We start from the raw sequence: 118,986 nt of genomic DNA on the forward strand, positions 1-118,986 counted from the left end.
CTGTCCGTGAAAGGGCCTTCTTGGAAGTTGTCAAGAATATTGAAATAAAATGACAGAATAAAACCAAAGAATAATAGAGGGTGGGAAACTAATGAGTCACCACGAAATACCATCAATGGAATATGCTGAGCTCCAGCTCAGCTCGGTCTGGCTACCAGTGCATCATCGCAGAGTTCTTCGAAATGTGCCACTACAAACGGCTGATGCAGTCAGCTAACCACAGTGAAATGGTACAACTTCAAAGCTCTGGGAATAATAAGAGTCATGTCTGCCACTGTCTGTTTACTCACCCTTGAAACAAGCCGGTATGAAAGCAGCAGAGTGCGATTTAGGCTCACAAACAAAATGACTTGCAGGCTGTGATGTGTTAGAAATTAGTCATGTTTCAGTCTGTGCTTCTGATTTTGCTCAGCAGACGTCTGAGGTGCCTCAGCCTCTGCCTGCTGTCCTGGAAGTCGGGCAAGGAAGCAGGGAAGTGGCGGGGGCAGAGGGGCTCCTCCGGAAAGCAAAACTGAGCCCTCTGAGCTGCCTGACCACGCGCCGGGAGCGCACGGTCCAGCGCTGGCAGGCAGCCCTCTGCACTGCCATGGCCGTGCCGTCACCTCTGGTCAGGGATTTGCACGGTGACCCGCTGCTGAGGGCTGAGATGCGCCAGCGCTGCCAGCAGGCAGGAGCAATGGAGGTTGGGAAGCGTGTTGGACGTGGCGTTTGAAGGCACAAAGGGATGCTTTATTGGCCTGGGGCTTCTTATTCAGCAGCTTCCCCAGCATGGACACCTCCGCAGGGAGGTTTTTTACCTTTGCCAGAAGAAAGGAGGGAAAGGTTGTCGCATTGTTCTCGGGCTTCAAAACTGCTTCTCCTCCCTGAAACTGTGGGGCCGGTGGGGGGCTGCTTTGGTGGCTTTTTTCTTTCATGTGTCTGGGGGTGGGTTAGCCTGATTTTCAAACACCTTCCTCCAGCCTTTCCCTTATTGTACAGCCATATACTTCTGCTGGCAGGCAGTAAACCAGCAGTTAAAACCAAAGCCCTTTCTGGCGGGCTCTGCGAGCCCCCTGTCCCTCCTCCTCGCTGCCGCAGGGCTCAGCCCTGCTGTGCTGCTTCTGAGGACAGGCGTACAGAGGTGCGTCCACCACAGCTGCAGGGTTTGCTGGAGGTGGGAGCTCACTGGCTGCCATGCCCGGAGCCCTGCCTGGTGCAGCTTGCTTACTTCAGCGAGCTGCACGCTCCATGGACCAGAGCCAGGCCCTTTCCTCCACTTGTTGTGTCCTGGGAGCCCATGAGTGCTGCTGGCACACCCACTCCACAAGAGTGGAGCCCCCATGTATGGCAGCGCGGGCACCCATCACATGTGGGATACCGGCGTTGGGGCGAGCTGCGGTAGGAAACAGCTGAGGGAAATGAGCCTGGGGGTGCAATGCCATGCAGAGGTGGCACCTCGCTGTCCTCGCCCTCCGAAACAAGGTGCCCAGTGCTCTGGGAGGGGACAAGGACGCTGCGGCAGCACTGGTGCCACGCTGGGAATGTAACGGGCCTGAGCAGTGGGTGGGTTGATCTGTGAGCTGTGCAGTGATATATTTTCCCTAGCGCTGTGGCTATCCTGGCTTGTAAAGCGCGCTGAGAACTGCCAGGTGCTCTGCCAGAGCCCAGTTCTTACCAATCACTTTTCCTTTCTGCCCAGTACCAGGTTGCAGGGGACACAACCCGGGCAGTGGCCTGGCAGGGCACAGGGGATGCCCACCCGCCTGGCACGTCCCCCTGGCACATCTGCTGACGGACGGGGCCCTGCACAGACCCTACCGACAGCTCACGGCCGTCAGGGCAAGGAAACCTGCGTTGGCTCCCGTCTTTCAAACAGGAGCTAGGCAGCGTTGATAAATCTGAGCAGAAGGGCAACCCCGGTGCCACGGCTGCTTTTAGTCAACGAGAGGACACCTCGCAGATGAGGCCAGCTCCCCCACCGTGGGGGCCTGCAAAGGGACCCCCTCTGAGGGGGTGACCCAGCTCTGCTGGCGCAGCCCCAGAGACCTGCGTTGAGTTTGGGCTGCTTTAATGTTTAACAGGTGCAGGTGCAGCTCCGCAAGGCAGGCGGTGGAGCAGGGGGGCTGGTGGGAGCCAGAGGGGGTTTTACAGTGCTTGCTGCAGGTGCTTTTTGAAATGTTAATATCACATCGTCTTGCTTCTACTTTTCTGAAGCTGTAAAGCCCAACTCGAGCAAAAATCTTCCATTGGAGCTAATGAGAGTCATAACATATCAGTCTTTTCAGCGGCTAGGAATTAATACAGAATATTTTATCCTTTAAAATGCTGGGCAAACATTAACTAATCCTCTCAACACCCTTCTGGGGTAGGTAAATATTACTCTCTCCCAGGTGCAGAAACTAAAGAGGAAAAGTTATGTGATTTGCTTAAAGCCACAAAGGGAATCAGGTGGGGGTAGGGATGGTGGGGGGAGGTTTTTATAGCTTGTGCCTGTGCTTGGGCTCATTGCAGGTGCTGCCTCTCGACCAGTGTTGTTTTATAAAGTCAGTTGTGGGGTGGGGAAAGGTGCTGGTGTCTCCTTAGTGCTACAAGGAGCCGATACATGAAGATGCCTGCCGCTGTACAAACCAGCAATGCTCTGGGGTCTGCCCGGAGCACGGACAAAAGAAAGGGCTTTTGGGGACAGGGTTTTCAGGGAGCACACGGCTCTGCAAAAGCCCTCTTGCTTTGAAGTCAGTAAAGTTTTGGCCCATCGGCTTCAAGGCAGGACTTAATGCTGTGAAAAGCTTGTCACTTCCAAGCTGAGCTTGCCATGGCTGGAGGGTGCCTCTCAGGGGGCTTAGCCCCAAGCCGCCTGCCTTTAAAGCGGGTGATAAATGTCTGCAGAGCTGGACTTGTTTATCTTTGGGATTTACATCGGAGATACAGTGGCGGGACAGCCCTGTGTTTGCAGACCTGGAGGGAAAGCTGATCTCCTGCTCCTGCCAGCCCGGCCAGAGCAGGGGGCTGCTGCTGCCCGGGCTCAGCCTTGCTGCCGTGCCTGCTGCTGCCGTTGGGTTGGGGCGAGGGTGGCTCTTGGGAAGCCAGTGCGTGGTGCTTCTTGGAACACTTGCCTCCTCTTCTTCACAGCTGGGATTTTAAATGCCCTCCCTCATAGCAAGGGGTTTCTCTCATTGTGCTTAATTGCACCACACTAGCCTCTCCCTGCTCCGATTCCCATGGTGTGTTGGCTTGGCTCCTTGCTTGTTTTCTCATCTCTGACCTGGCCAGGGCTTTAGTTCACAGGTGATCAGATAAAATTCAATGGAAATGTTTGTGTGTGAAGCTGCTCTCGCCGACAAAGATAAAGGTCACCTATGTGCCTCCAAGGTAGCGCTGGGGCTTACTGAGTGCTCACTCAGTGGGCTGCGACCGCAGCCACTTTAGGGCAGTTGCCATCCATTGGAAAGTCCTTGTTTGTTGTCCCCTGATCCCGTTTCGGATCAGGTCCGAGGCAGGGCCATTTAGTTGGAGTCTGGTCCCGTGTGACAGGCTGCAGGGAAAGGCTCCTGTCTCTGCTGCGTAGTGCACAGGCTCTTTAATTAGAGACACATGGTTTATTATTTAAAAGAATATGCTTTCCTGGTTGTTTGTTAGGATGTTGTATCTGAAAGTCCTGCAGCTTGTGAGCCTTAAATTAAGCCGTATGAAGGACATTGAGCACCCCGGGAAGGGGGTGCTGCAGAACCAGAGCCTATTGTTCTCGCCCTGAATTGCAGGGAAGTTCTTTCCTCATGCCGACTCTTTTACTTAGTAGCCAACTAATACACACGGTGGTTTGTTTCTGTCTCCATCTGTTCCAACTTCAGTTTATTCACGGCTCTGTAGGTATTGTACACTCTGCTGCTTTCTTCTGGTTTGGTTTTTTTTTTTGATGCGACAGCCTACCCTTTTCATGGTTCACTTATTCATTTTGTAGGTCTCTGGCTTCCTTGTCAAGTTTTCTCTTTTGTTGTATTAATTGGTCTTAAATCTATAGTCAGGTGCTGCGCGCGTGCTTCCCGTGTACACCTTAACCATCTGCTGTGTTTCATCTCCATGGCACCCAGGCCAAATTCCAGCTCTGGTAATGACATCCTGCCTCCCTGCATTTTCCCTGCGCTTTTAATTTGCTTTAGTTCACTTTTTTTTTTTTTCCCTGGTCTAATGTGCCCCTCCACATTAGAGTGGTGGACTTAGGTGGTGAGGGGCTCCAGGCTGCTGGCACCCACCTGGGGGCAAGATGTCTGGCAGCAGGCAGCTCTCCTGCCAGCGAGGAACAGCGACAGCACAGCTTGATGACTGGAGACCAAATGGGGAAAACATTGCGTTGGAAACATGATGCACATTTTCAGCACTGAAAACAGCTGCATGACTTTTGGAGGCGTGCAGCGAGTTTTGCATTTCCCTGAAGTCTTTTGCAGGAGAGAGTAGGTGGCTTTCTGAAATGGGTGCTATTGCCTCCTGCCTGTCCTTCTGTCCAAACAGATCAGCTGTAGTTCCTGGAGGAGGGCAGAGCAACTCCTGATAACATTTACCTCTGGCCTTAACACTCCTAGATCTTGATACCTTCAGAGTGAAACCCGATGTGTCCAAGTGATCCCAGAGCGTACTGAAGCTCCAGGAGTCTCACTGGCGCTTTTGCCTGGCTTATCTGACACTTTAATAGCACAACAGTTGTTAGCTTTACAACCGAGTATCAGGAGGACAAGACTGGTGTCTGTGTTTGGGAATTGCTCTGTGCCGCATGCGTTTTCCTGGGGGAGAGAGCGGGTTCTTGCTACTCTTTTTTTCCATTTTTAAATTTTTTTTTTAAATACTGGATTCTTTATTATTGTTGAAGAGATTCTCCAATGCTCAAAACTCACTTAAAAGCACGGCCTGAACTTACGCACTTTGCCTGTTCCTTGCCAGCATGGAAGCTTTCTCTTCTCTCTGCTAATCCTGTTACTTCCAGTGACAGCCCCAGCCATGGGAGTGAGTGCAGGCAGGGCTCTATCTCACCTGCGCTCTCCGACTGGGAGTCCTTAATGTCACAGCCCAGCTCCAGTTGTCACACCAAGTTCTGTGCTGATGTCTGTGGGCACCCAGACTATGGCTGGCTGGATGTTGTCCCACTGTTACTGCTTGCTGCTTATCATCTAATCTCAATTTTATTGGAACAACTAGTGCAGTTTAATGTCAATAGCTTGACCTCTGCCACCTCAGTGTGGTTAGCTGCTTGTTTATATTGTTTTGTGTGGGGCAATCTGTCAAGGGGCTTCTCCCTGGCTATCGCCAGGGTGGGATTTCAAGGCAGGGATGTGGCCCAGGGTCCCCACTGCTGCTCATGGAGAGGCCTCTGCACTGGGCTTCCCAAGGGCATCTGCATGTCCTGCTTTCAAGCATTGCAAACAGGGGACATGGCGACCATGTCCCTCCTGAGGGTGCTAGCTGAGAGCCCTCGGAAGGGGCCATGCTCTTTGGGATCCTCTGCCCTGAGCCTGCCTCCCTTCCTTCCCTTTCCCAGCCGTAAACCCAGCACGCTCTGCAGATTGCTCTGTGAACTCTTGGAAGGGACCGAATCACTGTTGTCCCTGTCCTCCCCAGTTTCAGCGTGCTCTTCATGTGAATTAGAGATTCCCAGGTGCTTTCTGAGGCCATGTGCAAGGGCTGCACTTTGGACCACGTTCCCCTCCTTTTCTTCGGTGTCAGGTGAAAGCCGGATGATTTACCCCATTGCAGAGTGGGGCTGAATTGGACAGCAGGGCCAGGTGCCCAACGGGAGGCTGGGGCTGGGGCTGAGGTGTGTGCCTCAGAGTCTGGCCAGGGCCACCACTAGAGTCTTGCCAGCTCCATTATTAGGTGAATTTATCCATACTCAATTTACTTTCTCACTTTACCTTTCATACAGTCCTGTGTGCAGGTTACGGGATGGGCTGGGACACTTAAGTGCATTTAAATGTTGGTAAAATGTGTTTAAAATGAAATAGCCCCATGCCTTTGTGCTTGTTGGCACTCGGCTACCCTGTCAGTAGCGCTCATACAGCTCTTGCAGCAGTCTGGTTGCACAGGCTGGAGCTGCCGGCGCCCACCGAGAAGGCGGGCGCCTGCTGAGGATGGCAGCAACATCTCCCTCTTGTACAGCTTTTTGTATCAGGTAAAATCTTCCTGGTCGCGTGCAGGACCAGTGGTGGAGGCTGAGCTGCAGGCAGCTGCTCAATAGCAGGGCAATGATTGCCTTGGCAAGCAAAACATCTGCAGGACTTCAAATGCCCGGTGGTGGTTTGGCAACTGCTTTGAAGATGCCAAAGGGAGGATTGGGACTGTAGGAGTATTCAAGGGAGGGTTGCCACATGAAGTTAGGTCACCTCTTGGGCTTGTGTGAACCAGTGGAAGGAACACCAGGGCTTGTCCTTGCAGAAAAAAAAAACACAACCAAAACCAAACACACAAAAACCCCATGTAGATGTGGCACTTCTGGACATGGTTTAGTGGGCAGGGTGGTGTTGGGTTGGCAGTTGGACTTGATGATCTTAGAGGTCTTTTCCAACCTTAATGATTCTATGATTCTAAGTCCTCCTACCCTGTTTTAGACAGACCTTGCCTTGAAAGAGCAGTAAGCTGCCTGTGCTCCCATCCTCCTAGCAGTGGAGGATAAAACGCTTGTACCAATATCTCCCCTAGCAAACCAGCATTGAATGTGTAGGGAGAAAGCCCAGTTCTTACCAATGAACAAAGCAGTACAGCTACCAATAAAACCACCATCAGACAATAACCCTGCAAGCCCCAGTCCAGCAAAGTCCTTGCAATATTACATATTATTTGTCCTTTGAGCCTTAAGGTCTTTGTGAAGATGGTGGCCCCCTTGGCAAGGTGTTAAGCACACACACATGTGCTCGTGGGAAAGTGTCTGCCCTGAAGGATTTAGAGTCCAAGTGCACAAGACAGGCGGCAAGGGGTAGGGGAAAGGAAAGGCTGTGGATCCCATCTCCCTGACAGGGAGTAGGCTGACCACTGGATGGATTTCTTTAATAGTCTTTGGAAGCACGGAGATGTACGGAGGAGGTTTCCCTGAAAAGTTGCTTGCTGGGACACTTTACAGAGTGGCCTTTGGGGTATCTCTGAGTGATTAAATGTCCTTGAAAATTTAGTCTTCAACTTGTGAGACCTGGGAGTTCATGACTCAAAAGCAGTCTTTTAACCATGGCAGCATCCTTCATTTCCTACCAGGTAAGACTTTGCTTGTGTCCTGTAGCTCTACTTTCTGTACTGATGGAACAGCTTGTGAATGTTAATAGATTTATCTCTGCTCTCGGTCCCGTGAGAGAGAGAAGTGGTTTTCACATTTTACAAGTAGATGATGTGGTAGAAGATGTAAGGTTTTTTTAACTCAGTGTCTGAGAAGAAAGTGTTGGCACGGTGTCAGCACTGCCTCAGGTGGGCAGCATCCTGCCTCCCCTCTGGGGATGCTTACAGCAGGGAGCAGAGGTCCCCTGGTTAAAGACTTACTCAATGCTCCCTTCTCCTGCCCCTTTCCTTGTTCCCAGAGATCAGATCAGCCCTCTGTGCCACAGTCTGTCACCTGATTTATGGGAGCCATAAACTGCAAAGCACAAAGAAATAAAAATACTAAACACTTAGTTTTTTAAAAGGCCAACAGAGCATTGAAGTCTCAGTGATAATTTGCTCATAAAGAAATATTATGCTTCAGACCATAATCCCAGCCTGCAGACAGAGGCTGAGATCTGGCATGAGTCTCTCCCACTTAGGCTGTAAAAGGAAGGGAACAGGATGAAAAAACCACATAGCATGTGAGGATTAGGCTTGGCTATCTTGCTGTCCATCACCTCCAGTGCCTGGGAGGTCGTGTGGAGAAGTGCTGACATTCTCCAGAAAAAAACCCTTGTCCTCTGCTGGGGAGACAGCGGGCTCACAGAGGGACAGGAGGCGAAAAAAGGGGAGGATAAAAATCTATGAGCAGCAAACAACTGAGATTTATAGGCTATGTGGAAATGCCCAAATTGTTGAGGGCTGTACCCCTTGGACTAAGTAAGGTGTCTTGCCTAATTTTACTGTAACATTGTCAGCCTGTCCAGGCCAAAAACTTATTGATGCCGCTTGGCCAGCAGTTGCTTTTAATAATTGTTGATGAACACTAATTTTTGGTCAATGTAGATGGGTGTCTCTGTTTCCAGTGGTGAAAACAAGCCCCCAGCCTGCACAGTACCTGTAAGAACAGAGAAGCAGTAGGTACGCGAGCAGGTTAGACTTTAAGTGGTGCCAGTGTTTGATCGCTAGAGAGGTCTCGCGGCTGCCCCAGGCAGGGGCCTGTTCTGGGCGGATAAAATTAATCTCTGGTTAAGCTTCCTGCTGCAAACACTGTCTGTCCCTGTTTACCTACTGGGCTTGCACTGGTGACTGGCACCCAGTGGCTAAAAGCAACGCATTTCTCCAAAGGAGATCAAGGATTTCACGGCCAGTACGGTGCGGCCATATTTTCTCCTATCTGATATTCTCCACCTGTCAAAACCACCTATTAGTCCACTGCCGTCTCAAATGAATCTTGCTGTGATGCTCTAGGATTGCAGGAGGGCAGGAATGTTATCAGAAATTTGTTTGGTTTTTTTTCTTCTGTCCTTTCCTTACTTTTCCCGCTGGCAGGGAGGCTGCCGGCAGTGCTGCCTTACACCCTGAACAGCACAGAGCTTGGTTCCCTTCTTCAAGCCTTCTTCCTACAAGAAACTTTTCTTTAAAAGGGAACCTTAGTCTCTCAGATACACATCCTCAACGTGGTGATTGTAGGGCTATTTATAAAGACATGGGAACTGGGAGGAAGTGGTTCACTTCTGGGTTTTCTATTTTTTTTCCTTCCCTTTTTTTTTTTTTTTTTTCCCCTCCTCTAATAATCAAGATGAACAGATTTTCTGGGAAGCCCTAACTCTGCTCTGGGACTTATGAGTAAGTTCTATTATGATATTCATGAAGTCCGCTATTCCAGCTCTGTTCCAGCTGCAGCCTTAGCAATGTTGAATTGTCACCTCTCCTTGGCCTGCTGGCCACGCTGCCCCTGACGTTGCCTGCTATGCAGTTCGTGGTATTTGCGATGAGAGCACACTGCTAACTCATACACAGCTTGGCGTGCTTGTAACTCCCAGGTCCTTTTCGGCTGGGAGACTACTCGGCCAGTCTGTTCCCAGCCTGCACTGATGCCTGGTGTTATTTCTCCCCAGGGCAGAGCTTTGCACTCCCCTTCCTGTGTTTTATGAGGTTGCCGTTGGCCCAAAACTTGAGTTTCTCAGGGTTGTTTTGGATCCTCAGTTTGCTGAGAGTATGATCTTTCTCTCATGCTACATTTAAAGGGCTTTTATCACTCCTTGAAAACTACTGAATACAGCTTTGCTGCATCTTGAAGGCTTGCTGGTGATCTCAGCAGGCACATTTTAATGGTAACCAAAGGGGCAGGGTACTGCATTTCAACAAGGACTTTCTTAATTAAAATAAGAAGGCTTTAACAAAAACAGATCCAAAGCTTAAATAGCCTGGTTGAAAAGGGAATCTGAAGTATTTAACTTCTCCCACAAAGACGCTGCTTAGGCAATTTCCCTAGTTGCCAGGGTGGTCCTGGGCTCGGCAGCTCCTGTGCTCCTGGGGCAGGAGACACTCCTGCCCTCCTCGTGCAAGCAGGAGAGTTTCGAACTCTCTTTATGAACCTCAGAGAAGAAGGGCACAAGTCTAGTTTAACTCCCCCTGGGAAAAAAAAAATCACTTTTATCTTGTAAATTAATCCAGCCAAGAGTGTTTTCTCATCTACAGCCTTTTACAGTATTGAACGCTGTAGGAGAACCCTCTCCAGGAGAGAGGGCTCACAGGCTATTGCTCCTCCATTTAGAAGAGGCAGTTCATCATCTTGGAGAAATCCAAACTTTCAAAGCTTCTGGCTGCCCTCATCTTTCCGTTAGTGTTTCCTGACACGTTTAACAGCAGCCTCTTTGCCTGTTTTCCCAGGAACAATGGGTTCCTCTTTGTGGTCAAGGTTTCTCTTTCCCTCGTCCTCAGTCACTGACAAGCAAGGACCTTGTTAGTACGTCTTTGCGGGGAAAACAAATGATCGTGGTGGCCAAAACACACCATTTCTTCTGGCAAGTGGCTGCACAAGCGGAACTTTTTTCCCTTTTCCAATTGTGTTTGCTTCTGCAAATGTGAGGGAGAAGGGATGCTTTCTGCCACCAGACAAAAAGTACACTTGGAAGTGTGGTGAATTTTTAGTGATGCCTTTTAATAATACACAGAAAGAAATCAGTCTGAACTTCATTCCCCCCACACCCAGCCTTTCATTAAAAGGCTGCAGATGAAGCGTCCTTGCAGGTTTGGCAATAGGCACTGGTACCATCTGAACAGGAATGAACATCTTGCTTCTAATAGGGCTAAAATAGTGGCCCTTTGTGGGTCAGAGTAAGCAATAGTTGGACATTCACAGCCGGTGCCAGAAGTGGTTGATAAATCACTGATCGCTCCAATAAAATGCTCAAAAATGAGGAACACTTCCAGTAACTCTACTTCAATGTTCTTAACCCTGACCTTCAGTGAGCGCAGATACTTACAAAGAATAGTACGCAGATACTGTTCATGGTAAAGTATGTAAGTAAAAACACTTTAAACAACACAGTATTTTTGCTCTCTGGACATCTGCAGGTTTGGATAAGTAAGCAAGCAAGCCAGCTCGTGCATCGTCAGTGTAGGCTTGTCTCTTGGGTTTCAGGTCCAATGCTCTTACCTACACTGTTTTGGGCAGTAGCTGCAAAGTGAATGAAACCTGTTTGGCTCTTTACTTGCGAGCCTGCAGGGAAGCTGTGGGTAGCAGAGGATGTTTGGCTGCTCTGCTGGTGGGGAGGTAGTTCTAATTGCTGTGTTACCCCTTCTCGCTGGGTAACTTGATCGCTGCAACGGGCATATGCTGGGGTAAGTAGTGCCGATCCCAGGCCAGCCAGGATTCAAAGCATGCCACCTGCTCAGCGACTCTTTTCCTTCTGGTGTTGTCCTGCCCAGTGATACCTTTGAAAGATTACATTTGCAGCTGCATCCATCAGCGTTTCTCTCCCAGGTTTGATCAGTGAAGGGCTCTCACCTTCCTCTCTGCTTTGGTTCACAGGAACCTCCTCTCCTCTGTGCCCTTCTTGCAGCTTCTCTGCATGTACCCTCGCTGCCTCCAGTGGGGTGGGTTTTCTGCCCACGCTCCGTGCCTGCCAGGGCTGCTCTCCCTCCCTCTGCCTCCAAAGGAACAGCTCCTTGGGAGCGGCAGATAGAAAATCACCCCTGGGATCTCGGAGTTTCTTTTGGAGGTGACCTGGCTTGTGCGGGCTTAATGGCCTGACAAGAGGCTGGCTGCAGGGACCGCAGCAGTCCCCTTGCACATGACTACCGTCCCTGGGAGAAACAGCCCCGCTGCTCTCATCTGATGCTGAGGTGCAACGCTGACTGCGTTACCCATCCCCGCTTGTCCAGTGGCAAAGCAATGAATTTTCCAAGTGACGTAGTCTGTTGAACACTTCTTTAAATTAGGGCACTGGGGGCATAATTTAAATTAGGGTTAAGTTCCAGCTGCAGGGGAGACACTTAAAACATGCAGTGCATGTGCCAGCAGAGCCACTCATCTCACCCAAGAGCGAATAAATCTGCCTTCTCAGTGGAGAATTTGCTCCTAAACCTGGGGACCCTTTCAGGCTTCACCGGGGGGCAAAGCTGTTTTGTCGCAAGAGGAGGAGGGAGCCGTGGCCTGATGGAGACGGGTGCAGTAGCTGAGCAGAGCTGGCTCCTCAGGCACCGAGTGGTGAATGAACACTGTCTCATGACCCAAAAGCACAGCAGTGCAGTAGAGGTCTCTGGGCAGATGGGGTAGGGGATGCTTTCTCAGGGCGTTTATTCCTAGGAAACCTGTGCGATGTGCTTTTCAAGTCCCCTGTTCCAGAAGAGCAACAAAACACGTGCTGAACTTTGATCGTGCGAGTGTTGGCGTTAATAAGTTACAAACTGATCTGAGTGCTCTGCGGGAGCTGAAGGCAGCCTGCGAGAAGTTCCTCACTTTTCATAAGAGGCACCTCATTAGACCCCATCCCATTAGCTTCCTTAATTCAGGCAGCCTCTCCAGCCTGGATGCCAAAATGGCTCCTGCAGTCGTATTAGTTCAGCTTTGGGCTGATGCAGCCGGCCCTCCAGCTGCTGAAATGCCACTGTGCTGGAATGCCAGCTTGGTGCAGGTCCCGGGTCCAGGGGAGCAGGGCTGCCATGTCCCCACCTGCCCAGGGAAGTAGGGAGGTGTCATGGAAGTGCCATGGAGAAGAGAGGCCTGGAGCTCTGCCACCAACTCGCTGCGCAGCTCCAGTCTTTCCCCCTTCTTTCACTTTTTACAGTCCATGGTAAGGCCTTTTCCTTTATCTAGCTTTTTGCTTTATCTGCCCTTACAAAGCCTCCTCTTAGTTGGCAGCTTTGGGAACTGCTGCCTTGCTTCTGCAACTTAGATGTTACTGGGAATCTCCTGTCCACTGAACTCAGTGTGATTCCTGCTTGTAAAGCATGAGCATACTTTACAAGAGCTGCTGAAGCGTCCCTGGGAAGCACAAAACTCAAAGAAGGAAGCGATGACATTTAGATATCACGGTTTCTACTCTTTCTTTTTTTTTTTTTTTTTTTTTTTTTTTTAAAGTATGAATTTTACAGTTTTCTTTAGCAAAAACTTATTTCTGAAAAAAGCTGTTTTGGAGACCTCCTTGTTGATGGCATAGGAGCTTTTTTTTTTTTTTTTTTGCAACAGTTACTTAGAATTTATTTAAAATATACCAAATATAATGAAAAATAGGAAGAGAAACTGAACTTGGGATAGAGCCTTCCTCTTTAATGTGCACTCCTTTGTACCAGAAAATATCAGAAACTTGTTTTCCCAACACAAAACTGAGAAATGGGCTAGTGTTGTATGTATACAGCTGCCTCCTTACCATCCCTGTCAGTTATAGAAACCTTTCAGGCTCCATACAGTAGGTCTTCTGGTGCTCGTTCCCAGACCCTGTTGTTCTCTGCACTGGAGCACCCAGCACTGCTGTCCCAGCAGCGGAGCAGGTGTGTGCTGGGGCTCCTTCATGGTCCCAGGTGCCACCCCTCAGGAGCAAGATTTTCCCTTGAGTTTGGACCTTATCTTTCTTTCTTCGCTTACATCCCGTTGGCTGTGTTGTCTGAAGAAGACCCACCTTGTGGTTGCTTCTGTGCGCGGCTAAGATCACTGGTGCGAGCTGTGCCAGCAGGGAGGTGCGAGACAGCTGAGGGTGGCCAGGGCAGGGATGGCACGAGCTGCTGTGCCATATCCGGATGAGCAGTACCGCTCCGTTCGCTCACCGGAGCTGGCCCACGTGCTGTGGCTGCCGTGAGGCCAGGCAGCGCTGTAGTCCCTTGGGTGGTGGCACAGGCTTTGTGGGGTCACCCTGCTCCCCACTCGGGAGGGACGTGGCTTTCCCCTTCTTCTCTCCTTCCTGGTGCCTCCAGTGCCAGTGTGCAGTGGCAGTGGGAGGAGAGCCGAGCACCGTGCTGCAGCTGGGGACTGACCCCTCGGGAGGGCTTGGCAGTTACGGCTCTGCCCTGAGACAAGGGAATCTGGGTCCTGCCACCAGCCCTGCAGGACTTGGGGGGCCGTAATGCTGCGGCCACAGATGTGGCTCATACAGGGGGGCCGTGGCTGCCACTTGACAAAGCAGGGGAGGTTTGGCAGAGGCGTCTATGCTGCTCCTGAGGCTGGGAGGGATGAGGGGGATGTGGTGGGTGCTTGGTGCACACCGAAGTCCGTGCTGCTGGCCTGGCACCAGTGGTGTGGGGCGAGGGCAGCCCTCCTGCTCCCTTTTGCAGGACCAGGGGACCGCTCCTTGCCTCTCAAAGGCACCGCAGGGACAAATCTCTGGGGAAGCAGGAGGTGTGCAGGAGGGGGCTGCCGGGTGGCGCGGAGAAACAAACCCCAAGTCTATCTGTCCACATCGCTCGGCAGCCCCCGGCTCCCAGCCCGGGCCCAGGCTGGACTGTTTGGGGTGACATGGTGGGGACCCTACCTGCCCTCTGGGGCAGGAGGAGTGCAGGCCAGTGTGCCAGACGGGCACGTACGGCGGGGGCGAGGGCAGGAGGCTTTTTGCACACGAGGGTTTCCTTCAACAAAGCTGTTTCTGTCCTGCTCCCAATATTTCTGCCTGTGCGGTTGGGGACCGGGGGGTGTGTGGAGGAGCACAAAGGACCCCAGACAATAGGGCGAGCGGGAGCATTCCTCACACCCATGGCGGCCGGCGAATGGGCTTTGTCTCCTGCCACTGCCTCCCTCCGTTTCGGGGGCAGTCGCTGCCGCCCTCCCCGGCTCCTTTGTTCCCGCGCTGCCTGCCAGGGGTGAGACAGGCAGGTGAGCGGCGTGCGAGGCAGGGGGCTGGCGACGTGCTGCGGCGGGTGCATATTAATAGATTTCTCCAGCCTGTCGCTGGGTGTTTGACTTGATTCATGAGACTCCTCCGTCTTGGGGACGACGGATGCGGCCGGGAGGGAGAGCGAGCAGGGGACAGACCTATTGTCTGCCAGGCCTGGGGCCCTGTCAGTGCCACTCCGGTGGCTGCCACTGCCATCTCCGAGCCCCCCGAAGCACTTTGCACCTTTGGCCTTGACGTCCTTCCTGCCCAGTGTGTCTGTCCAGGGCAATGCGAGGTGGCACCGGCTGGTACCTGCACACCGTGTGTGTCCCTGCGGCGTGAAGCGGCGCAGGGGAGAAGGCAAGCAGGCAGGGGGCAGGCAGGCAGGGGGCAGGCAGGCAGGGAGCAGGCAGGCAGGCAGGGAGCAGGCAGGCAGGGGGCAGGCAGGCAGGGAGCAGGCAGGCAGCGAGCAGGCAGGCAGGGGGCAGGCAGGCAGGGAGCAGGCAGGCAGGCAGGGAGCAGGCAGGCAGGGAGCAGGCAGGCAGGGGGCAGGGAGCAGGCAGGCAGGGAGCAGGCAGGCAGGGAGCAGGCAGGCAGGGGGCAGGCAGGCAGGGAGCAGGCAGGCAGGGGGCAGGCAGGCAGGGAGCAGGCAGGCAGGCAGCTTCCCCAACGCACTGCCTCGAAGTGCAAGAGCAATCGCGCTCCAGTTGCAACGGGCTGCGTCCAAGCAGGGCTGCTCATGCAAGTGAAAACGCTTCCAGCTTCCACCCCGTGCCTTAGCGGCATCAGAAATCAGACATGGAAAAGCCTTTCGGTGCCTTTTTTCTTTTTTTTTTTTTTTAAATGGCAGCTGTAGATTTTACACTAGACTTTATGGTTGGCTATAATTCTTGAACAAAATAAATACGCAGCTGGTGGACAGATATTAGCCAGGCAGCAGTCAGCCTCTGTCTTGAAAAGGCTGATTCAGGTACAGCATTTGATAAAGCTCATACGGAAAGGGTGTGTATGGTAATATCAGGGAAGTAAAATAAACAGGACAGAGCGTACTCTTTCATGCTGACAAAGACCCGGATTGTACATGCTGGGGTGCAAATAGGATTGTTTGCATATTCATCTGGCTCTATCTTCCCCTTTCCCCATCCCTGAGCATCAGTGGTGCCTGAGCTCCTCGGGGAGCTGTTTGAGTCGGGGCGACAAATGTGCATGGGGGATGGGGGCGAAGGAGCACATGGATGAGAGCAGAGAGGGTACTGCTTTCGGGGGCTACAATGGAAAGGGACTAGCTGGTGGGCTAAAGCTCTGAGGTTAGGGTTTGTCAGACTGAATGTACAAGATGAGCTTGTCTGACAGCTTTCCTTTTACAGCCCTAACATGCAGCACATCCTATCCTGAACTAGACATCGAACAATGCATCTAATCACACTCCGGAGCAAAGTAAAGGTCCCAGGTTTGATTTTGTTTTCCTTTTCTTTTTTCCTTTCTTTCTTTTTCTCATCTGTCAAGGAATAAAGTTGAACTGAGGGGGAAAAGGTGCATTTATTCCCAGTGGGTAAAGAAAGGAAGGCTGAAATGAAACATTTTCTCCAACAATAGCACTCCCCCAGCTGCAAACCCCACCTCTGAGTTTCCAGTAAACCTACCAGGACTATAAAGCAAACAAATCAAGAAATGTCAAAGTGTATTTACTCTCTCGTCAACCTGCTGCCCCACTCCCTCTCTGGCACACGTTGGTGGCACACAAGGGTGCACCCCAACGCTGTGTCCCAGGAAGGGGGCATGGCTGTGAGCCTGGCCGGGGAGAGGTGACCGAACGAGGACCTGGCTCCCAACTCCCGCTCTCCGGCCATCGCAGCATGGAAAGGGGGTGCTGGAGCGGAGCCTGTGTTGAGAACAGCGGTGCTCAGGGGCTGTGCCAGCCCTTTGCACTGTCTGCTCTCAGCCAGGCAGAAAATTGGTTGTAAAGGGGAGCTCTCACACACCTGTTTGCAGCTGAAGCCGGGGGAGCTTATGTTAGAGGTCATCCAGGCTCGACTGCTGTCAAATATTGGCTGCAAGGGAGATGGGTTTTCTGAACGCCATGTTATACTTGATGACACATCCAGAATGTCTGGGAAAAGCTTTTTCAAATAAGCTTGTCCCCAAGCTTTTTGCAGGTCTCCTTTTTTTTTTTTTTTTTTTTTTCTTCTTCCTTCTTATAAAGAGAACTAGGCAATCGCAGCATTTGATGAAGTTGCCTCTTAGCCTCTTGCTTCATAGAACGTGGCCTTCCTGAAAAATCAAGGAAATGCTGATAAATTGGGTGTAGAAGACTTGCCTGCCATCCTTCTCCCCATCTAATATTCCTCCCTGCACTGCCCTTGGAGTGCGTCCTGCCCCTAGTTGCTCTGTTAACTTGTCTCTACTTATAACACTCTGTACATAAAACACAAGCAGGCGCTTTTTGCTCTGATTAAAATCATGCTGTGTAAAAGAAAATACAAATTAGCTCTGGCCTTTGGGCTCCTGACAAGTTTCCAGCACTGCTTTCAGCACCACAGAGATTGTGTAACTCCGTGTCCTCCGTGCGGTGACGTCTCCCCCTCCGTCATGAGCTCGGCTGGCTGCTGCACATCCAGGTTCAGCTGTTAATACTTCAAGCAGCTTTTAGCACTCAAGGAGGAAGGGAGACTGCCAGCAGCCGGGTGAAATGCAGGAACTTGATTTTTCTTGCTAGGGGACAATGATGTGGGCAAGGGTAAAAGCAGGAGGATTTCCTGGGTGATTCCCCAAATCTCGATGTTTGTGCACATACCTTCTGGTCTAACGTGTGCCAAGTGACTGGGAAGCTCAGCGCAGGGAGAACTAACACTTCAGTACAGATTAACCCTTGAAGGAAGAGTACAGTAGCCTCTTACACAAACTATGGCTTAAGTTTGCCAGATCTTTTATGTGATGGAACACAGGGTGCATTCCTGCCTTCTCCAGAGATTTGAGCTGGGTACACTGTGTTACACCATTTTGGCGTTGATAACGGAAGGGCTGAGGCTGCAGCTATCACGTCATGTTTTCAGCAGAAACCTTTAAGTCTCGGCGACTTCCTCCAAGGATGCTGAACCAAACACTATCCAGATCCGTGAGTGAACGAGTTGCAAATGACATCACTGGTTCGAAACGGCGTGTGGGCAGGACGTGGGCGAATGTTCCCTGTGCTGGGTGTTTTCTAAAGGTCTCTGAAGCATGAGGTATGACTGAATGACTTGTGTTTTCTTTAAATGACGAGTGGGTGAATCTTGAATCGTTGGGCTGCTTTTATTTTTGTTAGATGTGTGTGGGCTGGCAACATGACTCAGTATTTTCTCTGCAGATGCAAAGATCATACTGCCAATTCTGGATATACTTCGGGCAGTTTCATGCAGAGAACCGGAATGCCTTTTTAGTCCGGAGCTTTGCTTTTCAGCAACCTTAAGCATCTTGATGTGAAAATAAACAAATAATTAAAAAAATGAGTGTTTTTCCAAAATGTACAAAAATGTACTGAAGAAATGACCAAACATGGGGAAACAACCTCTACCCCCATGTTTTCCCAACAATTTATCTGATTATTTTCATGAAATTATTTATTTTGAAAATGTCCATTAATGTCTGATTTTTTTTTTTTTTTTCTGATTCTCTCTAGTCTTGATTGCTGCTGGGCCATCTCTTTGCCTGCTGAATGTCACCTCTGGTATTTGTTTAAGCAGCCATACCCTGCCGGGTGAGAGACACCATCCTCTGACTGATGAGTGTGAGTTCACCCGCTCCTCCGAACAGACAAGTAGGTATACTTGTGGCTACATGTATGTGGCTTGCCCAGTACCCAGAAGTGACACAGACATCCCAGAAAACTTCCCTTTCTACCTTCCGGCAACCTCCCTGCCCTGCTCCCTCTTCTTTATCTTCCCCGTATGCCACCTACAGCCTATGGCATGTGCTTTGGGAGATGCACGAGGCCAGGCACGGGCTCTGGATGCTTTTATTGTGAAACAACGAGTTCTCTCTTCTCCCATGCCCTCTTCTCTGCTGCTGAGCAGAGTGCTGGTAATCATGTCCTTGATAAGAATAGGTTGCTTGCTAAGACCCTTACCTGTATCATTGCCCAGCATCCTAGAGCCACTGATAAACCATTTTTCCCTGCTGATACAAGCCCTTAGCCCACCATGAACCTTGCTGAAGATCTAGGAATGGCTAGACACCAATAGACTTGTGGGAGAAGGATGTTGCACAGCACAGGTTGTCTTCTGGGAGATCAGAAGATGATGTGCCTGTAGATGTACTCTGTAGAGCGTGCAGGGTGAAATGAGTTCCATACACCCTACTTTTTTGATCTCTAACACTAACTTTAACCACAGAAAAATTCCCTTACTCAACCCCTAGCAATGGCCTTGGCTAATGTGACCTGTACTTGGCACCATGACTCAAACCCCAGTACGATCCTGACTCTATACTGGCCTGTACGACAGTGAGCCATACCTGACCAATAGCTAATTATAAGCCGTATGCACAAGCATATATTGTAGTGCTAAGGGACTGTATCATCTTCCTATCATTCTGGCTCTCCAGTTCTAAGCCCAACTCCCTATTCCTGACTTTTTCTCTAGCTTCGACTCCCCACCCATGGCAATAATTCACCCCAAACTTAAGGTCAAGCACATCCATTATCCCTCCAGACCTCATGGGAAGCTGCTTGATTTGGTTAGCAAAAGTGCCTTTCCAGGCCTGTCCCAGAATGACAAGAACTGGGTACCAGTCCTTATCATATCTCTGCAATCCTCACATTATTCAGGAATAGTTCTACATTTTCAGCCCTTTTTACCCGAAAGCCTGATTCCAACCTTAACTGTAAACTATCAGCCAACACTCCTCCAAACATAACCTGAAGCCTTCTGCCAAGCTGGGTGGCGCAGAGGGGCAAAGAAAGAGGTGGTGCTCTTTAGATCTTGGTGTCCCAATCCCTAACCCTGACTTTAGTGCCTGCACACCTTATGTTCTTTACCTCTGAGTAAAGCGCCATTCAACCCCGCCAGCCCCAGCCTTCATGACTGTGTTTCTAAGGTCTTTGCTGGAGTCCAGGCACGGGGCTGGGGTTAGCAGGTGGGGCTTGCTGGATGTAGAGGCTGGAAGTTGTGTTTGTCAGCGGTTGTGCTTAACGGGGTAGGGCATGTTTCGATGGAGTTTAGGGTGGAAAGATTTGTTTCGGGCATGGCTTGAAGGATCAGCTGGCTTGCTCCAGCTGCTGAGGGAATGGTTAGGCTGGGTGCAACCTAGATCATGGGGCAAGAGGGAGCATGGCAGTGTCTGTCCACCAGTGAGAGAGCAGGAGGGCACGCTGTCACAGAGAAGCAGCAGTGGGTCGGGGATGATTAGAAAACCCTGAGAACAGCTGATGTGTTTCAGCGACCCTGCTCCTCTCTGAAAACAAGCGTCATTGCTCCCGCCTGCTTACTTCTCACTGCCCTTCCACCAGTTCTTCGTCACCGTCCCCACCCCTTGTCCTCCTGCCTCTGGATCTCCAGAGCTACTTGCTCCTCTAGAGCTGGTTCTTCAGCCCTCCCCAGCCCTGTGGCACTGCTGCTTCACTTGCTTTTCGGAGTCAGATCTCATCCAGGGGCCAAGCATATGAGACTTACGTGGCTTATTACAAGGCGCTCTGCACCCTGTAGTTCACATTGGCATTTCTTGCTCCCTGCCAGCAAGAGCAAGAGGGCAGAGGGCTATGGTCCCAGGTCTCTTCAGGTGTCAACGTGTTGCTGCGAATAACAAGCTTGCTTCTGAAGTTTTTTTGGGATTGGGCTCTAAACTGGCTTCATTTATTTGTTTACATGCAAGGTCGGTATTGCAAGTTTTGTTTCTACACTGCATTTAATAAGACTGTCATATAAAAGCTCTCCAAGTTTCTGGGAAGAACGCTTATTAAAAGTGGTTTTGTAATTCTTACAGCGTGTGGTCTTTGGCTTTTCTGAACTTTTCCTGTGTTACATTCAAGTACAGTTTAGTGTAGTTGGAAAGAAAGCTTGGAAAGAGAAAAGCTGACAGAGAGCAGGTCAGACTGAGAGGGAGGATGGAGCTGGTTTATGCTGCTTTTTTGCAACAGATGAGGTCGATATTCTCCACCTGCTTGAGGAGTGCCCACAGCAGACTGACTCACTAACACACCTTGTTCTGAGACAAATCACAGCCGCAAAAGGATGTTGTTTGTGACAGCAAAGAAAATGCTTCTTAAATGGTGAGCTTTGCTTTGCATGCCTAAGGTCACAACTTCTTTCTTTTGAAAAAAAAAACCCTTAAGTTTGTTGCAGCAACCAAGTCTTGCGAAGGGAAGGTCCCCATGGAGCGCTGAGACCAACCTGCTTCCTCGTTCTTCACACTCCCATTGTTGGGCAACTTTCTTCGGTCAAGTAAAAACTTCCTCATCCAAGCCAGCATCATGGGACTCGCCCTGAGCAAAGCAAGGTCTCCTCCCCACGTAACCCATGTTAGCCAGCCTCACCCCCACCTCTAACGGGAATACCCAACGGTGTGCTTCCCCACGGTGATTAAGGTGTTCGTCGCTTGCAGAGACCTCCTGAAATGCAACGTGTGTGTGTGTGTGTGTTTTTATGGCCGCTTGGGATAAAGTCACCACTGCAGCTGGTAACTGCAACTTCAAGATAAAACTCGCCACCTGACAGCCTGAGAAACAGCAAACTAAGGAGCAGGGAATTGTTCACTTTCAGACTCCAGCGTGGCTATGTAGGCTGATGCTTCGTTGCACAAACACAGAATAACAACTTCAACTTGAACAGTTGTCTCTTAGTAGCTGTTACATTACCTGTAATTGTTTCTGCAAGAGCTTGCAGGCCTTGCCATTAATATGCATCTTCCTGGGTGAGCTTTTGAATCAGACTAGTAAAGGAAAACAGTATTTTTCATGAGAAAGCTTCTTGGTATGTATTATTTCCAGAAACCCTGAAGCAATAATTTGTTACCTTACCGGTGTTTTTCACCCCTGTTAAGCTTAACATCGGCTTTTTAGAGCACTGATGTGTCCGTGGCTGCATTCTGAGTTGCTGAAATACTGGGATGTGTCAGAAAACAGAACAGTACCAAAGCACCCACTACCACCACCCTGCAGGTCAGAACTGCATGCACTTTCTAAATAGGTCAGGATTTGGTCTGAGAATCCGGTATTTCTTGAAGACGCCCTTCACATTTCCAATATTTCTTTACTTCATTCTCCATTCAGTCACATAGCCTGCATGCTGGATTTATTTGTTTTACATTTCTTTGCTGTCCAATTTGCTGCCAAATCATCATCTCGTGTTGCTGTCTTATATAAATGTTAACATTAGCTCGCTTCCCAGTAACAGCCTGGAAAGGAAACATTTACTTGTGCACTTCCCCCTGCCAAACAAACGTACAGTGTGTGTTTCTGTGCAGCTACTGGCGGTTAAGGGCATGGGATGTAAAATTGTAATGCTGTATGCACGCTTAGTCCATTGCAGTTGTGCTCACCGTAACATGCACTTCAACATATTTATTGTTTCACTTTTAAATTGGTACATTCAGCATGGAGGACATGACTCCCCATCCCCTTACACAACATGATCTCCATAGGTCTTTGAGACTGCCTGCCAGCAGGATAAAAAAATAAATCTCAAGTTTTGAACTCCGCTTTTTTTGTCCTTGATGACATATAATGTCTGCATCAGTGTCACTTCTGTGTCCTGAAAGAATGGGTGATAACATGGAACGGAACAGTGATGCAAAACATCTGCAGAGAAATTGACAAGAAGTAAACCCACCACAAACCCCAGCTCAGCTGCACAAGAACACTGACCCACCCAAACTTTATAAAACCAGACATGCCTCGGCTCTGAGGTCCCTCCAGGAAAACGCACCACCGTGTGTCCGCTGCGGCATTCGGTTCATGCGCTAGTGAGTTGGGGAAACACTTCTTCCAAAAATGCAGTAAACAAGTGTTATTTCATTGACCTTCTGTGACCATTGGTTGGGTCTTCGGCTACTTTTGTCAAACCCACGTGAGAAGAATGGAGCTAAAACCAAAGGAGAAGACCTCTTTGAGCAGGCCTGCGCAGGCCCATCGGCTGGGGGCAGGCAGGCCCCGGCTGCCCCCGCCAGCCGCCAAGCTCAGGTCGGAGCCGGCAGCCCGGGCCCAGGGGGCAGAAAGCGGCAGCACGACCGCTCCAGCACACCCGCCCCGACCGAACGCTGCCGGTTCCTCGGCGGAGCCACCCGCCGGGGGGGGTCTCTAGCAGACACCGGTGCCAACCTTCCCCGCAGGCCGAGCCCTCCCGCTCCCCGACAGCGGCCCCTGGCCGAGGCCGGTACTGCCTGCGGTAGGTCCGGCCGCGGGCCCGGCCTCGGGCCCCTGCCCCACGCCGGGCCGGCGGACAGACGCGTCGCGGCGCCGGTGCCACCGCCCCTGCCCCCAGCGGGGGGGAGGGGGGGGGAAGCGTGGCCGCCCCTGCGCCTGCGCGGGCGGCGGCGGTCCGACAACAAAGTCCGGCCTTCGGGCGCCTTCGGCGCTGCTCGGCCGCTTCCGCCGCGGCGGTTACATAAGGGAGAGCCGGCGCGCGCCGCGGCCCGCCTTCTCCCCCCCGCCCGCCCGTGTCCTCGCGGCACCCTGCCCCTCCCCCTCCCCGCGTGACACGGCTCGGGGGGAGGGGGGGGGGGGGGAGGGCAGGGCCAGCGCGTGCCTCCCCGCGCCCCGCCTCCCGGGGGGGAGGGGAGGGGCGGTGGCACGTGCGCTCCCCCTCCCCGCGCCCATTGGAAGCCCGCCCCCTCCCCACCTCCGCGCACGCTCAGTTGCAGCCGCTCGGCGAGGCGGCCGGGGCCGGGCGTTGCGGGGGGGGGGGGGGGGAGGGGGAGGGGCGGGGTGTGTGGGGGCGTTCCGCGGGGCGCAGGCGCGGCGGGGACGGTGTCCGTGCCGGAGGGGGGGCGGGGGGAACGGGGGGGGGGACGAGCGGGGGGCGTTCCCCCCCTTACCTCCCGCCTCCGCGGGGGCCGGGTGACGCACGTGCGCGCGCCCCCGCGCGCTGTTGTTCGCTCGCTCCCGCGACGGCTGCCCGTGCCTGCTTGCCGGCGGCGGGGCGCGCGCGGCGTGTGGGGCTGGCACGCGCGCTGTTGTTATTGGTGCCGCCGGCCGCGGCGGAGGGAGGGGGAAGGGGGGAGCGGGCGGGCGGGCGCCTCAGTCAGGGAGTTCTTTAAAGATGGCCGGAGCGGCGGCGGCCGCCGCGACCCCCGTGTACTGCGTGTGCCGGGAGCCCTACGACGTGAGCCGCTTCATGATCGAGTGCGACATCTGCAAGGACTGGTTCCACGGCAGGTAGGCGCCGGCAGCCGCGCGGGGGGGGGGAGCGCCGGGGCGGCCGGGCACAGGCGGCGGCAGCCGTGTGTCCCCCGTCCGTCTTCTCCCCCCCCACCCCCCGCCCCCCGGTAACGGCTGGGGGGGACAATGGCTACGCGGTGGCGGCACGGCGGGGGGACGGGCTCCTGTCCGCTCCGGCTCCCCCCCCCCACCCCCGCGGCGGTGGCAGCGGCTGGTGCCGGCGGTGGCTGCCGTCCCCGGGCACATGGGTCGTCGCTTGCGAGGGGGCGGCCGAGGCGGCCGGGCGGGGGGAGGCCGGTTATGAAAGAGCAACAGATGTGGGGCTCCCCAGCCGGCGGCTTCGCTGGTGGGGCCGGCGCCACCCCAAAGTTGAGCCGGCTTTGAGAAGGCGTCGTGTCTCCCCCTCGCCCCGCTCCAGCGCCCCCCCGCCCCCCCCCCCCCCCCCCCCCCCCCGGCGCGGCGTGCGGGGGTGTCTCTCCCGGGACAGGGCGGTCTGTTGGCGGAGAAGTGCGGAGGGGGCACCGCGCCGGGGCGTCGGGGCTCTCCCCCGGCCGGGCCCGGGTTGTTGGCTGGCCGTGCGTTTTGTTTGGGGTGGGCGGAGGAGGGTCTCCCCGCTCCTCTCGTCGCTTTGACGTTTCCAGCCCGGTCCCGAGCGGCCGTCGCCGACTCGCGTGTGTCTTGCGGGCCGAGCGTGTGAATAATAAAGGCCCGGCGGCAGCCTCCCGGCTGCGAGCGGGAGGAGGAGGAGGAGGAGGTGGCGGTGGGGATTCACGGGCAGTTAAACAAAGGAGCAAGTTGGGGGCCCGCGGCTCAAGCGGCTCGCCCGGGCTGGGACTGCGGGGCTCCGAGTTGCTGCCCCCATTATGTGGGGAGCCCCGGCGCCGGCGTGCGGGCCGGGGAGCTGGCGGCGGTGTCGGAAGTGCCTTGTGATTGACAGCAGGACATTTAAATACCCCCCGTGTAACAAAAACAGGCTCCCGGCGAGACGGCTGCCTCGCCCTCTGCCGGCGCCGGGCGGCAGGGCCGGGCTGAGCCGAGCCGAGCGGAGCTGCCAGGGACCCGGGTCCGGCGCCCCCCGCGCCCCGAAGTTGCCCGGAAAGCCGTGACCGCACCGGGGCTTTGCACCTCGGTGGCGCGGCCGGGGCCGAACAAAGCGGTGCGGCGGGAGGGGAGGGGAGGGGAGAGGAGCGGAGAGGAGAGGAGCGGAGCTGGGCGGTAGCGCTGGCGGTCCGGCCGCCGCTGCCTTTCATCTCCTGCCCTCGGCGCTCGCAGCGGAGAAACGATGGTTCTGTGTTGTGGGTTTTTGTTTTTGTTTTTTTTTTTGTTTGTTTCTTTTATTTATGTTTTCCTCCCCTCAATAGCAAGAGAAAAATGCTGGCTAAAAGTAGGTTGTGTATCTAGGTGTTACTTAACAGCAATTATTACACATGAGTGTTTTCTTGCCGTGTTTCAGGATGAAAGGGAGGCTTTCAGTATTTCAGATGTTGACTTGTATGTACGTCGAGTTGATTTGTTCTTTGTATATGGGTTTCCCTCGACTCAAACCACAGTGTAACAGAAACTCTGAAAAGGGCTTTGTAAACTGTAAAAACTAGCAAAGCAGAATTGTCATACCTTTAAAAACAACCCCTCATTAATACTTTTAACTAGACTATTACTACTCTTGGTGGTACTGTTGTTTGAAGCTAGACGCACAACAGCTTTTTTGGATTACGGTAGCTTAATACAAGTTCATCAAAACTCGGTCGCTACTTGTAGCAAAGGTGCAGACACAGTCTGAAGGTCTTAGTACGGTTACAGGTTCTCCTTCTTGCAAGCATTTGTCTGCGTTTGTGTCTCACACTTTCAGTCTGTCTTGGCAATTGCTCGGCTTGCGTGCAGGCTGAGCGTAAATGCTAGTCTTGTGCACTATTACTAGGGTACAAGTGAACTGATTTCTGCAATTGTTACAAGGAGGGAAGTGTTGACTGTTACACGAAGGTGGGACAGACCACTCTGTAGCTTGCTTAAATCTTGATCTGTGTAAAGATCCACGGTGGTTCCTGTGCTTGAGCTCTGTCACGCAATTGGTAGAAGAACCGTGCTAGCACTGAACTGCCTTGATAGTCTGACACCCTAAGTGTGGAAAGTAAGCAAGCCAGCAGGAGCTGGCAACAGCCGCGTTGCTCTGGCATTTAGTTGCATGCTCACCCAGTCCCCTGGCTAAGGGACAAGATTGTGGGAGATTTGTCCTCTCCCGGCTGTGGTCTGCTCTGGGAGTGCCTTTCCCCTGGCTCCAAGAGTGTCTGAAGACTGTTAGAGCTTGTGAAAGAAAATGTGCACACTCACATCTTGAAGGTGTTGGTGAACTTCTTGGTTTCATGCTTTCTTGATATTCCTCCCCCACCCGAGCCTGTGGAATGGGATTGATGTGACTTCATGTTAAGAAACGTGTAAACCCATGCTTACTTCGGGCTGTGGTGCGCTGGCACGTATTACTGGATTATGGACTCTTTGCTGCCTTCCTGTGTATAGTCAAGAGAGTGCCTTAGCAATACGCTGGAGGCAGTACAAAGTCTGTTCTGACAGATTGGTACTAGTCCCTTTAAATTTTACATGATATTTTTTTCTGTGTGTTCTTCTTGCAGTATCTGTCTTCAAATTGACTGTATTTTGGTTTACTGTTGTCAATGTATTAATATTATCAAATATGCATTTTATTGCTTCTGGCAAACACTTGTTTAAAAGCAAATACTTTGATGTGCCTTACAAGGTTGTGAACCTACATTCTGGGTTTTAGTTACTATACGAGTGGGCCTAACATCCGGCCACAATCTTGTGTAATTACCTCTTGCTGAACAAAAGAGCATAACGTGTGTCTCTGTGGTGTTCTAGGTTTCATCACTGTCTTGAATGGCTCACAAGAGTGGAGAGACTACAGAGACTTGGATGTGACAAACTGTCAAATCTTTCAGATGGGCAAATCCATTTATATTTTAGACAATTTTTGTGTTTTTCTGGTCTTTTTATCTTCTTTATATGAAAATGTCACATTAAGCTGCTTCTCCCTTTTGGGCTTGTCTAGGATATGTATACTCCAGCTAGAAAACAGCAGAAAACCTCCTTTGTGCTGCTCTCGCTGTTCAACTTTTTCTTGAATCTGTTCAGTAGCTCTTGACACCTATCTAAGTTCTTGGCTTCATCTTCAAATGATATGTATCATAGCATGAGCCTTCTCGTTCTGTCTATCTCTCCCTTTGTTTTTTGATGCTCTGCCTCAGTTATTAGGTTAACTACACACTGTCATCTTTTCTCGCTTCTGTTTTTTACTCTGATACATGTAACCTGATGCACAGAATATTTTTTTTTAAACCAGTCTTGCAGTCAGCTATGTTCTTGGCATATGTTTGTGGAGTTCACAGAAATCCTATTGTCAGCTTTGAAATTTTTGTCCTTTTTTTCTGTCCATGATACCTGTACTCAACTAGATTTTATGCGCATTACATAGATGTCACTGATTCCTGTAGACAACGTTTCAGACGGGTCAGAACAAACTTAAGTTTAAGCATGTAATTCAGTTTTTGTCTGCACAACGTGATGTTGTCTGTAACGCTTCAGGAGTAAATGATTGTAGAGTTAGCTTGTTAAGGCTTCTTGCTTTGTAAAGCTGCACTGGTACTGTACTGGTTTTAAAGGAGCCTGGAGAAGTCAGTCAGGCAAACTGAGAATTAAAAATGCAGATGGCCCTATGAAGTTTTCTGTGTAGCACTTCTGTGGGATTTTTTGAATGTTAAAAAAGATTTTTTTGGAAACAAGTTGTATTCTTCAAAGCCAGAGTGGTGGGGAATAGGAAGGGAAAGCATATCCCTTTTTGTTCAAAATCAATAGTTTTTCCTAAAATTTCATAATGGTGTCAACTTTGGTGTCTCCCATTCAAGGAGAAGAAAGAAAGAAAACAGCACATCCAGCTTTGCTCAGCTCGCATCTTTGGTGTTTTGTGTAAATGAAACTTAAATTTAGAAGCCATAAATCTTTTTTCTTTTATAAATTATGTTTACAGAAATCAGCATTTCATTTGAACAGGTTAGAGTGCAATAAAGGAAATACAGCACTAATCCGTATGTAGTGTATGTATTTCTGTCACAAAGCAAAATCAAATTGATTAAATTTATATGGAATTGTTTTTAAATTGATTGATTTAAATTAAATTCTTGCTCTCAGGATTAATTCTGTATTCTGTGTAGGCTTCTTTAAAGAATTTTCTTTTCCTTTCCTAGAGCGGTTAATTCATGGTGTATACAACTTTGCCATTAAGTGTTTGATGTTTTTTACAGATTAAGAAATATTTAATAACATAATTTGAAAAGAAAGGTGATTCATGTGCCTTTTGAGGATGATTATTTAAATTGGAGGTGCCTTGAGACTTTTTTCCCAAACGCAAAAAAATTTCAGTGCCAAAATCACATCTGAGCTAAGTTCATGTAGAACATACTTTTTCTAATATTGTATAGATTGGAGCATGTCTTCATTTGGTCTCTGAAGAAATGTAAAATTTCTTAACTGCTCCTTGATCTAATCTCAATTTCAAAATCAAGGTTCCCTCTTGCAGCTGTTTGGTTACGTGGTGCAGGTCCCTCTTAACGCACTGGTTTGTACTCTGAAGGCAGGCTTTCTCCTCAAGAAAAGAAGGAAACACACATGCTATAGAGACTACGTTTCCTGAATTGGTTCTTTGTTTTGGAGCTTTATACATGAGGTTTTGCACGATGGGCTTCGCCAACTCTTTGCTGCTGAAAAAGGCTATCCCACTCCTGGCTGTGTGCTACTGTAATTTCTCTCTTGCTGGTTCAGTGCTTGTCTGATTGTTTGGTAAATCAGCTCTGCTCAGAAAACTGACAAAACCCATTCTTTTGCTGGGTTCGCTTTTTGTCGGGTTACTGAGCTGAACGGGCTCATCAAGGGCTAGGATGAGTCCCAGACTGTTGCAAAACACTGATGAGGACTGTGTTGCTGGAGGAGATGATAGCGGGTGGGAAAAGACAGGGGAGTTGGCCATTTTTCTTCCTCACTGCCCACTTTGGGGTCAATGGTTCACCCAGTTTTGTGGAACCTTGTTTTTGTGTCTCAGTCACCATATGTGATTCTGCTTTGAATCTGATGGCCTCGGCCCAGACCCATCTGCTCATCCAGTGGGGTCCGTAGCAAGCCGGGCATTTCCGGCGCAGCTGCAGTATTGCAACCCCAGAGCATCATCTGTTTGCAGAGATGGGCAAAGCCCCTGCGTCTGTCTTAAAGGCACTTAGAGGACAAGGTATGGTGATGCTCACGTCGGGAAATGTGGAGGCTGCGAAGAGAGACTGTTACAAATGCCTTCTGGTGCGGACTTTCCGTTTACAGAAAATTAAAGCCTTGTAATTGGACTAGACAATCTCCAGAGGTCCCTTCCAACTCCTACCATTCTGTGATTCTGTAATTATAAACGTTCAGGGGCCTGAACTGAATCAACAAATCCTTGTCTGGCCACTAGAGCTTTGGTCTGGCACTCGAGGCTCTTGAGCTGACTTTCTGGCTTTTCTAATGTATAAGCCTTAAATTCTTCCTGTGGCAACTGAGTGGATGTTAGGGAAGTGTTTTAGACCTCAAGGAAAAGTTAATCTGTTTGTTAACCTTACTTTTCTTTGTTTTAGCCTTGTTTCCTCAGAGGTAAGATGGAAGCCTCAGCTTATGTCCAACAAGCTGTGTGTCCTCTGCCAAAGAATTAAATGACTTCAAGTGACTTCAGCTCTTCTAACAATACAAAAGCTGAAACTGTTTTGGTTAAACTGGGAAGAAACTAATAATAATAAGGATGCCAGAGTAGCGCTTGTGTAATTCGGTGTCTGTTTCCAGTCCTTTTTTGTTCTCTGTTTGAGCAAACCATTTTTTCCCCTCTCAGTTCCCATCTGTGAAGTGGGAAGACTCATTAATATATATTAAAGTAGATGTATTCTACCATAATAAGCACTGTAGAGTAGTAAGTATTCAAATGTCTTCAAGTTTTGAAACTCTGTAATAACATGTAGAATTAAATGTACAAGTGTGTTTCTTTACAGTTTTCTTGAAAAACTGGCTGTATTTGAAGTACGTATACTTTGAATGTTAACACTTCTTTCCTTTAGATCTGTAATTTGGTAAATTTTTTAATTTGATGTTCTGGAATAAACCATAGTAGATGTTTTAGAATATGCATTCTGACGTAATAACTAGGTCAAGAAAAAAAAAAAGAGTATTGTCCAATAAAGATCTATCAGAGAACTGAAGGGTACATCATTCAGCTTTTCTAATTATAATGGCAACAAGATTCTGGTGAGTTCCTAAACAATTGTTGAATGCTAATAGTTCTGATTTCTAAAGTACAAATGAATTATTGCCTATTCAATGTTAGTTAAAAGAGACAAAGGTTCAGAATTAGTGATTTAAACACTACCTTTAATTTTTGTAGCATTATAATTGATTGCTATCAGTATTTTCGGTTTCACTGTTTTGTTGGCCATTCTTGACCATGCAAACGAAGGCACCGTCTTTGTGTAGTTTATCTGGCTAATAGTGAATTTTTTATTAGCTGGTTAAATTGTGATGATTGTGTATTCCAAAATGTCATTTGTTGATGCTTACATACCGTTTCAGTATCTTCCTTTCCTTTTGTTATATTTAATGCATGCTTGATTTGACCGAAGAATTAAAGTGTTTTCAGAAGGCTCTGTTTTGTGACTTCTGTATCCACAAACTACAGAGGTAAGAGAAGTCTGGGTGGAGGACTGCTGCTCGATGCACCTAACTTCTGAATATATCTGCTAGGTCCTGCAGTGCAGAGTGTAAAATATAATCTTGTTTTTGTTTTAAACTTATCTTGATCTGTTTATAGTGCTGAGTTCTCTTATGACAACACAATGGCAATAAAATGGATTAAGCCTTACAGTGGAGTATCACTGTGTTAACTGCCAGTGGGTGAAATCACATTAATTTTGTTTTCATTCTTCATTTGTGGTTTCTAGCTTTTTTTTGTGGACAGTTTTCATATTCATTAGCAGATTTCTTATGCTCAGTGCAGTTTTCTGTGCACTTTCTGTATCATCTTTTGAAAGATCATGCGATAGGGTGTCTCCATTCTGTTTACGTGACAGTCTGCACAAGCTGAAGATGAACTCATACTCTTCATGTAAATATTTGTACTTTCCCTACATCATTTAAAAATAAAATACCATTGTCTCAAAACAACTCTTGAGTAATCAGTAAAGGCTTTCATAGATAAAATGTGCATGCTGAAAAACAGAAACATGCTCAATTTTTACATCTGTCTCATTGCTGAAGTATGAAAATTCAATTAACAACACCGCCATTGCTTTATTGGCAACGTAGGAGAGATATTTTAGTGAAATATACAGCTTTTAAAATAGCTATGCTATTTTTTATTTGTCAGTACTTTCTAATGTATTGTAATAACATTAGCTCATGAATACACAGAACTAACAATCTATGGAGTACGAATAGTCTTGAGATGTCTGCTATATGGTGGTAATGTGGATTTATGTGGCTAGTTACATCTCCTCAGGTCAATTCTGCTTTTGAATGGAATTAATATTTAATACTGTTTTCTCCATTACTTCAGCATTAACTAAAGTAGACTTTAAAACTGGTCTTTCTTTTTGAAAGTATTGAGTTCATTGTTGCTCAGGCAGGCATAAATGCTGATGTTTGCCACAAAAGCAAGACAGCTTTTTTTTAAAAACCCTCCCACATCATTCTGTCTTAAAAGCCAACTGGAGTGAGGATGACTGTTCTAAATTTTTAATATATTGTGGTATGAAGTCTATTTATTTTCATTTGAAACTGTCAGCTGACATTGCAGCTAGCTTGGGAAATTCATTTCATAAATTTAATTGTGTTTGTTCCATTTACATTAATGCTTTATTCACTTAAAGGCTCTTAAAGCATTATTCATGAAAATGAGTGCAAGGAGAGGTGACTTTCTGAGAAATAAAGTCTTTGATATTGAGGATATAGCATTGATCTGATCTGCCATTCTTACCACTTATCAGGCAGTATTTTCTGAACAGAGTGACATTTTCCTTTTTGGATATTGATGTTTGAGGGCTAATAAACAAAGGCTAAATTGGGTGAACGAAGAGCAACCAGAGAAATTGCTGTGTCCTATTACCCAATAGTATTTGTAAAAATTCTAGTTGGCTTGCTTAAGGTACAGATTTTTAGTTTTGTTTCAATAACAAAAATATTTGGATCTTTTCGCTAAAGGGTTACGATTATGCTGTTGACTTGCAGAACTCCGTGTCAAGAACAAGCGGGAGCGAAATGAGGCACTGCAACTTAACATGCGGCTTTCAGGGGTACTGTGAGCTGCAGAGTGCTGTGTGGAGCAGTCCAGGAACAGTACCAAAAGCAGGATAGCCGTGCTAATGTGACATTGTGCCCAGGCAAATGTTGCCACTCTGCCTGTCAGGATAGTGTTTTTCCTTTTTGTTTTGTGATGGTGTGCTGTGTTGACATGCCACAGCCTCAAGCCCAAACACATTGTCCTAGGTATTTCTCTGTGCTCTGTTGCTTATGTAAGATAGGATCCAAAGCACATTAACAGGGGTGGTGTGCACATGTAGTCTCTTAAATCTCAAGTTAAGTTCTGACTACAGAGTTTGTCTGCCTGGAGGACACGTCAGAGTGGTGCAAAGGTGAGCAGCAGCTTGCTGCCTCCTGTGCTGTACCCTCCTGTGTGAATTGCCAGGACCTCTGGGGGCATCACTTTGAATCTCTTAACGCTGCAGTAAAATGTGCTGCTCTGATGTAACGGGTATAGGAGAAGTGGTTTAGAATGCTGTTCTTATTCTTGCAAAGCATGAACTGGGCAGCTGTAGTATAGAGTGACTGGACTGGCATCCTTGCTGAAAAGTGTCTTACAGGGCAGTTGCCTTGGCTGCAGCTTATATTTGCAGCATGGTCAGCTGGCTTGTGCTTGAAGCATCATGAAACTCCAGTAAGAAGGGTTTAGGTAGGAACTAAGAGTTAGGATTTTCTGAAGTGAAGATGTAACTCTTAAGTGCTTCTGCGAATGTTACCTCTTGGCTTTTGTATTCTGCCAGTAAGGGCAAATTCTAATTTCATTTTGGTTTTTGGAATTGGTGCCTCGGCTAGCATCGCCAGTGAGAACATACTGTGCGCTGTATTTCCTGGCCCTCATTTGAGTGTGGAAATAACTTTATTGGCTAATGAAAAAACCACAAACCCTCCACTTTATGAAAAAAAATAAAGCTTTTTACTCCCAGTTAGTTCTGATACTAGATACTGAATACACTTATTACTATAAGAGAGATCCAAATTTTGTATATTGCTGAAAGGAAGGTATCGCTGTTGGTGCCAGTGCTTGACCTGTTAATGTGAGGTGCTGTTACCAGCTTCTTACAAAGATGCCTCACATACAAGTGATCTTTTCCCAAAGGTGGTTTCCTTACATTAAGGAATAGAACTGAGATATCTCTACAGTCCTGTTTGTTTATTGCACATTAATGCTCTTGTGCCTTTTTTCTTTGCCCCCAGCATGTGAATGTCAATGCATGCCTCTACCTGAATTGACTGAATCTTTGTCTTTCATCGGGTGACGCTGCATCTAATTCTGTTTTTTCTTCGATGCTGCACGCGGTCTTAAACAGGGATGTTATGTGTGGAGCGGAACAAGGGAATGAGACAAAATAGTGAAAAAGTAGTAAAACATTGGAAAATAAAGCTTTAGCCTTTAAGTATGGTGAGGTGATCAGTGAAATGATTTTGAGCAAACATCTTGTTTGTCTGGACTAAACTTACATGAAACGGGCACTGGCACATGTACATCATGTAGTTACGAGTGAATTGCAATGCGTTCCTTACTGCTCTGGGCGCACGTGTGCTGAGAATGGAAGTGAGCACATCCCTGCAGTATGTGATGTCAGTTCCCGATGCAAACTATGCAGAAAATTCCCAAGGAGCTGCTTGGGGACCATATAGCAGCTTGAAGCAGGAAAGCATCTATCTGCGGCTTTCCACACCGTCCCAGGGCAACACTAGTAAAATATAACATGCGTTTTATAACACATTAGTAAATGTTTTGAATAGTCTATTTTTCTGTCGTATTTTTTTGTACAGCTAATGGGGAATTTGGAGACAGAAGTAACAGGTAAATGTGTTTTATATACCGCATTATTGGTTAATGTGGTATAGTAAAGTTCTTTTTCTTACAATGCTGACCTGAGGAAGCTGGACAAGTCTCTTTCTGGTGTGAGTGTATGCATTGCTCTGAGCCTCCAACAAATTCATCAGCTTTCTGTGGAGTTTGTGCACCATGATACTTCGGGAAAAGGTTTTTGTTAGGAAGTACTGTCTACACCTTTACACACTTGCCAGCCTTGTGTATACCCTCATATGTGTTTGGGAGAAAAACTGTAAATCTCTAAGTGATCATTGTTGGAAACTTACTGACTATACACTAAGAGGCTGGGAGTAAAGCAGATATTTAATTTTCAAAACTGTGTACCAGACACAAAGTAACTGAACGGGACTTCTGGTTTTCAGGGATCTGAAAAATCAGAACTGAGATTGGGAGATTTTTCTGTTCTCCTGGGCTATCTACAAAGGAATTAAGCAGCATAGTGAAGAAGAGACAGTGTTCTAGGAAAAGCTGGATGAAGAGAGGACAGGAAAGTGAAGACAATGCAGAAGGAAATGGATATCAGAACAAGGAATACTTGGAGAATATTAACTTGTACTGTGAGAGACTGGTGTTTTAAATTTGAACATGAATTTGTGAGTGAAAAAAAGCCTCTGTGCTAAAATACCTGCTGCAAAGACCAATCACTGTGAAGTGAACTGTGGAATATCTACGTTCTAATGCAGCTAGTAGGCTTGCTGGTGCTGATACAGATGCTTGGTTGAGTATTTGATTTGATGTAAACCACGGTGAGCAGAAAATAAAAAGCGATGATCAACAATTTAAATTTAAAATGTAGCTTTCTGTGTCTTTCTCTGAATGGAATCTAAGCTGAATCAGCTGCATCAAGTCCAGTTTAGTTCTTGCATTTTCTGAAGATAAGTACACAGTTTGAGGTTGTCTTATGTAACTCCATGGCTTGAATTGCTAAAACTAAAAACTGCCTTTTCAAAGAAAGCTGGCTCTGGGTGTACTACAAATTATATTGAAGGTTGAGGAATTCTCACTCTTCAAATAGCATGATTAACCATTTTCTTAGTATGGTTAGTTTTGTTGAGTTTTGTAGCCAGTGCTATGTAACACAAACAAACTGATAAACTTTTCTGTAATTGACTTGTAAGAAAATGGCTTAATACTTCCTATTCAGTGAATTATTGAACTCATTAAAGGCTTGTTAGAGATCATTGATCTCTAAATCTTATCTAGGAAACACTCATGGTAAAGGATCATTCTTGTGTGAAGTATTTGCTACTTTTTGCTGATTATTAAATAAAAACCTTTTTGGTGCTTTTGGATTGTATTAGCAGAGGTCATAAAGAAAAGCAAAACATTAGTCTCCCTTTCTAACCAGAAAAGCAACAACTGTTAAGTGTTACTTGTACTCCAAAATGTCTGGCAGGTATGAGTCAGGTTTTAGGCAAATTTAATGTCCTCACTGGTTCCTGAAATATTTTAAAAATGCTTTTGGAATTTTCAGGTCAAGTGGTGAGGTGCCAGGTGAGTGTAAGTACTTCTGTGGATAGCGCTCTGTTTTCTGAATTTAGGTAGGCTTTAGGGACCAGCATCCTTATTTGGATATTGCCCTAATACCCTTATATACCTTATATAGATGTACCTTTTTTTTTTTTTCTTCCGTGTTCTTGCAATTTCTCCCTCATTCTTCTCTGCTCTGGATTTGAAAGTAGTTGTTCCTTACAACTCTTCATTCCAAGGCTGCATCCTGTTGTACTTGCTATTTTAACTAATCCACTTAATATCGATTGATGTGGAACAAAAGTCCTCTAATAGTCTTATTTTTGGTTTAAACTAGATTTATAACAGTGTAGTGAAAGACCCAAATTAATCTAGAAAATTTTGATTTAATAAATAACTTTCACAGAATCAGGGAGCTACTGAGGTTGGAAGGGATCTCTTAAGATCATCTAGTCCATGCCCCCTGCTCAAGCAGGGTCAGCTAGAGCAGGCTGCTCAGAACTGTGTCCAGTTGGATTCTGAATATTTCCACAGATGGAGACTGTGCAGTGTCTCTGGGCAACGTCTTCCAATGTTTGACCACTCTAGCAGCTAAAAAAGAAATATGGTTGTTTTTTTTCCTTGTGTCCAGATGGATTTCATATGCTTTAATCTGTGGCCATTGCCTTTTGTCCTGTCACTTACTGAGGAAAGTCTGTTACCTTCCCCTCCCATCAGGGTAATTTATGCACATTGATATTCCACACATTGTAAGATTCCCCTGCTTTTTCTCCAGGCTGAAAAGCTGCGTCGTGCTCAGCCTCTCCTCATCTGAAGGATGCTTTAGTCTCTTAATCATCTTAGTGGCACTTAGCTGGACTTGCTCCAGTGTGTCTCTTCTACTGAGGATCCCAGAACTAGACCTGGCACTCCAGGTGTGGCCTCACTAGTGCTGAGAAGAGGGGAAAGGTCACCTCCCGCAACCTTTTGGCAATGCCTTTCCTAATGTGGCCCAGGAGGCTATTGGCTGCCTTTGCCACAAGGTTGCGTTGTCGGGTGGAGATCAGCTGCTTGTCCACCGGGGCTACAAGGTCCTTCTCTAGCAGAGCTGCATTCCAGCCAGCTGGCCTCCAGCGTGCAGGTTGCTGCAGATTATCCTTGCAGACAAAGCCTAAGACTTGTAATAAAGTGTACTTCCACTCTTGAATTACAAAGACATAATTTACTTAGCTTATATCAAAACATTTTCATATAATCACTTCTTGTAGTATTGACATCCAAAATAAAACACTTGGATGTGTTGCTCTTTGGCAGACTTCCCGTCTTCTCTTATAGAAACAATTAAGCAACATTTGAGTCAGAAACCTTCTCCTGAAGAATTAGTTTTGTGTTTTTCACAAGGGCACCATAGTGTCTCTTGTAATTTTTACAGGAATGGTAAATGTCTGTACTCATTTCCGGGGGACCTTTTGCAGTAGGTCCTCTCCTTCCTGCTTCATACTTTTCTTCTGCATTTCTTTGAGCATTTTTGTTTGAATGTTATTGGTGTTTTGCCCACTATGAAGAAGGTGGCGTTGTAAGAGCTATATATACATACACTAGAGTGATAGATGGATAGAATAGTTTTTCCCCATCTAAAAGCTGTGGAGCTGAGTAGCACAGACCGTGAAGTGAAGAATACCTCTAAAAGCGTGTGTGTGTAAAATCTAGAATAAAATATGTGGATTTGTGCTTTTACAAATAATTTAGGTGACTCTAGATAGTTTACGGTAGAGCAAAACTGGTTTCAGTAACTCGGATCTGAACTTTTTAGAGTTTTAGATTAAAACCAGTATGTCAAATTATATCCAGAATAAAAATAATTGATGCAGATAAAATTCAGTCTTAGTGCTGATGTAGCTCAACCCCCAAACTCTTATTTAGCTTTGTTCCGCACTGTTTGAAGTTTCCACGTGGTCTGAAAATTACTGTGCTTCGTTAATTCCATCTGAAGAGGATTGAACAGTTAAATTTCTGTGGGTGTAATAATGTGTAAAAGTAACTTCTTGATATGTTACGGACTGCATGAATGCAGTTTTGCCTAGTATGCCCCTCTGGATCTCTACAAGCAGTTGAGAATCCAATAAAGATCTCAAAATTATGGGCATTATATAGTTGATTGAAGGAGCTTATTCTACTTACTGCTCTGCCAGCCAGCCAATGTAACATCTGATATTTAAACTCATTATCTGTGTATCTGAAACAGTTTGCTTGTATCATAGCTTAAATAGAAGTTAATGTAATCAGCTACTCCATCTGCGTTTGAAATGAGGATGGTGAACTAGAGATGATGAGCCAGTTTGCTCTCAGATTTCTTCAAAAATGAAGCATCTGTCTCTACTTGCTATTGACTGCAAGTCTCTTTGCCTTACAAAAGTGAGGTATTTCAAAGCTGTAGGAGCCAATGTGTATTATTTTACATTGTGGTTAGGAGATGCAGAAATTATTCTGCTTACTAAAATGTTCTTAGCAATGTCTGAAAAATATTGTAGGTTGGTGGAGGAATTACACAGTTGAGAAACAGAGGAGTTTAAAAAAGTCTTTGTGGTTTTTTTTTTGTTTGTTTTTTTTTTTTTTCTTAAAGGAGAACTATTTAATGGGTTGGATTTTGAAGGCCATAAAAGATCCATTTCAGGTACAGCTGCAGAGATTCTGAATGCCACTGTCAGTGTTAAGGCTACTTAGTAGGAGGCTACAGGAGGTCTTTAAAATGGATCTGGTTCAGAAATTTTTAACCAGTTAAGTGATAAAGTGTGTTTGCTGTGAGAAGCCAATTAAAATGTCTGTAAAGCAGGCTGAAGCCAAATTTGCTATTGCTGTAGTCTATAAAAGCGGCAAATTGGTCATATAGTAACTGAGGAATAAGAGATTTGCAGGAACGGGGTCTTAAGGTTGTGCTAGTCCTGGTTGCTGGTGTTAGAACATGGGAGACGGAAAAGGGTCTTGCCTAATGTTAGCAGAAAGTCATATTTTCAAATCATGCCTGACATCATTTTCCAATGAAGGGGCACAGTTTAAAAACAATCATTAGCTTCCTAATCAATCCCTCAGGCTAGGAAGCCGTTGTGGGTTTGTTACTGTTCAATTCCAAACCTTTTGTTTATCACTGTGCTCGAGAGCAAGACAGATCTGGTTGTGTCTACTGACATTATTGCTCAGGATATCGAAAGCTTCACAGACTGTGCATTGCATAAAATAACACAGTACTGGTAGTACTTGTCATGCTTCATGATCTTTCTAAACAACTCATCTTTATTAGGCAACCTGATCTTTCTAAACAGCTCATCTTTATGAGGCAACTGGAATAACCAGCTAGTACTCTCTCTGTAGGAGGCTGCAGTCCATGCCCTCTGTTGATGAGGAACAGTCAACACTTCTAGCTGTTGAGAAGGAAATGGAACTGGTGAAAACATACCAAAAGATTCCCAAATGAATTAAAACCTGCTTTAATATACAGCGCAGATCGCCTAAAAGAGGTGGTTGGCTTAATATCTAGTGTTGAAGAGACACTTGTTACATAAGAATGTTGTAGTAAATGTTTTTTTTTTTGTGACACTTGGGTGTAGGTAATTCTGGAATTCAGAAACTTCTGTGAGTAGAGTATGCAAGAACTATTAGTGTGAGTGAATATGCGAGAACTATTTGTGAATTTTTTCTATTCAGTTTCTAAAAAACAAACCCCAGATATTAAGTCTTGTTGTTTCTTTAAAAGTGATATTTCTTTTATTAAGAGCAGTTAGGTATCTTCACACTTCATAATGGTTATCATGTTTCTCTCAAGCTTGTAGGTGGGAATCTAGCTGAAAATTTGTCCTTTTCCTGCTTTATGGAAAGCTTTGTTTGATGTGGTTTAGAAATGTAGCTTTCAAACTGTTTGGGTTACTTGTTTGCTTTTCTGATTTGTTACAGTTACTGCTGCACTTCGGTGAAATACTGGAAAGAGTGGTTTGTAGGCAAATAATCTCTTGGCGAGTGGCGTAAAGTCATATATCTGCCTGGTACTCGCCTCAGCTACTCTTGTAGGTGGAGCTACAGATAATTGGTCTCAAGGAACTGATAAAACTGAACACTTCATCAAAGAAAGACTGTGATACCTGAAGGCAGTCAGACTAAGACCATCTTAAATGCCGTGCTGTTTAAAAAACCTTGGTTCACGTAGGGCATCTAGTGCCGATGTATGCATCTCTTGGACTTAGTAACATCTTTTTTGATGCTGTGCAGGATATATGATTACATTCTAGGAAGTGTTTCAGATGCAGGGAGGGGTGTTCCCTGCAATCTAATTGGTAAGCTATTGGCACTTTATCTATTAGACCGGAGTAGTTCTGAGTATTAGTGAATAACGAAGGTGGAGTTCAACAGTAGGCTTGACTGGGTCTGGTGACTTTGGTTGCCAAAAGGGGCAGACCTACTTATCATATCTCTCTCTCCAGGTTACACAGTCCCACTCCCTCTCATGGGTTGGCTCCGATAGCTGTCTGACTGTTCTTCAAGCTAACTTGGTAAACAGGCAAAAACTGGCTAGGTTAGTTTCTGTCAGATACACGAGTGAGAACAGGTTGCCTTGTAACCAGACAAGTACTGGGGCCATCGCAGGGAAGGGGAGTGGGAGTGGTTGCTTGAAAGGGAATGGGTAACCTGCCTCTTCCAGTGCTGCAAGCTTAGATCCATGCAAGCTATACCATGTCATTGCTTCCTGAGATATGTTTGTCCTTTTGGGTTGAACCCCAGTTTCTCTTCATAGTCTGTTTGTGTGATTCAGTTAATTTCTCTCTTCTTTGCTACCCTTCCACTGCCCTCTCTCTTAGAAACAAGTAACTCGTATGGCTGTGTTGTGTACAGAAGACTCTGGCTACCTAACAGGAAACTCTGCATTGGAGCTGGAACTGAAAGTCGTGTTGTCCTTCTGGTCAAAGGACTTGGGACACCAGTAGTTCTTAAAACCACATCATACACAGTGTTCATTGAGATGGCTAGAGACAGAGTGATCATTAACAGGAGTCTGTGTGCAAGCTGGCACTGAGGAAGATTAAGACAAAAAATGGAGAATGTAAAAGTTGCGGCAAGCTGAATGTGTGTAGACAATATATAACAACAACAACAGCTTATTTAAAATTCATTTTTGTATCTTCGTTCAGGAAAAGGGGTGGCCTTCATTTGCTGTATTACAGTTGTCATAGTTGCTTTATTCCTGAATGAGTGAAGGTTTAACTAACTTGTATACTGACTTCCCTTTTCCACCCTCTTGTTATCTCTGTGGTAGAGTCTGTGGTAGAGCTTAGCCTATTTCTTCCTCTTTTTCTGCTGGGGAAATAATGGTAGCGATTTTGGGAAGCAATTTGTTCTTGGGTAGAATACAGCCGTATGCAGGCACTCAGTTGTCTCCTTCAAGATAGCTATGGCAGCTGTTTTAATTGGGTTGAAGATTTTGTGGGTTAGGGTCTTGTTTTGTTTTTCTTTTCGTAGAATTGAGACAGAGTGTTGGTACTGCCTTTAAAACCTCTGTGGTTTGAAGGTATTATTTTAAATTACATTTTTTTTGCTTGGTTTTAAGTTTTGGATTTTTTTTTTCTTATTTGTAAACACAATTGTAATGGAAGAACCCTGGCTGGGAATTGAAATAAGGGCAGTGATGTAAATAAGATGCAGTTACGTGTCAGGAGCTTTTACTAGGTTCTGGAATATCTTAGAGGGGAAGAGGTAAACTTCTGTTGGCTTGGAGTCTGAGGAGGAGATAATACATCATGGAAAAACTTAAAGAGCTAGGAAACCTTTGCCGTCAGTGCGTAGGGAGACAGTTAATTTCTGTCTTTTTTCTTCCCCTCCCAATGCCCTCTCTCTTTGAACTAAATAACTAATATGTTTATTCTTCTGTACGCATAAGGCCCATGCTAAAACAAAGCTGTTACAGACTGCGTTATAACCAGTACTGAAATTCAGGTTGGCTACGGTCAGATAAATTTGGACTCCAGTATTCCTAGAATTACTTGAAATCCAATGTTAATCCTTTTTCCTGCATTAGTTGTGAGAAGGATAGGATGGCTCTCATTTATTTCAACATACTTCTAGCAATTGCAACTTCACTAAGACACAGTGCCTGAAGTAAGACTGGGCTAGTGTTTCTCCTTTTCTTTGGTGCGTCAGTCTGGCCACCCTGGGAAAATGACTGGAGAAAGATGGGTGTCTGAACTGCTACTGAGAAGCTTTCTGAATTCCCGAGCAGAGTGCTTTGCTTCATATGTGAAGGGATGCACCGATTACTGGTTTTAAAGTGCTAAAAAAAATTTCTTCAGGTCAGATTGATGTACGTTTTTTTCTTTTTTTCCTATAAATCTTAGGTCTTGATTCACTTGCTGTTGTCATCCTGGTTTATCTCATTGGTTTCACGCTAAAATAAAGCCTTTATTTATCACTAGTGCTTTTAAAATGCCTTTTCCCTCTGCTTTCACTGACATGCTATTTAGTTTTGAGGTCTGCTTAAATGTTATATTTCTGATCTTCTTGAGGCAGCTTATTTTGCTAAAATCTACACTGAAAGGTTTAGGCTCCTTTGGACCTTCATTTCTGTAAAACAATGATTTTAAAAGGACAGGGACAAAATTGTAAATACTCTTTTAAAGCAGCTTGATGCAATCAGTCTGGTTGGGAAGAATAAGTAGAAATCTCAGTTGGCATAGGAAGGAGGGAGAAATTTGGTATGTGCTTAATAGATGGTACTAACCAGAAGGAATACGTCAAAAGTACTTTGGTAATGTTAACTTGGCCTTGTCAGGAAATCGTCATTGGGAAAAGTTCTCATAAAACTGCTCCATGTAATCCATGATGGTCAATACTATTATGAATTAAGCTGGACTGTGTGTCTCTTCCTAACAGTCTGACATTGTAGAAAAAGGTGGTTTGACTTCAAAGTGTATTTTTGCATGTAAAGCTCTTCGGATTTCCTGAGCATGTACTACTTTTGACTGCAGTTTGCAGAGTTATTTTATTTTTTTGCTTAAATTCCTAATAGTTACATAAAATCATAGTATAGAAAATCAGCTCTCCGCACAGTCTTTTCATAAATGTAGATGATTAGAAGTAAGATAATGCTGATTATACCAAATATTCAGTTGTCAAAATATTTTGTAAAAGTAATGGTCCTTTCTCTCTTCACTTCATTCTAGCAATTTCAATAAATTGAACTAATTGTACTTAAAATCCAGATCTTGGAAAAAAGCATGCGTTCTGTTTCAAAAACATATCAACTCGTCTTCAGACTGGACTAGAATTACTGAATAGAAGAATCGGTGTACAAATAGTGTAGGTCAGTGTTGTTTCCCAGAGATTTCAGGTACCATGATGATTATATTGAATACAGGGCTACATCCCTAAATGTAGGTAGAAGGTTTTGTTGTATCTGTAGCTGAGCCTATATCATTATGTAACTTGATTGCTGTATTCCATTAATCATAATTTTCCTGTTAGGTTTCTACTTTTCAGAATCCATTCTGTGGGGTTGAGCAGTCTTTGACAAGATGTCACGTGATCATTTTATTTGTTTTAGCCTCTGTGCTTTGAGGGAGTGAAAAACATTGTTACCTGAGAGAGAAATTATGTATACTGATTTTCTTTCTCAGTGGAAGAATATGCACGAGTATTGCCATTAAAATTGTCTTCTGCAAGGACAGCACTAGTATGACTATGAAACTTTTAAGTTTTATTTCTGGAGGTCCAGGAGGTCTGAGCCTTTGGAAGGCCTGTTGGAAATCAAAATAGGTCTGTCACTGACCGACTCTTACAAGGTCATACACCTGTCTGTATGTTTGTGTTACTGCGATACCTCATTTCAGAGAAATACTGTGTGATTTAGAAGCAATAGGGTTCACTTACATTAGGGAAGTCTAAACCTGTGTAATGAACATTTGTACTTTTAGTGTGCAATGTGGTGGTTAATCTAAAGTAGTGCGGGATCTCTTAGGACTCTGGAAGTGTCAGAACAAGTGCCTCCGGTCAATCAAAGGTCAGAGTTTTATGTGTGTTGTGGCACGGAGCATTGTTATTCTTGGGATTCTTGTGTGTGTTGTAGGATGATGCAATATTGAATAAGTTAGTGTATTTTGAGAGTCGGCCTTACATGTCGTTTTTCTGTCCTTAAGAGCTTGTTTGGTGAAATGTGTGTGTGAATATGTACTAAAATTATGTCTGCTGTTGGGTCAACATGTGTATATGATATACAAATCTAAAAAAAGTATTTTTTTTTTTTTTCTGGAGAAAAATGGTGGCTCTGAAAGAGGGGAATATTTGCTACAGATAATTCTTATTCTATTTTTTTAACTTATTTTTTAAAAGTGTATTTATGCATGCTATTTGAGTTGTGTTTATACTAGTTGTTCCTTTTTAAAAGGTATTTTGTTTTGGAAGGTGAATATGGCAAAAAAACCCACAAATATTTTTATGTTGGGTATTTTGTTCTGTAATTTATTTTAAGGAAGTATGGTTCTATATCTAGTTTATAGAAGTTTGTCACTTCTTTAAAATTATTTGATTACAGTAAATCCTTGTAAGCCTAAAATGACTAGTATTATGGTTCCAGAATTGTTATCATGCTTATCATGGTAAGACTAAGAGAGAGCTGGTGGTTCCTTGCGCTTTCCCATGTTGCTTTATGTTTTTTGGTCAGTTTTATTTCTTTGGTATAACTGCATGCATTTTGAAGAAAGGGGGAAAAAATCTAGCTGGCATTTGAGTTCCAGGCTTTTAAAACTCCTTATATTTATTTTAAGTTTTAGACTCTCCTTCAAGTAAACTACTTTTTTTGGTTGTTTTTTGCACTACGGGTTGGTATGTAATCTGTCAACAGTATTGTCACACTATGACTTCATCTTTCTTTTTATGATTAAGTATTTTAATATTGTCCCTGAATGAGTGGCAAATGTGGCTATTTGGTTGTGATGGTGACATCTTTAGTACTTCCATTATTTTAACCTGTATATGCTGCCTGTTTGGCATTCTTTTCCCCCTTGGAAAGAATAGGCTTGAATTAAATGACTAACCATGATTCATTAAAATTTACTAAATTGACTTCCTAGCCCATGCTTCTATTTGGATTCTTGGCATGGAGTAGGAGAAGCTGTTCTTTGCATAACTTGCAAACTTGCTAATTAATTTTGACGATAAATGCAATAGTATTTTGGGGTTTGTTAACGCTCAAACAGATCAGGACTGAAAGCAGCAACTGCAGACCTTGTTGCAGGTAAACTGAAAAGTTTGCTATAATACTTGCCTACTACTTACAGAGTTATTTGCTCAATATATTAATAGAAATATCCCTCATCCGTGATGATTTGAATTTCAGTAATAAAGCCTGATACTAAAAATGCAAGTGTCAATCTTTTTCTTCTATGTGTATGTTGTTGGCATAAGATTGCGAAACAGACATCTCTTCCCTATTGTTTAGCAATCGTTTTAGAAAGACAAAATAGCATAGAGATGGAATAACAGAATATTTTCAAAGATCATGTCTTGAAAATAACAGTAAGTTATATATTTAGTAAATAACTGCAGCATATACTGTCCTTTTTTTTATTTAGAGGAATCTTACTGTTAGGGTTTCTAAAGCCTATCTGAGAAAGTGAGTTGAGTGGTGGTTAATTTTCTTCCTTTGGATCAGCTTGTTGAACTGACTTGTCACATGGCTGCCTGATGGTTTGGATCTGGTGAGAGAAACAATGGAAGCCTGTGGTCAGACAGTCGGATGAAGATGAAGAAGGGTGGGACCTTTTTGCAGCCGCCACAGCTACACTCAGTTTAATGTTACATGAAGCTGCACTCTGTGGTAGTGACTCCAGGTTTTGGACAATTAAGAGTGTCCTGTTACTAATGAATCTTTGCTGCCTCTGGTATTGATTTATTCCTTTCCTCATCCCTGTTAAGACGCAGTAGTAAGGACTCACTACCTACATCTCTGATCAGCTGTTCTGTGGATAACTAGAAATTGAAAAAGGATTTTGGAGATCTGCTCTGTCAGGTAATAGGAAAGATGCCTATACTCCTAGTAATTACCTGTAGCCCTAGCATTCCTAGTAACAGGGAACATGCTGTAACACCCCTAGCATTCTACCCACCGTTCCAGGACGTCTGTTGATTTTTAACTACTGGATATCAAGACATGCTTTTTTCTCCTTTTACGGATAAAGCCTGCAATGCTCTCTGAGGCATAGCAAGGAAGGGTTGTGGATGCTGATACAAGGGTGGACTTGAAGAGGATGTGCTGAGTTCTAGTTCAGAAATAGGATAGTAAAGAAAGAAAAAGATTACCCATAGTGTTTATTCAGGGACAATATAGGGGGGTCTTGGAAAATGTAATTTTCAGTAATTTTATAGCTTGGAAAAGGTCCAAGGTGTTGTGCCTAATTAAACATGCTAGCAAGAGTCCTGAACCTGTGCTTTTGCTGTGCAGTGACAGCAAAAAAGTCAGACTGGAAAACCAAGAGGTCTTTGTGTCTGAACTCTGTCTGTCCCAAGAAGGAAGTAAGACACTTAAAAAAACTTCGGCTCAATTTCAAGCTGTAAATCAGTATCTTATTGTAAAACAGTATCTATCTAACAACATCTGTTGAAGACATAGTAGACATTCCTGTGATGGCCTGTCACATTTTCTCAGCTCCTAGGTGAACCTTATAGGTACAGAGTGTCATGCTGGTGTTGAGATAAGTGGAAGCTACCGTGGGAACTTCATAAGAAGTACAATTGCATGTAGAAAGAAGACTCTGTTAGACTCTTTTCCACGTGCTACTGAAAGAGGTGAAAAAGAGGCTTACGGAATTGAAGTGAAGGAAGAAAGGAGCAGAAGATGGAATCCAAGAGGATGATGGTGTCCTGTGTATGACCCAGCTTTGTGACAAATTAACTCAGTTTTTCCATGTTGAGGATGATCCATCTGTTTTCTGCAGTCCTTTTATTAGATCATTGAGAATTGCCTGCATCTCTCGATTTTCAAAATTGGTATTTTCAGTATGCCTTGTTGTATACAGGAAATCTCAGGAATTTCCTAGTAGGAATGCCTTGCTGACATTGATAATCTGGCCTGTTAGTTTTTTCAGCTGACAATTAAATTGGAAGCACGGGCATCCAAACTTTACTCATATCTTGACTTTTGTAGTGCTATATGTGTAGTCATTCCCTTTTATACTTGGAGTTTTATATAATAGTATATACACTATTTTTTTAAATAAGATAAAATAGCTTTTCAAGTTGTTGTGTCCCTTTAAGGACACTGAAAATAAGGCCTTGAATTAAGAGTGCTTTGGATTTTTTTCTTAAGCCAGTATTCTTTCAATCATATCAACAGAGGCAGTTAAACAGTCTCTAAAATGTTACGGTCATGCTTGATAACATCAGAAGTAGGGAAGAGAAGAGCCAGACTGGGCTGAGAGCAAGCAGGTACTAGATTTGGAAGGTGCAGCAGCCTGTGTGGTGACTGTTGTGGATCCAGTACTTGTTCACAACGTCATGCTGCTGTAGAAGAAAAGAAGTGCCAGGTGCCTTGGGTGGCTGACTGTGTGCAACCATGCGGTCTTCAGGGATAATGCTTCCTGTAAATGTTTTGGACTTCTGCAAACTCCTTGTACAAGGCATTCCAGCATAATTGTGAAATAGTTGTTGAATCTGTCATACTGAATTATCTGTACTCATCTTATCTCTTAAATTCTAAATGAATAGCAATACTGCAGTAGAGAACAGCCTCTGCAGGATTTATATTTCCCTGTGAAGGAAGCCTTATTTTCCCTTTACAGAAAGCAGAGGTCCATTGGTACCTATCAGATATGTTAGATAGTCCCCTTCGGACTGTTTTTGATTTGTACTTGCTCATTTTACATTGCTACAAATATAACAATCAAGTGGAAAGTTGAGACGAAATAAAAAACATTCACTTTCTAGTGAGATTTATGTCTGGAGAATTGATTTCTTGAACTCTTGAGTAGCAAGAGATTTCTTCAGTTGTCAGGGATGGGCAAGTTCTTGTTTGTGAAATAGCACTTCCTCGATTCTTCTGCTGCCTCTTGCTGACCTTGCTGTGATACTAGACACCTTGGGGAAGTTGCAGAAGTTATGAATGTCTGACCACTCAGACACGGATATCATGGAGTCTATTTTAAAACTAATTTTTTCTACCTTGCTACTGTTTCTAGAATAATTTCAAGTAAAAGTGGGCCTGTTCAGGCCTTCCACCTTCATGAATGGAATTAGAGATGTATTTTTGCGATCTCCTACAGTTGTTTTTGTAACTGTATTTTATTTTGTATTTTATAATATCGTAAAATTTGACCATTCCCGAGGATTAGTCTACAGCCTCCCTGCAGGACATGAGCAATTCAGAAACTACGTAATATACACTAAAGACATTTCAATCCAAATGGATGGTGAGGTGAAGGGTAATAATGGTATTTCATTCAGGAAAATGTCAGTGGATTTGGGAGTGTTGCTGTGTTTGAGTATGTTAAACCTCTTGGTGACCTTGCTTTGATGCTTGAGGTCTGAAGTTGCACTTACCACAGTAATTGATTGCTTGCTAGTAGCCAGCATGATTAATGTCAGATTCATCTGCGTACCTTGGAGAAAGGGACTCAGGAAAGTGACTTGTAATGGTGCTGTATGTGATTGATACGCTCTGTGGCTTCCTTGGCAATGCTTGTTCTTGCAGGTGCTAGTGCCTCATTTGCCCTTCGCATCAGTCAGGTGTCTGCTTCTAGATTATTTCCCAGTTAGTGTTTTGTCTTTCCAGTTAGTTCAGAGTTTAGACCGTAAAGACTGGACTGAAAATGTTTGCATTCTTTATTGAATGGCTGTTCCAGCCATTCTTACACCATTCCAGTGTCGCCTGCTGTCTCTGTACACAAACCCCCATGTGCCTTCATGAAAGGTTATGGAATTAATCAAGTCAGAGAAAGCGTTTAGTACTTAACAGAATTTCTGCTTTATTTTCAGGCTATCTTTACATTCTGTAAGAAACAGTAAAATTAACATTCTTAAACAGAACATGACAAAATTGTCAAAACTTGAAGGTATTCTTACTGTACTTTGATGCAAAGTTCTTACTGTTAGTCAGCAAGATAATCTGATTGGGGTGATGGTGAATGTATCAAATAAATACCAGGAAAAAGGAAAGAGATTAAATGAAGGTTTCGCATGGAGCACTGTGTTTCATTGAATAATTTTGCGAACTTTATCAAGATACAGTCCAACATAAATATCTTTAACTGTTCAAAGATCAGAGATTCAGCTAAAATAATAGAATTCCTGAGGATATATAAAACCAGCCTTCTCATTTGGGGCTTTTAGAGTGTATGTTTTAAAACAGTTTTCTTATAATACATAGGATTGAGTCACTCATCTATTCTATAAAGAGAGAGAACACAAGCAGAAGGCAATGGGACATGCATTTTTAAAGACTGCTTCTGCCTTCCTATTTGTTTATATGTCAGCTGAATTTTCATGTAATAACAATTCCTGTAGTTGTGGTCTTAAAACAGATACTAAATATTGCAAGAATTGTGATGAACTGTGGCAGCTGAGTTTTGTATTTGGATTTTAAAATAGTGTGTATATAAAAAAGCTATATACTTTCTGAATTTCATGCGGTATGTAGCGAATGGAGCAGCAGAAGAACCAGCCGAATCTGTTTACAGAGAATTCAGAATGGTGTACTTCTCGTTGATAGTTACATGGGAGATGCTCTTCAGTTTCAGATTTGATTTGCTGATTGGTGCGCTTTGAGTGCTAGACTGTTTAGTATATTGTTTTGGCAGCGTGTACTGACACTTACTGGAGCGTGTCAGCAGTTTTGGCACTAGGCTGCTAGGGAAAAGACTTTGTGTAGCTGGATCATTTCAAAGCTTCAGTGTTTAAGCTGTCATTACACTTTTGATATGAAATGGGTTACCTTGAATGCAGTACTGTTCAAGTTCTCATGTTACTAGAATGCATCGAATATAGATACCTAATTTTGGTGTAAATGTTTAGTGTTGTAGCCTTGCTTCTGTGTTATAAAGTCAGCAGTTTTCTATGTGTCAATGAACTTCTGAGAGCAAGAACTCTGCCGGGATTCAGATTCAGCCAAGAAGTAGGGATTACTTTTTTTTCCTGGAGAAGTTTGTGCAAAAGCACATCTTCTCCAATTAACCTCTGGTGTTTCAACTTCTAAGAAAATGTACTTCATTTTGACTTTAAAATTGTGTTATTCAGATACATGGCAGTGTATATGCTTTGTCATTACTGTTATAAAGATCTTCAACTTTTATCCTACTTTGTTTTATCTGGTAAAAAATGTGCACTGAGAAAACATTATCTCTCTCAAGTGGTCTTTGAAATACTTGTTGCTATTTTAAAACAAAAACACTTCTACAAAGTGATTTGCGTGATCACTTGTGTAGCTTACATAGCTAGTATTAGCAGTGGAAAGATCTCAGGAAGAATATGAAAACAGTCTTCATTGATTTGCCTTGGGGGGTGGGAGTCAGTTAAGTGCTTTTGCAGGAAAAAAGAAGGAAAACAAGAAAAAAAAAATCCATTATGTCTTCTATAAATTGACACATCAGAGACTTCAGATTTTTTTTGAAATCATAACTTTTATAGGGAAAATTGCTGGAATGATTTTGCATAAACTGTTTCCTGTAATTAGGATTGAAGGTTTTGGGGAGGCTGAAGGGTAATATATTGTGATATGTATTATGGACCCATTTTTAAAGAAATTTGATTATTTCCTTTTTATGATTTTTTTTTTAAATGGCATTCTGTGTTCAATGATAAATCATTACTCAAAATTTTATGTGGCAACACAGTAGTTGAGATAATTTGGTATCTCATTATGTTTTTGTGGACTAAGCATCTAGTGGTAAAAACTTAAGATTTAATTATTTTTTAGCTTGAAAAATAAATCTTGCATGAATTCTCATTAACGCTTTAAAAATATTATTCCAGCTGTGTTGGGGTAGAGGAGCACCATGCTGTTGACATTGATCTATACCATTGTCCCAACTGTGCAATTCTCCATGGACCTTCTCTAAGTAAGTATGGGTTATTCAAATTTTATTTTACGCTTTCAGTCTGTTTTCTCTCCATGTGCAACTGAAAATGACTGTTCAAAAGAACATTCAAGATCAGTTTGATTATTTAGAAGGTACTACGTGGTTCTACATGACTAACTCTGAGCTGATTAAAAAAACCCACAAAACAAACAAACCATCCTGAAAGATTCCTTGATCTGGAGATGCAGGTAGAATAAAATACAAGCCACCACTATAGGTTAGAGAAATCAAAGTGCACAGAGCTAGAAGAAAACAAGCTGACAGAGAGTGAGAGGATGAAAATTAGGGAATCATCATTTTAAAAAAAGGAAAAATCCAAAAGATGGCTCAAGGTTCCTATATTTTAATAATCAAAATTCTAATACCTAGGAAGGCAACTTTGAGAAACTGTAGGAGTTAGCTGTGTTAACTTTCTTGACGATTGTAGGCTATATGCTGCAACAGTCCAGTGAGGATATGAGCTTCCTGTGGGTGGTTCTTTTGTGTGTGTGTGTCTCACTATTTCATGTCCTTGAGAGTTACACAGCTCCAAATTTCAGGTTTATGATTTATAAACAAGTTTCAACCAAGATCCTCATGCAATGTTATGAGTTGCCAGAAGAGTGTGTGAAACAGCAGCAAAAGACCGCTTCTTTGGTTCTCCTTTCAGTAGATCAATTTGCTGCAGCAATCTGCATTGGAAAGATGGAACGTTTTTTGTCTTTCTGTAACTACTGAAAGGATACTGCTTTATCCAACTCTAGTTTTTTCCCTGTGACTTCTGTTCTCAAGAGGAAACAATGTAAAAATTAATTTCACCTTTCCAACAATGAATTACGTTTCCATGTTCAGACCTGGAAAATGTTTTTACGCACTGTGTATCTTTAACCTCTAAGCACTTAAGTCATGGTCATTTTTGTTTTCTAATGTGGTTTTTTTTTTTTTTCGCTTGAGGACCACATAATGATTTACAGTCAGCAGTGACGTAAGATCTAGACTCTTCTCAAAGCTGAATTTACTTTGCCTTTGAGAAATGTTTAAAACCACTGCACCCTCAGTGGTAGTCTTGTGGAGTATGAACAAAGTGATAAAGCATCACTTATTCATGTAGTTAATATAAGTTGCATGATATATATCTTGTATAGTACATCTGTTCAGGGTTAGCTACTTTTGAGTTAGGGACTAAAAGTAAGATAAATACTGTTTTACATGCTTGTAATTTTTAGTATTCCGGTTGTAATTTACAGTTAAAAATCTGCATGTGTCTCCTGTAAATCAGAATACAAATAACACCATTTCTTTCCCCTTTCTTTTCTGTACGTTTTTCTGTGGAACAGAGTGACTAGGAGGAGGAGTAGAAGGGGGCGGTCATACCTGACTTTCAAAATAATAAACTAGTAAATTTGAAACTTGTTCTTGATTTGGGAGAACTAGCATGCTTCACCGTGATACCTGTGAATAATCTTTCTTGTAATGCAGAGGCAGCTAGTTCTAATGCAAGCTCTGTCTCACCTGCAGCAATTTGACAGTGAGATAAGAGTGATTTTTGTGTTGGAAGTCTTTTCAAAGAGACAAGAATCTGTGGTAAAAATTAATCTTATTACTTCATATTGCCTCAAGTAAGTAGATCATCTAGATTTAGTAGAAGCTTCAGACATGTCGCTTACCAACCCAAGCAAAGGTGATGTATTGAAATATGTCTTCACCTGGAATTTTATTAATTGTTCTCAGTTAAGCTGTCAGAATCAAATCTATGATAGTTCATGGCTTGGGCTCTACTTACTTTAGAAAGAATGGTAAAGCCTCATGACTTAGTGTTGCAGCAATGCTCTGGAGTGCGTCAATTGTATGGAATTATAGATGTAAGAAAAAAATATTATTTACAGCTTCATATTTTAAGATCCTTTTATCTAAAGGAGTTTTGAAAGAGACAAAAAATCAGCTGTTTGATTTAAGAGGGCAAGTATATCTGCGATTTCAGCAGGCCCTTGTGTATATAATGCCATCTAATCAGATGATGTAGTACAAAAAAATTACTACAAATATATAAGAAACATATACTTCATACTACCAAATGAATGGTAACTTTCAGCATCCTGCAAAAATGTAAAAGTTCCAGTAATGGAAAGAAAGCTACTGAGTAATTAGCTGTAAAGATCAAATCAACCAATCAATTTCTTTGTATTTCAAACAAAAAAAATCCTCTTCTTGATTTGGAAGAGCAACAATTTTACAAGACCTTTAGTAAGCAGTCATGTGTGTAAAATGCCAAATAATTAATCCTAAAATCCTAAATAATTAAAAAGAGCGATTTAAAAAAATTGTAATGCACTATGGAGTTTTCTGAGCTTATTTGGTTTAGAGTCTTCATATTATAGTTTGTTATTTTCAAAGTTTTCTCGGTATTCCTTAAGTCTGAAAATGTTCTGTTTGCATGAATGCTGGGAGTCAGGTCTGTCATCAGACTGCAGAATCCAGAGCTTTAAGAGAGCACGAGATGCAGTAAATATTACCAGGACTGTGGTTGTCAGGACATTACTTTCTTAATTTGGTTTTACCTTCTTAAATTCTTTAAATACCCTCCCACCTGTTGTTTTTTTTTTTGACTGTGATAGTAGTGTCAGCATTTGATCTGAGCTGACAACATGGGATGATGTACCAGGCCTTAGAAGTGGTGTTCTATGATTTACTGTATGCACCTTAAAACGTTTCAGTCTTCCTATGCTTACTTTTCTCTTGCCTTTTTGGTCACTGGGAATCACCTAGAGGACCACTTCCAAGACTTAGGGCCTCCTTGTACAGATGCGTAACTCTTGATGATCCCCTTTTGAAGTCTAGCTTGTGACCTCTGAGGCAAACAGACTAGTAGTGTTGAGAAGGCAGGGAACAGTGTTTGGCTAAAGCAGGTACAGTTATTGGCCCATTGTTTTGAGTGTATAAGGAATGTAATTCAAAAATAGCTTTGTGCTTACTTTTCATGAAAACTCCCAGCGCACTCCTTTCCTTTTCTCACCCTCCCTGCAACTGTCTAGTGTACTCTGTGCGTGTATTTTTAGTGTTGCTGCAGGGGGTTGTGCCTCAGGATTCAGGAACAGCAAGGGTGAACACTAGTTCCTTCCACTAGTTTGGAGTGATTGGGAGGTGGCGTTATATGTACATTTCAGCTTAGGTAGGGTTTCTTTGTTTGTTTGTTTTAATTTGAGCATAAGGGTCCCTTCAGTAAAATTATTTTTCTTGCAACTGTTACTGTTAACTTTGTAAGGGGTTATAAAAGCTCTAGAATGAAGAGATACGGAAGTGGAAAAAGTTTTCACTACTGTTTTCTGTTCTTCAGTGTTGCTCTTACTTAAGGGAAGGATGATGTACATTGCCGAGTACTAAGTAAAAGAATGGCTTTAATTTCTGATTTTTAAGTATTGGAAAGACAGATTTTTAAAAGTTGGTTCTGTGCTATAAAATCTCTTAAGCAGCTGTATCGTCTTACAATTTTAATGAGCTGTTATAACAGCAGTGAATTTATGAGAAACTGCTCTTGCAAATTTGTGTTAGCCCCTAATTTCTTGTATTATTATTTATGACTGAGAAAATAGCTTTGAAAACTTACTAAACCTGCCTTCATTATTTATGAAGTTTTACTGTATTTGGATAGTTGACTCATTAAGCAGGCTCTTCAGCACTGGTTTTCAGGTTAGCAAATAGCTATAAATGTCAATTTATTCTCTTAAATGTCTTCTAAAGGGTACGTTTTGTCATGTCTGTAGGAAACAGCTTATCAATAGGAATAATTACCTCTTATGTGTAATGGCTGTAAGGTGTCAGTTATTCCTATACAACGAACTGTTTTTTTCTGGAGAAGCACCAATTTTTTCTTTTTAGAAACTATTTTTTTTTCCCCTCTTAAATCCTTAGCTTCCTGTTACTGTTGGCTGTGTTTTCAGTATTGCTAGCACTTGTTTAGATTTTGGGTGCATCATGACTTTCGTTAACTTAAGAATGAGCTCTTCCATGAAGGTCAAATTTGTGTTACTACAGCTGTTTAGCTGGGTGTTGTGTTTACCTTGCAGGCTGTTTTCTATACACCCGTAAAGACCATTTGTGTTGACAAGTAACAGTAGTGTTGCCCTTTTCTATGTTTCCTCAGCAGATGTAACTAAATTTGTGCTTAATATTAGTGGTTAAATCATAGATCTGGTCTCAGTAAATCTTCTTGGGGCAGTCTTCCAGTAGCAGCTATCTAATGCTGTGGAAAGGAGTTTGGCTTTTTTAGGAAAAACTGAAATGCAACCTAAAAATTACTTTACCCTTAGTATGTTTCTTAATGTGGTAAAAGATAAGTCAATAGAAAGTTAGCAAGTTCAGCACTGCTGGAGTTTCTTTCTCAGGTGATGAGGTGATGGTCCTTTTTGCCAAGGGACCTGTTGGGAATTCAATAGGGCTTCTTAGCCTCTTGATTGAGGGCAAGAGATACCGGTTTATTTGTTTAGACAGAAAGTGCTCTGAATTTGCTAACAAACAGATGATGCAACCAAGGGCTTCCTTTCAAAGCAGAAAGCTTTGTTCTTTATAAATGAAGATACAAAATGAGTGGTTGATGAAGATGAATTGATGAAAAATCCATTATGAAATAATTTGTCATGAAATAATGAAAATTTGAAGACAGCCAGTAAGTTCACCATGATATAAGTCACTTTGTCCTCTGTTTCTCTTAAGGTCAAAAATTTAAACTGGGGAGGCTGCATACAGCTTACAATGTTCTGAAATACAGCTTTTCAATATATAAAGGGAGCTTATAAGAAAGAAGGTGACTTTTTACTGAGGCCTTGTAGTGACAGGACAAGGGGTAACAGCTTTAAACTGAAAGACGGTCGGTTTAGATTGGTTATAAAGAAGAATTTTTTACCATGAGGGTAGTGAGACACAGGAACAGGTTGCCCCAGAGAAGCTGTGGATGGCCCATCACTGGAAGTGTTCAAGGCCAGGTTGGATGGGGCTTTGAGCAGCCTGGTCTAGTGGAAGGTGTCCCTGCTCATAGCACGGGGGTTGGACTAGGTGATCTTTAAAGGTCGCTTCCAACTCAAACAATTCTATGAAAATAGTTTTATTGTTTGTTTTTTTTTCTCATTTGTGTATCTGTTATTTGTCGTGGGGAGACCAACACAACCATTTTTATGAGAATGTCTAGTTTTTCATTTGCCTTGGCCCTTTAGGTATAGGGAACTGTTAAAAATGCAATCTAGTTGCTATTGAACTATCAGTTTCAGATTCCCAAAATTGTAATAGAAGGTTAATTTATCCTTTGTTCTTTATTAATATGCTGTAACAATGCATTAAAGTTTCACACCACTTGGAAGCTGATCGTTTTGGGGTGCAACGCTTGCGTTATATGTATTGTGCTTGCATAGTGAAGATCACACCTGCCCAAAACAGTTGTCAAGGTTTGAGGCTGGGCCGGCCACTAACACATGACAGATGTTCTCTATTAACCCCTCTCCCCTCCCAAAAGGGAAAAGGAGAGAGAACAAGGCAGAGAGACTTTATGGTTTGGAAAAGAAAACTAAAATAGCTTTAATGAAATAATAACAGTAAAAGAAAAGATAATAATAAGAATAAGGAAATAATGAAATATATACAATATGTACAAAACCAATACCGAACCCAACTCCCTCCACCCTGATGACAATACGTCACCACAACGCTGCAGGGCTGGCACTGGGGCAGTCCCAGGCTGGACACTGCAGCAGATGGGAACCAGATGCAGGAGCTGGACTCAGGCACTGGATTCAGGGATGCACGGATCGGGATCGAAGATAGAAGGACAGACAGAGTCCTCTTCAGATGTTGGCCATCAAAGAAGAGAGACCCTCGTGATCTCTCAGCTTTGTATTGAATATGACGTATATGGGATGGAACACTCTGTTGGTCAGATTTGGGTCACCTGTCCGGTTCGCTCCTCCCTGCAGGTGCGACCTTTTTCGTGCTTGTGACCCTTTTCACTCCTGGCACCCCAACACAGAGTACAAGATTTAGCAGTGACCTTGGTCGCCATAAGAACAAGTCTAAGCAAGGGCCTCTCTGCATACCATTCCTTGGTACGAACTATAAACATCAGGCCTTATCACTGCTGGGAGCAGTCACTGTCTGGAAAAACATGCTGCTGTTTCAGAAAGTGCAGTTAGTTAGAAGGGACTTAACTGAAAAGTTAAAACACTAAAACAGAATTAGTTCTGATTTAGCCCAAACCAGAACAACAGTTTATGCCCAAAGCTGTTATGGAGACATAAGCAGTGGGTCAAAGAAAGGTGGTTTGGTTTCAAACAGCATATGGTAGTGAATAGCAGTAATATTATCAGATTGGATATAGGTATGCTCATATGGTGAGAGAGGAATTAGGTCCTTTTAATTCTGTGTTAATGCATAAAATGGGTACAATTCTTCTGTTTATTAAAAAAAAAAAAGGGTCTGAGCTTTAGGAAATTAAAGTTCTATTTTTAGTTTTGCTGCTGACTCTTTAGTTTTGGACACCTTTCGTGCTGCTGCTGTTTACTTGTGCTGCTCTGGATATGGAATCTTAAATCATGCATAATGTGCACTGAGGTCCTCACAAAAAGGAGCTATAGAAGTGTAGAGGATTACTGTCAGGTGTCCTGAAGGTTTTGTTTGTTGCCGATAGAGTGTCAGCTGCATAAACACTAAGGTTTGTTAATCGTAGAATTGTGGTGGATGCATGTCTGGCTCACTGATGGGATGACTGCTAATCTAAGCCATCTGATTTAACTAATTGAAAGTTTAATCTTTCTGAAACTTGTAGTGAAGAAGAGGAGGAACTGGCACAGACATGACTACACAGAGTTGGATGATGGTTCCAAACCAGTGCAGGCTGGAACACGAACCTTCGTTAAACAGCTGCGGGCTCGCTCTTTCCCAAGGTACAGAAGCTTACTTACACATTTCAGTGAAAAAAATAGGGAGATGTTGTCAGTTGAGTGTGTCTTAGGGAGGTGACTAACATTTCTCTGCTTCAGAAAATTAAGATTGACTTCCTCCTCATTTAGAATCACCCTTCTGCATCCCTGTTTCAGATGGATACATTTGCCTTTTCATGCAGTAGCTTCCCCTGTTCAGTTTTGCACTGGGATATGTTGTCTGTCAGGACTGCTGCAGGGTGGTGTGTGGGGGTTTGAGTTTTTGTGGGTTTGTTTGGTTTTGTGGGGGGAGTGGGGGCAGTAGCATGAATGGTTGGGTTTTGTTTTTCTTTTTTGTGAACTGTCAGAATATTGTCTGTCTGTCTGTTCCTCTAGTCCAGGAATAGTCCTCCTTTTCCTTCCAAATAACACAGAACACTTATATGAGCTGGTAGTCTATCCATTCTCACGTGCTTTAGAGTAAAGTGGAGAAACGTGGCTGTACTTTCGTCTTGAGCTGTCTGTGATTGGCTCACTCACTGAAACATAATGACTTGCAATTCTTTAAAGGAGTTTGTTGTTGTTGTTGTTACCAAAATGTACTTTAATGCCTTTTCTGAGAATTCCTTTCCCCTTATCCTCTTAAATTACTGTGTTCAGTCATACAGAAAGACTGTGAGTTCCCAGGTTATGCGTGACAGTAAATGTTTCCTTGCTGGTTTAGGTAGTTTTCTTTGCCTTTTATTTAAATGATTAATATAATAGTACTGAGTCCACTTCTTTTGGATTCAAATGTAGCCATTCCCATCTGTCCTCCCCCAAACTGTGACATAATTTGTTTTTTTCAGTAGTACTTAGAGGATGTTTTTCTGCTAATATTCCATTATTTCTTTCCACCAGTGCTGATGAAGTCATTTTGAAAATGCATGGAAGCCAGTTGACACAAAGATACTTAGAGAAACATGGGTTTGATGTTCCCATTATGGTTCCTAAATTAGATGGTCTGGGGCTCAGACTTCCTCCACCAACTTTTTCTGTTTTAGATGTGGAACGCTATGTAGGTAAGAATCACTCTGGAGTACTTACGAATGATCCTGTCTGTAAATTAATAAATATTTGCATGATTGTAAGAGCTTCTAGGGTGCTAAATATATATTCTAAATTGAAGACTAGCAGAGAGTAAAATTAAAGCTATGGGATTTTTTGTTTGTGGTTGGTTTTTTTTCTTTCTCTCTCTTTATTTTTTTTTTTCCTTTTCCCCTGTGTGTGTGGTAGATATGTGATAGGAGTACAGCCTTACTTTTCAACTTCCAGAAGTGTTCATTTTGGTGCAAGCTGAACATGGAATGCTGGGTTTTTTTCTGCTACATGTTGTAAAGCAATAAAGTATAATGACTCTGTGGGAATTGAATAAATCACTCTTATGATCAATAAAGTTTAATCATTGGTTAAGATATTGCAAAACTTAATGTTTTGGGCTCAGTAAACTGGCCTTTCTGAATTAAGTTTTTCTTCCTGGAAAATGTCCTACTGTGGCTTCCTTTGGCAGGAGAGCTAGAGCTTCCCAAGGACTATTTTCTTTCTTACAGATCTCTTAACAGTCTGTAATAGTTTCAACCTCATGTAAGTGTGCAGTACAGAGAAATAGGACTGAGACAGTTGCAGTGTGACATTTCCTGTAACTTGTAGTACAGTTGAGAAGTCTGTATATGGCCTTGTCTGTGTTCTTGTGATAACCTAATATAATGATGTGTGCTGAAACCAGGTTTTCTGTCTAGCAACATTTCACAATGCACCAAAATATAGGAAATACGTAGTATATGGAATGTTGTTACCATTATGATGGTTATAAACAGTAATGTATTCTGCTTTAAAGTGTTATTATCATTTTGGTACTTCTGAATCTTTTCCTTTGGAATACTGCCTCTTCAGATTCAGACAGAAACTTGATCTTCTCATTATTATATATATATTTTGACCTGCCAGGTTTTCCAGTTTAGGGCAAAAATTGGAATGCCACAGATTTACATTTAGGTTTTTTATTATTGAAATTAGAAACTCAATAAATACTATTCCAACTGGAATTTGTCAAGATGACACTAACTTGTAAGTTTAAAGTAATTATGTTTATAGTGTACATCTAGATACGTTCTAGCAGTCCAAAATTAATTGTCAAATTTGACTGTTGTGTAACTAAATGGACATAAACCAGTTACTATTATAATGTTGTTGTTAGTCCTTTCTCTTGGCTAAAGGTTGCTTCTTGCTTGTCTGGTTCTACAGATGTATCACTTTAAAATATGTGATACTTGAACCAGTCCTTGTGGTCTTCCGAAATGAAGCATCCTCACAACAATTATTCAATGAAATTATTGTGTGCCTCAAAGTTCTGCATGTATATGAGGAGCGTAGAGTGGGCTTGTAGAATGTTTACGAAGGATTACCTGTGTAGTTTTTAATGTTAATAACTTACCAGTTATGGCAGAAGTTTAGTTCATTTTGCTAAGAACTACAAGCTGTGAGCAGTAGGATTTATTGTTTATAAAGAATTCTCAGTGATCCTTGTGTTAAATACTTAAGTCTGTGGTGATGATTAATAGGAACAGTGAGGAACAGATGTACCTTGAGAACTTTATGCTAGTCTTTTCAATTGCAGCCACAAACACATTTTTTTTTTTAAACCAGTTGCAGTCATTCTATACTGCTCTTTTTCGTTAACCACAGGAAAGAGAATTTATTTTCAGAATGTTTTCAGTTCTGTCCTTAGCTGATTGTAGCAATTAAAGTTAGATGAAACAAAGTTGGTTGATACTGGTCTGTCTCTGTTCCAAAAGAATACTGGTATTGTAGCGGGCTTTTTGTGCAGAAATGTTTTGATGAAGCCTGGAAAAAAAATTAAATTTCTCTTGAACACCTTAATTGGCTATTTTTATTTGCGATAGGTTTAAGAAAATCATCCTGTTTTTCACAGGTGGAGACAAAGTGATAGATGTAATAGATGTAGCAAGACAAGCAGACAGTAAAATGAAGCTTCATAATTATATTAAATATTTCACAAATCCTGACCGACCAAAAGTATTAAATGTGATCAGCCTGGAATTCTCGGACACAAAGTGAGTATTGACTTTAATTCCTGGAACGTAGGAAGTGGTTTTCACTAAGTTGAACAGTATGTGTAGGAATATAATGTCTGTAATGGGAAAGATAGGAGGCTCTGTATTTTGTGTAGACAGCTACTTTGATTTAATGTGGGTATAAAATTTTTTTATTAATTCATAAGTAATAACTTTGTATTAAATAAAAATTTAAACCTGTCATTTAAAAAGAGGTGTGTTTACTCTTGATTATATTTATGGTTCTTTTTTGTTTATTTGTTTTTTAAAGGATGTCTGAATTAGTGGAAGTACCAGATATTGCCAGAAAGCTTTCATGGGTGGAAAATTATTGGCCAGATGATTCTGTCTTCCCTAAGCCTTTTGTTCAGAAGTATTGCTTGATGGGTGTCCAGGACAGCTATACCGATTTTCATATCGATTTTGGAGGAACATCAGTTTGGTACCATGTTCTCTGGGTATGAAGGCTTCTTGATTTATGACCATGTGAACCAAAATTTATTCAGTGTGCAGCCTTCTGCCGTGGCATTATCACCTGTATGAAATTTCGTGCTTAAAAAGCCAGGGGAGGAACTAGAATGTGGATTACTGATTGTTGGTGTTGCATTTTTGTGCTTTTATTTTAGCATATACTGTTGGTGACTTCTAGACTGTAACTGGTTGACTGATCATTTTAGTAGACTGGTAGGTGATAGAGTGAGGTCTTAGTATGAAAAAAATAAATGAATGAAAATAATTGACATACTCAACTTTTTGTTCTTCTTAAAAACTTTGATCGTGTATACATTGTAGAAGAGGCAAAGTGATTTCATCTTATGTTTCTCATTTGACATGTGTGCACATATTCATCAGTTGTTTATAAAAGCTGAAATTCTTTTGTGCTCCAATGAAAGGTTTTGGTTGGTTGGTTGGTTTGCTTCTTTTACATCACAAGACACTAACTGGTTAGTGTACTACTTGGTGGGTTACAGTTGTGAAACACTGGGGCTAGGAAGCTCTGTAACATTCCGGAGTGGAAATACGGAGTACTTGCCATTTAGGCTAATCTGTTACTACTTTAGGAATGACTCAGGGAATGTAGTATGCCTCCAGAAGGTCATTAATTTATTCGATATTTTTATTTAATAGGGTGAGAAGATATTCTATTTGATCAAGCCCACTGATGAAAATTTGGCTCTGTATGAGTCTTGGAGTTCATCTGTCACCCAGAGTGAAGTATATTTTGGGGACAAGGTTGACAAATGTTACAAATGTGTTGTGAAGCAAGGACACACTTTATTTGTTCCAACAGGTAAGAGTTTACCCTTATTACTAGGACTTAGCATGTTTAATCACCAGGAATTAAGGGTATCCTAAAATGATTGCGTTATCAACATTTGGTTTCTCCTAAAATTTTAGGTAAGAGGGAATAATAAAAAACCTTAGCAGTTTAGATTATTTAAAAGAAGTAATTAGCTTTTTAGATTGTCTGAAAGTACTAGCAGTTATCAGAGAAAGAAAAGGTGTTTGTTACCCAATTATAAGACAACAAATTAAAGCTTAAATTTGGATATCAGAGAAATAGTTCCAGTTCATAGAACACACATTGTCCACCATTTGCTAGCTATCCAGACTGAATGCTTACTTAATTTTATAATATAAATTTGCTTTACAGCCTTTGAGTATTTTAAGACCTACTGGGCAAAAGTATTACAAAAACATCATATAAACTTCTTGTGCTATAGTCTAGAAGATTAAAAATAAAAGTTGGGTGGGGTTTTGGGGTTTGTTTTTGTTTGTTTGTGTTTGCGTTTTTGTTTGTCTTTTTTTTTGTTTTCATTTTTTGTTTTAATTCATGTGTTAATTCCTTTTATTAAAAAGAAAAGGATATTTGTAGATACAGTTTATGAAACTGTAGAGTTCATAAATTCATTTCAGCAGCTTCCTTTCAAATTGATGCAGAGTCATGGTCTTTTCTGGTTTTCTTTAACAACATTTCTTGAAGCTGTCACCTAATAGCATCTGATCAATTACAGGACATTTTTAAGAAATGAGAAACACCAAAACAATTAAACTTCTTTATTTAAAGAAAACACAGAAAAATCCTTCAAACAAAACACACGACCCCCCACAAACTCCCAAATACCATAAACATAGAAGTCTTTAATAAATCAAACCGTATTTTGCCAGTAAAGCGAGTGAGAGTTAATTTCTTGTATTTTCACTTATCCAGTCCATCCATATAAATACTTTTTATTATTTTTATTATTAAAGATTTGTACTGGTACTATCCTCCCAAAACTATCTTCCCATTTTTTGGGAGGAAGCTTTAAATACACAGAGAAGAAAAATGGTGCACAATTCTACTTCTGGAATAAGCCTTGAAGATTATGTTCAGTACCTTATTCTGTCATGGACTTCCTAGACACACTACTACATTTTTCTCATAGCTCAGTTCTCTACCTGTGAGGTTTAGTGTTTACTGTTCTAGTTCATGGCTTGTGCAGAATAAATACTACATGTGAGGAGCTATATATGCACTTAACATTCCTGAACACCCAGAGCTTTTTAAAACCATATATTTTTGGCAGGAGGTGACATTAATTTTCCATTTATCTAGGTGTAAGGTCATACGTCTGTGAACAAAGAATGCAAAATAACAGAACGAAGAACCTTATTGGGACCCACAGATCTTTGAAAATAGTTACTGCTTACCAAATAAGCAGCTGAATCTGAGCTCTCACTATAATGTGGCCAAAAAGAAAAGTATCATAAAATGGTAATTTCTAATGTGTATGTGTATTTGTGTGTGTATACACCTAAAATTATACTTCTAAATGTAAATGTGTGTTTACACATTATGTATGTACACACATATTCATATGCATATGATGGAGTACAGTGCAAGAGCCAATAAATTAAACTAGGTTTCAAGGCAGGTGTTTAAAAAAATAGGGGAATTAGTAAGACTGATTAAAGGCTTTAAAAAAAACCCTGATCTCTACTGAAACAGCTTTTACTGTTCCTGCTTGCACTGATGCTAGTGGATATCATAATTATTTTATAATCTCTGAAATATGTTCAGGGTAGACTTCTGATTTAAAATTAATCTTGCATGTGGATGAATAGCACCTACTGGGAGGCTCTTGAGAGTTATTTAAATATTATTCAAGTTATTCTGTGTGGTCTACACCAAATTTTCTTGCCTTGTTACTTAGACCTTGATCAAAACTGCAGCATAAAAGTAGCAAATAGGAATGTGAAAAGATTAAATCCTTTAGTTGATACAGATATGCCATAAAAAGCCTTGGTGTTGATGCAATGGTGAGGAGGCTTTGTTGTCACTTTTGTTGGTGATTGGAGAGGTGTGTGTTTAAAGGATTGAAGTACGCATATTTCTTGGAGAGTCAGAGGTACTCATCTACTGTGGTGACAATGATAAGAGTGAAAAATTGAAACCATATTAACAAATGCAAAATGCAACTGGTGATACAAGGTAATCTTCATTGCACTGCACTTTTCAAAGAACAGGAATAAAGTCGAACAATGTATAATATTAATTAAAAACCCCCCATCCTTAGGTTGCTTGTGCCATTGTGTTCTACATTCTCTTATGTACCATTCTGTAATTTACTTCCTTCCGAGGCTGTATAGTAGGCATGTTGCTTAGTCAGCGTAGTTGCTAGGTTTCAGATCTTTTTACATGTGGTGCCACAACTAGAACTGGTTGTTCTTAACTGGATTAGGGCATGGATTTAATGGTAGTTTGCAATATATAGTTGCTTGTGATTTGGTCTGATCTTACCTCAAGTTGGGGAGCTTTCTGTGTTTGTACATCTTGCCTACACTCAGTCAAATCATGAAGTGCTCTGCAAATATATGGCCAACACATCTTTTTTCAAAAGATCGTCTGTATGCATGCAAAATCAGAAAAAAAAATCTTGGAAGAAGAAACTCTATATGTAGTTTCATTTACATTAAAGCTGCACAGTATAAATTTTAAAGGTAACTATATCATACGTTCATTTGTGTACTTACTTGAAATTGTATAGTAGTAATCAGCTAGATTGATAGCATAATGTTGGCCATGCTTTGCTATGTTGAATAGTGGAGTTCGCAAGGACAGTATTTCAATTATGTGACAAATTTATATAGCCAGAGTGCCTAGACTGGGTTTTAAACTGATCATAATTTCCCTGGAATTAGGATGACTGTATTTAGAGTAATTAATGGAACTACTGCTGAATTCCTATTTGAGAAACTTCAGTATTGCTAAATGACTTTTTAATGTTGTGCCAACAGCTCAGTTACTTTAAGCAACATGTAAATATTTGAAAGGAATTTAATTTCTATTTAATTTTTATGACTTTATGTTTTCTTCAGTATATTTTTCCTCTCCTGACTTTCTTATTTTTGTTGATTGGAGGGGAAATTTTGAGGAATTTTACTTGAAAAGCCATTGGCGGTCTTGCATCCCCCACCCCCTAGTGAAAAATGCCGTAATCTTAACTTCTTCAGATACTACAGTTCCACTAGATTTCTGAAGCATTGTAATTTACATGTTGTTAAAATCCAGATTACTTGTTCGTAGCACAGAATACGAATGTGTTTACTTTTTTTTGTTTCCAGGTACAGCATTTTTACTTATATATATATATTTAAAGGCAGTCTTAGAATAATGAATATGAATGTATTAAGTTTCAGAATCTGTCATTTCAGGCTGGATTCACGCTGTGCTCACATCTCAGGATTGTATGGCTTTTGGAGGAAACTTTTTGCACAACCTCAATATTGGCATGCAGCTCAGGTTAGTCTCAGCTCTTCCTATGCCTTTTCCTCAGTAAGTAGAATATTATTTTAATAGATATTTTTCTTCATGCTCTTAACCAGGATCAAATCGGTACAGGCTCTCAAACAAATAGTGGCATTGTCAGTTAGAATGTGTCAAGCACATAGTCTTATGTCACTTCTGCAAAGTTTGTTTCAAAAGCAAAAGGAAGGGTATGCAAGAATTTAAATGAATAAAAGGAAAAAAAAAAAGAAAAACTCTACTTTGGAGATTAGTATAAGTGAGTAAAATGAAACTGAGCAAGCCCAGGTGTGTGACACTGAGTTGAAATGAGCGTCCTCAAGTCAGCGTTGCTCTAAGGGCAGCTGTATTTAGTTTTTGTCCAAGATGTGGAGCTGTCTTCTAAACATATTGTTTTTATTTATTACAGTGGAATCCTGATAAAATTCCATCTGTTAAAAGATCACACATTGGGTTTGTATCCTAGTTTTATGAAGTCCAACTTTATTCTTAGAAGTGCCGCAGTCAAACTTGATAAGGTCAGAGCCTGGATGAGACCAGAGTTCAATCTTGTCTGTGGTCTTGTTGGGATTTAACTATGTGGTACTTGGCTTCTTTTATTTATCATGGCCATGGTTATTTTATTTTATTTTGGACGTTGTGTCAATTTGAATGATTACATAGTTGAGTAATGAATTTGATAACTCAAACATTCATGTTTTGTAATATTTTTATTTATTCAGGTGTTACGAAATGGAGAAGAGGCTAAAAACCCCGGATCTTTTCAAATTTCCTTTCTTTGAAGCCATCTGTTGGTTTGTGGCCAAAAACTTACTGGAAACATTGAAGGGTAATCCTTGTTTTATTTTAAGATATACATGTATCTGCTTTTATTTTTATTTTTTTTCCTTTTCATTGATAATGGAGAAAATTATACTGCTGTTGTGTGAACAGAGAAAATTATACTGCTGTTGTGTGAACAGAGAAAACTTTTTTTTGGTGAAAAATCACATTATTTTTTAAACTAGATTTTAGCGAATGTTGCACTGTGACAGCTCTAGATCCAACAGTTCTTTCTGAAAACTACTTTCGTGATTAAAGATTTATAGGGTAACTTGCGCTGTGCAGAAATCTTAGTGCACTTGGTGATGCATGTAATTAACACTTCATAGCATGCTGCCGGAACCTTTGAACTGTTTTATTAGTGTTTTTATCCAATGCTGATGATGTATTTGGTCAATGAAAGCATTCTAGATTATCAAGACACGAGTGTCTGAGATCCTGGCACAGTGCAATTGTACTACCAGCCAACTAGGATTAATTTGCCATAATCTGCAAAGGCCTTGTTAAGGAAGATGGGAAACTTCTTTGAATGTTATCAGTTTTTCACTTGGGCTTATTTCATATCATCTAACGTCTTTCAGTACCCTTTGGTAGCCTTTTCCTCCTTCTTTCAGCAAATGACTCTCTAAATGATTCTGCTAACTTACATCTGTGGGTTTCTTCTTGGTGGCTTCAGAGCTGAATGAAGAGGTTTTCTTGCACTTCTTCAATTTTCTTTGACCTTTTCAGTCAAACTACCTGTTGTCTTCTGCTCTTTGTTGTGAAGGGAAAGGGGTCTGTGAGGGCTTTTGTAGGAAAGATGCATCAGTTCTTATAAGCTGTGTTAAGTCATTCAATGAGTGCTTATCAATAGACATATCAATGGCCTCTTGTTCTTGGGAATTGCCAGTCCTTTCCAAACTTCCTCACCTAGTCCTGTAATTCCTATATCTGTACCCATGCATAATTGAGCTTGAGGGAGTGCCTGTCTGACTTCTTTCAAATATCTTGCCCTCTGCCTGCCCTATTTAATCTTAATAATAAATGTCATATTCCAAATGATGTATTTCAAAGGAGAGAAGTCAAGCTTTGGAGAAGGCTGCTGAATTCAGCTGCTTCTTTGGAAGAGATCAGAATCTCACGTAACCTTTCTCTAATATGAAAACAGTCACAGTTATTGAAAATGATCTATTCTCCTTTCAGCAGATGAAGGCATTGAACAACCGTTTTTTCCTAAATGGGAGTTTAAAGTTTCTGGATGAATCTAAAGCAACTAGAAGTCCTACCAAATAGGAAAAAACTTGCAGAAAATTTTTCCTTCCAAAAAACAGAGTATTTTCTTCTTGAAAGCTTGCTTTAGTTGGCCTCCTTCCTGCGTATTTAAAATTTACAAGCTCATCAGAAGACATAGGAGCTGTATTCCTGCTGGGAAAGCAGTGGAATATATGTTTTATATCATCTAGCTTACTATAAGTTTTGTCCTGTGTCTGTTCCCCCCTCTTCCTCCTCCTCTTTATATCTTACGACTCCTTGAGTACATAGACTAGGAGCCCCTTGTGACTGGTGTCTTAGGGGAGGGGTATGAAGCTTACTCTCATGTTATTTTTAATCTAAGGCTTAGCAGGTACTTAGTTGCAGAACAATGCTATGATCTATAAACTCATCAAAAAAAAAAATTGAGGTTTCCGTGGCTAGAGTGAAGATTATATTGGGCTTTGGCATCAAGACTTACGTGAATTAGGTGTTTACTAGTCAGAACCTGTTGTTTTATAAATAAGGGATGTTCAGTTGTGAAAGGTAACGGTGATGACCAACTTGTAAAATGCTGACTGCATGGTTGTTAGCAGTACTTTATGTGAAATTCAGGTCAGCAACCAAAATCAGCGCAATGTATTTTTCTGGTTCTTTTTATATAATGATAATAGGGTCATAAACATTTTGATTTTGTCTTTTCATTGGCAAAAAGTGTTTTATAAGTGTGGCATTCACCTAAACTATTTGTTTTCATAGTTCTTGGGGTTTCAGAATAGCTGATTTATTCATCTATCTGATGCTCGTTAAGTTGGATTACTCTTACGTCATGCAGTCTTTTCTGTTGCAGCTAAAACATCCAGCCTGTGGTGCTGCATTTTATTCTCAAAATTTTAGCAACTGAGTCAGCTAGTGGGCAGGAAGACTTCTGCTGCAACTCAAAGGCCTGCCACGCTGTCTCATAGCCTTTAAAAAGTAGGAGGCATCTTTGAGGGAAGAACAGCTGTTTAGAAACAGAACTTCCCTTTTTCTGCCAGCAGACTAATACATCATCCATAGTGTAGTGTTTGTTGGTATATTCTTTTAAGGGAATTACATGAGCCAAATAGTTCTAGTGTTGGTCCATTTGCTACTGACAAGTGGAAATATTTGTCAGGAACATGGGGAGAAGTTGCAGCCTACTTCTGTCTCTTTATAGAGGATTTGTCTTTTCCCTTCTTTTTTTCCCCCATGAAGGAAAAGAGAAAATTGGATAGAAATTGCAATCACTTGGGAGCACCAGCTCTCTTAAGAAGAGCAGCTTCTGTAGCAGAGTGATTTCCAGCTCCCACCCCCTTTGATTTTGGGAGCAAAGATGATGTAAACTGTGTGAGGGAGAACTGTGATAATTGGAAGGGTGACAGAAAATGTTTGGGGAGTGAAAGTGTGCTAGTGCGAACCATTTGCTGTATGTATAGGAATAAGCAGTAGGAATTCCAATTTAGAGATACATCCCACATCCTTCTGGTCTCCTTTGACTAAAATATTTCTGAATGAAATAAAAGGGATTTCTTTCTTCAAATATATTTTCTCTTGTTCTGTATTTTAGATCTATTTTGTTCTAATTGACCTTTAGTTTGTTGTAAACTATCCCTAATTCACACAAGAATAAGTCAAAAAAAGAAGATATTTACTCACTTTAGGGTTGGTTGGTTTTCTTTTTATTGGTTTTGGTTAGGTTTTTTTTTTTTGTTACAGTACGCACATAGATACAGGATGTCATATTTAATTTGCTTGCATAACTTTTCCTTTTTTTGTGCTGTTGCATAATGGCAACTTTATGGACTGAAGGTAGGTATCACTCTATTGTTTTCACTGTTAGTGTGTTTCTAAATTGGTATCTGTATCCTTTTTAGAACTGAGGGAAGATGGTTTCCAGCCTCCAAGCTATTTAGTGCAAGGAGTGAAGGCTTTACTTACTGCTTTAAAATTATGGATGAAAAAAGAAGTAAGTATAAGTGATTTTGTTTGCTATTTTGGTGAACTCTGTTTTGATTTAGAAGTAAGTGAAGGTCTGTGCCCTTTTAAAGTTTAAGATTATTTTTATCTGTTAATGAGAACCGGAAGATTCTATGGAGAGTACATCCTGCTGATCTGGGGAAGAATCATCATGACAATTTTACATTCCATGATGCTAATAAAGTCTTTTTAGACCAATTAATCAGCTCCTGTATTGTAGCTGATAGAATCTTGTTTCACCTCAAGATGGGGTAGGAATGCTAGAGGGTAAGCTGATAAGGTGGGGCTTTTTTTCTAACATACCTGTTTGTATAGTTGATTCATCCTAATCTGAGCCAATGGAGGGATGGAATGCCCTGATATTTAGCATTTTCCATTAACGTCAGAGGACATTTCAGGTACACCTGTATTGCTGAAGAGTTTTTTAGATTCAGATGAGGATGTTATCTTCAGTTGAATCCTGTCCCTGCTGAACACTGGCTGACTCTTGTAAAATCTTTAACGTGTTTTCTACCCTGGCTTTGCTGGTGCTCTGCTCTCCAGGAAAGCTTATTTGTTTTGGCACAGCACTGGATCTGGCCTAACTCCATGTGTTTTTTCATGTGCCTGAGCTAATAAGCCCTCTTGGAACCTGTGCTTCTGCAAAGTGCTGTTCACTGACAGGCAGTTTGGTTCTGACTGAATTTATTAATTCCAGTTTGTGGCTGGCCATGCTGACTTGAATTGGCTCTTGGAGATCTGTTTGGTCTTTCTGCCCACAAGTTCTCCTCCTAAGAGAACTTACTGTACAGCAGCTATGATACTTGCACAATGCTGCATCCAACATAATGAGCTTCGTGGAACTGAACATGAGGTGCAAATGCAGAGGTGGAATCTGCTGGGGTCCAGCCTGTGTAGCGTTATGGATTCCAGGTGAACCTTTGCTGGCCCTCTGTAACACCTCTGAGTTGATTCTCCAGTGTTTCTTTGTCTATGCCATTCTGTATCACAGTTAGCTAGTAAGCAGTGTGCGGTATTTACAGGTGGTTGTGCCTAAGCTGTTAAACTATGTTTGAATCCATGCTATCTCTGCATCCATGGCATGGATAATAAGCAAGCCGAGTAATCAGACTGCTGTTAACTGAGATCAAACATAGCCTGTATAAATCCTTATTTTAGTTTGAAATTGGATTGGTAATCCTCTTTTCTAGGTTGCTGTAGTATAGTATTGTAGCATATGTATACTGTCTAGTAGCTCATGAAGTAGTTTAATTAATACTTCATTTAGAATGTGATGTGTTTGCTACTTTTCCATGGGAAAAAAAAAAGTAATTGCGCATGCTGCTTTCTGAATGGTTATTAATGAGACCTGTGAGTATTCCCGAACCCCTGGCTGAACAGATGCTTCAGTGTGAGGAAACTGCACAGCATCAGTGATCTAGTCTCAGTGTTGTCTGCTGTCCACCAGCTATCATGTTTTGTACCTTGCATTTGTCTTTTCTAGCCACTGCTTCATAAGTGAGCTGACCTTTCTTTGCAGCAGGCCATGTGCATGATAGGATTGTACCTGTATGCAGCTGAAGACGGGAGGAGCTTAGTACATTGCTGTATGATCTACTCATGCTGGCGATGAATTCTGAAAAAGAAATTACAAATTAATAATCCCCGAATGAGAAGCCTACTCTTGAGGTTTCACATTCATATCATGGAGTATGTCTTTTCAAGATGTATGTGAATGATCTTAGTGAATTGTTTTGAACTGTTTGCTGGAGAATTTCAAACTCATTCTTCAGCAGGGCAGCAGTATCTTCATTTCTGCAATACTTAAAAACTGCCAAAAATTGCAAGATGCTGAGAATAGAGATGGAGTGTTACTAAAATTATTTTAGTTTTCATGTTTTGATTTTAATTCAGTTTGTGCGAGGCTTTTATCAGTATATGTATCCTCTGAGTACTTTGGTGCATATCATCAGCCTGCATGTCAGTTGATATACACAGTAACAATGATGACCTATCCAGTCGTCTGAGCTCTTGGGTTTTAGATCTGGCTTCCTTCCAGCTTGCATGAGCAACAGGTCTCAGATTCAGTTTTTCAGATGTTTGATTCATATACCAGTAAGATTATTTTGGGCAACTGCTCTGTGCTTTTCTTGAAAGATATTAATAGCTAATGTAAAAGAAAAAAAATCAGGTGTTTTTGGTAAGGAAGGAGGGATGCGGTTTGGTGTTGGGTTTTTTTTGTATGTGTGTGTGTATTTTTTAAGTATTGATACACTTCATTGTGATGCTAGTCTCCAAAGATGGGTGGATTCATTTGCCTACCAGCACTTTTTTCAATCTGTGTCTCTTGATTTAAGACAAGTTTCTTTTTTCCTCTGTCTGTTTCCAACATGTACAAAACCATTTCTTGACGTCCTTGAATGAATCGCAACTTTTTTTCATTGTTTTCTTTACTTGCAATTTACATTTGATATACTTAGGCCATTTTGTTGCTACTGTTCTCGCTAGTACAAGAAGATTCCTCAGTCCCAAAGACTACTTGTTCCTTTTCCAAGAACCAGTATGCAGAGACAACTTAAAAACAAGTTATTTCATAATGATGATAATTTTTCACACATGGCGTCTGTAGGTATTCATATTTCCTGCTTATCCTTTCCTTCTGTCAGACTGTTAGGTTATATATCCATTTGAATTTGTTTGCATATTTAAGTTGCTTGGATGGTTATTTTTTCTTTTTTTCCTGATTTTTTTTTTTAAAAATAATTACTCTGCCACAGCTTAATTGAGAAAGCTTTGGTATAAATGGATAACTTTTATAGTGACAAATAAGTCAGCTTGCCAGTGGAACTTACTTTGCTCAAAGGCTTACTATAAATCATACTAGCAAAATAACGTGCTCCTGATATTAAGTATGTTTACATTAGGAAGGCTTTTCAGTATTTTTAAACCAGAGAAACTTTGAAGTTGGTATTTTGGAGAGTTCCATCAGTCACTTCCTCTTGAAGTCTTCATGGACAGGAAGGCTTTTGGGGGAGTGAAGTCGTCAATTAGGAAGGACTGAATGGTCCTAAAATGACCAGTAACTTGCTGGAAAAACCGTACAGTTTAGGGACAGAGATGCCGTGTTCCCAAGTGTGAATGTGCAGAGGTGATGCATGCAAAGAATGAACAATGGTAAATAGTAGCAGCTGATTTAATCTTTCCTGTAGAATCAATGGCACTGAAATGAACGATTATACCATGGTTATACATCCGTGTTGGTTTTTGGGGGAGGGAGAGAGCATTCATTTTAATGACTGAGAGGAAGCCAGGTTCAATGAAATGCACATACAGTATCATATTGCTTCTAGCAATAATTTTGCTGCTGAATCTCATTTTTGAAATGCGGGTAGCTGAAAGCGTCTGTGGGATGTTTTTCCATTTAAATAGTTGGTTAAGGGGACAGCAGAATTCATGTCAGTCATTCTGGTCTATGTGTGAGTGCTGTTTTGTCTGTTTAATTCTACCTAAAGGTATTTTGAGGCACACTTAAACTGTACTTACAAAATATTAAACATATCTTTTACTAGATCTAACTGTAGAGTGTTTGGACTTACTCAGATTGGTAATAGATATATAGGAAGTCTGTCTCTGATACTGTTTAAGAGAATTAAAAGGAACATAAACTGTTACAGCTTCCTAATTTTTTTTATAGGGAATGATTTTTTTTTTAATCGCTTTCTTCAACCTACTAGATCCTAAATCAGCTGAGAAGTCAAATGTGAGGCAGATGTCTAAAACTCTGCATGTTGCTTACTGATTATTATTCTTGATTTGCTTTTTAGATTAAATTTTTGCCATAGTGAAATTCCCTTAGTCTTTAGCTGTTTTGAAGGTCATGACTAATGAGTTTCTGAAGTGTGGCTCTATACTGACCATGCTCAAGGGAAAAAAAGAAGCTGATTACTGTGCTGAGGGGAAAGAAAAAAAATGTGGTTGTCAGTATGGCTTTGTATTACCCTTTGGATTCTTAGAGACATTGAGGGATATCTGCTGCCTTTTAAAGCTTGGCCTGGAAACTTCAGTGTGTGTGTATATCTGTCCTGGCACTTTGCAGTCATTATTACAGAAATTAACCTGGTTTTTTGCTTTTAATTTTTTTCCCTGTAGATTTGTTTATTTTGTATTACTTCCACTTTTATCTGAAGAAATTAATTAAATGTCTTTTCTTCCCCCTTTGCATACAGCTTGTAACAGAACATGCCTTTGAAATTCCAGACAACATTAGGCCTGGACATCTCATAAAAGAGCTCTCAAAAGTGATTCGTTCTGTAGAGGTAAGAACAGAGGCAACCCTACAGAAAAAAAAAAATTTTGAATCCATGAATTCCATAGTAGTTATGCTTCTGATTGACTGTATTCACCTTTTAATTTATTTAACGTTCATTTAATAATAGAAGATCAAGAGAAAAACTGTTGGGAATACTAAGCTATGGGTATCAGATAAAGAAAATGTATAGTGAGGGTGTTTTCTGTAGTTTTTTTAAAAAAATTTTTAACGGTGAAATTATTTGTAGGTCAGTATTCATACTTATAACTACTTAAAATAATTACTGTGAATATGTTGTTAAAGAGTTTAATTTGAAATTCTGTGCGTATTCCATTCTTCTACCCTCTTGTTTGTTAGATTCTGGTCCATTTGTCATCTCTTTTGCTCTTTTTCTTATGTTTTGTGAGTATTTGTTATATAGTCAGTGGTTTTTTTCTTTCTTTTCCCCCCTCCTATACCAGTGTTTTCCTCCTTTATTCCTTAATGAATACTGATTCTTGAAAAATTCTCACATTTCCATGTGGAGAGAACAGTTCTGAGAACTGAAGAGAAATGTGATCTGTTGGGTACAATACAGGTCTACCCTATGCTGCCTTCATGACTAAAACCTTATGTTTTGATGGTAACTTTTGGTGTTAAGCACTACTATTACGGGAGGGTATAAAAGTCCCAAATGGGAAAGAGGTGCAGTAGTACTAAGCTTTGTACGTCAAATCCATAGGAAATATGTAGTACTTCTCTAAATGGTCTAACAATTTTATTTATCTAATTTACATTTGATTAGATGAGTAAGAAGCAGTACTTAAATATGTGGATTTATTCCTCTGAGACTATTCTGAAATATGTGTTTTTAATTAAAGGAGGAAAACAGCAAACTAGTTAAAACTCAGGGAATTCTTGGTGTGTGTCCAACTTCACGGTCCTCGCATGAAACAACTTCCCCTCACCACTCCAGACGAAGGGTGAGGAAACTGCGAGACCATGCTACCAAAACTCCTTCTAATCTGGACATCCTGGAACTGCACACTAGGGAGGTACTGAAAAGGCTGGAGATGTCACCATGGGAGGAGGCAAGTACTAAGTTATGCGCAAGGAAACAAAGCCGGAGTAGGTTTTTAATCTCTGTCGAAAGGGGAAAAACTTTTAACATGCATAAGAATACAGGCTACTACTCTTTGTCGTATGAGGCGTGAATAGACTTCTCTTTTGGTTTCTTTGAGTTTTCCTGATAGGAGTTTCTCTCTTCCTTGATAATTTTTTTGTGGAAGTTCCTTCAACCTTTTGGTTCAGAAGGTGCCCTGAATCTGTGATGTACTTTAAGTATGGTTTTTGACTTAGGGCTGCTGTGGCTATCAAGTGCTACTTTGAATCAGTTCTGTGAAGAAAAGGTAGCTTGCAAAGGCTTGATTTGGTGAGGCTCTGAGCCAGCCTGCTTCTCCATGTGTTTTTAGATAGCTTTTTCTTATAGTTCAGTTACTGTAATTTGGTTAGCCTTGGTTTTAGGTTATGTTCCTATTTCCTGTATGACTATACCTCCCTACCAGTAAGCCTAAGGCCACCTTTGGTCTCCCTTGTGGGTCTGTGGACTTTGTGGTCATGTTATAAAGGTATCGTGGAGTGAATGAGTGAAATGTAGTCTCTTGAAAAATTCTTTTGTTCAGGTTTGATGACCTTATTTCAAAAAACAGCAACAGAAAAGGGAGGAGTGAGAGAATGGAAATAAGTAGCTTTATGAAAGGAAATAAGTAGCTTTCAGAGAACAAGAAATGCTGACAAATTTAGCTGGAACAAGATGAGCTGTCACAGTGGAGAAATAGTGGTGAAAGAGAAATAGGGTCCTTGTATTGGTATTTGTAAGGCATGAACAAGAGACATTCATTTAGCCTCCCAAAGACAGGAAGCTGAACTTAAAATTTACCTCAAATAGTTAACCTGTGCAGTTCATTGCTACACAGAAATGTTTAGAGGTATTAGTCGTTGTCATTTAATGTCATAGAAGTTCATTTATCAGTATTGGCTTGTAAAAAAAAAAAAAAATTTACACGTTCATGGTTTGGCACACAAGTATATCACCAATTGCTTCAGAGCATATGTCAAGTGTAAATTGTTTTAAGCTAAGAAAGTTCTGCTTGTGGCAGGTTACTTTCCATTATTGATGTTTTACTGTCCTATAAATCAGTTCTGGGATACTAATTCTAGGGACCAGATAACTCAATCTAGGAGTTGCCTTATCAGTTCCAAGCCCGGTTTTTGGCTTGCCTGTCTCTGTTGGTATTTGTTTTAAATACAATGATAATTCTCCAAAGGAAACATAAAAGGAGTGTTATAGTGAAGTTGTTTCAGATGCTTCAGGAGAGTGTAAGTGATTAAAGGAAGGAGAAGATGCAATCTTCTGGTTTTTACATCCAAACATGTTTTGTCTGAGCTTTCTTCAGTTGGTTATCAGGTAGGAAACCATACTGGTGCTGAGTTTAAGCTTTTGTGGTATGCAGAAAAAACAATTGGATTTATAGAAATAGATAATAAGCAACATTGCTTTTATTTCTTCAGGATATCGCAAGCTCGAAACTGAATGGGAGATTTAACAAGCCGTTTCAGCCATCTTCTACAGTACCTGAATGGCGAACAAAAGACAATGATCTTCGCCTTCTGCTGTCAAATGGAAGAATAATTAGGTATAAAGGGTTGATTGTGGATCGCTGTTTCCTGGCTGTTATGGTCTAGACCATGCTAATAACATTCTGTTCTGTTCGTGGAGCTCTTAAGTTCCCTTTCACCAGCAAGAGTTATGTTAGGAATAGAGAAGGAATGTGTTGTCTGTTGTGTCTGCTGCCCCCTAGTGGAGCAACAGTTATGGAGTGAAGGGGAGGAGGTTTTTTGCGGGTTCCTTTGTTACAGCATTTCATTCAGTTGCTCAGTTGGGTTTGTACTGAAGGGAATGCTTCAAAGAAGAAATGGTTGTTTTGTATCCGTCTATTAGAGTGATTCTCATTAAAAATATTCTGGTGTAAAACTTTATGTGTTTATGGAAATGGCAATTGTAGAGGGAGTAAAACAGGGAATATGTACAATTTGGAATGAAGAGATGAGCATAAGGGAACGTTCCTGTTGTATCTTGAGAACATGTTATAAATAATGAAAAGAAAATAATTGCTTCAGGTTTGTAAGAATATATGATTTTTTTTTTTTTCTTGTGAGACAGAGATGAGAGACGCCCATTTACAGATCGAAGTCTTTACACAGCAGATAGTGAAGATGAAGATGACAGGACAAGGTCAAAAAAGACGACTGTTAAGGTAGAAGACCAGCCCTCAGGATCTGAAGGAGAAGGGAATGCAGATGCCCAGAAACCACTGAACAGTAAGCTTGTTTCTAAGTCCTATCAGTTGAACATTTTGATGATTTTGAAGAGGGTCTGACTATTGTGAAGTCTGACTGAAATTTACTGAAGTATAAAGAGGATAAACTAATAGATCAGAGAAGTAATATTAGAAGTTACTACAAAACATTTGTCAAATATTATCTGTTTACTGAAGAAGCTAACAGGATAGAGCTGAAAAGTAAAACTAACCTTCTTATATTAGTGACATCTTGAGAACTATATACAGCATTTTTCAGAGTGGAGGTTTAACTGGTGTTCTTAGATGAGTATGTGTTCTTTTTGGTCTGTTCCATAATGTAAGAATGCTGATTTTTTTGACCAAAATTACTTCAATGTGAAAAGTTCATCACATCAATCACTGTAGAGAATAAAAGATCATACCATGCAGCTAATTTTAAACCTATCTTGTTTCACTTTTCTGTTCCATTTGGTGATTACATACTTGATCATACAGTTCTGTGTGTTTTGCTAATGAGTAGGGTTATTCCATACAAGTGATAAAACATAATTTAGCATTAATGAAATCTTATACTTTCAACCTTTACAGTAATCTGCAAGGCTGTGGAAAAATTTAGGTTGCCTGTAAAGCACTTTAACCCAACTTCCCAATATTTTAAAACATCCTTCACTAGGAGTTAATCTTTTTTTGTCTTTTTGTAGCCTCAAGACTTCTTGCCAAGTGTTCATCAGTGCTGATCACACAGTGTATTAGTAAAGTATCAAAACTGAATGCCTGTTGTCAGTGACTATTTTTAATAGCACTATCTTTGTGCAGTGACAAATTAGTCCTTGACGTAGCTGTTCAGCTCTCCGTTTAATTATAAAAGTCGCATCCTTTCACAGTAGAGCTTACAAGGGCTCAGAGGGTATGTATTAGGAAACTGAGGTCAACATTTAAAAAAAGATACAAGACTCCTTTTGAGACTTACAGTTCCCTTAGTTTCCTGCACAGCAATCCCTAACAACGTTTCAGTCCATTGTCAACCTGGATAAAATACTTAATTATTGTCATTAACAAAACGATTTTTAATCCCTGTTGACTCTGTCCAAAGGTCACAGAGGACAGTATTAAAAAAATTGCACAGGAAAGAAGTCCCTCTTGGGTACTCATGAACCAACAAGGCAAATGGCTTGTTGAGTGCAGGCTAGGCATAGGTGTTTCAAAACTAAATTAAGTAAATTCAACTAAGTTTTACACTTGAATCAAAGGTTGGATCGTATAGATAAATGGTAGATTTTCTTCAAAACTGTTGCTTTTATTTGTCACAGAATGAACATGGCAGTGTGTACTTAAATGTAAGAAGTGTACTTAGAACTAGAAGTGAACGTTGAGATTGTTCTTCCAGAAATTGAGTACTTGGGACTATCGCTAATATTTTTAATTGAATAGTGAGAGTCTTCAAACTTCACTATTAATGATCACCTCATTTGATTATTTTACCCTAACTGGGGGGGGGGTGGGGGGGGTGGAGGGGGAGAGAGAGAGAAGATACTCTTCTGCAGAGCATTCCGTAAAAGGAACTACCTGTCTTTATAACAGCTGCCACCTTCCATTGTTCTTGCTGGCATTTAGGCCAAGAGGCAATGTCCACAGAGAGATGCCTTTATATAGATCAAGTTCTATATAGATCAAGTTCTATATAGCTTTGTGTGCGATGCCAAGATCCTGGTTCTAAATGGTGACCCAGTGTTCAGTGTTATCAGGGAGACAAAGATAAAGTGCTCTGCTTAATAGAGCAAGATGCTGTGTGTATCTGAAGGGAAGGTGATTTAAGATATTTTTTTGGAATTCATGGTAGCTTAGCCTGATCTTACCAATAACTGCTTTCATTCACCCAATTTCTGGAGTATTCTTCCCAGTCTCTGGGAGCATGCAGAGCCATAACTATCTGAGGGTAGACTGGTTTATTCTAAAGTAACAATAGTAACTACCAAGGTAATTCACAAAAAGAACAAATTAAAAAAAGGCAAAACCAAACTTGTATATTTAGACTGAAGGTTTTTTTAAAGCTCAGTTATAAATCACGTTCATGGATGAAGAGATGAGGGGTCCTAATAATATGTGATGTGTGGTTGTGAAGATCAGTGAATATATCTGAAACCTGTATGTGAAAGAAAAGGGTGAGAAAACGATGGTAGTCTTTTGCAGGGGAATGTAGAAAGTGGGGCAGGGGAAGAAAACATCGGGATATTTTAATTTTTTTTTTTTTTAAGAGGAGTATAAAGGAATGCAACTTCCCTGGATATTTGAACGACATAAGGCAGAAGGAAAACTGAGGAGGTATTCTCTGACTGCTTTGCACAGAGTTTGCAAAATAAAGTAGTGGTAAAAATGGACAATGGTTTGGCTGCATATGGGAATATTGGCATAGCCAAATGGGATCAGACCTGGGGCTCGTACAGTGTGTTATGCCGTGTATGCTAGTACCCAGCCCCAAATGAACCAGGAAGGCCTCAGTAATGTTAGGTGGCTTTAGCTGTTCAGTCTAGGTCATATTACTAGATAGCAGGCATATAACAAATAATTTGTCCCTCTTAGTAGGGTATCATCAGTTAATCTCTATGAGAAGAGGGCTTCTGAAGTATGAGACTCTGCATTTAGCATTGCTTTTATAAATCTTAGTATTATCTCTATGTAGCTAGTTATGTACGTGTCCAGTTTCTTTTCTGTCTTACCGAATCATTTGCCTCACATTTCTTCTTAATAGCTTTGTCATTTTAATAATTAGGATTTTCCAGTTCCTTAAGACAGAAAGAAAAGTTCCTGAGGAAACTTCGTGATGTTTATTTTTAAATTGTGGTTCATTACTTACACGTTAATTTTTTGTCTGAGATCTGAAGCTCCACATGGGAACATTTTTAGATATCCTTAATTGTCCTTGCCCCTTCTGTTAAATTGTCTCCAAGTTTGGAGCAGGGTTTTTTTTTTTTTTCCTTTGAAAAAGGCAGTAATCCAAAGGAAGATTCATTTGAGCTATATAACAGTATTATTGTTTGTATCAATCATACTGTTTCTTATCCTAGAATCTTGTTTGCCTTTTTTGAAACAAACCAAAGGCTTGAGTTATCGTCAGAAATCCCTTGGGGGTTTTTGAGCTATAGTAATTTAGAATATTCATTTTTATCGTCATATGTTGAACATTATTTAGCTTAACTTCATATACAAGGTTGTTGCTCATTTACTGTGTTTGGATATTCCTCACAGTTCTTTCTAATACTATCTTAAGTTTAATCACTCATCTCTAGATTTTGGTCCCAGCTGTTAATTTTATTAGCTTTCTGTTAACCTGTCTCGTTCTTAGCTTTCTTCTGACTCTAAAATGTTTTCCACTTAGGCGGTATTTAGAAATTAGTAATATCCCTTGAAATGTAATATCTCTTGCCTATTTGTGAGCTTTGCCACAATCTACAATAGGAACAAAATCCTACTGGAATTGCAGTGTATATAGGGTTACAGGTACATCTTTTATGCTTTCATAACTAATGAGTTATGAGAATTGTGTTCTGTGTATGTAGTTTCATATAAAACTACACTGAAAGCAAACCAACACAGATTAGAAATCAGCTCTGGAATGAAGATAAGTAAAGCAAAAATGTTGGTTTGCTTTCAGCATAATTTTCTGTGAAACTATAAATACGTGAAAACTTGAAAAAGTTATGTTGCTTTTTACCTTCTTGACACACATTCATACATTTTTTTATTCTATTTCGCTTTTCTCCAAAAAACTTGTGCTAGTTAAACTGCATATTGCAGTTTTTCACAAGTTTGTACTTAATCAAGATTTCTGCAAGCAGCCTTGATGCCGGGGTATATGTACAGCCCCCTGATCTTGAGCCTTGGATTCCAAACACTCACAAATGTATTTCCTACTCATGGTGGTTTGGGATATACGCTGTCTTTTAAGAGTACATGCTTCTGAGAGCTGCTCAGCTACTTCGTGTTTGAGTTCTTTCAGCACTTAAAGTAAACCGTTTGGACTAGGTGGCTGATTGATTGATTGCTTTGTCATATGCTGGTGTTTTTGATGTCTTATTTTGACACCTCATTCTGTGATTAGTACTTTGTCTTACTACTACCAAAAACCATGTCTAAGGTTGGTATTTCCGCTCCTCCTCTTCCCTTTCAGGTCTTTCTGTGATGAAAACCAGTGCGAGTGTATCATGTATCATCACAGTAATACTTTAATCTTCTTTAACAGGTCTGCATTTTAACCCTGATTGGCAGCTCTGTAGTAGCATAAAACAGGCAGAATATGCCATTAAATTGTGACATAAAAGTAAAATTACAAGTAATGCAACGATTTATTTTACCTTTAAATCACTTAACATCCTCTGACTTCCGTGTTTAGCATTTCTGTATAACTGCTTTTGTTTTTAAACAAGGAAATTCCAGGTTTGAAGAGTCTAAGACAAAGTAATATTGAAGATTACTTCTAATTGACTTTTTCTGAGCGCCACTTCTCTGACTCCAGCCTATATAGAAAAGCAGAAATTGCCTGAGCTACCACCTGTGGAGTATGTGCTCTATGGGAGAGAAAAAAATATATGCTCCTGCTGCACCTGTGTCATGGGCTGGGGCTGGGCTGGCCACTAACTCAGACCAGGACAACGTGGTTTCTCTTCCTCTGGCTTCACCCAGTCAGTTGCTCGAGGAGTCTTACTGGTCAACAGTAGCCAACTCACTAGAGTTTTAAGCAAACTTGGCTTGTGAAACGGATCGGTGTGTGGATGTTCTTTTGTTTACAGACTGTTAAAAACTAAATATGTGTTTCTTGTTCTTTACTTCCAAAACAATTGTTAAATATTGTAAGTAACAAATGTTGGGTCTTATATACTTTTTTTTCTCTTTGCAGTGTTCTTTGAAAGTGTGAAATCAGAACTCAGGAATGGATCCTCAGAGTACTCTGATATTTCTGATTCAGAAGAGTCTGAGCCTGATTGCACTACACAGGTATAGCTAGAAAAAGTCACAAAAGTTAACAAAGCAGTTAAATATAATTTTGCTCACTCAGTTAAAATTTAATTTGTCAGAATTTGTGTTAATAGAGCAATAACAAAGTATTTCATTCTTGTTCAAGTTAATAGCTCAAACTTATGGTGCTGCCTCATTCTTCATTTATTCTAGTGTTGAGAAAAATGGCAAGATATGCTCTTTTGAGCCAAATTTTATGATCTTCTTTGTCATTAAAGTGGGGCTGTCAGTGGGTGAGCCCTGCTCTAGAACATGCAAAGTCTGAGAAAAGTTAGATCCTAGTTGCTTTCTTAATTTCTTCCATAACAAGTCTAAATTACATCATTAGAATGATGAGTATCTACTACACAGTTTCATTTTTAGACCATGGTTAAATGGAAACAATCTTGTAGGCCTTCAGTTTTTTAAATAAGCCAAAGTGGCTAAAGCCTATTGAAGTGTTTTAGACTATTTGAAATAAATGAGAATACTTCATTTGAGGGTCTAGGTTGTAGTGATTTCTTTACAACTACATAAATTATAAATGCTCACATGTGTACCTGTGTATGTATTTACACACATGTATTTTAAGAAAACTTTTAATATTTAGAAATGTGCATGCGTATATACAAATATTTGAATGATGTTTTTCCATTGCAAAGTTGTGCTCTGACTTACTAGTTTTAGTTTGAATTGGATAGCAGTAAAATGCTAGTAGGGTGGAGTGATTATCTCAAATTTTTGTTTTCTGCTTCTGGAAAGCTAGTGCTTTGGTCTTTCTGTCAATTGTCAGCCTATTATAAGACTTTACAAGAAGTCTTCAAATTCCTACTTTTTCTATGGTGGCCAAAATCTGTTTTTAATATTGTTGTCTTTCATTACCTCGTCATGATGTTTGAATAAGTGATAGGAACCTTCACTATGTGGCTTCTTCTGGTTTCCCAAACTGCACTGTCAGCAACTGGGGCTCAGCAAGTTTCCTTTTTAAGACACAGAATCAATAGTTACTCAGAAGTGATATATTTCTTCTTCACAGGAGAATGTAGCCAGTTTTGGATTACGTTGTCACTGAGTGAAATGTTTTATATTAATATAATTTAATCTCTTAGTTCCTTCCATATTCTTCTGCTTCTTAATTTCTAATAGTATCTAATGGAATAATTTTTCTGCATGTTTAAATTTGTCTTTTGTAATGATACATCCAAACTAAACTGTCTGATAGCTCTTGTAAATCCTTTTTATGTTTTTATATTGCATCAAAGAGGATATTAACAAAACAAGATAATAACTTTGTTACTAACATTGAGTCATAGTTGTAATTTAATTGACCATTTGTGTCACTTTCCAAGTGTCAAAGATTAACAAGCTGCTCTTGTGAATGAACCTATTATATAAAAAAACATTCCTTGGTGATATGATGCACTTCATTTCAGTTCCGTTTTTGATGATAGGGATAGTGCTGTCAGTCTTGAAGGATTATGATTCCTTCATGTTCTGATCTTCCACTTTCAACACTTTTATTGACTGTCACATATATCCCTTGGCTTAAAAAAAACCTGTGGCGTTCTCTGTACTTGTTGAAAATAGATTAGTCTGGATTACCAAGATAGAACATATCTATTGTAGCCCTTGCTTCACATAAAGGCATATTGAGTCACATATGGCTGCTCCACCTTTGAGAAGTTCCTGCCCATACAAGCTGTAATCTCAGCAGGAGCTGAAAAGCTGTTTCATTCATGAAATGAGGCCATGCCACTGTAAAAGAGGCAACAGATGTTGTGTATCTGTTCCTGCTGTGTTCTGGATTTACCTGAGGGCTTCTGTCATTCATCAGAGAGATGCTGCTGCTGCAAGTTATCTTCTGTGAGAGCAGGAACGAGAAGCTGTTGCTTGTGGCAGGTTGTGTCCCGTTATATGTAATAGGCATCAATTCTGGCTGCTGCTTGAAACCATACTTGCATTTTTTTTCCTCTACTTTGAATATTGAAGATAAAAATAACCAGTGCTCTCTTTAAAGAGAACAATGATTTGTGCCTGGTTTAGTGTGTATAGTGTTTTCTGTAAGAAAATGGATTTTGGAGAGACGCTTTCTATGTTGCTGGAGCAAATACTCATCAGTGTTTCAAAATTTGGATGTGTATAGCATCTCAGTTGCTATAGTCAAATTAACTGCATTCTGAATACTGTGTAGATTAAAAAGTTGGATCTGGAAGCTTTTGCACTTTTTTTTTACTTAGCGTAAATTAAGGTAGTGTTGTCTCTATTTGGGAGCTGTGGTGACCATTCTACATACTGTTTCCTCTTGTTTCAGCAGAAGGATTCCTCCACAGAGGAGTCAGAAAGCTCAGGTGATGAAGAGAAACAGGAAGTAACATCAAATTTCAAAGAGGAACCTAAGGTCACAAGAGACCTTTGTCAAAATACCCAGAAGCCATCCAGAAATGAAACTCCCAGTAAAAAGTAAGCACGTTGTGGGCTTTTGTTTATAAACTGTTGGACCTTTTCTCGCATATTTATGGTTCTGATTTATACCAATGTAAAAATAATTCCTTCAGAGAAATCCAGGGTTCTGTTTTGAAGTTCTTAATATTCCTTTATTTTTCTAGGGAATGTCCTACCTCGACAAGTACAGAAGAAGAAGCTATTCAGGGCATGCTTTCTATGGCAGGATTGCACTATACTACATGTTTACCAGGTCATACTCAAAGCACAGACTGCACAGGTAAAAGAACCTCTCTTCAGGAACACAGAAGCTATCCCAGGAGTCGGCATAAAGACAGACAGCCATCTCAGAGCCACAAAACAATAGAATGTGGTAGGTATCTGAACTAATGATGCTGCTGCTCTCTGCACTTTGACAAGCTGCTCAGAATAAGCACTTAAAGTTACATCTTTAGCTTTGTAGTCAAGTTTTTAAGTAAATCAGACTGACGTTTAAAGAGGCATGTTCTTTGGTTTTGTTTTGTTTTTTTTTTCCCATAGAAAGTAAATGTTACTTCTGAAAACTGGGACAGACCTAGCTTGAGAGGTCCTTGGAACCGTCTTCTAAATATTGCCATCTAAAAGTTTTGTGGCATCCTTACAAAAGTGGCAACGTTGTGGCTAGTCTCCTTAATTGAAAGTGTAGTCTCCTTCAGAAAAGATTAACAGAACCTTCATGGTTGCAGTTTTCATGGCATGTGTGTTAGCTGTCCATAGGAACCTGCTTGGTGATTTTTCATGTGTCTTTGGAAGGCATATTTGGCTTAACTTCTGAAATTCTTTAAAGGAGATAATAATCTTGAAGAGGAGAATTCAAAGGTGATTTTTTTTTGTCAGTGGCATTTGTTTTGTCAGTCAGACATCTGTTAAATGCATTTTGGGAATGACAGCAGAACATTAACACTAATCCTCTCAAAGGAATGAAAATCACTTCTTGGAGCAGAGAGAGTCATCATGTTTGAAAATTCTTTACTTGAGAAGGAAATGAAAGAGCATTATAGCTTTGCTGATGTGAAACAAATAGAACTCCACCATCAAATAGGGTGCTAATTCAAAGAACTAGTAGTATGTTGTTTTTTGTTTACATGGATAACAGGAATGCCTAGTGAGATGTCATGGACTGTGTTCTGGTAATTGAAGCTGTATGTCCTTAAAACCCACCAACCAAATAAATAAATAAAACGACCGCCAACAAAAAACCATAACCAGCAAACCACACAGACACATACAGTGCCTTTCCATCTTTGTAACTTTATGAAAAACGTAATATCCAGGTTTCTAAGTTGTGGTGGGTTGATTCAGGCCAGCAGCTGAGCACCCACACGGCCACTTGTTCTCTACCTCTGCCTGTGGGATGAAGGAGAGAATAGAAAGAGCAAAAGTGAGAAGGTTCATGGGTTGACATAAAGACAGTTTAGACGACAAATGAAAGGGGAGAAGCAGCAAGTGGCGCAAAGACAATCGCTCACCACCTTCTGCAGGTGGACTGGTGCCCAGCCAGTCTCTGAGCACTGACTACCTTGGAAGATTGCCTCCCCCCCAGCCTCTTCCTGTACTCCCGTTTTTATTGCCAAGCTTGACGTTATATGATATGGAATATCCCTTTGGCCAGTTCAGGTCAGCTATCCTGGCTATGTCCCTTCCCAATCTGTTGCCTACCCCTAGCCTACTTGTTGCAGGAGGCAGAGTGGGAAAAGAGAAAACTGTGACACTGCAAGCACTGTTCAGCAACAGCCAAAACTTTGGTGTGTTATCGACACTGTTTTAGCCACAAATCTGAAATATAGCACCATATGGACTGTTAGGAAAAAATTCCATCCCGGCTGGACCCAGTACGTGTGTCAAACTCCAGGGGCGAGAAGGATGACACTGTGCTTCTTAGCTAGCAGGTTTTGCAAAACCTTTCCGTCTCTCCAAATTCGAGTTGAATTGGTGTCAGTGTTGTAAATGTGTTTTTAATGTGCACGCTTCTTCTATAGGCCCATCAGCATACATCTTCCATATGTTGTACCTGAATAGCACATCAGGGCTTAGAAACAATACGATCAATAATACCTGAATATTAAATGCCCATCTTTGTATGAACTCCTCATGATACAAATCCATGGTAGAAGGCTGTGGTGTAACAAAGAAAGTAAGCTGTCTTCAACAGCAGTACTTTCAAATTTGAACAATTATATTTGTCTGACCTTCTTGCTGTGGTATATGAATCTTTAATTAGGTGTATTTATACTGTGAGATTGTTTTTCCAATTTAGTGTGTAGAACCAAGCAGCTCTGATAACTTTTAGTTTGTATCTAGGAAATATTTTCCATTGTCTTTTCCTTTCTTTCTTGTTTTAATTTTAAAGTCATTCAAATGCATAATTAGCTTTGTATTCCTAGTTACTGATTTTAAAATTTAAGTTTGTTGAATTTCCCTTTAGGTAGGTCTGTGAAGGAAGAGGAAGGAGACTTGGGGACTTCAGCATGGGCTAGACACTTGAATGAAGCTTCGAGGATTACCCCTCAGGTAAAGCAATACTTTAAACAGTTTGAACACATTTTTATAGGAAAAAGAGGTCATGAAGTTGTAAGTACAGAACGAATGGTGGACAGGTCTTTCCACACTGCATATCTGATAATAGATACTTCTGGTTCTGGTAATGGAGTATTTTTGTCATGCCTTTTTTCATTTTTGTTATTTTGTTTTTTTTCCTTTCAAACTGTCTTCTGTCATAGTAGCTTGTATTAAGATGCTCAGGGCAATATCTTGAAAAATAAAAAATACTTAATAAAAAAGTGTGAACTTAGATTCAGTCTTAACTGGGGAAGCACTGTGTTGTTTGTTCGGTGTTATTCCCCACCAGAGCATCAGAACAAGTGGAACCTGTTGATAGTATTTATAGTAAAGATACTTGCTTAGGAAACTGGTACTGCCAAACTGATACAACCTTTCAGCAGCCAGCAGGTAGGAATATTTTTGCTTTCTGATGTCCAGGTGGAATCCAGCAAGGAATATATAAATGAAAGGCGGTGTGTCTCACACTCAGAACCTTTTTAGTATTTCTAAACTTGTCTAGAACAATTACAGTTGCAAAATAACAGTGCTATTTAGTAGCTGTATTTTAACTGCATTTCTTGTAGATTTGTTTTTTTGGGGGTAAGAATATCTAACTACACGATACTCCTTACAGTTTGTAATTCCCAATGTAGCATTGGTTCTCTCATCAGCTGAATATTGAAAACAGATTGCCTGTTTAAGCAGTCAGTGATTGTGGTGTGGCTTGCTATAGAGGCCGGTTTGATCAAGAACAATTGCATTTGTTTTGATCACTGTAAACTAGAACCAAGAAGTAGAGAAATTGAGATTGTGTCATTAATCTATAGCATTGCCGTTAAGCGCATATGGAAAAGCTTGCACAGAGATACTATATTGTATCCTATTTTTAAGAAGTATCTATACTAAAAGAAATGATGGAATCATAAAGTGGTCAGACACTGCTGAACTGAAATATCTTTTTTAAAAACAGTAGTCTAATTAGAAAAACTAGAGTGAACCTATAGCCAGAAGGTTTTAACTCCTACCTTTTTTTCTACTCCTAATTTCCATACTAGGATACAAGTAAGACTCAAAAATACATCAAGAAAGAGGGTGCATCAGAAGCTAATCATAAGATTCAGGAAAACAGAAGTATAGTCCACAACAACAGCTTGAGTTTTCAGCATGGCAAATATACACGAGACTCCAGTCTAATTCAAGGAGAATGTCGGCTGAGTGATGGCAGCCTTAGCCCTGACAGGCCGTATGGTGAAACATCCTTGTCCGTACCACTTCATCCAACAAAGAGGCCAGCATCAAATCCACCCCCTATCAGCAACCAGGCGACAAAAGGTAATGTTTATCTCTGTCCTCTTGCCAGAGTGGAGAGACAAAAAACCCCAAAAGGACTAGGAAAAAGAGCTTGTGAACATCAAAAAGAGCTGTTAGATGCAGAAACTGAAAAAAAAAGGACAGGCTTAGACCTTGAGGAAAAAATACAAACTGGGCATCCTGTGGACAGTCAAACTTTTGCACAGAATGTGTGGAGGTGGAATTAAGAGAGATGTAACTAGGTGTGTGGCCAGATGAAACTTTCATAGTTCCTGTTGCACCTCTGCAGGTGTTATCTGTTATGCGTTTATTACCACAACTATCCTCTGAAACACTGGCCTCAGATTTGTTTAATGAAGTGAAGGTTTAAAAACTGTGACACTTCAAAAAATAGTCTGATGATCATACTATTTAGTTTTTAGTTTCTAGTTTATTTTCTATAATTTACTTAAGGGAATAACTTGAGCAAAATTCAGAAAGCACAGTTTAGGTTCTCCCCTACCACAACCACTGCCCTTCAGTAGACTGGAGACATTTGTAAATAATTTTTTTAACAGTTTTTTTGCAGTTATGATTCCCTGTTTGTTTGCTTCCAAACAGATCAATGAAGAGTGGGTTTTTTTGTGTTGTGTTGTTTGTTATTTTTTTAAGTTGATTCAGGTGAAAATTTTGCCTGCTTCCTCTTGAAAGCTAGGTTTCATCTTTGTTCTACAATGATAAAAATTTGTTCTGAAATTCCCAGTTGAAGTACTTGGATTTCATTTTTCAGGCAAACGTCCAAAGAAAGGAATGGCAACTGCTAAACAGCGCCTTGGGAAGATCTTGAAGCTGAACCGGAATGGCCATGCACGCTTCTTTGTTTAATGTAGCTGCTACTTCTACTACTGCTGTCTTTCCTACACAGACCAGTATTGAGGTCAACAGAGCCTGGAGCTGCTGTTATTCCTCTGCTTGAAGCAGACTTGCATGTACCATATAAAACACTGCCTGATGAACAAAATTGAGAAAGAAAGAAAAAAAAAACACAACAAAAAAAAATCACAAACAAAAAAAAAAACCAACCCAATGCTGCATTTTCACTGTGCCACACCTGCTCAGCAATAACCATACGGGAATGGGGAAATCTTCAGAGAGACATGGACTGTGGGAAATAGTCTCTCATCAGGGCTTGAATATCATTTGTTGCTGGTAGTTTCTGACCTAATTAATGAGGGGAAGATGATGAAGGTGGTTTATCAATAATTTATTTCTGATAGATTTTGACAACTTTTAAATTCATTTAAAAAACCTATTTATTTGGAAGACTTTTTTTGTGGGGGTTATTAATTTAGATTTAAGAATGTGAAAGTTTTTAATTGTTTTGATAATGTATGTTTGGTGCAGTGGAGAGCCACATTAATTGTGATTAGTCTGGACTGCTAAATTTGATGTTCAGGTTATAGTCTTAAATAGGGGTGAGATGCATTATTAATTATTTTTTAAATTAAGGCATATGTAATCTTATTTTTTTTTCCTGCTTTTTGTAAGCTATTGGCTGGGCTTCTGTTGACATGCAAGTTGCATATTCTCTGCCAGCTTGATTATTTTTTTGACCTGTCCTCTTTAATACAGATTTATTTATTTGATGGACTAGAAGAGACTCCTAAAGACAGAAGAATCTTCTTATGTCAATCCAGTAGCTAACTTGTTTTAAACTACACCCCTTTCCTCCAAATTGGAGTGCATACTTTTCCTCCTGATGATCTGTCTGTGATGATTTTCTTCTGTAAAAATGCCCCCTGAAATTGTATTTGTACAGGTTATTTAAGAGTTGGTGCAAAGGAAGGAAACCTAACAGATCTTTTTGGAGGAACGGGGACATCAGTTAAGATAAATGTTTCTTCAGAACAATTACTTTGAAATAACTCGTAAGATATAGATTGCAGTCTTAAGATTTGGCTTATTACTTAATGTAGCATTAAAATATTATTGTACTTTAAACACATTTTACTGAAGAGTCAGGAAGGCAGGAGAATGTGTGTTGCTTTCAAAGCTGGGTGAGACAGCCAATTAAAAGTCTTAACTGGTGCATATATAAGCATTAAGTAGCTTACTGGTAATCAGAATGATCATTTGTGTCAGGCTTCATACAGAGCTGATAGCAAATGCCGATTCTGAATTATTGTAAATACTTTTGATTTAAAAATTTGTATTTTTCTGTAATATAAAATTAAATATTTAACTTTTGGGGGATGGGGGTGAAGGTGGAAAGAGGAATACTTTTACTTGATTCTGGAAAAAGGGCATTTTGCAGGGTCCAGCCAAAATGTAAACATTAATATGCTAGTGACGACAATATTGTTGGTGGTTTGGGGTTTTTTTTTTGGTTGCTAAGAGTAAAAATACTCATATCCAAGTCATTTAATTGATTTAACTTTCCATAGCAGTTTTTCCTTCCTCCATATTCTATACTGGAATCGTTTTCTCTTGTGATTTAAAACCAGATTCAGTCGGACTTTCCAAAGTATTTGTTCAGAGTTATTGTTATCTAGGCTAGATTATGAATGCCTTTACAAATTTATGGAAAGAGTTCTGATGTCAGGCAGTTTTGCTTGTTGCAGGGTCAAAACTATTTAGTGCTGTGTTACCCTGTTTCTAAATTGAGGAACATCAAAACATAAGGCAACTGCAAATAAGTCAGGCAGCTTTCATGACTTTACTTCCTCTGAAGCTTGAAGACTCTTCACTTCGGAGTGTTTTTTGCAGCCCTGCTTTTACATTATATTGACGTGACTTTATAGTTTTGTGTGTGTGTATATGGGTGAATATTTTTAACCTTGTTTTATTTGCTAAATATGGTTTCGCAAAAACATGTTTTCAGTATTTTTATTTTTTTAAAAATTAATGCAAGCTATCAACATTGTTTAGACTGTTGGGAACAGAGGTAACAAAGGATTTCTAAAAGACAGAAAATAAGCTAAGAGATACTCTACAGGTGCTGAAAGTGACTATAAGTACTTGCTGTTCTCAGGTGCTATGTTTTGCAGATGGAAATAGTTACTAGAAGATAGTTAAAATATTCTCTTTTATGTTCTCACCAAAGTCAGTCAAACAAATAAATGTTGTCAATATTAGTTAAAATTGTATACCTGTATAAATATTCTCTGTGCTTAAGCTTGAGCAAATGGATTAATGCCTGTCAGGCTTTGGAAACTGTTTTAGCTTTAGCATATTGAACCAAACTGTCTCCTCCTTGCTGGCTGTGTAATTTTCAAGAGTAGAAAGTTCTAGTTCAGGGCAGCAGTCAGATTCAGAGAAGAATGAGTTCTCTCTCCTTAAAGGCAGATTTTTGAGAACACGTACCTGAAATAGAAGTATGCCAGAATAGAATCTGGAGTAAGGAATTTTAAAATATGGAATATGCTTTGTTGTACATGGACTGGCTTATACGAAGTCTTTTCTGACCATCCGCATTTATTTATCTGTATTTTACTATTGGAACGCAGATGTGGCTGGACCCGTATATGTTATTTCTTCTTGGTTTTATTCTTTCTTTACTTTCTACCTTTTTTTTTTCCAAAGTGGCTCTCCACTGTCATGAATTTATGTAATAGTCTCTTCACAGGCTATCAACAGGCAGAGGTTCATTCCCATTTTCTTCAGATACCCATGCTTCCAGCAGAAGTTAATTCTGATGTTCCACCTCAGAACAAGTGATTTACAAGAAATTGTCATGATAAGCAGTATTAAAAAAGAAAAAAAGAAAAAAAAAAAAAGAAAAAAAAAGAAAAAGAAAAAAAAGGGAAGAAAAAAGTCTCCTGGTAGCTCATGAAGAGGATGTGGTGACCTCACTTGTTTTGTGTACTTGTATGTAGGGATATTTTTATTGTGTTCTAGATGAAACACTACTGCAGCAATCTTTCTGTAGATGGACTGCACCGTATGTTGTTGTAGTGGAAAGAGCCCTATTTTTTTCCTTGCTGTCTCACTTGGGGTGGAAGAGGGAGGGAGTAGGGAACACTGACTGGACAACAAAGAGAATGAAGCCTGCTATGGTAACTCATTTTCAAGGATAATCTTTTTTGAAAAGCCAGAGAACTTGGATTGGGCATAAAACTTAATTATTATTTTTTTTAAGAAAGAACAATAAGAAATGAAATGTTGTAGGGGTTTTCCCGTTCTCTTAAGTTCTTACGTTCCTGCAATTGAAAAAAAAAAAAAGAAGCAAACATGAAAATGGAAAGACCACCTAGAAACTATATCAAAGACTCTTCCAGCAACTTTCCCTTTTCTTTTCCTGCTATACTTGCTAATAAACACTGGCTACAAGGTAGCCTTTGTTGACCTTTGAGGTAGATTACCTATGCAACCTATAATACTCTTCATGAATCCATTCCTAAAGACAATTTTGAAAGGGTTAGATGTTGAGAGTTAAAATTGTTGCTTTCTGATCACATGGGGGATTTGGGGGGGTTTTGTTTATTTGGTGGTTGATGTGCTTGTGTTACCTTTAGTAGACATATTAAGAGCACAGTGTCGTGATCACATTTTAGAAGCTTCAGCTTTCCCTAGGCTTTGCTAAATGGCATAAGCTACCTTCATTCACAAGGCCATGAAGTTGTAAATGTTGAAGATTTCTGCAGGGCTGACGTGAATCTTGCTACCCCTCTTTTTCGTAATGGTGGAGACTAAGCAGAACTGAAGCTAGAACAACCTGGTACTGCAAGCTTATAACTAGTGCCCTGTTCAGGCTCCACATGCCCACGTATCCCTTCACACCCCCACCACGACCCCCAATCTAGTGTCTTTCCAGCGTTTCATTCACGTAATACTTCCAGACCATTGAAAGCTGTTCGTAGCTCTGTGGTTGAGTGAGCCCAGAGCTACTCTTTCACAGAAGAAATATAAATGGAACCAAGGGCCTTACTGTTTGTGGTTAAACAAGATTAAAAGCTGCAACATCCATTTTTCCAAAAAAAAAAAATCCCCAAACAAACAAACAAAAAAACCCAAACAAAAAACACCCAACAAAAACCACCCTCGTAACCCTCTTTTTGGGAGCGTATGAGTGATGAATCATGCAGTGGATGGGTAATATAAGTAGCACTGATAAAGAAATGCATGTTCTTCATAGGCTGCATTTCTGTTTGGAAAAAAAGACTTTTTCTACTTTTAATATTAATTAAGCCATAAGAGTTTCATGCTGTCAGAAGGGAATGAAAGGGATCACTTTAAGAGATTATATTGATATGTATTGTCACTTCTGCTGGGAAATGTCTATTGCTGCCAATGCTTTGGTGAATCTTTTTTTTTTTTTTAAAAAAAAAAAAAACACGGAATTTGGAGGAAAAAAAAAAAAGAAAAAGGGGCTAGTTCTTGGCTATATTTACTAGTTTTGTAGTAATGTTTTGCTGGCCCGTTTGTCGTTTCCTCTCCTTTTTCTACTCTCATAGTCTGATTTCTATCTTTCCTTCTAATGTCTCTGAAAATACTAGCTTGTCTGCTCAGTAGGGGTCGGTGTATGTGTGTCTTCCTTTTTACAGAAACGCACTACTGTGTTAAGTATTTGGCTGGGAAATGGGATGCTGCAGCTTTAAGAGCATTTTTTTCAATTCATAACAGTATTTCCCATCCTCTTTTGCCTGCAGGCAGGGAAAGTGTATGTACAGTATTTATTTTGTTTCGATTTTACTTTAAAATTGTAAGTTTCTATAAGTAGTTCACATTGATTATTCTAGGGGAGGACAAGTGGCTTTGTTTAAATTTGTATTTGATATTCATAGTTTCCACTTTCTGTACTTTAAAATACTGAAATTAAAAAATTGTATTGCTTATGTTTTGATTTTAGCACTCTAAAGCGTTTAATTTCTTCAGACTTCTGCTCATTTGCTTCAGTGTAAATACAGAAAACTGTACAGAATATTGTGAGGAGAAAAAAGCTTTTCTAGGTCAAATCTCTGTGCCCTTTACTTGTTGCATTTTAAAGAAGAAATTTTCTGGAGAAATGTGATGTGAGAGGGAATATTCTCATACTGTTTGGTTTTTTGTTTGTTCGGGTTCTTTTTCCCCAAGTGCAAATCTCACTTCAATTCAAGTATATTATATGTCAACTAAATGCATTTTGTGAAGATATGTATAGTCTTTTTGAATCCTAATATAAAAGGGAGGTGGAAGTGTTTGTGATCCATCATATTAGCAGATCTAGAACTGTAAGAAGGATGTCAAATTGTATTTTCATGTTCTTGCTCTTGGTTTTTGTTCAGGTTTGTCTTGTGCTACTGATGACTGTCTCATCTCTTGATTTCTTTTTTTTTTTTTTTTTTCCTTTTTTTCTTCTTTTTCCTAAGTGTGTGCAGTTTCTGGAAGAAGAGATTTCTCTTTCACACTTCCATGTACTTTGTCATACTTGCTTTTATCCTGGATGACTTCTCTGCTGATTTCTCCCACCACATGTCATCTTCTGGTTTACAGTTGTCTGTGCTCCCTAATTTGACTCCATGTGGCAGCCCAGTGTTTGCATGTGGGTACTCTACTTGGGGGTAACGGAAGCATTACTTTGCTGCGCTCCAACTTCGTGTAATACATTTTCTTCCGCAAATAGGGCTCCATGCTGCTGAACTGCGTCAGTGCTGTGATGGGCAGCTGCTTAGATTCCAAGGATGGTCGCTTTATGAGAGCCTTAGGTAAATGATGCAGAACTGGCGTTGGAAGAACCAGGTGGCAAAAGGTGTTTGATTTGAGCACCCTCTGCAGCTACTCAAGTTTACTTCGTAGCCTGGCTTTTAGTTGACAGAGAATTTATGGTTGACTATGATTACTAGATCTCTTCATGGACCAGGACTTCATTGTGCCAGGTGCTTTACAGACAAAGAACAAGAATGCTGACCTCATCAAACCGTGTACTGCTTAAGTATAACATTGAACTAGTTTAAAAAAACCCCACAAACTAGTAAGTTCTGTGGCCTAAAGTTTAAAACGTGGCAGTGTTGTAGATTTTGGGGGCAGAAACTTCTGTGCTGTTTCAAAAGCAAATTTCATTTGAGTGGAGTAAGAAATTATGAGGAAAAAATCATAATTTAAGTACAGGGGGTGAAGATTAAATGTTTCTATGTCCAGAAATCTGTTCCTGCTGCATTTTGACATGCCTTTACATCTTTTCAATTAATGTGTTAAAACTGATTTTAAATTTGGTTAGCCAAAGATTTGCCAAAGATCTGAAAGAGCTTTTCGTCTGTCAGAGCAACCATGTATTTTGAAAAAGTCTTGATCACTGTGATTGAAGAGCAATGCTACAACCTTCCATCAGACAGACTTATCTGGATTTGTCTCACTGAACTCGCTGCTCATACTGATGTTTTGGTCTTAGAAGAAAGCGATACACTTAAGAGAGTGCCTCAGTGGGCCACAAATACAAGTTTTATACCCATATAAAAACCTATATAAGCACCTTTACTATTTCACAGAATGTATTTGTCCTTTTGTTTTTGCCAGCTACGCTCCAGAGCTTTTCTCTCTGACTGCTGTTTGGCAGATAATAAGTAGGATAATGCACTGCAAAATATGTGAAATATCTCAAAGTGCTGCTTTAAATGCTACTGGATAGCCTTCAGCACCTGGAGCTGTATTTCCATTAAAAGTCAGTGTTTCTGGTTTTCTGCTTTTCTGTTTGGGGAGGATGGAGAAATACTTACCTGGATTGTTCTTCCCTAAAGGACAGATGGATTTTAAAGATTTCAAGACTACCAAATATGGCAAAAGAATTTAATTTCTGAAGTCAGGGAATGGGCAGGATACCCTTTTTGGTATGTGAAGACTGAAGTTGTTTGTTTTGTTTTTCTTTTTTTTTTTTTTTCTTTTTTTTTTTTTAAATCAACAGTATTCTCCTGTGTTTGAGGTAGAGTACCCCCTTGTAAAGTGCCTACAAACTTGGTTTTGTGTACATTTAGTGAAGTTCAGCGCTTTCTTTAGAAGGTTTGTCATGAGTTGTGAAGCTGTTGTGGTGCTGGCTGTTAGTTAACACAGTCAACCAAACCTCCTCTTGTTTGTTTTGTTTAGATAAAACTTTGGATTGATGATGGAAACCTGAGTAGTAGAATGAATATGGTGAAGTCAATCATGCTCGGTGTTGTTTTCTATAGGAACTTGTTTCTTTCTTTGTGTAGAAGTATTTCTCCAGGGAGCCCTTGAAATTTCACTTTTACTGCTGGTAAGTAATGTCATCTGTCTCAAGCCAAAAGTTGATGAGGACTGAAACTGTAAAACCAGAATGTTATTGTTACTCATTCTGATACAACCAGGAATTTTAAATGCCCTTGTTCCTACAGCGGTCAATGACTAAAGTCTTTACCTGCAGAAGAAATAGTTGGTGACCGAGACGGTGAATAAAGTCTGTCATTGCCAGAGCTCATAGTATTCCACCTAACAGCTGGCTAATAGGACAGTTTGCTTTTGTCTAGACTAAGGTCTGATTTCTCTGAAGCCAGTTATATTCAGTCTTTAGAATAAGTACTGCAAACTTCTGAAGAATTGTGTTTGGCTTAATAGATCTATTTATCTGTACTGCTGCTGTATTTGCTTTGGTTTTGGAAAAAATACTCTACTTTGGAACATATAAGTCAACTAAAAGAACAGTATACAAAGAGTCTGCTTGTTTGTGATGCTTTGCCCCAAAGTTTATTTCTCGTAAGAAATATATTACTTGCTGCAGTGACTGTGAGTAAAGTTCCCACCCATACTTGGAGAATGTGGTATTTATCTGGAAGAAACATTTGCCCTTGAATCATATACCTTGGTGGTAAGCCATAGAGATGCCAGTCGGCTTTTTGTTCTGGTAAAGCTAAAAGCCAACAAAACTTTAGAAACTGCTACTCTGGTCTCCTAAAATAGGATCTGGGCTGTGAAAATGTGGTTTAACTAGGCAGCCTTTTCAGGCTAGTATTAATTTGAAAAAGACACTAAATCGTGCGCTTTATTCTTAAGTTGTTGATTTCTAGGTACAGAAGTTTTGCTTTTTTGTGAAAGATCTTTGCATAGCTCCATTACAGGTCTGGCCCAGTAAGGATTTTCCTGTGCTTGACCAGCACTTGTAGAAATTGTTTTGAATTCCATCATGTGATGGTTATTGAACAGAGTTCTTCCCATGTGGTTAAAGTGCTTCTCCTCAAGAGGCAGCTAACCTCTGTGTTCCCACCTAGTTAGACCTATTGAAGAAGAGCAGCATTCCAAGAGTGCATTTACGATGCCAACTGTCCTAAAAATGGTGTCAGAGCTGGGTGGCTCAGATGAGGTTAGCGTGAAGGGGAACCCTTTTGCCTCTAACTCTGTTCATATTCAGCCCAGGTCCACTGGGAGGGAGGAGAAGAAAAATCTGGGAGCTGTGCAGTGTGCTACTGCAAAATGAGTTGATCGTGTTCCAAAGGCTGCTGGACAGCTGTGCCCGTCATTAAAATAAGCACCACAAGTGATGCTGAATTGTCATCGTCTTAGGAGGGAGACCAAGCATTAAATGGGACATGGCATCTGAATGATCTCTTTCTCTGCAGGCTGTCGGAGAAGAGGGATTAGTGAGATGCTTTGGGAAAATGCAAAACCGTTGGATAACACACCTCTTCTGTGGCTAGATGAAATTATTTTAGGCACCGGTTCTGTTCATCCATTTTCCTCAATATTAAGAGGATTTCACTTAAAGGAGGAGTTCAGTTTGTACAGAAAGCAGAAAGATTTCATGTTACACATCCCACAGTTACCCTATGAGCGAGGTTTGTAAGGGGAAGCGGTACGTCTTACACCAACTGTCCTATTTGGAGAGTGGGAAATAAATGTAATGTTCAGCATTACATGTAATGTAATAAATAATAAAATAAATGTAAAGTTTGGATGCAAGACATTTCCTCTCCACACAAACCTTGCCTTGCTTATGTACTTGCAATACAGGGCCACTGCTAGGAACGGGTAGCTTATGGACTGGTTTCAGTAATGTTGGCATTAGCTTTCTTATTTTAAAGTACATTTTAAATAGCACTTCCTATAGTAATTGAGGAGAAAAATGATGTCATTTGGATGGATTGAATGCGTAATATGCGTAGTTGTCTAGGAGGAGATGTAGGAATAAGGCAGAATTCCCTCGGGATAGTGTGTTCAGTACATTAAAAAACCACAACAACTTCAGAAAGAGGACCGTTCACAAGATTACAAAGCTGAGGGAGTCAGAAATGCTTTAGCAGGCCACAGGATTTCTTTTTACTATACTCAGACTGTCTTCAACCATGGCAGGTACAATATCAAGTGTGTGTGTGTATGTATACACAAATATATATATATTTTTTCCTGTCCCATGTTTTCTGTTGCCTTTAATTTCAAAGAATTTTAAACAATATAGAACGTCAGCTACCAAACTCTAGTAATATGTGTATTTTTACTGTAACTATGATTAAAGGTATGTCTTGACTAATCCTTTTATTACACATTTTAATTGACAACAAAATAATACTGTCAATATTCTTAAAATACTATATTTAAGTCTTTTCCACTTGGTTGGGACATTCAGAGGTTTGTAAACTTTTTCTGCACTGATGCAAACTCTCCCTATGTTTTACTGTTCATGGTTTGAAGTAAAAGATGAGTATCATTCTGAGCCAGACTGTTGTGGTTCACTGAAAAGGACTCTAAAAGACTAGAAACAACCCAGAAAGAAATACTTGATCTGTCAAATATTGTGTGGAGCCTGTACCTCCAGTCATTAGCTGAAGAGCTAAAAGCACAGGTTGTAGTATAACTTGAGATCTTAAAGATGCTATGTTGACTTACCAGATCAAAATGTACATAGTAGTAGAGAATAGAAGGGAAACGGTGTGTATAAAACGAGGTAATTTTTTTCTTAATTAGCTGCAGGAATGCTGGATTTTTCACTGTTTCATGTGCATGGAAGAGTTATACTGAGTGGGCTTAATACCTGAAAGACTGTCAGGTGATAGAAATGCCTGCAAGTAATAGGGCCAAAATCGGGTTGGGTTCTGGCTAGAAGCACCATGGTTTTCTTTTTCTAGGGAAGAATCTGCTTAGATTTGTGCACCTCACCTACAGTCCTACCCGTCGTTTCTAACCAGTTCAGCTGCTGAACGTGCTACACTGACTGTAATGAGGTCTGAATTAATGCCTCAGCAGAGGTAGTGACTTATTTTAAATATGTAGCTGAGCTTCTAAGGGTTTTCAGGTGGTGCTGCAGTTTGCTCTTTTGGGATCCTTGGTCAAGGCTTCTGATGACTGAGAACTCCCAATGCTCACCTGGAAAAAAGTTGTCTTGGTGCTTCCCAGTCCAGCCTGCTGTGCGGAGGAGGCAGGGTGATCCTCTCTGTTGCCTGGGAGCTGCTTTCTCCTATACAGGAATTGATTTAACGGGAAGGCTTTGGATTTGTTTTGTGTATGTGATGAGGGCCTCTGGGATGTACTGGTGAGGGAGAGGAGCAGCCAGTGTCATATTAATTGGCCAGTCAGGGGAGGAACGTGTGCCCTTTAGGAGACTGGAGCGGCAGTCTGCACACATCACCGAGGCACCTGTAAAAGCCAAAAGGGATTTCTCCCATTTTGACTGGTTGACATGTGCATCAGCTCCTGTGGGGCTGTTCTTTTCACTTCTTTCGTTATGTATTCAAACCCTGACAGCCCATGTGGTGAACAGCATGGAAGTGGTGGGGCCCCAAAAGAGGGACATCACTGCATTCCCCTGTGTGTGTGGAGAAGCGGTAGCCAGACTAGGATTTGACCAGTCTCATCAGGGTCGTCTTGGAGGAAGGCTCCCATCCCCAGCCACTGCCCGTTGGGGTCTGCTTCCAGATGGGGAAGGGTTTTTCAGTGCTTCCCTGTGTTGGTGTCTTCTCTGTCCTTTACACAGATGTCAGGTTCGGAGAGGTTAAATTTCTGTGGTAAACAGGACAGAAAATAATATGGAGGTATCCAAGCTGATACCTGGAATGGTGTGAACGTTCTTATAAATGCAACCCCTGGGGTCAGCCAGACTTTGAGCATTTTGAAGTGTTATTTAAACCTTACTTTTCCCCATTAACGTACACTACTGGCATAATATGAAGTGAACCTCTCCATTTTGCAATTTTGGAAAAGCTTTTTCTAAACCATTATAATTTTGCTATGTTTCATTCCTCAGTTGTTACTTTAAGTGAAATTCAGTGGAATGTGGCTTTCTCCAATGTTTCGGTCACCTAATAATGTAGCAGCTTAGCCTGGTTATCGCTGCTGCACTGAATCATCGGTGTTTCAGTCGGTGTAGTAACAGGACGGAAGGAGGTTGAACAGACACATTTCCTTTTCTATAAAAACATCTAAACCAAACATCTAAACCATGTGGCCTCTTTGAGAATTCTTTAAGATCTGTGGATCTCTCTGCTTTCTTTGTCAGTTGCCAGGAAGATTGGACTATAATGAATACAGATCCTGGCTGGTTTGCAAAGGATCTGAACTGGAGAATATTTAGTGACTTTACATTTATTTCTTTTTTTTTAAATTTTTTTTAGTCCATTTCACTACTCATGTTTAGGCTTGTATTCTGTTGCAACTAAATTTGATGCAAGTTAAAAACCACAAGTCTGAAAAGTTTTAAATGGATTATTTCTGTAGATTTTTAGTTTTTGTAGCTGAAGGCTACAAAATCTTACTGGGCATTTTAGGGAGCTATATTGATTTTTTTTTTTTTTTTTTTCCCTCCACTTAATTTTTTGGCTATGCCTTGAAGCATTAAAGTACTTAGTCCTTTTCACTGATATAATTCTTCTACGTAAGCTAAGACATCTCTGGCCTTCCATGTCTACATTTTTCCAATTCTCCAACTCTTTGGGGGCATTTCTGGGTCCGACTGTTGCTAACTGATTTTCGTCTCTCCTCAAACGGTATTGATATCTTAAGGTGCTAATTAGCAATGCAGTGTGAGCCCACAGGATGCCATACCTGTGAATAGCTGTTAAAAATTCAATAGCCCAAAGGGCTTTCAAATCACCACCACCAAGATCATCGTCAATAACATCAATAGCTGGGAAATTAAATAGATGTAATATTAAAATTTAGAAAAAGCAGCTTTTCTTTCTCGGAGTCGTTATGGCAAGGGACTTACTGAACACTTTAAACATAGGACTTGCATCAGTCTGTAAGGTATCTTAGAGGTATGCGGAAGAGAAGAGAGGTATTTGTGCGTGTGTGTACGCAGCTCATTTAATCCATGCTTTTCCCAGAAGTGGGGATCGGCTGCTGAGGCAAACACTGTCTACACGAGAAAGCAGTCTGACGCAGGGCCAGGCTGTGCCTCTGATCTCTGGTGTAATCCACTTCTCTCCCTGTGTGACAGTGCCTGAGCAAACTAGGTTTTGGAAACCCATGGTCTGCACTTCTTACGCTGAATGAGAGACAGTGGTCATGTAGAAGCAGCAAAGGAAAAAAAGGAAGGGATGCTGAAGACAGTGTGGAAAAATGGATCCTCTGATGTTAAGTAGATCAGCTATTGTACAGTTGCATGCCAAGTCATCGGCAGGATATCCTGGACAAAACATTTCCAAAATGAGCCTTTCTAATGCAAGATGCTGCGTTTAATAGTTCTGACAGGCATTTTGGCTCTGTACTGAAAATGGCCAGGTTTAACACCAATTTCTGCTAGCCCACCCTGAAGAAAGTGTCTGATGTCCTGTTCTGAAAATTTCAAAATACGTCAAGTCAGTTTTTGACAGTCTCTGAGCAGAGGTAGATCTGACACAAAGATTTTATTTCTGCTGCCTGGCTAGCAGATTGTGTATAAAGTATTCATATATTTTAATTTATTCTTTTATTTACATATTCATATAACTTCATGTTACAAAGAGATCAGAAGATACTCTGCAATGCCGTACTACCATATACTAATGGTCAGCTAGAAGGGGAGTGGAGAACACTGCTAGTGACAGTCTTTGCAAAAAATTCTTGTATTGTTTTCTTTCCCACCTTTTGTTTCACTTAGGTGTTACTGCTTGGGCTTTGGAATGTAACCTTTCTGGGAGAGCAGTTGTTGGATGCTAGATGCTTGCACAGTACCTAACTGTTTTGATTAATGCCTTGAGCCAAGATTATTTATGATTTAACTTTCTGTAATACTTTTGCCTATGCTATCTGAGTAGCACAGAATTTCCAATTCTGTCCCAGTCTTAGAAAATTATATGGATAACCCTCCTTCCTCTTTTCCTGCTCTGCAGACTCAACATGGAAAAGGCTGTCTTCGGCAGACTTAAATAGTTGGGAAGGATGTATTTCTTTGAGTCATACAAAAGAGTGAAATTTGCAGCAAACAAAACTATTTCTTCTGCTAGGAAGAAAATGTGAAACTCTTGATTTTTGTTGAAAAACATCAATGCAAGGGTGAGGGTGTGTTCATTCCTTTAGCCACATCTGCAAGCAGTGAGGAATGAAAGCCTTTACATCACTCGCAGAATATATGGTTTATTTTATGTTTCAATTTTAAAATGTGTTTCTGGAGTATAGAAGAAAAGAAAAGAAAATTGTCCCAAAAGCTGTGTTTTTATTTTTGAGCTCACAGGGGAGGTCAATGCAATATTAATAACCACCAGGAGGAGCTCACGATACAGCCTGCGGCTCCAGCGTCCTGCCTCTAAACTTGCTGGAATTTCACCAAAGAAGGAACTTCAAGCCAAAGCACGGTGCGTGCAGCCACCCCCTTAAACCTCTCAGTGCTGGCATTTCACATAGGAACGCACGAAATAAAACTACAGCTGGAAAAGGCAAAGCGACCCAAAACAGAGGGCAGGTGGGACAGCTTACCACGGGCAGATGCTGGGCAGTGAGAGAGTGGGATGATCCACTATGCAGCACAAACGGCCTCGTCTATACAGAGAATCCCAGCCTCAAAATTTACTTCCGAAATCTCTGCTTTTCCCTTGTTAAAAAAGTAAGCCGAGGTGGCATAAAGACCAGCTGACAACCAGAAGGGGGGAGTGTTCACATGATGCAGTGCTTTTTAAATTTTTAGTAAAGCTCTCTATAGACAGGTCAGTAACTCCACTCCTCTCACTGATGCGAATGTTTCCAGCTCTCCAAGGGTGGCAGAACAAATTTGTAAGTAGAAGGTTGGTAGTTATTATCGTGGAAGAGGTGCTTGACTGCAAAAAGCACAGATCTTCACTTTGCAGCTGCTAAGTTTCCTCTGTCTAGGACAAAGCAGGCCAGAGCCACCAGCATTGAAATTGCTGAGGGAATTATTTGAACAACTTTCTGCAAAACTCCAGGATGAATGAGAACGCACTGCCTGTCACGTGTGTTTTGCTCTCTGCCTATTTTTGTACTTGCTTTAAAATCCAGTATTTAACATTGCCTCAAGACTCACCAGTTCCCATTTCACTGAGGCAAGAGAGTAACGTCTGTAAACCAGTGACTGTGGGTATCTTTTTTCTTGCTAAAATAAATTAATACTGAACAGAGTCTTTTTATCATGGCCATGTTCTTATCAGACCATCTCCCTTTATATTCCTTCCTTCCCCAGCCATTGTGGAAACAGACATCCTGCCCAAGGCATCAAAATCCACAATCTGCTGCTTCTTCTATGGAGCCTCTGGATTTTTGCCAAAGGCCCCTAGAGATGGTCCCAGATGTGATTGCTTTTTCTGTGCTACCCTGAAAATATCCGGTAAAAACAAAGGGCTGCACTCACCACAGTTACCGCTTTGGAGGCCAGCACTTCCTCTGCTGTCAGGGATGTACAGTGGGAGATGTTAGTCATGATGTACCCCAGAGAAACCATGACAAAAATGGCAGGGTCACAGTCAAAGGGATATTCCTACAATAGAATAAAGCCAATCTTTTTATTGCATCTCTCAGCTGGCCCTCGAGTTTACCTCCAGTTCCCATGAACCCAGGAGATGTGGATGGGAAGTCTTTCCCACAGCCTTCTTCTGCGGGGAAAATGCAGATTCCTTACACCTACGTTGTGTGTGAAAAGAGATTAGGATTTGATACTGCTTTTCTTCAGGGGAAAATATGCAAACAATTCTATTTTTATTTCAGAGTAACTTGGACTGAAATAGCAAAACTGACAATGCCTTAAAAAAAACCCCAAAATGTTTCTTGACTGACTGAATACTTCTTTTGGGAGAAGGCTGGGGCAGTGAGGAGGGAAGTGGAAATACCCAATTGTGACAGTTTTTATGGCTTGGCTTTGTGGGGCTTTTGTGCCACTTTGATAGGCTTGGAAATTTTTACTAGTCCTGTCTGTCAGAAAAACAGCATTGTAGTCCTGGCTGTTGCTGTAAGTGGTTACAGATACCCATGAGGAATCATGGGGGTGAAGGTATAGCAAATGCACCTTGCTGCTGGGTTTCCTTGTGTAACGTCTTGTAACCTTTTTGGTTTTTCTTGTTGTTTAAATCTTACCTGCAGCTTCCCTGCTTTGATGTAAGTTGCCTAACTGCCAGAGTTCCCGAAGCCAAAGAGTGCACTTGTCTCCATAAGCGTTTGTGCATGCAATAAACGAGAAGGATTTTAGGCCATTCATCAATTTTTAGGCATTTGCTCATTGAGGGAGGACAGGTGAGAATCCACTGTGATCTCTTGTGTGAGTCTGTGCTTATTGGTTAGATGCCTTCCTTCAGTGTCACAGCAAAGGAAAACTTCAAATGTCTCTTTATTGGGATCCATCTTGCAATCTGGCTGCCACTAAAATGAAGAGATTGGAGGGAAGTGGAAAGAAGAGAAGAAAAAAGATGGATCCCAATGAAATCCACACGGATCATGCCCCAACGGCTCTAGAAAGCCGTGTGTTGTTCAGTTGGGCTGAGGAATTGTTACCATTGAAGGCACTTTATTGCTACTTTGAAATAGGAAAAACCTCTGCTCTGCAACTTATTTTCCTAACAGAAAGTAATTCAAGAAAGTTGATGTCGCACTTGTCCCTTGGAGTTTGCAGTGTCTTTTGGAAGAGTATCTATGTAGAACCTGAAATGAACACAGCTTTTCAGGACTGCAACTAATTAGGTTATTCTCTCCCATGTCTCCTCGCTGGTCTGCAGATAAATCCAGCCAGCTTTCTGAGATCCAGATCACAGCTGTCCTCAGGGCCATGCAGTAAGTTTGTGTCATGTCAGGGATGTGTGGGCATGTTCAATATGGCCTTCATGTTTATTTCCAGAAACAGAAGTGTATCTCTGTGGCATCTGTTCTGTTAAATATTGACTTTCTATCAGCAGAGTTACAGGTAAGGAACCTCCCTGGAAAAATCGGTTCACGGGGATTTGCATGGCATTTCTATGGCTGCAGCACAAATTTTTTAGTTTGTTTTTTGTTTTAAGTGAATTGGGACAGAGATGCCTTTTGAAGCATCTCTTCATGCAAGAGAGGATCATTGCTTTGACAAAGCACGAGGGCTGATACTCAGTCCTTTGTATGCAAGGCAAGACTGATAAAGCAGAGTACCGTAGTGACCGATGATCTAAGATCCATTTTACAAGCTGTCTGCCTTTTTGTTGTTACTCTTTAGAAATATCCTGACCTTGCAGACTTACAGTCAGGCTTTTCTTAACAATATGTGCAATGTCAGCACTAGCCAGAAACTTATCACCCACTGTAAGCGAATGTCCTGAAATAAAAGGCCAGAGGTGATTGTAAAGAGTCAGTGAGCTGAAGTCCAAAGAATGATGAAAGCTTTCATACGAAAGGAAAATACAAGAACTAAATATAATGGTCCCTGAAAAACTGATGATAACACCTAAACAGCTATGCAGCCAAGAAGGATGTAAGTATATTCATGCCTTTTGCAAGCGGAGTGGTAACACAAAACCAGTCTGCAATGCTTCTGTGTGGCAGGGGCTTGACCCTTTTTGTGTTAGAAGAAAGACTGCGTAGCCTGGTGTTTCGAGTAACACACTGTAAAATGCCTTTAGGTAAGCCATGTAGCCATCCCCCTACCTATCACGTGAGCCTTCAGCATATCTCCTGAGGAGGCATCTTCATCTGAAGTCATTTACTGCTGAGGATGTCCCATATCAGTTGGTCATCTTTCTGACAGCTAGCTGAGCTCGCTGGTTCGGGACCGGTGTGAAGTGTTGGGGTTTGATCTACAAGCCTGGGTCTGTGTAGCTGTAAGTGAGCACAGGCGCTTATTGGTGCAAATACTTGAGACAGGGAAAGGCAACTGGAGCTGCTTACAGAGATTTTCTATGTAAAGTAGGAAAAGTCATGCTGATAATTTTGGCAAGTTTGAGTAATTAGACTGTAAGAGGAACAAAAATGGGGACAATTGTTAGTTAACTGTTATATAGACACATTGCCTTTCCAATAGCAGGGACAACATTTTGAGGAATGGATGTGCATGTAAAAGCGGTGTATTGTATGCCATGTCAGAGAATATATGTTTTATAAAACAGGAGCTGGAGTACCTTGTCTTTAGACTTCTGCCTGCAGGTGGCTGCTGCCCTGCTGGTGGTGGTCTGGTCCATGTGCTGTCATGATGCTGTTTGCTGCGTTTCCAGAGTAAAAGTAAGCTCTGGTGACTTTTCTGGCCGCAAACTTAAGTTTGCGGACAGGTAGAGGAGAGCCCATGTGAGGTGATGGGAATGGTGGGTCCTGAAGGGCTACTTGATGAATTCCTCCTTAGCCAGGCTCCTCTCATCAGCTTCTCTTCTTCCTGGAAGTCCCGTGTCTGGGATTGCTGCTGACTGCACAAGGGGTAGCAGTACACATGTTAGCACGAAGCAGAGAGATGGCTCAGGGGCCTGGTAGTTCTCCAGCTTCTGGGGTGCAACTGTGTATGTGACCCAAGCAAACCAAACCCTTGCATCTTGTTGTAGCCAAATATTGCAAGGAGCACTTTGCGTCTCTGTACTCTTCCTCCCTGCAAAAGGTAGGAGAGAGGACATCTCCTAGCGAGCGTTAGTGATGATTTGTATCTTCATAGAGCTGAGCTCTGTGGGCTATCAGGTGCACTGTGCCCATGGAATTGTTGATTATGTTGATTTTCTCTTTGTTCTTTTGTTTTGGAGACTTTAATGCTAAAGGTAAGTATCAGTCTGATAACTCTGAAAACTTTAATCTCTTTATCCCATAGGAGAGAAAACAGATGGGCCCCTCTGCCCATTTATTCCAGAGTACTTCTGTGAGGCTTCAATGAGGACACCAAGTGTATGGGTGAGAGCTCTTGCCCCATCTTTCATACACTCGTGTTCCCCAAACCACAGCAAAGGAGAGACGTGCTATTGCCCAGTGTCATAGAAGTAATGCTGTGCTAAAGACACCAAATGCAGCTCGCTGCGGAGCAGGGGAGTCTGCCTGCACCTCCAGGTCCCCAGCTTGGCAACCTGATAGTTGGCTGTGGTTATTTCATTTCTAGGAAAAAGGCTGATGCTATTGACCCTGAGCTATTATTTGCCTAATGAAATACACGGAACTGAGGGGTGGGAGCTAGATGTGAGGATCTGCGCCTTGCTGTCTTTCCTCCCTCTCCTCCCCTGGAAGAGTTTTGCAAGAATGCCTCGGCACTGCCAGAACACTAGTCACAATGGCTGGTAGCAACGTCCCCGCTCCAAGGGTGTCATATCCTGAAACGCTCTGCGTTGCTGTCTGCAGACCTTACAGACTGAAACCATGCAGCTGGCGCCTTCTGCCTGACAGAGGAGCTACAGTCTTAATACTCCAAGGTCGCTTGCAGCAACACAATGTTTTGCCAGATGCCTTCAGCCGTCCTTTAACAGTCCTAAGTGGCCCCTCACGTCTAGGGTGTGTAGCCCAAGCAGAGTATCCTGCCCATTTTGACAGGCCTGTGCAACTTGGAGCGCTGCACTTCAGCAGGCACCAGGAAGGTATGGCCCTGCCGATGTCCTGCCTGCCTTCTCCCCACGTAATGCAAGGGCTGTGCTGCTGGGCCAGGTGGGCTCTACAGACCTGCCTGCCCCAGCAGCTATTGCTAGTGAAGGCAGAAGGAGGCAGGTCATGTATCAAGCAGATTTCTGGATAGCATGGGGTCTCTTTCTGTCAGAAATCCCAAATGAATTTGCAGATCACAAAGAAAAAGCCGTCTGCCTCATTACTGAGCCGCAATCTGTTCCTTCTCTACCCCCTCACTTATATTCCTCACCAGGGATTTATTGTTCCTTTTCAATCTGATGTTTTAATCTCCTATTCCCACATCTTTGCCTCTCTCATTTCCCTTTCCAGAGCTGCTGCTCGTACTGTTGTCTCTCCTGCCTTTGCCAGCTAGAATGAGACACTTGCATGGTGTTGCACTCAGAGGTGCCTTTAACTGCCCACCACTGCTAGCTGCCAAAAGAGAGGAGATGCTCTGTAAATACAGCAAATGAAAATTGCCACAAGGCTGCACAGGTCCTGCCCTTTCCACAGCGCTCTTTTGGCCAGGCATTAATAACACAATGCAGGCATAGGCTCTGCGGTCTTCAAGCATTGTGTCTGTGCTTGCCCCGAGATCTTTGTAGGGCAACTTGTATCAAAGTGAAACAAGGAAGGAGAATGTAGACATTTGCTTTGCTGTTGCATGCACAGAGCTTGGCCAAGGTCCGTGCTGTCTTCATGCTCAATAAGTTCTTGCTCTGAAGAAACTATAGCAAAGCAGGAAGAAAAATTGCCCTGGCTGCTTACTTTGCAGAGATAAATAGTTGGTGGCATCTGAAAATGAAGCCTTTAGTGACAACGCCATCTTTCCCTGTAGGCGGAAGCAGTCTGGGAGAAAGGACTGAGCCATACTGCATTTGAAGAGCTCCCAGAAAAGCCTAGCAATTACATATTTTGGGACATGTACCCTTATACCAATAACCTAAATATTTGTGCCAAAGAAGGCCAGTGACATGGTATGACAGGAACATACTGTTTGCGCTCAAGTGCCAAATCTACACCCCTTCTCTGTGCTCCAGTGTCTTCGGCGTGTGCTGTACAACAAGTCCTTTCTCTCCCCAGTAGGGACACGTTTCCTGTGGTTTGTCCACCAGTGCCTATTTTTCAGCTTTTCCTGCCGAGGGGACAGAAGCCTCCAGTGATGCCATCAGCTGGAAGTGAGTGAGCAGCCGTGGTGAGCCCGTGTCGCCCCAAGCTTGTCCGTGTTGGCTCCGCAGCCCTGACGGCGCGTGCCAGGCGTCGTGCAGCTGCAGGGCTCAGCGCCAGCGGCGAGGTCTCTGCCTGCGCCGCAGAATGCCTGATTCAGCAGCAAAATCCATGAGCTGCCTCCAAGCCCTCCTGGAAAAACCATCTGCAGGCATCCCGCTTGGGTGGGAACATCCAGTGCCGGATGTGGCTGCCGGCTCGCCCCGTCTGCCGCACAGCGTGCGGCTCCCCAGGGATGGGACAGCCCCCAATGGCTTCACCTCAAGTGTCCCAGGATCCTCGCTGTTTGAGGGCATGAGCGAAGTGCAAGAGTTTGTGTTGTTCTTTCCTTTCTTGCCCTGAAGATCTGCCCTGAAGCCCGCTGAAACCTGTGGAAAGGCTCACGTTGGCTTTTCCGTGTCTTGGGATTGAAATTGCTGCTTGTTTCTCCATCAGCCACACATCTGTAACATTCTGCTAGTGCCTTCTAAAATCAGATTTCCTACAATCAAACGAAAAGAATATAGGGGAGGAGTGGGAAAAAGAGCACAATAAACCTTTTCCTTCATCTAAACCAACAGTAGTTGGCTGGAGAGGGATGAGATAGTTACAGGAATTGCCTGAACGCAAGTGTCCTGATATCCTCTGTACCTGCCGCTGAGTAGCCACATGTTAAGTAAAACCAGTTAAATGCATCTGGGATAATCTCTTAAGACTGCTCCTACTGTCTTCTCTCTGTTTGTATGCAGGACGTGTTGCATCTTCTTTCCAGATATGCTTTATGGAAGTGTTCTGTGTGTCCACAGGGTTGCACAGTGTATGGCCCATTGGTCTGGGGCTGAATGACACGTACCGTTTGATCTGGAATGGAAACATTTTCCCAGGTTTTGCACCAAACTTGTTTTGCTGTGCCTGGCAGGTGGCGGCCAAAGTGACGCTAGGAAAGGAGGGAGTGTCTGTTTGACATCCTTGGCCATGATGGGTGAGTCTAGCGAGCAACACTGACTGTCACTTCCCTTTTTGTTTGTCCCTGTGCCTCTCCAGAGCTCAGCACAAATGGGCTGGGTCAACTGTAAGTAGGAGTTTCACCTGAGTGGAAAGTGGCTGACAGGGACTAGCAGCTCGTGCTGGTTGTGGTGAGGTCTAGGGACGCTGAGCATCACCACTGTTTGAAAGTAAGCATTCCTGGTGGCCCAGAGGTCCAGTTCTGAATGGGGCTGAGGAGTTTTCCTGGCATCTAGTTAATTCATGTCAACTGATGGTGCTTCAGTCCCAAGCTTTGACAAGTGCAGAAACCCAAACTGTGGCCAGAGGCCTTGCGTCCCTGAAAACCCATCTTTGTGTGGCAGGGGAAGCCCACAGGGTTCGCCGGCACTGTGACAGGGAACGAGGGCTTGGCCCTGGCTGTGCAGTCACCCTCCTTGGAAGTGTTTTTCTGTCTTTGGAAGCAGTGCCTCAGTTGGTGCAGATCATGCTGGTCCCAGCGACGTGTGGAGACTGTTACATGCTTACCTCAATCACAGATTGCCAGTTTATTTCTCAGAGGCTGTTTTGCAATGCCTTCCCAATTCAATTGCTAATATTTTTCATAATTATATTTGAGCAGCTGCATTGGTCTGGAATTTGTACAGATGTCCTGAACTTTTCAATGTTGTCACTCTCACAGGGCACCTCTCACAAACCACTTGTTCCACGGAGAGGACCCTGCAAGCCAGTCAGCATTGCTGATACTGCCGCAGCCCTGCCAGAGCAGTGATCTTCCTCGGGTAAACAGCCTCCTTGTCCCAACTCTGCTGTGTGAGCAGTAGTTGCCCTGCACAGTCCCCATGTTCTCCTTGTCTTATGTGTTAAGTCTGCTGCGGACAGAAATGAGCAGAAGGTTGAATTGCTGGTGCCTGCACAGCAAGTACATCCAAGACGGAGCTGTGTGGAAAGGACAGGGCCTAGGGATATTTTGGCCAGTATTGTTTTAAGGCACCCAGGAGAGGAGCTGAACTCAGGTCTTCCACGTTCAGGATGGTGGCTCCTTTGTGCTGGCCACAGTGACCCTAAATCCTAGTGTCTCACGTGGCTACGGCCCCATCTGGAATGGAAGGTACTCCCTTTCTCTCTCCATGCGTATGCTGTGCCCATGCTGAGCCACAATGACAAGGGAAAAAGCCACATGGTGTTTCTTCCTTTAAGTGACCAGCAGTAGAGCCTGGCTGCGCTGCCCTGGCCCAGTGCTGTGCACAAAGGAAACCTCCTTCTGAGGTGCCCCACAGCGCTTGGATTTGCCTCTGAAGCAGGAGACGCAGTGACCTCTATTTCAACATGAATAACGGCGATTGTAGTTGCTGCCCCTCCAGTGATGCAGGTCTTTATTAGACCTGACTGGGGTCTGTAACCTCTGCCGGCTGCAGGTTCCTCCAGCTGTGTGAAGTGCTGTTTGTATTTCTTTCTGTTCATGCTAACATTACCTGCCATGAACGATGCAATCATGCAGACAGGAAGAGATCGTAGGGAGGTTCAAAGTCCAGGATGGAAAAAGGACAGAGGAAGGAGAAAAAAACAAAAAGAAAAAAAGAGACCCAAACATGGAGTTTCCAAGGCTGGAGGTCATTTGGGTGTGGGGCTCAGGGGACAGCAGAGACATGCTGGAGCCTCCAGGTTGGAGGGGAATATCCCCTTGGTGCCTTTCACTTGGCTTTCAGTCACTATCTGTGCTTAAGCTGTTACAGCCCACAGCTGTGTTGAGTCCATTGACTTCAGGGAAACCTGAAGTGGGTCTCTGGGGGCTGGTGGAGCCCAGGTTGCTGGAGAAGGAGTGGTGGCAGGAGTGGCAAATGATATGGCTGTGGATGACAGCCGTAAGCAGTGGCTTGGGACATTCAGGGTGACCATTGGGAAAAGCTTCTCCCCAGGAGGGTGGTGCAGCACTGGAACAGGTTACCTGGAGAGGTCAGGGACTCTCTGACCTTGAGGAGTTTTAAGACTTGGCTAGGCAAAGTTATGGCTGATCTGAGCTAGTGTTGGCAACAGTCCTGCTTTTTATGGGAGGCAGGACCAGAGGCACCCAGAAGTCCTTCTCAGCAGATACTTCTATGACTGTACTTACATTAAAACTGTAAACATGCCCTTGTGTTGACTTAACCTTTCCAGTGAGTCTGTTGATCTGGTTTTGTTGACATGCTTGTTCCCAGAATCTGATTCTCGCTAAATACAAGTGAAAATGGGAGGTGGCCTGTACCTGAAAAAAACATGTGAGTTGTGTTTTTCATTAGTTTCTGGTGCCACCCTTCAGGCTCTGGGAAAGCTGGCAGGGGCTGCACACTCATCCCTGCGATGACATGGTGCCGTATGCCACCCTGTAGCAGGCTCTATAGATGCAGTTATTGGAATAAGACTCCTCCTCATGATCAGGAGCCTGATGGCCCTTCAGCATATATTTCTGCCATGTCTTTGCACTTCAACTTCTGCTGCAGGTAAAATGGGCTGCAGCTAGTGAAGGCTTGGGGAGTCCAGTGCTAGCCATTCAGTTCCCTCATCTCTTCTAAACCATGAGACATCATAACATGTTTCTGGTTCACTGCAGGCACAAAACAGGACCTTTGAGGGATTTGTGGGTGCAACTGGAGATTCTCCTTTCAGACCAGGGGTTAAAGATCTGCCCAACCTGCTCCCAGCATGCAACACATTCCCTCCAATAGCTGCCACCCTTAACCAAACCTTCTCCCACTCCCGTACCCCACCAAGACCCTTGTCTGGCAGCTGCCAGCACAGCCCATACCCAAAGCTGGGCTAGAGAGGCCCTGTGTGTCCTGGCAGGGCTGAGCATAACTCCCGTTTTCCTTCTGCACATAAGGTTTGCTGTCTTTTTACAAGGCACTACTCCTTGTTACCTGGGCCGGGCCACAAGAAACTCTGGATGTGCATTCCTGTATTGTCTCACGAGGGATGAGGTAGCAGTTCTGGTTAGATAAAACTCTCCTTGTCCCCCTTCCTTCCATCAAAAGCGTGGGGAATGGTGAACAATTAATCTGAAACTGCATAGTATAATATAAATCCCCGTAGTCTGAGAAATTCTGGATAAGAGCCAGAAAGGGTTAACAAGGAAACATGTTCCCTCCAGCATAATTGTATATTTGGCTTATATTTTAATAAATGAGTAACAGCTGAGCAGAGAGGCCGAAAGGAGAGAGTTTGCTCCCGCCCTGAGGTGTATTCAAGGCAGAGTTTGAGCTGTGTGCGAGTCAGGTACTGGAGTGGGTGATTTTGCACAAAACACTGAGGATTAACTACGAATTACACAGCTACAGAGACAGTGAGTAGTGATTAGAGCAAGTGGCTAATGCAGGTGTGAAGGGTTGTTTTTTTTTTTTAATGTTTAAATTTTCTTTGGATTCCCTGAAGGCAGGAAGAGAAGGAGCAAAGGCAAGTACTGTGGTCAAGCCTGAGGGGAGCTGGAGGCCTGGGGTGATAAATCAGCAGCACTGCAGTGAGATTAAGGGGGAAAGCAGTGTAATATATGAGGCAATATGGAAAGAGGAATTGTATTACTACAGCCAGCTCTGAAAGGATTCAGTTCCAGATGGTTAAAGCAGCGACAGATCAGGAACACCCATCGGATGGGGCCCGTCACCTGACAATCTGACAATAGTAGAAGCAGAGGAGGGTTTCCACTGCATCAAGAAAGAGTTTCACCTGGAGAGAGCTGTCTCTATCACAGGGTAAACCAGCTTGCATTAGTAGGCAATTTCCTTCTTGTGAGGAAAGCTGGGGATCAGCATGGGCATTTTGGCCTTTCCCCCCATTCAGGAAATATGTCTTGTTCTTGTAGAACATTTCTGGGAAGGCTTTGGGATTAGTCTGCCAATCAAAAGCACCATGTGGTTCTGGATGATAGTGCTGTTAGCCTAATGCTGATGGGAATATTGGCCTCGATAAAGCCCACCCCCCCACCCGCCATAGCGGCTCCACAGACTGACAGCCCCAGGGATGGGTGGCTGTTTAATACCCGCTACATTCTGATGGGGACTCGTGTTCCCCAGGGAGCAGCCTGAAGCTGTTAAACTTGTTTATGATAGATCATCAAGCAGTGACTAGGAAGCTGTATCTTTTATAGCTCTCAGCCAGGGCAAGAGGTAAAACAAAGACCTGGTTCATGGAGGAATTTCTCCTGCAAGAGTAAGGGCTGTTGGCCGTTGGCGCTGCCCAGCTCCATGTCAAAGGCAGACTAACCCTCAGGCCACTGCAGTGATACAGCATGACAAATCGCTGTGAGGAGAGGGGATGTTGCTCTATTATGGGATTATTTTTTGTAATTTGAAATGGTTAAGAAGAATTCCCATTTGGGGAAATTTTGGCCGTACTTTGCTGCAGCGTTAGACTTCTCTGTTGGGTCTCTTCTGCTAGAAATGTTTAGATTTATTTTTGTTTGTGTTCTGTCTTACGCAGCTAAGAAAACAGTTTCAAATAGGACAAATTGTCTTGTTCCAGGGAGGAGGTCTGATCTAGAGAGTGAAAACAGCTTGCTGCTTGGAGAGCTGTCCACAAAACAACAAAGCTCTAAGGACAGTTCCCTACACTGCGCCCCACAAGAAATATTATAGAGCCAAGATGCTGGCCTCAGCAAGCATTACTATGTGAGACAATCTCCTTGTTAAGTGGCTTTTTTTTTTCCTAGGATTTATGTGCCCCAGTGCCTGGTTCTCTGGGTGCTGCTCCTTCAGGTCCTTTGGTTCTGATGTGCAGGGAGGCAAGTGCCTGTGGTATTCCCTTCTCCTGCTTGTAAGAAAGAGGAATGATGTTAGTTCATTTCACAGGGATACTGGTGCATCTTTCTGGTAGTCTTTAATATCTTTTATAGCTGGTGCTGTAGAAGAAGAGTTGAATCTCTTTTAATTGAGTGTGCGTCTCTCCCATATTTGTGTTTTGCCTGTCGCTGGCAACATGAAAGGACAAAATGCTCATGAAAGAGCCAATGTTCCTGCACAACATTGATGGAAAATCAGTTCTGGATGCACAAAAGTGTGTGTCTTGTGGGAGCTGGATCGAGAGTTACACTCGGATGTTTAGAAAAGTGAGATGACACCATAGGGCCTGTACAACTTGTGAAAATAAATCAGTGCTACTATTATTAAACCATCTCCACTTGTAATGGCTGCTTTGGCAGATTGGTCATAATGAAGAATTTTAAACTTGGTGTAGGATATAAATCCTGCTAGGAAGGAACTTTAAAAGCAACAGGATTTTTTTTGCTTGAAAAACAGACTCAGTTTAGTCCAATTCTAACCAAAGAGCCAAAGTGTGGATTCAACACTTTCAGGTTCTCAATTAAAAGGTCATCATCACATCATCAAGAAGTCCAGATTCGCCACCTCATCAGTCTGTTTTCCAGAAAAAGTCACTCTTGTCCAAGGGACAACTGGAAATGCCTAAATGAGATGATAAAAGTGGTGTGACCTGAGCCAAGACCTATTTTGTTGTCAAGGCTTAAAGAAAAATATCTAAATTAAGAAAGAGATGTTAGGAAACAGCAGTCTTTTGATAGACAACTTATGAGACTAAATTTGTGAAACTGTAGAAAGAGGAGACAATGGAAATTATTCTTAAATTTACACCTAAGGCAATCAGCCTGAATTTATTACCACATCTCGGGCTGCAAGCAGGAGTCTGATTTATTAACTACTGTCCCTTTCTGTTCCTTATCCAGGGTGGTAAACCAGATGTAGAAAGCTGAAAAGAAGCTGAGTGGCATGTCTTGTCTTTTCAGCCTGTTTCTTGTGTTCATTTTGGTCTATAAACAAACATCTCTCAGGTCTCCTAAATAGATTTTCTGATCGAGTTCCCAGAACAGACCACCACCAGTCTCATTAAAGCTTATTTATGCTACTTTCATGCATGAATAAAAAAGGTCCCATTCACTACTGATTTTATTTAGTTAGATCCTGTGCCTTGTGGTGGACATTGAATTGGAGTGACGTTTTTGGAACCAAAAAAAAAAAAAAAAAAAAAAGTAGTGGGACCACGGAGAATAATTTGATGCCTGCATCTTTTGTGGTATGAAATGGAAGGGGTTAACCTATTCTTGGCTGTATGATATTGATTGAGGCCCATGCAAAGAAAATACAGCTGTAAGTAGTTAGGAGTATTCTCTGGTAGCTGGGGTTTTTTGGGGGGTAAGTCATTGAACAGGGACTCTGGAGGTAGGATCTGTTTCGGAGGGATGCCACCACCCGCTTGCTGCGTGATAGGAGGAGGAAGGTCATTAGTTGCTCTAGGTCTCAGCTCCCCAGCTGGGAATGGTGCTTTCTCCCTCCCCTGTTTTTTCCAACTTGCTTGTTTGTATCACTAGCTTTTCAGCAGAGTAACATCTACTCTGCCTGTGTGCTGATCATGATGGGTCCTGCTCTCAGCGGGGGCCTCTAGACACCACTGTGAATAACAAATATGGTTTTCCCTTTATGCTTGTCTCCATCTCCATCCGTGCTGCAGTGCCTGTGAGGTAAGATTAACAGCTAAAAATAAAAAAAAAAAAAGAAAGAAATGGGTAAAAATAAAGAACGAGAGAGTAAAGGTCCAGCAGGTGTGAAAGGTTGTGAAATGGGTTTGTTTTTTTCCAGTCCTGCTAGCAGAGGAACTCACGCAAAGGTATTGAATTTTGGAATGAGAAGGATTTGAGGCTGTGCTTTAAGTCAAAAGGGTGAACAAAAAGCAGTTTTGTGTGTTTCCTTTGTGCTAAGCACATTGTGAATATTCTTAAGCATTGCCACAAGGATTAACATCTCTGCGTTTTAATGTGCCTGGTGCTGGAATGTAGCTGGAAAGCACGGCAGGCAGGAATGGTCTCTCCAGGTGGTGGGCTCTGCTAGGTGTCTCTTTGAAGTGCTATTCAATAGCTTTCTGTTACTCTTTTGTTTCTTGTCTTTTTTTTTTTTTTTCCTTTTCCCCTCGTTCAACAGCTTCTGGAGCAAATCCTGATGGATTTCACATTTCTGAAATTTGCTGGGCTGGACTGTTTTATCTCCAAATACTTTTGCATGGCAGTAGTATTAAAAAAAAAAAGAAAGCATGTGGACAGAAGTATGGAGTTTGGTATTTACTTTGGATCATTAACCTGGTCTGTAAATTTGATTTGATCTCTCCTTTTTTTGTTCCTCCCTCCCTCTGTGTAATTTCAGAGCCTGAAAAGAAACTCTGTCTTTTGCTGCTTCGGGATCCCAGCAAGAAATGAGAGTCTGATGGATTGTAAATGCACCTGCTTTGTTTAAAACCCAGCCAAACAGATAAGTGCCCTTTTAATTCTCTCACACAGCATTTTAGACATAACTGTGCACAACATCTCTCTTCAGTTTGGTTTCATTTTGGTGAGCCCTCTGTGTTTCACCATTGCAAATGAATGCTCTGCGGCTCTCCTTTAGGCTGAGAAATACCAGATGATATCGGTATTTCACGTGAGCTAATTAGTTGGCATCTGAGGGAACTGCAGCTGACGGCTCAGGAAGCTCCCGGGTGTCTTTCCCTGCCCCTCCAGAGTCACTGTCTCCAGCAGCCTTGTGAGGTTTTGGGACTCTGAGGAGCAGCTCTACGGGACCAGGCGAAGCTGATGTGACACATCTGAGCCTTAAGGAGTCCTCCGGGACTCATTAGAAGTTTAATAACTAAACTTGGCTGGTTTGATTGAGAAGATGCTTGTGCAGGCTTGGCGTGATCTCAGAGAAAACAGCTAAAGCTGCTGGCAGGAGAGAGGGCTTTCTGCATGTGCTGTTCATATGTATGTGGAGAAAGTGATAACCCCTGCTTCTTCCTGCTGGTTTCCAGGTGGGAAAATAGCTGGGGATGAGGGACAGAAGCCCTTAGTTATACTGAGTTTATATAGTGCATACAAAGAGTTATTGTGGGTGAGTGGTAACAAGAATTTTCCCCTCAAAGTTATGGGAACATTTATATCTATGGATGGAAAATACAGACTATCAAGAAAATAATTTCTGGCTGCTTAGGTCTGCTTCTATAGGTGACTGCTACCTGCTCTTGGACACACTACTGCAATTATTAAATAATTAAAGAAATCCATAAATTTTGGTCTCACGTACAGTGTAACTTTGCGATAGTATACAGCCATGGGGCTGGGGCAAATATTCACTATACCTGCAATTTACTGCTTTAGAATAATGAAAAAAAAAAGGCTAAAGCTGAGCCTGTGAGCATTGGAGGAGCTGTGTGGCAGGAGAAGGAACAGGAGCCAAAATATCTACTTCAGACAGACCTGTCTTGTCTGCTCTACCAGGGTTAATTAGCAACGCAAAATATCTACCTTGCTGTTAAGAAAACCACGAACAGGCTTCCTACAGCAAATTAGACTGTAGTAGCTGGTGTGAATTCGTCTTGCCTATGTAAGCAGAAGGTGAGTTTCTTGGTGAAGGCACCAGCCTAGGACTGAGAGAGACAGAGATTGGAAGAGACAAGACAGTGAAGTAGAAGATTACTGCAGAGCAAGAGGTGTGGATCTAGGTCAACTCGTGTGATCCCTGGACTGTCTGAAGTTCCCTATGTTCTAGGAAAAACTTCAGTCCTCCCGTTATTGCCAAGAAAGTTTTTATATTAATAGAAGAAATGACATGCCTGATATTAATGGCTATGCTGTCTTACAATTGTAAACAGT

The 118,986-nt window shown here is 41.9% G+C and overlaps 1 protein-coding gene across 3 annotated transcripts; it reads left to right on the forward strand.

The window, feature by feature from the left end:
- The first annotated feature begins 23,632 nt into the window (after nt 1-23,632).
- Nucleotides 23,633-90,451, forward strand: KDM7A (lysine demethylase 7A). 3 transcript variants are annotated; one of them, XM_086467996.1, is made up of 21 exons: nt 23,633-23,748; nt 50,408-50,493; nt 57,302-57,419; nt 58,296-58,456; nt 60,367-60,508; nt 60,780-60,966; nt 61,637-61,799; nt 65,207-65,294; nt 66,020-66,126; nt 69,245-69,336; nt 73,553-73,642; nt 74,496-74,716; nt 75,734; nt 76,186-76,310; nt 76,838-76,995; nt 81,871-81,968; nt 84,280-84,428; nt 84,575-84,783; nt 86,875-86,960; nt 88,046-88,322; nt 89,071-90,451. In XM_086467996.1, the coding sequence occupies exons 1-21, from the start codon at nt 23,633-23,635 to the stop codon at nt 89,163-89,165; spliced, it is 2,769 nt and encodes a 922-aa protein (XP_086324122.1). In that variant the 3' UTR covers nt 89,166-90,451. The 3 variants fall into 3 exon arrangements, with proteins under 3 accessions (XP_086324122.1, XP_086324115.1, XP_086324107.1); XM_086467989.1 differs by lacking the exon at nt 75,734 and having other exon boundaries at nt 76,197-76,310; XM_086467981.1 differs by lacking the exon at nt 75,734 and having other exon boundaries at nt 74,496-74,705.
- Nucleotides 90,452-118,986: the final 28,535 nt, after the last annotated feature.

This window comes from Leptosomus discolor, chromosome 1 (assembly GCF_034619465.1).
Source record: "Leptosomus discolor isolate bLepDis1 chromosome 1, bLepDis1.hap2, whole genome shotgun sequence".
Classification (NCBI taxonomy): domain Eukaryota; kingdom Metazoa; phylum Chordata; class Aves; order Leptosomiformes; family Leptosomidae; genus Leptosomus; species Leptosomus discolor.

Coding starts and splice junctions, on each gene's coding strand:
- KDM7A (XM_086467996.1), top strand. CDS start 23,633: ATGGCCGGAGCGGCGGCGGCCGCCGCGACCCCCGTGTACTGCGTGTGC. Junction 61,800..65,206: donor CACTTTATTTGTTCCAACAG/GTAAGAGTTTAC, acceptor CTGTCATTTCAG/GCTGGATTCACGCTGTGCTC. Junction 76,311..76,837: donor TCAAATGGAAGAATAATTAG/GTATAAAGGGTT, acceptor CTTGTGAGACAG/AGATGAGAGACGCCCATTTA.